Here is a 144,179-nt window from a genome sequence, read left to right as displayed (position 1 = left end):
ATGCTGAAAATTAGTTTAATGTATCTGTGCCAACACAATGTTTAACTTTTTGAAGTCCCCACATAGCTTACAACAGAATATTTAGACATTTTTCTGAAGATAACCTTAAAGTAATAGCTCAGTTTGGCATCCGTAAATGTTTCTGAGCATACAATATATGTATGATGTCACGAACAACTTTTTCATAGAATTCAACAAGAAAAACTGCATTTTTGGCATTACTGATGTTCTTGCCAATTTCTTTGCTTGAATAGATCAATAAATTCTACTATGGTCTGGTATTAAAGGCATTCTCCTTGTGTGGATGGAGTAATAACAGAAAACACAGGTTCACATTGGCAAATGATATGACTAGAATAAGAGTCCCTCAGAGTGGGAAACATTAAGTATGGTCTCCTGTAAGGTTTGGCTCTAGGTCCACTCCTCTTTTAGACATGTGGAAACTGGTTTTCTCCTCAGAGTGCTAGCAACTATCATATAAGCTGACTGCTATGTGGTAGTCATGTCCGTTATGGAAGGTTGGGAAAACAGATTAAATGCATTGGCATACAAATGAACATTTATTGGGATGAAATCTGCCCAAGAACCAATTCCCCTCCTTGCTCAGGAAGCTGTGGGAACGTATGATCTCAAGAGGAGATAACCTGAAAGCAAGCTTCTGGAAAACTTGCATCTACCCCTTGAATCACCAAAGTGTGCTGGAAAGACTTCTGTCATTCACAATGGTTCAGGAAACAAACCTCACTGCAATCATTGGTGATACCATGATGGATCAACTCAAACAGAAGAGAAATGAAGCAGCTCAGAAGTGTCAAACAGTGAGCCGTAAAAGGGAGCATTTCTGCAGAAGACATTCTTGCTGCCAGTATGAATGAGCCGTCCACTTCAAGTGAAAGAACTATAACTGCACAGAGAGCTCCTCATCTAGTAAAGATGACTGTAAACAAGGAGGACACAGATAGCCAAGGATGCTGAGGATGAAGAAGATGGATCCGAGGACATTGACGAGTCTTCACCAACTCGCTTCCCTATGGGAACCAAACAGAGACTGTGTGTGAGGGGTTGTATTATACTTGTCACATGTAAAGTAAACTGCATCCAGAACAATGAAGGATTATTCGGTCCCCACCTCAGAAAAATGTGGAAATGAGTGGAAGTCACCCGAGTAGGAGGATCTTCCAGAATATGTTGTAGAAAATGTTGTCCAAATCGTCAGCCTGCTGGAGCAAGTTGGTCGTCAAGGTATTTTTTTATGTTAAGGAGTTGGGACTGCATGTGCTAGAATGAATTTTACCAGATGCTTTTTTTTTACTTTTTGGTGATTTTGTATCTGTTCACAGTCACCCATTAATTTCTCAAGTTCTTAAATGTGTTTAATCTATTAATTTTTTCTGAATTTCTAAGTTACTGTTATTTTAATGTCATTGTGGTGGATCTGATACTGGTACAAATAAAGAGTTGGTAGTCTAAAAATTTGGACAGTTCTTTTTCTTCATTGGTTATAGCCTGCAAAATGACTTGTCCCAACTTTACCACAACCGATGGGGAAAATTTGGGACAAAATCTGAGGGAGCTCACTTGGCAAGGAATGGTTACAGAACAAAATGCATTTTATATTCAAGAAGAGGAAGGTTAAATTTTTATTTTATTTTATTGCTATATGTATTCCATTGGTAATGTATGGATGTGGAACGACTCAAAACATTTAATTCATTATTACATTTTTTTTCTTTCAGGACAATAAACAAAGATTAAGAATACAAATTGAAAATAATAATAAAGTAATGCAATTGGTAAGTTCTAATTACAATTACAAACAGAGGCTAAGATACAATTTTCAGATCTTATCTAAACAATTTTTAGAGAGTTAATGCAATCATCTTCTTGACTTACAGATCGCCAATTAATCTAATTAAAGCAGGAAGATATACTGAATCAGGAATACACAATAATACATGGTAAATAATCTCAGCTATCTATGCTATAAAATTCTTCTCAAGAACCCCTTTAGCTTACTTTTAAATAGTACATCATTACCTCATAGACACTTAATATTACTTGGAAGTGGATTGAAGATTTTTGTGCTTATGTATTTTACACCTTTTTGCACCAGAGACAAATTTTTCAGGTTTCCTTCTTGTGTTCCAATGATGGTATTTTTCATTCGTTTCATACTGAAAAGAATTGTGAAGCATGAATGTCATGATTGAAAAGAGATATTGTGAAGTAGTTGGTATTATTCCTAGTTGCTTAAAAAGGTTGTGGCATGAGGTTCTTGGAGTCACTCTGCACAAAATTTGGACAACCTTTTTTCTGACTTGTAAGGACTTTTTTCAACAGTGGTGAATTGCCCCAGGAGATTATTCCATAACACATAAGTGAATGGAAGTAGCTAAAGTAAGCAGATTTTGAGACACTAATGTCCCAAATTTTGGCAATTATCCTGATGGCAAATGTTGCTGAACCAAGCCTTCTCAGGGTTTGGTGGATGTGGTGTTCGCAGTTAAGACTGATGTCTATATGTGTGTCCAAGAATTTCAAAGAGTCTACTCTCTGTATCTGCTGGCTCTCAGGTGCAATATTTATGTCCTGTGGGCTTTTTTTTTTTTTTTTTTTTTTTTTACAGGAATGGAAAAAGTCAGGGCGTTTCATGTTGTCTATCACAGTACTTGTGTCATCTGCAGACATTGTCTAGTTGCTTGCCTTGTTTGAGGACAAAGGCCTACCTGTGTACTGTTACCATCTAACACTATTTCCTGTTGTCTGCCCTGTAGACAGGATTTGAGCCATTTGCCCACTTGTCCTCAGAGTTCATAGTGGCTTCCTTTCTCTATAAGTATTATATGATTGACACAGTTGAAGGAAATGTCTTCTTGTCAAGGCATTTCAAAACGTTATTGGTAAATGAAAGTATATCGAGAACCCTCTCTAAAGCCAAATTGGTTTTTACCAATTATTGCAAAGTTTTCTAAGTGACATATCCTGGCATTTATTAATTTTTGAGGACTTTAAAAAAATGTAATCAAAAGAGAGAGGACTATAGTTTGTAACATCTCAGGCATCAACATTTTTGTAGAGGGGCTTTACAATAGCATACTTCATCCTGTCAGAGAAGATACTTGTTTCAGGGAGGTACTGAACATATGAGCTAGGACTACACTGAACTGATTGCAGCAGGATTTTAGCAGTTTGCTGGACACGTTGAATTTTTGCTTTTTAAGAAAATAATGGTTTTTCTTTCTTCCTGTACTATTATAGGAGGTTTACCTATCTGCTCTAATGGAATTTGGGAAATGACCTTTCCATATTTTTAAGGCCTCTTCTAAGGAGCCTCTTGCCATATTTTCTCAGCAACGCTTAAAACGTGCTCATTAAAAATTTTTCCACAGTCTCTCGATTTTGTACTTGTCTACCTTCATTACTGAGAACAATTTTTTGTGACCTGCTGGGGCAATTTGCATCAGTCTCACTCCTTATGACTTCCAGTACCATTTTTATTTTGTTACTAGATCTATTAATATTGGAGCATAGATAGAAAATTTTTTACTTCTGAACAACTTTACTCAGTATTTCACGATATTTTTCACAGTTATTTACCTGGTTGTGGTTGTCTGAATTTTTTGTGATGATGTACAGCTTGTAACATTATGTGATTGCCTTATCATTTTAAATCATTCACTAATCGAGCAGTCGCTCGGCAACAGCTACAGTTAGCAAATAATGTTGCGAGAATGTAAAAGGTGAACGACCTGTGACGTAACTTGTTTATTGTCGAAGCGCCGTCAGAGATGCTGTGAGTTAATGACTTTGAAAACCGCGGCGCGAAAAACGGACAGAAGAAGAACACTTTTTTACACATTTTTTTTCTGATGTACGAGATATTCTCGATGAACAGCTACTCATTCTTCTCTTGTCTCCTGTAACTTGTGTCGGACGCGCATGTCTTGCCGCCGTAATTATTATTGTTAAAAATAATATTGTTCTAGTGTAAAGTAAATGTGTAATACTAAAAGTGCCTAGCAGTAGATTTATTGTGCGACGTGTATGTGAAAACGTCAAAGGAATTGTTTTCATTACGAGAAGTGCCAGTCAAAACGGCATCCATGTTAAATCCTTCATTGCAGTGTAAGCTCGTCTAACGTCTATTAATTGCCATAAATTCAGATTTAAATGGAACTGGTGTATGGACTATTTATTTAATATAGAATCTATGTCTCACTCCTTCATGAAGTTATTTAATTTTCTTTATGTTTCTTCCAAATAGAGAGTTCACAGTCACGAATTCTTTCGTCGAGTTCGGACGGAAGTTGCATGCGGCGAAATATTTTCTCCGCGCCATATTCTACTGGTAAATGCATGATAAACTATGGTCCCTTAGGAAATTCATGTTGAGCTATCCGAAAATAATTATATTTTGAATAGGCATTTACTCTCTTCCGCAATGCAACTTCCGACTGATCAGACGATCCAACAAGAAACAGCCGCACACGGTCGGCGTTCGCAAATATGTTTCCACCGCTGATTATAGCTATATGTTACAGCACAAAAGTAAACATATTGTTATAATTAGCGGCTACGAACGGGGACATTTATAACTGTATGTTTATGTATACACATTACGTAAACATATCGTTATAAGCTCTCATTTCCTTTTGCATTAAATTTTAATACCAGTGGTTATCCAGAGCTTTTTGGTACCTTTTGTGGTTTGGGTCTTATACATTTTTTCGGGAAAGGTACTTTCAAATATCAGTGCCATGTCATTACTTAAAAGACTGTACTTGGAACTGTCATTTCCAGTCTGGCTTGGAGATATGATTTAAAAGTCTGGGTAGTTTCATCATTAATTGTCCTAACTATTTTCCCATTGGGGTCACTACCATTCTCATAGATACACTATTTATAGTGAGTCTTTGTCCATCATGGTCAGAGATACCATTCAGGACTTGCCTGGCAGTTGTATCACCTATTTTGGTCTGGTTCATAAAGATTTTATTGATCAGTGTGCTTATACATGAAGTTATTCTAGTAGGAAGCTAACTACAGAAACAAGATTATATGTGGACATCAGATTTTCTAGGTCTGATCTGTCTCTGGAATTTGTTAGAAAATTTACATCAAAATGCCCAAGCACTATCACATCTCCCTTGTGTTTGAATAAGTACATTAGGACAGCATGTAACTTCTTAAAAAGGAGACTAAAGTTCTCTGAAGGTTGTCTGTACACTGTAATTACTGATATATGGGAGATATTCAAAGACAGTTCTATGGCACACACTTCCAAATGTTGTTCTAAACAACAATCCTGCACAATGATTGCTCTACATATGACACTTTTTTTTAAAATAAATGGAAACACCACCTCTTTTTTTGCACTTCCTACAAAATGACGTTGCTAAGTAATAATAATTTATCACAAGTTTTTCTATGCCAGAATGAATAGGTGCTCACTAAAGCACAGAACATGGCTCATGGATATTGATTATTAATTCAGTGATCATACTACAGAGGCCTCTGATGTTTTGGTGATAAATGCCAGTTTTTGCTTAGCTGAAGCAGTTACATTTTTTTCTATAAGAAAGAAGTTTCTGCTGAAGGTCTGGGCAAGGTATTTTTCACCACCCATTTGTCCAATTTGGCCTGTTTTCACACACTGATAGATTGGGAAGAAACATTTTTACCTTGTTTCTTTTCACCAGCCAGTGTAGTCTGCCTATACCCAGTCTTACAATTATCTTGTATCGTGGCACACTCTTTGTTCAAATCTGATTGCCCTGGGTTCATGTTGTTGCTTGCATTTGCAATTATGTCACCAGTTGTAGTCGCTAAATGATTTTTCCTATGCCAGTTGAGATGGAGGCCTTGAGTGGTGTAAAGTTCCCTGCAAAATTTGTGAGCTTCAGTCTTATGCATATCCCAAAACTACTGCAGATTTCTGCGTAATGTCTATTTGTAGCTATAACTACCTCATTTACACATGTGGATTGTGTTAAGTGATGTGTGTGTGGAATGTCAACTACAATTATGTTAGAATGCTTCAGATGGTTTAGAGCTGTTCTCAACACATTAACAGCATGGAAACATTCGTTGTGTGCAACATCATTTGAACCACACAATGTAGTCTTTCTTTGTTATCTGTTACTGCTGATTTCTGCTGGAGTGGATGCATGGTTGTGTAATTTTTGTGACCTTTTCCTCTTGGTTTATGATTTTATGGTTTTCTGATAAAGCTCTTTGATGCAGCACAAGAGAAAATTTTACTGTAGATGACATAGTATATACGCTATGATTTGTGTAGCGAGCAGCATGCATTGGAGTAAAGGTATTAATAACATTATCTTTCGCCACTAAGTACACTTCTCCTTTATTACATGCACCTTCTGCCTGCTTGGCTCTCTTTAATTTATCACATCTACTTTCAGTATTTCTCAGCTTATCACTCTTTTCTCCTCAATTGATATGCGCACAATTTCTTGCAGTGTATTAGTAGTTGCAACTTATATTTTGTATTGGATAGTGTGTGGCTTTTTTTTTTTTTTTTTTTTTTTTTTTTTTTTTTTTTTCTTTTTACCGTCAATGCCTGATAACTTTTGAGAATTCACATTTAACTCTTCATTTGTCACCATCTTGAAAACATAGATGACTTATCAAACTAACTTACATTTAGTCATTTAATACAACAAAACTTTTCAGGAATCTATGACAATACTAAAATCCATATTAAAGTAGCTCCAGTTTATGGTAACCTAGAATTAATTCCCATAACTGTCAATGTGAGTAGCACTGTGTTTGAACCAGGAACAAAATATACATCTCAGAATCTTAATGTTAGTATACAGAAGAGTTTGAAACATACAGCATTACAGATGTTGCTTTCATTGACCTGTCAGCTCCTTAAAACTATGTTCATTGTCATTTACTGATAAATAAGATCACTGGACTTACAAAGGCTAAATTTTCACCAAACCCATTGAAACATTTTTCAGAAACAGAATGTTCCATGTAAAATTTCAGTGTCAATATAGTCACCACAAATAAATGTATAGATCGCAGCCATTTTTAAAATCTTTACTAATGACCAGCCACTTCCAGTGCTTAACAGAAATGGGAATTTTCAGTCATCACTACCAACTTTGACTGCAGAGAAGCATCCATGGTCTACTTGCTCTGCATCTGATCCTGTCCTTCATTCCTCACTTAGGAAGATTAGGTGGTTCAAAGTGCTCTTGAGGTTGCTTACTTTTGGTCATCCGTGGTGTAATCTTTCAAGCATCTATACATGGACAAGTTTAATTTCTGTAACTTACTTTTGAGTATTCAGTATTTTCATTTCATTATGTTGGTAGCTCTGGCACAAATAAATGATAGTATCGGGAAGCCCAATCAAAACTGTTGCTCTCTAAAAAATATTTGATACATTTTATATTCACGATGTGCCCTGTATTACACATCACTTATAATAGGCAGATCCAAGGCCAAAGATCCAAGATCAAATAAAAATAGTCAAATATATATTATTGATTAAGTGTTCACTGCTAATATATTGTCTATCTGTGTTTTGTTTTCTTCTGATACCACTGACTGACAAAACACTGATGTGAGCCCCCTTTGAAGTCAGCATGAAGAAGCACATACTTCCAATTGTTGATCTAAGCATGAACTACTGGTTTCAATACATTTGATCTTATTTTTAATGCACACAACAACTCCTGGTTTCTCCAATTTTTCCCTACAGACGTAAGATGCTAATTTATATTTCTCTATGTTTAACTAAAGGATTCATATATTTACATGGTTTTCAGAAAGACATAATGTATCTATCTGTCTTCTTCTTTCTGACTTCCTAAATTATTTAAGCAGGCAAGGAATACACTGACTTTATATTTTAGTCCTCTACCATTCTGCAGCACCTGGTAAACTTCCTTAAAGATACTTCTTTTTTTTTATATGGACCTCTTCTAATCCTATCTAAATACGGTATTTAAACTAAAAAGTTTCACCTCCCACTTCCATGTACACAGGAATTTTGCCACTGGTGAATGTGTACTCACCCCTATACTTTCAGATATATGTTCAGCTAATATATCTTTCCACCATTCACTAAGATGTAGGCTGCATCTTGTGTGTCTTCATCTCCCAATAATAGCAACTGGTACAACACTAATATTAACCACACCTGAAGCCAGAGTCAGCAGTAAGGCAGCCAGTTTCTTGTTAACTCTTCTAAGAGTATTGTTCACCCAAAAAACAATACCACTGCAGAACCTAGAAAAAGTCCACATTTGTGATAAGGCTGCTGGACCTAAGTTACCAGGCCACATGTGATATTGTGTTCTACTGTTCTTGGTCAATATGTTGCCTGCTCTCCTATCAGTAAGTGGTCCTCTTTTCTAAAAGTTATAGTCAGTGTCTCAATACCCTTTATTATCTGGCCAAAATTAATGCTAGACCTTACAATACTCAAAACTGGTATCTTTTCCTAGTTCTTCCTGTGGCTATTGTCCTTCGTCCCTCTCATGGTTGCTACCTAACAGCAAGACCTTTCTTTTTCTACTCAACTCAGTTTGCAACCTGTCATATTAAATTTTACTAATGATCTGCTTCACCATATTTCCTTCTACAACTGAATGTGTAGATAATTAATTATCATGTTTAAAAATGGTAAAATTGTGTTTTCAGTGAAAATGCTACACAGATCCCTTCTATTCTATACCACCTATTTTGTGATCAAATTCACTGGAGGCTTCTCATATAGTTCTCCTGATTTCATTTGACTTTTTTCACACTCAGTTTCCCTGTAATATGTGATTCATGTCTCCCCTCAACATCTCTCACTCATATCATCAATTGTTCAGTACCTCATTTGGCTTGCGTTGTTTAGTTGGTTCTATGGTATGTTTGAACATGAGCCATAAATCCCTTGTATAACTGTTGCTTGAGATACCAGTTATTAGAAACGGCTTCTTCTGATTTTCTTCCCCTTACAACTGCCAGAAAAAGATTACAGTTCCTTCCTGTATACAGACTGCATCCCAAAACTTTGACTGGAGGCACATTGTCAAAAGGACCAAGTTCTGCTACCGTACTTTGACTAGCATGTGTAGCAATTTGTTCCTCAGTAATGTGATGTATGTATTCAGCCACTAGCACTTCTCTCAAGACAGCAATTCCATATCAGTGGTGCTTCTTTGTTTAACATATTCTATCTCCTTTTTATTTATTTGTTAAAAATGCTGGCAATATTATTTTTGTTAGGGACAGACTGCTAATGCCCTTGCATAAAAACTAAAGAAGAAAATCGCTTTAGCTTTGTTGAAAAAGAACTTCATTCATTTACAAGACCAAGTTTCCACTATCATGTCCACAGCTGGTTCAAGTACACTTTTCCTCACAAGTGATGTACCATGTGGCATCTCTCCCTCTTTCCCTCTTTTCACTCCTACATTTTCACCTGTGTCAGATTTTGCTACAAATTGTGATATGCACAGTATACAGATTATGCACTTGGGTGCCCCTGGTTCCCTCTCAGCTTGGTGCCACAAGCAGTTGTTATTAACTATAATACATTTTGTACAGAAATCTTAACACTGTGGTGTGTCTGGCACCCTTTTCAGCTCAAAACCCCAAGCAGTACCATGTGGACATCAAACCAGGACTGGCCACATCAGACCTTTAGATATCTTAAAACATAGTGCACAAAATTTAATTATGTGTTCTGTGTTCCCTGCTCACTTTGTCCTCATGTAGCCGTATGCCTTAATATTGGAGTCTTCTGTCTGAAGAGTGGTTTAGTGTATCTCTCAACATTAGTCTGTTTCATGCAAATCTCTTCATTTCTGCATATCTGCTACAAGCTATGTCCACTAGAACCTGTTTAATGTAGCCAAGTCTTGGTCTCCTTCTACTGTCACACTTGCTTCCATTACCAAATTAACTATTCCTTGACATGTCATGATATGTACTGTTAACTGATCCTTACTTTTTGTCAAGTTCTGAAATGAAATCTGTTTTCTCATCAGTTTGATTTTGTACTTATCAGTCAGTTATCTGATCTGCCCATCAGTCTTCTGCAACACTACATTTACGACTCCGATCCTATTCTTATCTGTACTGTTGTTGTCTGTGTTCAGTTTCCATAAAAGGCTACATTCCCAGGAAATGCTTTCAGAGAAGGCTTACTAACATTGAAATTTATATTCAATATTGATGTTTTCTCCTTTTTTGTGAAATTTTTTTCTTGTTTTTAGCATTCTACATGTTATAACCTCTTTACTTCTGCCATTGTCAGTTATTTTTCTGCCTAAGTAACAAAACTCATTTACTACTATTAGCATTTCTATTGCTGCTCTAATTCCCTCAGCCACTGTCAAATATACATTAATACCATCAGTTCACCATGATCAATGTTCACCTTATAACCTCTTTCAATACATTACACAATTTTTTCAACTGATCCTTTACCATTTCTGGCAGAAATACAATCTCATCAACACATCCTAAAGATTGTATATCTTCTCCCTGAACATTAATTCATTTTCCAAATGTCTCCTTGGTTTCCATTATTCTTGCTCTAAGCACAGGTTAAATAACATTGGTGATATGCTACAATCCTGTATCTCTGATTTCTCGACTATTGCCTCACTTTCATGTGCACGGACTCTTATTTTGTAATCTGGCTGCTCTACAAGTTGCAGATAACCTTTCACTCCAAATTTCACAATTTTCAGATGTTTATTTCAGTTCCCTAAATGAACAAATGCTGTAAATATAGGTTTGTCTTTCTTCACTCTGTCTTTTAAGATAACTCACAGAGTCAGTATCGGTTTGTTTATTCCTACATTCCTCCAAAATGCAAAATAATACTCATCCCAAGCCACTTTCTATCAGTGACTCCATTCTTCTGCAGATAATTCAGCTCCATTCTTTGTAACTGTAACTGATGGTACAATAATTTTCGTAATGGCAAGTTACACATAAAACTAGTGGGCACTTGCCTCAGTTTGAGATCTGGTACAGAACACTCCCAGAGCTGTGTAAGCAATTTTAAGTAATTATTCCAGTCGAAGTCCAGTTTACACAGTATTACAGTTCCACCAATAACAATTGGAATTCAACATGAAAATTCCATAAACCAAACCAATATGCTAATCATTATGCACTTCACACTGACTGAATCACTACTGGCTCTGACCAGCCATGAGCCAGCTTATGTTTTCATGTCCAAACCACAGTCAAGTCCAAATCTGAACAGGATTGTTAATGAAGATTAGATTTTATTAGATTTACTTTCATTCCAATAGATCTGTAGTGAGATCTTCCAGGATGTAGAACATGCCAGAAAAACAATAATACATGACAAATATTTACAACTAAAGCAAATAAGCTAATGTACCTTCCACAGGTCCCATGTGGAATGATCGTCATTTTTTTTTTTTTAATGAACATTATATGAAGGGATCATTTTACAACACTCATTTACTAAGATCACATTAATGCAGTAAATTTAAAATTTAAAGAAATGTTTTTTATTTATTTATAAGGTAATAAACATATAACAGAACTACTAGAATACTTATTTACAATGAACACATTACTGCACTGAAATGGTGCAGAAGTTATATAATCAGTTGGTTCTACTGAAAAATTCATCAATGGAGTAGGAGTTGGCCACCAGTAAATCATTTAGGCTTCTCTTAAACTGGCTTTCATTGGTTGTTAAGCTTTTTATGGCTGCTAGCAACTGATTGAAAATGTATGTTCCTGAATAATGCACACCTTTTTGTACAAGAGTAAGTGACTTTAAATCTTTGTGGAGATTATTCTTATTTCTAGTACTGATTCCATGAACTGAGCTGTTGGTTTGAAAAAAGTTATATATTTTTAATGACAAATTTCATTAAGGAATAAATATATTGGGAAGTAGTAGTTAGTATCCTTAGTTCCCTAAACAGGCCTTTGCAGGACATTCTTGAGTTCACACCACATATAACTCCTAATGAATGTTTTTGTGCCCAGAAAATTTTAGCTTGGGTTGATGAATTACCCCAAAAAATAATCCCATATGACATTATGGAGTGAACGTAAGCATTGTATGCCAGCTTTTTCATTTTTATATCCCATATGTCTGACAGAATTTGCATTGCAAATAGAGATTTGTTTAGATACTTCAGCAGTTCTGTGGTGTGCTCCTCCCAGTTGAATTTATTATCAAGCTGTAATCCCAAGAATTTAACACTGTCCACATCTTCTATCTGCTTGACATCATACGTTAGGCATATACTTGTGGGACACCCCTCACAAGTTCTGAACTGCATGTAGTGTGTTTTTTTAGAGTTAAATGACAAAGAATTGGCTAGGAACCAGTGATTAATGTCCACAAATACTTTATTAGCTGATCTTTCTAAGACTATACTTTATTTGCTACTTATTGCAATGTTTGTATCATCGGCAAACAAAACAAACTTGGCATCTGGTAATGTTACAGATGAAAGGTCATTGGTATACACAAGAAAACATAAGGACCCTAAGATTGAATCTTGGGGAATCCCACACATAATTAGTTCCCAGTTGGATGAGGCCTGATAGCTTAATACATGTTTCTTTCCTAATAGCACCCTTTGTTTCTTGCCAGAGATATAAGATTTGAACCATTTTGCAGCACTTACTGTTATACCATAACATTCTAATTTACTTAAAATGATATTGTGATTTACACAATCAAATGCCTTTGACAGATTACAAATGCCTTTGACAGATTACAAAATATACCAGTTGCCTGCAATTTTTTTTCTAAAGAATTAAGTACATTTTCACTATAAGTGTACATAGCCTTCCAAATATCAGAACCTTTTAGAAATCCAAACTGCGACTTTGACAGTACATTATTTGCGATAAGATGGTTATGAAGCCAATTTTATATTACCTTTTCTAAAATGTTTGAGAATGCTGGCAAAAGTGAAATTGGATGGAAATTTGACACTATTTCTTTATCTCCCTTCTTAAACAGTGGCATAACTTCAGCATATTTCAACCATTCAGGAAACATTCCACTGATAAATGACTGGTTATACAGTCAGCTTAATATGTTACTTAACTCAGAATCACATTCTTTACATAACTTTGTTAATATTTCATCATACCCACTAGATATTATTTATTTTAAAGATTTTATGATGGACGTTACTTCTGCTGGGGTAGTGAGGGTCAAATTAATATTATGGAAGTTACTTGAAATGTCTGGCCTGAGGTATCCCATGGCAGCATCTACAGAACCTGACAACCCCTTCTTTTCAGTAACAGTTACAGAATGCTCATTAAAAAGTTTGCAACACTATGCGTATCTGTCACCAATGTATCATTTACTCTCACTATATCCCATATTGTCTTATTTTGTTATCTAATATGACTATCTTTTCCTTGTAATATATTTGCTTTGATGTCTGTATTACAGTCTTTAATATTTTGCAGCATTTCTTGTAATGTACTATAGCATCAACATCAGAACTGTTTCGGATTGACAGACACCGTTTTCTTTTTGTTTTACAAGGTACCTCTATTCCTTGAGTAATCAATGGCGTTTTTGTAGACTTTGCTCTAATCTTGGTTAGTTTTGGGGGAAAACAGTGTTCAAATAAGGTGAGCACTTTATTAGCAAAAGTGTTATATTTTTCATTCATGCCATGAGCACTGTAAACATCACTCCAGTGAATGTCTATGAGGAGTGTCCTAAAATAATTAATTTTTGGCTTATTGATTACCTCTTGAGTTCAGATTTAACAGATTTTATATCCTATTCAGTGTCAACTTTAGCAGAAGAAATTGCATGCCATGGTCTGGAAGGCCATTGACTACTGGTTTTGTAATATAATTTTGTTCACTGGACTTTTCTTTAAAGATATTATAAATGGCTGTTTGTGAGCAATTGGCTACCCTAGTTGCGAACTTTACAGTGGGAATTAAGTTGAATGATAGTGTTACTAACTCAAATAAGTTCTTATTGGGAGAGTCATTAAAGGAATCTACACTGAAATCACTAGCAACCACTATTTCATAGTTTTTGGGTGTTAAATGGACCAGTACAGCTTCAAGGTGGTTTGTGAACAAATTAAAGTTACCTGCAGGTGCTCAATATACACTTAATATTATGATGGATTTTTTAATGAAATTATACTACTGTTGCACATGCTAATCTAGGTAAAATTTATGAACGTCTACGTTCTTAAATTTATGACAGCTCCTGATGAATGTGGCAATCCCTCCTTTCTCCATTTCTGCCCTACAAAAGTGAGATGCTAACTTAAAAGTTCTATACCAGAGGTCACATGATGTTCAGAGAGGCATATTATGTCAGCTGGGTTTGAGGACTCTAATTAATCTATGCAGATAATTAATTCATTAATTTTATTTCTCAGTCCTCGAATATTTTGATGCAATAAAGATAGCTGACATTTCACATTGACTGAGTTAAAATTGGGTAGAGTTGAAATTTCTGATGATTGATGAAAATTCTTAACCAACAGCTGTTTATGTTGATGTAATAAGCTAGAATTATGTTTTTTGATTTCTTTCTCAAACTGAAGGCTTGTCTCATTCCTAACCTCTCTTAAAACTTGGTTTCTTTCTGTCCTCCTTACCCTACCTACCCTAAGAAAGTGCCTTTTCTGAACCCTACAACCACTGGTATTTTATCACTCATGACAATGTCTCCCCCCTTTAACATTCCTGCTGTTTTCCCAGCCAGTTTACCCTTCCCTTTCCTGTTGAGGTGAAGGCCATGCCTAGTAAATCCCACCTATTGAGAGAATCAACAGGAACTACACCAATGTGTGACCCTACACCCGATGTAAGCAACCATTCCAACTCCAAATTAACTCCCCTGACAGAAGAGTTCAAATGAGGTCAGTCATGGCACCCAACAACAGATCCAAACTCAACACTAGTGTGCTTCGATGCTGATGCAATCTTTGCCAGGCCACACTCTATACTGTACCCAGGATCTCTGTCAATACTACTACCTGGCCCACCCACGATAACCATGGTGTCTTCCTTAGTGAAATCTTTGCAAAGTGACCCTAAATCCTCTGTCACCTGCTACAGACCAGCACTATGTTTAAAAAAATTGGTAACCTGGTATTCTGGTCCTAGTTCATCCTTCAAAAGTTGGCCATGGGAACTACCTAACAACAACACTTTCTTTCTCTTTACTGATTACCATACATTCTTACTTTTCGTTTGCTGCTGAAAGTTTGTTGTGCCCTTTCTACACCTGCAACTGCTTGAGGCTCAACAGCTTCTAACTGAAGCAACAGGTCAAATCTATTTTCCACATTCACCATGAAGCTGTCAGACAAGTTCTAGACCTGTTCCTCCTGCTGCCTGTTGCCACTTCCCACCTCTCTTTACCCTTCTCCCTCCTTAACCTGTCAATATCTCCCCTCGCCTTGTCTAACTCGGCCTGAAGGGCGGCAATTTTCCCCTCCTGTTCTAGTATCTTCTAGTGATTGGATTAAAGAGTTCCTAGATAACAGAATGCAGGATGTCATTCTCAATGGAGAGAAGTCTTCCGAAGTAAGAGTGATTTCAATCACAATATTGTTCGTCAGGATAGAGGTCAGGAGCGGTGGGCATTGTGATAATTAAAAGTAATCAAGCTGGAATGGACCCTGTTTATTCATGTGACGATGGTACATAGGTGCCTACATAGGGCTGAGCAGCCCCAAGAGGGGTTGCCATCTGTTCATCAGGAGGTTTGAGGAGAGAGGCAGAGGCTAGAGGAGCGACTACTCGGGGCCGAGGTCTGAAGCTAAGAGCACGTAGCTATTTCCAAGCTGCCCTCGCCGCTCCCGGTCGCGTCCCCACGTAATCACACCACTAGTCTTTGATTGGAGGGTTGATTCCGCCAATGCGCCTTGCTAGTAGTGTACCCTTATCAGCGCAACCAACCCGTGGGACTAGAGTCTGACCGAGGAGCACATGGCAGGAATGTGCCAACCATGGTCTTCTGGCTGGCACCTTCCACCACAGTATGCCCAAGCCAGCTACAGCTGTACATTATGAATGGAAAAATTATTTAATAAAATTTTATCAGCAATGATCCCTCTTGGGGGGATCTCCTCCCAGCACAATATATATAAATGACCTTGTGGATAATATTGGAAGTTCACTGAGGCTTTTTGCGGATGATGCTATATTATATTGAGAGGTTGTAACAATGGAAAATCTGCAACAAATTGACACATGGTGCAGGAAATGGCAATTGAATCTCAATGTAGACAAGTGTAATGTGCTGCGAATACATAGAAAGAAATATCCTTTATCATTTAGCTACAATACAGCAGGTCAGAAACTGGAAGCAGTTAATTCCAAAAATTATCTGGGAGTAGGCATTAGGAGTGATTTAAAATGGAATGACCATATAAAATTAATCGTTGGTAAAGCAAATGCCAGACTGAGATTCATTGGAAGAATCCTAAGGAAATGCAGTCCAAAAATAAAGGAATTAAGTTACAGTACACTTGTTGTTGGTTGGTTGGTTTTGGGGGGAAGAGACCAAACAGCGAGGTCATCGGTCTCATCGGAGTAGGGAAGGACAGGGAAGGAAGTCGGCCGTGCCCTTTCAGAAGAACCATCCCGGCATTTGCCTGGAGCGATTTAGGGAAATCACGGAAAACCTAAATCAGGATGGCCGGACGCGGGATTGAACCGTCGTCCTCCCGAATGCGAGTCCAGTGTGCTAACCACTGCGCCACCTCGCTCGGTAGTACACTTGTTCACCCACTGCTTAACTACTGCTCACCAGTGTGGAATCTGTACCAGATAGGGTTGATAGAAGAGAGAGAGAAAAGACCTAACGGAGAGCAGCACGCTTCATTACAGGATCATTTAGTAATCACGAAAGCATTACGGAGATGATAGATAAGCTCCAGTTGAAGCCTGCAAGAGAGATACTCAGTAGCTTGGTATGGGCTTTTGTTGAAGTTTTGAGAACATACCTTCACCGAGGAGTCAAGCAATATATTGCTCCCTCCCATGTATATCTCGCGAAGAGACCATGAGGATAAAATCTGATTAGAGGCTACACAGAGGCATACCGACAATCTTTCTTTCCAGGAACAATACAAGACTGGAATAGTAGAGAGAACCAGTAGAGGTACTCAAGGTACCCTCTGCCACACACCGTCAGGTGGCTTGCAGAGTATGGATGTAGATGTAGATGTTGGTTTGCTGTCGATTCTGATAAGAATGACCCTGTCACTGAACTGTTCACAGAAACACACTCTCTGCCCTATCTTCCTATTCATTACGAATCCTACTCCCGTTATACTATTTGGTGCTGCTGTTGATATTACCCTATACTTATCTGACCAGAAATCCTTGTCTTCACTGACCCTAACTATATCTAGATTGAGCCTTTGCATTTCCCTTTTCAGATTTTCTAGTTTTCCTACCACGTTCAAGCTTCTGACATTCTACACCCCAACTCATAGAATGTTATCCTTCCGTTGATCATTTAATCTTTTTCTCATGGTAGCCTTCCCCTTGGCAGTCCCCTCCCGGAGATCCAAATAGGGGACTATTCTGGAATCTTTTGCCAATGGAGAGATCATCAGAACACTTCTTCAGTTACAGGCCACCTGTCCTGTGGATACACTTTATGTGTCTTTAATGCAGTGATTTCCATTGCATTCTGCATCCTCACACCGTTGATCATTGCTGATTCTTCCACCTTTTAGGGGCAGTTTCCCACCCCTAGGACAAGAGAGAGCCACTCCTCTGCCCTCTTTGACAAGGCTGTTTGCAGTATGTGGGTGACTTTTTATGTCAGAAGTCTTCGGCCACCAATGCTAATTATTATTAACCAAAGTTAAGCAGTGGCAGGATTCAAACCAGGGACCGAAAACATTTTGATTATGAATCAAAGATGCTACCCCTAGACCACGGGTGATGCCCACTTGCCTGCAGCAGTGATAATCCTAATTCTAAATATTCAGCATTTTATGCAAAATGTTGAAGACTAGTAAATTAAAATGTGTTTTTAGTATGAACAAATGATTTCACCATGTAATAAGTACATGCTGATTTTCTACCCTTTGATGTATAATTGTTATTCTTCATGACATATTACAATGACTGGATTAAGTTGAAAATTAGAACATGGTCGTACATATATTTTTACATAGTTTAGTTTTCATGTAACATTAAGTATACTAAAATGATATATATTATACCATTATTTGTGAATCTTGGTCTGTTGTATTACACCAGCCACCTGTGCTATACAAGGGGAGTGAGAGGGTGTGAAGTTGGGTTCTTCTGAGTGACACTGGCAATGTCACACATAGTGGGAAAGTTGAAACAACTGAATCCACACCTGAAGCCAGCTGATAACACACTGATTCATGTTGGTCGAAGGCCAGATTGGCCCCCTTGGGGAAGGAGGCAGTGCATCCACATTTGCATGTAATGTTGCTGCTCCATAGTGAAATGAATATTAGACAAGTATGAGTTGTGATCAAAGTTAATGGGAACTTTTTTTTTTGTGAAGCACTACCAATTATAATTGAAGAAAACAGTGAGAAGAACCTTCACATGTGATTGAACTTGAATTTTTTTTTCTATCTTAGCTCTTCAGGCAGTTTCCATTGGGAGGATTGAGCCTTGGATTCAATGTCACACCTGTATACCCATGTTTCATAACCTGTTATAATCTTTAGAAGCTCTGGATTATTATCAACTTCATTCAGCAAGTCCTGAGGATGTCTACATGAAGTTTTTGGTTGAAATTCAACAATTTCCAAACAAACTTTGCTGCTTTATATTTCATGCCCAAAACATCAAAAATAATTGTTTGGGTGAACCAAAGGATATGCCAAACACCATTGGCACCTTCTCTGGTGGTGATTCGGTGGTTTTTCCAGAACCATTTTCTTTGCGTCTTCCACATCATCAACAGTAATTGATGTACTAGGGCATTCACGGCAGTCATCGTCTTCAGTATCTTCTCGCAGCCCTTTGAAATACCAGAGGTTGAAAATACCGCTACAGTTGTAAGGTTCTTTTATTTAGAACATGACCAGTTTCGGACTCTTATACTCCCATCTTCAGATGTTATTAGTTTGTGCTGTGACCTCAAGCACCGCAGTGAAATGTTCATACCATTCAATAAACTCTTGCCTTGCTCATAGCAGATTTGCCAAAAACCACAGTCAACATTTCGTATGTGGTGCTGCACTTTATTCCATTTTTAAGCAAAATTTAATGCAAATTCTTTGCTCCATGTTTCTCAAAAGTAAAAATCTGCTGAGCATTTGAAAATGTATATAACCTTTTTTACTATTAACAATACACTAAATATTCAAAACAGCTGAAAATGCAAACATTCATCAGGAGCATGTGTCCAAACAAGATAAAGAAATTGAAAATCAGATATATAAAATGTGCAAAATGAAAAAATTCCAATTAATTTTTGATCACATGTCATGTGGCATCCAGTATGTTGAGTGGTTCAATCTGGTAACCAATTCTTAGTGCCAAAGAAGGTGAGTGAATATGATGATCTGTGACAAGATGGAATTTCTGGCCATAAAGTGGTGATTTAACTTTCTGAAATACATAAATGATAACTAGGGCCTCCTCCCATATTTGAGAATAGCATTACTGAGAAGCAGATAAGGTCTTAGAACCATAAGCAATAGGGTACTCAATGCCATTCGAGTATTTATGCGACAGGTCTATGCCGATACCAAGAAATTTGTCTCAGTTGTTATGACCAGGGGCCAGCCCACCCATTTATGCCTAGGTGTTGTAGCTGGTTCAGTTTGTACGAGAGTTCTGCTAGGCTTGCAACAAATCAGCCCTAGTAGTTGATCTTACCCAGGAACACTTGTGAGTCTTTTATATTCACGGGAAGCTTTATTTTATTAACTGTTGAAATATAACCCCTTGCCAGTTTGAGTCCAGAGAGTTTAAACCCTAAATGAGGGTTTAAACCCTAAATATGTCAAGGAAGGTTGCATGAAAGAACTAATGTGCATGTTGCTTGTAAGTCTTTTTGTTACCACCTTCTGGAACAGAAGTTTCGGGTTGTGAAGGTGATACTCTGGGGACACATTGTGAGCAAAATATTGTCCATGTCTGCACCACAGTTGGAAATACCTTATAGTAATTGATACATAAAACACAGAAATATGGAAAGGGCTAAAAAGATTCCAAAAGATAAAGGATTATAATGGTAAAGCCCAGCTACTGAGCATCTCTTTTGCAGGCTTCAACTGGAGTTTATCTATCATCTCCGTAATGCTTTCGTGATTACTAAATGATCCTGTAGTGAAGCGCGCTGCTCTCCGTTAGGTCTTCTCTCTCTCTTCTATCAACCCTATCTGGTACAGATCCCACACTGGTGAGCAGTATTCAAGCAGTGGGTGAACAAGTGTACTGTAACTTACTTCCTTTAATTTCGGACTGCATTTCCTTAGGATTCTTCCAGTGAATCTCAGTCTGGCATTTGCTTTACCGACAATTAATTTTATATGGTCATTCCATTTTAAATCTCTCCTAATGCTTACTTCCAGATAATTTTTGGAATTAACTGCTTCCAGTTTGTGACCTGCTATATTGTAGCTAAATGATAAAGGATCTTTCTTTCTATGTATTCGCAGCACATTACACTTGTCTACATTGAGATTCAATTGTCATTCCCTGCACCATGTGTCAATTTGTTGCAGATTTTCCATTGGTACAATCTCTCAATATAATACAGCATCATCCACAAAAAGCGTCAGTGAACTTCTGATATTATCCACAAGGTCATTTATATATACTGTGCTGGGAGGAGAGCCCCCCAAGAGGGATCATTGCTGATAAAATTTTAATAAATAATTTTTCCATTCATAATGTACAGCCGTAGCCAGCTTGGGCATACTGTGGTTGAAGGTGCTGGCCAGAAGACCATGGTCGTCACATTCCTGCCACGTGCTTCTCGGTCAGACTCTAGTCCCACGGGTTGGTTGTGCTGACAAGGGTACGCTACTAGCAAGGCGCGTTGGCGGAATCAATCCTCCAATCAAGGAGGTCGTATGATTACATGGGGACGTGGCCGGGAGCGGCGAGGGCAGCTTGGAAATAGCTCTGCACTCTCAGCTTCAGACCTCGGCCCTGAGTAGTCACTCCTCTAGCCTCTGCCTCTCTCCTCAAACCTCCTGATGAACAGACAGCAACCCCTCCTGGGGCTGCTCAGCCATACGTAGGCACCTATGTACCATCGTTACATGAATAAACAGGGTCCATTCCAGCTTGATTACTTTTAATTATCACAACGCCCACCGCTCCTGACCTCTATCCTGACGAACAATATTGTGATTGAAATCACTCTTACTTCGGAAGACTTATCTCCATTGAGAATGACATGCTGTGTTCTGTTATCTAGGAACTCTTTAATCCAATCACACAATTGGTCTGATAGTCCATATGCTCTTACTTTGTTCATTGAACGACTGTGGAGAACTGTATCAAACGCCTTGCAGAAGTCAAGAAACATGGCATCTACCTGGGAACCCATGTCTATAGCCCTCTGAGTCTCATGGACGAATAGCGTGAGCTGAGTTTCACATGATCGTCTTTTTCGAAACCCATGCTGATTCTTACAGAGTAGACTTCTAGTCTCCAGAAAAGTCATTATACTCGAACATAATACGTGTTCCAGAATTCTACAACTAATCGACGTTAGAGATATAGGTCTATAGTTCCGCACATCTGTTCAACGTCCCTTCTTGAAAACGGGGATGACCTGTGCCCTTTTCCAATCTTTTGGAATGCTACACTCTTCTAGAGACCTACAGTACACCGCTGCAAGAAGGGGGGCAAGTTGCTTTGCGTACTCTGTGTAAAATTAAACTGGTATCCCATCAGGTCCAGCGGCCTTTACTCTTTTGAGTGATTTTGTTTTTCTATCCCTCTGTCGTCTATTTCGATATCTACCATTTTGTCATCTGTATGACAATCTAGAGAAGGAACTACACCGACAATGATAGTTCAGGTATACATGCCAACGTCGCAAGCTGAAGATGAAGAGATAGAGAAAGTGTATGAGGATATTGAAAGTGTAATAAGTATGTAAAGGGGAATGAAAATCTAATAGTCATGGGGGTGGTGGTGGTGGTTAGTGTTTAACGTCCCGTCGACAACGAGGTCATTAGAGGCAAGCTCGGGTTAGGGAAGAATTGGGAAGGAAATCGGCCGTGCCCTTTCAAAGGAACCATCCCGGCATTTGCCTGAAATGATTTAGGGAAATCACGGAAAACCTAAATCAGGTTGGCCGGAGACGAGATTGAACCGTCGTCCTCCCGAATACGAGTCAATAGTCATGGGGGACTGGAATGCAGTTGTAGGGGAAAGAGTAGAAGAAAAGGTTACATGAGAATATGGACTTGCGACACGGAATGAAAGAGGAGAAAGACTAATTGAGTTCTGTAACAAGTTTCAGCTAGTAACAGCGAATACCCTGTTCAAGAATCAGAAGAGGAGGAGGTATACTTGGAAAAGGCCGGGTGATATGGGAAGATTTCAGTTAGATTATATCATGGTCAGGCAGACATTCTGAAATCCGATACTGGATTGTAAGGTGTACCCAGGAGCAGATATAGACTCAGATCACAATACAGTAGTAGGCTGAAGTTCAAGAGATTAGTTAGGAAGAATCAATACGCAAAGAAGTGGGATACCTAAGCACTAAGGAATGACGAGATACACTTGAAGTTCTCTAAGGCTATAGACACAGCAATAAGGAATACCATATTTACTTGAATATAAGCCACACTTTTTTTCCGGTTTTTGTAATTCAAAAAACCGCCTGCGGCTTAGAATTGAGTGCAAAGTAAGCGGAAGGTCTGAAAAATGTTGGTAGGTGCCGCCACAACTAACTTCTGCCGTCAAACATATGTAGCGCTACACAGGCATGCTTTGCAGGCACAAAGATAAATATTGGCGCAAAACCTTCTGCGTCAGTAAATAAATTAAAAAAAAAAAAAAAAAAAGGTGCAAGACGAGCTTTTTTCTCCGCCCCGAGTTTCGACCATTGCATTTTTGTACATTATCCAACGAAGTAAATACAAATTCCGTAGTATTCATCTTCGAATGTAGCAGCATTTGAATGTACTACGAAAATCTGACTGGCAAAACTGTTTGGGATGTTTGTCAATACGGCTAACTCTACGTTCTGAATTTTTTCCTACCTGTGAGAAGAGATGGTTGCTAATAGGAACTCTTATGAATTGTGAATCACAATTCACCACAAGAACAATATGAATAGGAACATTTTGCCATGTATTCTTTCATGTTTGCTGCTATCTCATTTAAATCCTGTCTGTCTAATAAACTACGAAACTAGAGTGAGACAACAGCAAACGCGGAAGAATATACATATCATGTCATGTTTATATTCGTATTATTCTTATGCCTAATAGTGATACAGTCAGAAATGAAGCACGGCAGTTGACTAGATTTTTAAATCTAAGATGACTAATTTCTGTGCAGAATGTAATGTACTAAAGAGGCATCTGCAAAGATTTTCAAACGGAGAAAAATTTTCGCTAAACTCTCGTTCAGAACATCTTCTATCATACGCAGTTTATTATTTGGTTCTTGTTGATCATTATCAAAGAAAGCAGTAGTGTAAGTAACAACAAATAGCAGTTCTTGACATTGTTTCACCAATGAGACGATTCCTCTCTCTCTCTCTCTCTCTCTCTCTCTCTCTCTCTCTCTCTTTTTTAAAAACAGCAGTAGCGTGCACAAAAGCAAGCCATGCTGCGAGCGGCGACCTGTCATTAACACTCATTATCAGAATGCGACAAACAATGCATGACACAGTACATTAATGCATTTTCAGCTTAGAGTGATGTAAACACCTATAACAAAGAGAACGGCGCTTATCAGATCAAAAAAATAAGCAATCAATTCAAACTAGATGAAGCAAGTGAAAAAGGAAGGGTACCCGTATAAATACGGACGGAGCACCTGATGCATAGCAATGGCTACCTGGTAAAGCTTAACTTCTAAACTTCAAGACTCGAACCAAACTACTGTAGCTGTATCGTCATTCATTCGACCTAAATTGTTTCTCATATTACAGTGGACCAACTTTGTTTCGATTTGAAGGTGGGGCCTGAAACTTTTCTCTCCCCTTGAATTTCGAGTCACAAATTTCAGGCGCAGCTTAGATTCGACTGCGGCTTAGATTCGAGTAAATATGGTAGCTCAGTAGGCAGTACAGTTGAAGAGGACTGGACATCTCTAACAAGGGCCATCACAAAAGTTGGGAAGGAAAATATAGGTACAAAGGAGGTAAGTGTGAAGAAACCATGGGTAACAGAAGAAATACTTCAGTTGATTGATGAAAGGAGGAAGTACAAAAATTTTCTGGGAAACTCAGAAATACAAATTGCTGAGAAATGAAATAAATAGTAAGTGCAGGGAAGCTATGATGAAATGGCTGCAGGAAAAATGTGAAGACATTCAAACAGAAATGATTGTTGGAAGGACAGACTCAGCATACAGGAAAGCCAAAACAACCTTTGGCAACATTAAAAGCAAGGGTGGTAACATTAAGAGTGCAGCGGGAATTCTACTGTTAAATGCAGAGGAGAGAGTGGATAGGTGGAAAAAATACATTGAAAGCCTCTATGGGGAGTAAGATTTGTCTGATGTGATAGAAGAAGAAACAGGAGTTGATTTAGAAGAGATAGGGGATCCAGTATTAGAATCAGAATTTGAAAAGAACTGTAGAGGACTTAAGATCAAATAAGGCAGAAGGGATAGATAACATTCCATCAGAATTTCTAAAATCATTGGGGGAAGTGGCAACAAAACAAATATTCACACCGATGTGTAGAATGTATGAGTCTGGTGACATAACATTTGACTTTCAGAAAAGCATCATCCACACAATTCCGAAGACAGCAAGAGCTGACAAGTGCAAGAATTATCGCACAATCAGCTTAACAGCTCATGTATCCAAGTTTCTTACAAGAATAATGACAATCAATTTGGCTTTAGGAAATGTAAAAGCATGAGAGAGGCAATTCTGACATTGCGGTTAATAATGGAAGCAAGACTAAAGAAAAATCAAGACACATTCATAGGATTTGGCACCTGGAAAAAGCGTTCGACAATGTAAAATGGTGCAAGATGTTCAAAATTCAGAAAAATGTAGGGGGTAACCTATAGGGAGCGATGGGTCATATACAATATGTACAACAGCCAAGAGGGAATAATAAGAGTGGACGACCAAGAATGAAGTGCTCATATTAAAAAGGGTGCAAGACAAGGATATAGCCTTTCTCCCCTACTGTTCCATCTGTACACCAAGGAAGCAATGATGGAAATAAAAGAAAAATTCAGCAGTGGAATTAAAATTCAAAGTGAAAGGATATGAATGATATGATTCGTTAATGACATTGCTATCCTGAGTGAAAGTGAAGAAGAATTATATGATCTGCTGAATGGAATGAACAGTCTAATGAGTACACAGTATGGATTGAAAGTAAATCAAATAAAGATGAAGGTAATGAGAAGTAGTAGAAATGAGAACAGTGAGAAACTTAACATCAGGATTGATGGTCACAAAGTAGATGAAGTTAAGGAATTCTGCTACCTAGGCAGTACAATAACCAATGTCGGACAGAGCAAGGAGGACATCAAAAGCACACTAGCTATGGCAAAAAAGGCATTCCTGGTCAGGAGAGGCCTACTAATATCAAATATCAGCTTTAATTTGAGGAAGAAATTTCTGAGAATGTACGTCTGAAGTACAGCATTGTATGGTAGTGAAGCATGGACTGCAGGAAAACTGGAACTGAAGAGAATCGAAGCATTTGAGATGTGGTGCTACAGACGAATGTTGAAAATTAGGTGGACTTATAAGGTAAGGAATGAGGAAGTTCTCCACAGAATCGCAGAGGAAAGGAATATGTGGAAAACAATGACAAGGAGAAGGGGCAGGATGATAGGGGATCTCTTAAGACATGAGTGAAAGACTTCCATGATACTAGAGGGCATCCAGCAAATAATTGAGGACATAGGTTGCAAACCAGTCAGAAGACTGATGGGGGGAAAAAAAAGAGCAAGTGTGTCATTAATTTTAATTAATAGTGGAGATGTTGAGTTGCAGACAGGCAGAACAAAAAGACTGCTAAACAAGTCATGATCACTGTCTCGGCTGCCAAGGTCAGACTGTGAGCAATCATGCATGATGGGAGAAGCAATCTGGGTGGTTGGGGTAAGGAGGAAGCTGGGACTGGGAGTGGGAGGGATAGCAGTGTAGTGTGTGGGCAGTAAAGTGCTGCTTGTGGATGTTAACAGAGATGAGGTGGAGAGAGGGTAGGGCAGGTGGTTCAGTCTGGAGGTTGATGGAGGGCAGGGTATGGGAGAGGGAGAGGGGAGGAGGAGCAGAAAAGGAGAGAAGTAGAATGACAGTGGGGGTGTTGGTGGATTAGAAGGCTGTGTAGTCTTGGAGTTGGAACAGGGAAGGTGATAGGTGGGTAAAAGACAGTAACTAACAAAGTTTAAGGCCAGGAGAGTTACAGGAACATATGATATATTCCAGGGAGAGTTTTTATCCACACAATTCAGTGGGAGGAAGGATACAGGTGGCACAGGCTGTGAAGTTGTCATTTAAATGAAGAACGTCATGTTGGACCGTTGTGCTCAGCACCTGTTTCTTGACAACAGTTTGCCAGTGGCCATTCAGACATGCAGCTTGTTGGTTGTCATGTAGAATGTAGCACTGTGGTTGCAGCTTAGCTTGTGACTGGTTTCACAGGTTGCCCTACCATTGATGGGATAGGTGATGCTTGTGACCAGATTGGACTAGACTGGTGGGCGAATGTATGGGACAGGTCTTGCATCTAGGTCTTGCACCCAGGTCTGGATCCTTGTGGCAAGTGGTTGGGGTAGAGAGTGGTGTATGGATGGACTAGGATGTTGTGCAACACCTGCCCAATCCACCCACCCATGGCTTCCTAGTCCAGTCCTGTGGCAGGCTTATCCTATCAAATCCTAGGCCACCTGTGAAAGCAGCCATGTCACCCTGCTGCTCTGCTGCAAACCTTGCTCAGCTTTTTATATTGGTATGACTGCCAACTAGCTGCCCACCAGGATGAATGGCCACCATCAAACTGTGGCCAATAGCAATGCTCCATAACACATCATTCAGCTGAACATAATGTGCTTGATTTTAATTGCTGCTTCACAATCCATGCCATCTGGATCCTCCCCTCCACCACCAGCTTTTCTGAAGCTCCTGTAATTATTCCGGCCTCAACCTATGGTAACCTACTGTCCCCACTCCCTCCACCCAACAGTTTCACCCCCTCTGTCCTATCACCTCATCCCTATTCACATCCCCTCACTCTCACTGTGTGCTGCCTTTGTCAACACACCAGCCAGTTTCTGGCATTCCCTGCTCCACTCCTCCCATCCCCCACTCCCTTTCCCTAACTCCCTGCCCCACAGCCTCCTGATGCTGCACTTTGGTGGCAACCTTGTCATGCTCCATCTAGTTCCTGCACACTCTGCCAAACCAGACAGCGCTGAATTTTTGAAAATGAAGTCACAGAACCAGTGGGTAAAGATTTATATTTAGAGAAGTTGCAGGTAAAACCTGCCAAACACAAATAATAGAAGAGTAAACTAAACAGTTTTTACAGCAATGAATAATGAACCAGCAATACATTGACTATGGCCAGTTACATTTAATTCTGTTCTCCATTTGAAATAGTTCTTGTTTTGTAGTGAAGTATTTCACACAACTTCAGTACATTATTCTGATGGTTTACAAAAGAAGTGATTAACCTCTACTGGTATGATATGAGGCAGGCATTTGATGAAAATACATGTACATTACTAATGGATTTAATTTACCTATCCCCAGCAATAAAATAAAAATAATATCAATTTACTTTCCTATAACTTTTTTTGATCATAACCCATTCTTAACATTATTTTCTATAACATCAGCTGGCAATGATACCTTGAAATTCAAAGCTTCTAGGGAAAGACCAACGATCTCATTGATCATATTTCATTTCTTCTTATTTCAGGCATTAAATGATTGGACTACAAAATCATTTTTAATTAACTTTATTTTCACAAATTTCAGTACAAAATGTGTTGTAACTAATGAACAACATGTGCATTCAGGAATAAATAATTGCTAAAGATCGTAGCTTCATAAAACAACCAACAGGAATAATATTTTTGAGTAAAGGCCTTGTTTTTGCTTTTGAAAGAAAGCCTAATACAAATTAGTGTGCCATTGTCACTAATACAGCTTCTAAAAATATGGTAATCATGTATCAGAAACTACTCTGGATCTGAGATGATTACAAACAATGAAAACAAACAAAAAATTGTATCCAGTCTTTAGTCACAATGTGACTTTTGCAGTACAATACTGCTCTGATATGTCAGTACATTTCTTATAACTTAACACACTATTACACAGATTTTGTCCTCTTTTTTTTTCATCTTCAAACTAGGAAAATAAAAAGTTTGAAACATAAGCATTGTAAATACAGTTGTAGCTTCTGCAAATGAAACTAGAGACCATAAAGGAATACTTCTACATTAGGATTCCTGGATCGGTGGCCAATAACTCTCCTATATTTGGGGTTTGATGGCATCATCACCTGCAACAAACAGTCATGAAAACTTTAACATAATAAAGTGGCATAGTTGTTTTGATAATGGAAAATAATGATAATAATAATCTGTTATACAAAAATAGTGAGAATTTGGAATGAAAAACTGAATGAAGGGTAAGAGATCACCAATAAAGTTGGGAAGAGGGGAAAAAATGGAATAAATTTTTTCACATTTGTAGATGACTTTGCTATACTTTCTGAAAAATGTTACATCTGCTGTAACACAAAGTAATCTTTTAGAATAAATAGCAAGCAGGGCCAGCTTAAGAATTTCTGCACAGAAAACTTTTAAAAAATACAACAAAATTGCTGAAAACAGACATTAGCCAAACTGAAAACTTTTAAAAATTTAAATATCTTTGGGAAATTATCCAAGAAAATGGTTTGGAAAAACCTGCTACAGAGGAAAGGCTACATAGAATGGGAAGGCATATAGCATAACCAAAAACTTTTAGAACAAAAAGTCTAAAAATGCAAAAATAAGGCATTATAATACAGTAGTGCAACCAAAATGTCTAGCATTAAACTAACATTTAGGTAAAAATATATCTAAAAACAAAGATGATGTGACTTACCAAACGAAAGTGCTGGCAAGTCGATAGACACACAAACAAACACAAACATACACACAAAATTCAAGCTTTCGCAACCAATGGTTGCTTCATCAGGAAAGAGGGAAGGAGAGGGAAAGATGAAAGGATGTGGGTTTTAAGGGAGAGGGTAAGGAGTCATTCCAATCCCAGGAGCGGAAAGACTTAGCTTAGGGGGAAAAAAGGACAGGTATACACTCTCGCACACACACACCCATATCCAACCACACATACAAGACACAACCAGACATTTGTAAAGGCAAAGAGTTTCGGCCGAAGCATTGGAAGCAGTGTATCTATTTTGGAGGAGATTATCTCGAAGGAGGCCATGCACATTAAGTAAAAGGTAAACATAGAACAATTTTGTGGACAAAGTTCTGGAATTTTTTTAACAGTCCTAATATGTGTAATGTTGCACACATTCATTGAAGGTGTGTGCAGCAAAACAAAGCCATTCTCGCAGGCCAGTCACATGAGCTTCCACAGCAAGCAAATGTAAGACTACGCGGTGGTGGTCCCTTCCTCAGTTGCTGTTATCTGACACATCTGGACTGTTTCCTGTGTTTTTGTGATATTAATACTATACTTGTACTTTCCACCACCTCTTGCCCATACAGATTATGAAATACATGTCAACATGCTGACCTTCAGTTTAGTGATTGTGTTCTGTTGTGTTTTAGATGCACTACATACTGGTGACAAGTAGTTCCCTGGGCGCCAATAAAAATCTCTGTCTACTATACAAATTGCTTCATCTTACTGCATCTTTGTTCTTGTCTTTCCATTTAATCTAACTCCTAACACACAATAACTTGAAATATGCTATTGGCAGTTGGCACTCTCTTCTGTAGACCATTTCAGTTTCTTTGATGCTCAGATGAATATTTCGCAATGAACTATTTTTGTTTGATTCATGACTAATTGATAATTTCCATTGTTGTCACACAAGTTACTTATGTTTAAAAACATCGTGACCTGAAGTGAGGGTCCCAACCTTCACAAGAAGGTAGTCGCAGTTTTGGCTCACCAAGCTCTACCATGAATGCCAGATTTACTGACCTTTAGCAGCAACAGCAGCCACAACACACAATAGCAGCAACAGAACTTGATTGAGCTCTTAATTCATTCAGAGGAACAGGAACAGCAGCAGCATCAACTGTACTTGATCATGCACTTAACTGTTTCACCATTGCAGTAGTCACAGTTGCTATCAGCTATCCCAGCTCTCCAGCCATTTAATGAAACTCAAAAGGACTGGGAAGTATATTAGTAATGCCTCATGCAACATCTTTAGGCAAGTGAGGTGAAATGTCCAGATCACCAAGTCTTTTTTCTGTCTATAAATCCTCGGTAGGTTCAAGAGTTAGCCTCTCTGTGCCATTATCTGGCATTTTCTTTCTATTTTATGAGTATTTTTCGAAAAAATTGCATGTGGTATCAGTAAATCTATAACTCTTACAACATCACAAGTCAGAAGCTGTAAGTTATTCAGTTTGAACTGTGAAACTGCAAGAGTTGAGTTGAAAATATGAGTGTGGAATAGTATATGTGGAAAGTTTAATTCATGATGTAGTGCATCTACTAGACATCGCTCACAATGACACCCTTTGCTACCGAATAGCCTGGGCTGTTTTTCTTTGCATTCTAACTGGGAATGTCCACATTATGAAGATGAGTGTCATAAGTGTCTTCACAAAGATCACACTGTGGAACTGTTGTAGCACAGCAGACATCAGCCAGTGGCCTCATCTGATACAAGTTAACATTTAAATGACTTATTTTTGATACTGGCACACCAGTCTCAGTTATAAGCCATTCTACATACTTTAGGCCAAGTACACCCTCTCTCAGTAAGTACAGTTAACATTATGGGTGTGCAGCCACCATGAAGTGCCACATCTATGATGTGTGAAATTCATGAATGCTTATAGAAACTCATGGGCACTTATAATCAGGTGTCCGCAGACATTGTCTGATTGTGCCAAGATCCATCAGTCAAAAATATTTTGCCCTTCATATTCCGCTTTTGGATTTTCATTACGTCATACAGTGCATTCCCTCAAGCTCATCTTTATCCAGTGCTGCCACAGATAATTTGTACAAAATTCGCACCACTGTTTGAACCTGCTTTGGGGTAAGCAAGTTGATTTTCAGGCCCATATTTTATCAAAAGCCAACAGCATGCCCTACATTTAGCAAAGCCTGACTATTCCATTGGCCATTGCGGATGAGATTAAAATGGAGCTAGATTAACTAGAACAACAGATTTTGTCTCTCATTTCCTCTAGTCAATGGGAGTCATTATTAGTGGTAGTCAGGAATTCTGGGGGGGCTCTCTTTGGTCATAAAATCTTGAAGCAAACCCTTGACTCATTCAGACAAACTTTTTTCAAAACTTTCAGGAGGTAAACTGCTTTCCAAAACTGATCTCACAGATACATATTTTCAGTTACATATTGATGAACACTCACATAAAATATTAGTCTTGAATGTGCCAGTCTGAAAGCATTGCTTTAATAGGTACCATTTTGAAATGGTTAGTGCCTGCGCCATACTACAAAGTTTTATTAAGCAGACAACTGCATGAATTCACACTTTGTGTAAAGTCTCTTGACACTATTCTAGTCACTGGTTGTACAACAGCTGAAGTTTTGTGCCATCACCACCTGGTTTTAGTGGTCCTTACACACAGAGGACTTGTGTGTAGCTTATGCACCTTCTTTCAGTCAGTGGTTACTCAGTTAGGGTGTATTCTGAATGAGGAACACTTCAGCCCACCACAGAAGATGCAGAGGTTATTCAAAATATGCCTGTACCCAAATCGATCAACAGCCTTCAAGTACTCCTCAGAAAAGTGAATCACTATGCGAAATTTATTCCCCAGACAACCTCAGTAGCAGACCCACTAAATCCTTTCCATAAAATGTAATTTTCATTTCAATAGTCTGAAGAGTAATCATGCTTTTCAGAAGATAAAATCAACTTCTGTGCTAAGCTCTATCCTGCCTTCTTAGAGGTCCGCATCCATCAATGGTTGAAGCCCAGAGGTGCTCCTTTATGGGCTTCCTCACAGGATGTCAAACTCCTGTGACCAACTCAATTTATGAAGCAACAAAATTCCACGTGGGGATTCTGGGGTAAACACGTACATCCGGGGTGGATCCAGGGTCTGCCATGGAACAGCAGGGACACTAGCTGGTGTTGGTGGCTATAACATATCGGATATAGCATCAACACTGCCACTAACTGTGGCAGCAGCACCCAGGTCAATGGCCTCCCTGATCAGGGAGTCCAGCAATACCACCGGCACAGTCACATTGTAGTCTCTGTATAACAAGGTCCCAATAGACGGCCACCTGGTCCTTCTTTCCCATGAACTGTGGGACGCACTCTTTGACGTCAATCTGGCTTCACCAACAGTTAAATCGCCTGCCATGCCATGTCTCAAACGAGTGCCTCTGCATCCAAAAATATCCAGGTTTAAGCAAGAAACTCTAGATCCAGCACCAGCATAGCTATTGGTCCCAGACATCTTCCCAGAGCCTCCCGTCAGGACATTATCTAGCTCACGACTATTTCTATCATCTCATCCTCCCACACGCTTAACCAGACAGATACTGGCTCTACATCCTCGTTCAAGATGAGAGGGATTTAGTAACTTTGCTGAACATGCAAATGGATGATACAAATGTATCAGTATGTGTAATATTACACGTGCATGGTGAGGGCAACTCAAGCAGAAACAGCCAATATCGCAGGCTAATGAAACAGCAGGCAAATGTAAGATGCCTACTGCAGTCGCTTCCTCAACTACTGTTCTTCGGCTTGCCTGTACTTGTGGGTTCTGCAATGACAACTGTTTACTGTGTGTTTAGTGCAATGATCATTGAACTTGAGATTTCCATCACCTCCTACCTATGTGGAAGTTTGATTACGAAACACATGCTATCCAGGTAAGTTATACTTTGAACTTATTCCTCTACTCTGGAATGACCTCAGAGTAATTTATTTGTGGCTCAGATTAATATTTTGGCTAGAACTATTATTGTTTGGTTTGCAGACTGACAAATTTCAAGGATCACAACAGTGTGACCCATCATTCTTTTAGGTTATCTGTTAGCGAATACTGAGTGTAAAATACTGGCAACAATACGTAACAAACTAGTGACACAAAAATGGTTTCTAGAATAGATCAAAATAACTTTCAAGCTTCTCATACTAAGTTTTAGCTTAATGAGACTGTCATTTGCCAAGAGAAAGGTAGGCAATGCTATCAACCAGATGGTTCAAATCAGAATCTTCTTTCCCACAACCATCAGTGAATAGAACATACCATTAAATAACAACAATACTTTCAATATACTTACCAGTGATTACCTTTATGTATTCCCCATGACTGTAAAATTATAATCAGCCTTCATAAACTGGTTGTAAACAACAAAACATACATACCTTGTTGACAAAGTGAACCACACCATCATTGGACACATGATCACAACTGGTAATGGCAGCTCCTCCCATATGAATGCGACCCTCATAGTCTCGGCGGAGGGGAAGAGGCCCACCAAGTGATTCTGCTCGACTGGAGAAGGGCCACGTAGCTACACTTACTCCAGAGCAGCAAAGCACCTCTGAGGAATAATAAAGGAATTAACCACACATTGACTTCCATTCGTCCCAGAGACAGCCACTCAAAAATTGCCAAAAAAGTGTCTACATACCTGGTAAAATGTGCTTGCGTAGAACATGAGTTAGCAGCTCCTTGTCTGATGTGAGTGTGTCCATCTGTGGCTCTGGAATGCGAGCAAAAACCTCATCTGATGGTGCTAGGAGAGTAAATGGACTGTTTTCTTTCAGTTCAGATATCAGGCCAGTTTCCTGTAATATGGGGATATACTTAAATTAGCTATCAAAATACAAGAAATACACATTTCAGTTGCTATTATTATAAATCAAACAAAATGTTTCACTTTAAAAAAATACCAAATTTGTAAGCCAAAATAATTTGTTTTAATGTTTGCAGAGTACTAACACTACTCAAAATTTAAAATATGACTTGTTTAACATCTGCTTCTAACTCAAGAGCACATAAATGAGCCAGCAGTTATCAATAACAATAGAAATATTTATTTAGGGCTTAATTCAATAACGAACTCAAACAACAAAAGACAATATTCAACTTATGCTCATTATGATGTAGTTAAAAATCAGTAAGCCTCCATATCTATACAATAAATTCTTCAAAAGCCAAGAAAAATTACGTCATGTGAAGTGCTAGCACCCTGACACCCTCTGCATGCCCTGACAGCATTCCATTCCTGCTCTGCACAGTTCAGTGTAGCTATATTTACAAGCCATTCAGATGAAGTCTTGTCCTTGCTCTCCAGTATTCAGCAATAGAAAGTATTCTTGGGTAGCAAGTATGTCATCCTTGTGCATGTAGTCAGTGTCCATTGCAGCACAAAGTCAAGCATATTCTTCCATTACCACTATGTGCAATACAGCTGCAAGGATAGCTAGTATTTACTATCACTGACCACGATAACCAGCCACCGTGTGACCTGATGGCCACCTCCGTGGTTACCACAGCTAAAATATTCCAGTATGGATTTGGCAGTGTTTAACATGTATTGCAGCATCCTTACTCCAGGCATCACCCAGAATCATTTCTTTAAACTGAACTGTGATTCATTTGAGAACATTATTAAAGCAGACATAATGTCAGATTAAGATGAAGTCAATCCTTGCTGACAAACAAAAGCTAAACTAAATCAATACAGACCTGCACAAGAGGAAAATTCACTAAATTTCAAAGCAATAATTTTCCTGCAGAATTGTCAAAAAGCACAAAGAATTTGGTCCTGCAAAAATCCATCACTGGAATATGACACCATACTTGAAAAATGCTTGTTCAAAGATCCTACTTATCTCTTCAAATGGATGCAGGAAAAATAGATATAGGAATATGCCACAGTTAAACTGAAAACTAAATTGAAGACTTCTTAACAAGCAGTTCCCATTCACTCTCAATGGGAGAATACTGTCATAAGGGAAAGTAGTACCTGGCACATATAAAGGAAATGTGACAGGACTGTTACTTTTCACAATTAACTGTCATTTTCAGTTCTTCAAGACTTTTACATATCCATCTGTAGTGTAAATGAGAGGCCATGAGTATAAAAGTGTTCCGATATGATGGGACTTCATCAGTTGGCAAGCATTTAGTGCAAAAATTAGCACTCCAATGGAAGATGCTACAAGAAAGGTGTCATGCGGTGATGTGGAGAGCTTTATCCTAAAAAATCTTTAAAAAAATTCTAATAAAGCGAAGCACTAATTCCTCCAATACAAATCTCTGCTAATGACAACACAAAAAAATTACATAAAAATTGGATTTAAACAATGCTGGAGACGGAAAATAGATAATCTTCCTTTGAGAGATAGAACAGGAAGGGTAAAAATATGTATGATATGTTATATACACTGAATAACACACCATATGGGCATTTGCATATTACTAATTCTGATATAGACCGCCCCAGCTCTATACTACAGGTCCCATTTATAACATTCACTATGACTCTGCACAAGCTTTCAACAATATGCTCTACCTATGTCCAGTTGGGAAACAGTTTTGAAAAACAAAATGCGGATATCTGTTTTGGAAAAAATGTGGATATCTGAAGCATTATCAAGACATGAAGCAATTTGCATACAAGTAGCAGATATGACCCTGTCCACCAAATGTCATATCTTCTTAGCCTGCTAAATATCTTCTGCAACTTTAGGAAAGCCCATGCGCAGCAGTTAATGTGGGACAGCACCCTTCTTTAGTGGTAAGATGATGTCTTTTGCCTTTTCTCTCACATGCACAATGGCGGTGACACTTTCTCTTATGTTAAGTCAACAGACAAGGCTTTGATAACACTCAGACCTCATATTTCAGCCATCCTGCACCAGAATTACTCACTACATCTGACAAAAGCATCGGGACAGACTACTTGCTTAGTGCCTGCTACACCTAACTTTATACAGATACATTGATGCAACATAGTAAAAAAAAATTGGAGACATCTTCATTTCCTAGCAACTGTTAAGTAATTTAGTTTAGGTTTCCAGTTCATACTCAGCTGGCACAACCAGCATAATGACACTGCTACAACAAATAAAAACATCTTCATATATTGTAAGTTATCACAAATTTAATATTTACTAAACATACCTGCAGTAGTCTCAAAAATGTGCTGAAATTTCCACTAGCTTCAAGCAGCTGTACTGCATCACCTGCAGGTGGTACCAGAAGACGGTCCACCTGGTGAATCAGTCCTCCACAAGCATGTTCATCAAGGTTTGTTATTCGTGCACATTGAACTGTGGCTCGCTTCCCCAGCAATGTGAAATGTGGCATCTGAAATATGTTTTGTTATCAGACAACATTGATTTCTACACTGATTTTTTAGTAGAGTCATGTGAGCATAAGTTTCTTCTTCCGTTATCATCAGTATTGTTTTATGTTAAATAAAAATGTAAGCTGTGAGCCAAACTAACAGTGAACTTTCATCAGTGAAAGCTTAAAACTTTATCAATGACTTTTCACTCCTTCACTCTTCTTATGTAATTGATGCATTAAAATACATAGTTGTCAGTCCACCCACCATCCCTCTCCCCCCTCCTTTCTGTGCCTCTTCTTTCTGCTTAATTTGCTACACCTTAAATGTCTTTTGATTTAATAAGAAATACATCCATTCTCCCAACATTCATCCAGTCAGTAGGAAAGGGATTAACATTTCTTCTTACACAAAGTATTCTGTGTACCATTCTATCAATAGTCAGCACATTTTAATGTCCATGAAAGGCACATGTTCTATTTTGCATGGTAGTGACAGTTCTCTCATACAGTTCCTTGTAATAACTCAGACAGGAGATAAATCCATGTATTCCTATTTTATCAACTGAAATACAAATAATGTTGAATTTATCTATAACAAAGGAACTATGCTCTAACTATGATATAGCAGAAACTTAATTATACACGGAAAAAGGTGTCTAGATTTGTGTGTATTGTAAAAGCTTGAATGTCACTTCCGTCTTTTGAATTCCTTCAGTCAATGTTCCATTGTCACTGCTGTTAGGAAAATGAAACTTAGAAGCAATGCCACATTGACAGTGAAGCATTCCATTGACAGTGAGATCACTGGAGGCAAAAAATTAGGACAGCTGCAGAAGCATGGAGAAAGGAATTGGATACCGGGTGTGAACATTTAACCTCCAATCAGTAAAAGGTGCAGTGTCAGTCTTGTAGATATGTCATATTACTATTATTATTTTCTTTTTGTTCTCAGAGTCAGTGTAATCTATTCTTTAATGAGATGCTTACACTGGGATTTAAAGATACAAGAGTATGAATTTGTTTCGGGATCATCTTAAAAATGAACAACCTGATTGGTGATCATAATCAAATGAAATCATTTCTTGTTTACCCAATACACTTTAATTTTATTGTTATCTTCAATTTCCATCAACAGTGAGATCATCAGTGGGAGAGTGGTAGCTCTCTTGAAGGACAGTGGAAGAAATAAGAATACAATGTTCGAGAAAGATTGATGTGGTATAGGCATATGTCAAAGCTAAATAAGAGTGAGGAAACACTACCTCTCAGTCTCAATGCCCTTTTTATGACTAAATATTTTTGGAGTATGTTCTCGATTTTAATATTTGTTGGACACTAGCTAGGATTATGGTTCACAAAATAATACCACCTTGAATGCTTTGGAATGATCAATCTCTTCTGGCCTGATGACTTTAATCTGGAAAACTATACTATGCCTTTATGTCCTTTCAGTGCCCAATCTAATATTCATACAGCTGGTTATCAAGCTCAGCCTGCATTGTAGAATGAAGAGTTTTATTACAAAATCTCTCAAGCCAAGGGCCAGAATGAGGTATCTGCATTATCAGTAGCATCTTTTCTACCATCTTTGCATAGCAAAAGAGCACATTCTTCATTTCTTTTGAAATTTCTTCTATCACGCAAAAGTATTTACAACAGTTTCATCAAATTTTTGACAGTGGCCATCTTTTCCAGGAGCCTTACATTATTTATTTTCCAGTTACAGCTCCGATTCCTATCTATCAGGTGGTCATTTGTTGTATAACATTTAAAAGAGTTCAAAAATTACTTCTTGACACATTGACATTTAAATTTTTGAAATTACCAGTTTCAACCATATCAAATGGGCAGTCTTAATCTTGTTGAGGACAATGATCTGTCACACACTGTGAGTGACAATGTGTGATCTATAACAAGGCTAAGACCTGTGCACTGTTCCTGACCTAAAGGCGACCATTTTACATGGTTCGAAGCTGTCACAAAATTTTTTAAATTCTTTCTGGGGAAAAAATTAATAAATATAGCATCACAAGTGCCTTCACATCATTATAAAGTCATATTTACAAAATTAATGGTTTCAATCTGCTTATGTAAAACTCAATATTTACACATCTAAAAACAAAGATGATGTGACTTACCAAACGAAAGTGCTGGTAGGTCGATAGACACACAAACAAACACAAACATACACACAAAATTCAAGCTTTCGCAACCAACGGTTGCTTCCCTTCCCTCTTTCCTGATGAAGCAACCGTTGGTTGCAAAAGCTTGAATTTTGTGTGTATGTTTGTGTGTCTATCGACCTGCCAGCGCTTTCGTTTGGTAAGTCACATCATCTTTGTTTTTAGATATATTTTTCCCACGTGGAATGTTTCCCTCTATTATATTCAATATTTACAAAGAAATATTTCTCAACTACTAAGAATGATTGTCAGAAATACTAATGAATATTGTCATTGGATAGATAAAAAAATCTACTTGCCATGCAGCATCAGGAAAACACACACATAAAAGATATTACATATGCAAGCTTTCAGAGCCATTGGCTCCTTCTTCTGGCAGAAGGGTATAGGAAAAGGAATGGTGAGCCTTTTCCTAAATCTTACCGGTCCTTATCCTTCACCCCCGTTCCTTCCTCTTCAACCTTTCTGCCAGAAGAAGAAGCCACTGGCTGCAAAAGCTAGTATACATAATACCTTTTGAGTGAGTTTCTCTAGCCACTACTTGGTGAGTTGATTATTTTTGTCGATATAATCAGTTCAGAACTGCACATCTTGCTTAATCAAAGATTTTCTGTAAGTTATAGCATTAAATCACCTATACACCGTTCATCATAAGAATAAACATGATATAAGCAAACACAAATGTGTGGATTGGTCAGCAACCGTAACACCTTTACACTAGTGATGTTACTCTTAAATATAGATCCTACTTATGAATTGGCTGTGTGGTTTTTAGTTTTAAAAAATCATGAACAGTCACAGTCTCTGCAAACGCTAGTTGTGCTCTGAGTGTGACGCTGTTAACGTCTACTGTGAAAAAAAAGTTGATGCTGCTTCCTGCCCCTGATGAAACATGTGTAGAACACCATGAAAATGGTGAGAAGTTTTTCTTAATATTTTCACAAGATTACAGAGAAAATCAGGTTTGAAGTTTTTCAAGAAACATTATTTACAAAGTTTAAGTCAATTTTGTAAACATGAAGCATGGCTTAATCAGTAGCATTGGAGAATGGTGAAACAAAATGAAATGTCGTGTGGCTAGGGACTCCAGTTGGGTAGGCCAGTCACTTGGTGCAAGTCTTTTGAGTTGACGCCACTTCGACGACTTGTGTGTTGATAGAGATGAGATGATGATGATTAGGACAACATGACATCCAGTCCCTGAGTGGCGAAGATCTCCGACCCAGCCGGGAATCGAATCCATGCCCCCTCGGCATGACCATCCGTCGCACTAACTACTCAGCTATGGGGGCGGACGAAAACGGTAATCAGTATTCTGTGAATCACTGGATCAGATCTCACTGTGGCCCTTTATATTTAAATGTGTAGGTATTTGAACTGAATGAAATGAAATTGAAGAAAATATTTCATCACATATATGCTAATCAATATATACTGAACATCATCTTTTATGAAAAATTCGCATATTCTGGTTTTGAATTACACCTCACACTTAAAATTCCAATTTTCATTGCAAATGTAAATTCTTAATAATCGACATTTTATAAAAGATTGTTGGTAAAGATTGTTTAAATTAAGAAAACATTGCAAATTAATATTTTGGGGCAAAATAAAAATCAAATACTCTTTATTTGCACTATGTCCACTGTTTTATACCACATATGTTGTCTCACTTAAGAAGAACATGGAGAACAGTAATTTTTATGGCATCAATTACTCTATTCAAATGCTGCATTTTTACATTTTCTACCATACCACTGCAATCAGAACCAAATAGAATTGATCTGGAGCCAGTTTAAGGAATTTATTGTGAGGAATAACTAGGCATTTAAGATGCCAGGCATAGTGGAACTAATGCACGAACCTCTGTCAGATGCCATTGCCAAAGAATGGCATGATGCACAACACCACGTCATAAAAGAACAGGAGAAAATGTGGTGCTTGCATGGCTTCATGGGTTTTATTGGTAACCACCTCATTATCAACATAACAGATGACAGTTCCATTGCTGTATTCCTCAGAACTGCATATGAAAGGAATTCCATATTGTAAGTAATACCTTCAGTGGCTTCAATATTTAACTATACAATAAAATCCCTGCAACATTATTTTACAACACTCATAGCTCACACAGAAAAATTATCTTGTGTTTCAAATACGAATTTTCATCACTCTTGCTTTTAATTACAATACCATGTTCGCTAGGAATGAGAGCACGTTATGTTTTCTGTGTGGTCTCCCAAGAACCATATTGCTGGAGTTTTGACACATTCCGTTTAAAATTAAATAACATCTGAAGCTATATTGTTTCTCTGCTCATTTCTTTTACATATTAATTGCAGCTGTTCACATCACAGCAGGTTAGTTAAATGAGGAGGTAAAGCTGTTGTCCCATATTCTCTCAGAGTCAATGTGTGCATAATACACACCATAAAATGTACTTTACTATACTTGAGACAGTTTGGTTTCTGCTCCACTTGAAATGAAATCTACCAAACATAGAAGAGTACATATTGTAATGTTTACATCAAGTTTGTTTTTATGATGAACACAGTATAAAAAATGATGAAACCACTGATGGTGCTGTGACGATAATTACTCAAGAATGTTCTTGAAGTGATCTAGGAAAAACCTACAGTAGGATAATCAGATGAAGTCTCAAATCTTCCATCCATCTAGTTCTTAACCACTGTCCCACCAGATTCAATATGCTCATTTCAGTTGGTCGGTATTTAGAAAATAGTAAATTAATTCTTCTTGTATAATGGCTGACTAAACACAGAAAAATACAATAAAGAACCGTCCCCCAAAGTCAAGGTAAAAATTGAACAACAAAGGAACCCCATATCATGACAGCAGTTTGATAACTGATGTAAATACCTTAACCCATTTATTGATAAATAAACACCCACTGACTGCAGCAATATCCTGCTCATGCATATTCTAGTATACAGCTTTCATAAAATAAAGGCAAAAAATATGCAAGCTAATTTTGCAGAAAGCACAACATTAATATGAGTACTCACAGTAGCATATAGGTTTATCCTGAGGCTATGGCCTTCCAAACCAGATGCAATTTCTTTATTGTTTGTGATATCACATGAATGCACCTCAGGCTTTGCTGTATGGAAGAGGAGCAAGTTACGCAGATCCTCAGGACTTTTCCTTGCTAATTCAATTGCAGCAACTGCTTCAGGACGCCGCAGGGCATCATCACTTGGGGCAAATACAGTCACATTGTCTGCTGAATCGATTACACCAGCCAGACTAGCTTCCTTCAGCAGGCCAGCAAACTGTGTTAGGTTCTGTCGTTCCAAAACAGTTGTAACTGGCAGTCCTGAACACAGACACAAAATGATAAAAGTTGCTGAACTCACCAGAAATAGTACTTCATTCCACACTATCCTACTCACTCTCACTCAGAAACTTAATTCACAATAAATCCCTTATATCCCTGGGAAATAAAGTTATACAATGATCCACAAAGTGTTTTCTACCTTTATAACCCCACTGCCATTTTATCAGATTTATTTCAACAACTCTTCATTTACAGTTGTTCAACACACATAAATTGTAAACTTTGTTTATATTAGTCACAAGTAATAGTCACTATACAAAGTAACTAAATTTATGAATTTACAGCGTCTTAGAATCAGTATACTGTTACTCAATAGGGAGCATATACTAGCATCTATATATAACGTAAGATTTATTTACAATTTCTTGTCGTACCTGAGTCAGGAAGAAGAATTTCTTCAATAACATGTATAATTCCATTTGTACCCATTATATCACGAGCTACAACTTGAGTTCCAGAACCCACAAACAGCTTTCCATCTTCAGAACGTTCTAGCATCAAAGGAGTTCCAACAGAAGTGTGTGTTGCTACTCGCTGTGTTACAGCACACGAACACAGTGTGTGTGTCAGCAAATGGTGACCCAAGACATCTAAAAAAAAGTCATTAGATTTCTCAGTCAATAGTCTGACATTTTCATTTGAATCAATATTCATATCAAGAAGAAGACAGTGCTTTTCCAGAAAATGATCCCCTAATATAATCAGTACTTGACAAACATCAAAGAAAATGTATCAATAAGGGAAAGGAGAAGGTTCTCTTAGTATAATGGAATGTATAAACTTATAGGTAATGTTACTGGTTCTGTAAGTAATACACTGTTCTGCAACAGGATAATAGCTTTAAATTCTTGTATGTAGACCCACAGAACTGTTCCAATTGAAATAACGATGAACACAGTTACTTACTCTTCAGGCAGGTATTGGATGCTGAGGAAAGCAGCCTGTCACGAATGGCAGGATCCATATTGTCAAAAGCTACATCAATAGGTGCAAACAGTGTCAGATGACCAGGTTCATTCAAAAGCTGCATTTGACCTGTACGCTCCAAGACTGTGGAGAAGAGAAGAGAAAATAAATACACATTGTAATAAACAGTGTACCCAAAAGTCTGCACAGAAGTATTTTCATTACCCAATGGTAAAGCAATTTAACAAAAATAAATTCAATTAATACAAATAAATAAAACTCTTTATTCTTCAATATCTGTGGAAACTACGAGGTGCATTCAAGTTCTAAGGCCTCCGATTTTTTTTCTCTGGACTGGAAAGAGATAGAAACATGCGCATTGTTTTAAAATGAGGCCGCATTCATTGTCAATACGTCCCAGAGATGGCAGCATCGTACAGCAGATGGAATTTTACCACCAGCGGCGAGAATGAGAACTGTTTTAAATACTTAAAATGGCGACGTTTTCTTTACTTGAACAGCGTACAATCATTCATTTTCTGAATTTGCGTGTTGTGAAACTAACTGAAATTCATCGACAGTTGAAGGAGACATGTGGTGATGGAGTTACGGATGTGTCGAAAGTGCGTTCGTGGGAGCGACAGTTTAATGAAGGCAGAACATCGTGTGACAACAAAGCGAAACAACCTCGGGCTCGCACAAGCCGGTCTGACAACATGATTGAGAAAGTGGAGATAATTGTTTTGGGGGATCGCCGAATGACTGTTGAACAGATCGCCTCCAGAGTTGGCATTTCTGTGGGTTCTGTGCACACAATCCTGCATGACAACCTGAAAATGCGAAAAGTGTCATCCAGGTGGGTGCCACGAATGCTGACGGACGACCACATGGCTGCCCGTATGGCATGTTGCCAAGCAATGTTGACGTGCAACGACAGCATGAATGGGACTTTCTTTTCATCGGTTGTGACAATGGATGAGATGTGGATGCCATTTTTCAATCCAGAAACAAAGCGCCAGTCAGCTCAATGTAAGCACACAGATTCACCGCCACCAAAAAAATTTCGGGTAATCGCCAGTGCTGAAAAAATGATGGTGTACATGTTCTGTGACAGCGAGGGCGTAATCCTTACCCATTGCGTTCCAAAGGGCACTATGGTAACAGGTGCATCCTACGAAAATGTTTTGAACAACAAATTCCTTCCTGCACTGCAACAAAAATGTCCGGGAAGGGCTGCGCGTGTGCTGTTTCACCAAGACAACGCACCCGCACATCGAGCTAACGTTACGCAACAGTTTCTTCGTGATAACAACTTTGAAGTGATTCCTCATGCTCCCTACTCACCTGACCTGGCTCCTAGTGACTTTTGGCTTTTTCCAACAATGAAAGACACTCTCCGTGGCCGCACATTCACCAGCCGTGCTGCTATTGCCTCAGTGATTTTCCAGTGGTCAAAACAGACTCCTAAAGAAGCCTTTGTCGCTGCCATGGAATCATGGCGTCAGCGTTGTGAAAAATGTGTACGTCTGCAGGGCGATTACGTCGAGAAGTAATGTCAGTTTCATCGATTTCGGGTGAGTAGTTAATTAGAAAAAAAATCAGAGGCCTTAGAACTTGAATGCACCTCGTAGGTAAAGAGCCAGTAGCAGGATACATCAATGAGGAATTCTGGAGGAGTTCTGGACAGGAGCATGTAGAAGTTTTCAGACTTAAAAGAACAGTAACCGTGCACAATATAGATATTGTAGTGGTGTCAGGGAATTGAGACAAACCTGTGGACCTATGGACACTATCAGAGGCCCTCATTAGGAAAACTTCTGGTTTTACTCACCTACATCAAAGTCACTTGTCCAGTAAATTTCCCAGTTATAACTAAACTCACAGTGGACAGTAGTTTTGCGATAGACTCTCTTCACAGTTCTGGATTTACAGTTTGTAAAACAGCAAAGGACTAAAATGCAACTTGCACAAGTGTTCTTACAGCCAACAAATAGGGATGTAATTGATTTTCAGCCACTCGGCCAATGGACTTAGACGCATGAGATATCATGTCATGACCACCACATGCAATAAAACGATGTCTGACAAGGCATGCCTAACACCCAATGTGGTTTTCTGGCAACTTGTAAGACTCTCTATATCAGCTTCATGGCTGTCCCTTGAATATTTTGTGTCTGCTGCTGATGCATGTAATCACTGATGCTTCTCCCTTCCAGCTGGGCATCCCTGTGTGGGCCCCACAAGCTCAGATGCCCCTGAGTTTTATCTGTGGGACAACCACCAGCCACTGTGAGCCCATGACATATCCCATGGCCTTCCCTCTGCCCACAGATTTCTGTGGCACCAGCAACATCAAATTTGCTTCCACCATCCTCGTAATAAGTGGCTGCCAGTTTCCCCATCCCTGCTGGACCCTCTAGTTCTGGAATGACTCATGAAGCTCCTACTGAGTGTCATCCTGCCCTGGCTTTTTGCAGAGACACCCACGAACATCGACCCACTATCTTTCCCGGTGGCAGCTCCTCTGGACCGTACACTATCTACATTGTTCTCTCCCTGTGGTCAATGCTCGGAGAGTGGGGTGACACCACCTGATGTTCCACGGAAACTGAGAAACTGAAGTTACTTTACTATCAACCACTGTAGCACCTGTACTCTGATGCTCATGCATGCCCTCCGATGGGATCGTGCCAGACTTTAGCAAATAAAGTGGCGCACGGCAGCTCTGACACTCTTTGCTGTGTGTATGCTGCAAGTAGTGGACTGCACACCCTTAGTGCTATCGTATTGGCTATGGTGCTATTGTGGTGGACTCCATTTGTAATACAGGCTGTTTGTTTTAATATGAGACAGTTAAATATGTTGAAAACAATGTACTGTATAAAAAAAAATGTTCTACAAGACAAGTTAATACCAGTAAAGGGGACATCTGTTTGTGCTACAACTGGCCACCTCCTAACCACTCCTCATGCTTGGACAGAGTCAACTTCATATTTTCAAATGGCAAACCCTTATTTTATTGCATATTGGAATTATATGCCAAAAAATACATTACTCAAATCATTGTTTTCCATTCATGGTAGACAGCACTGTAAACAACAAATATCAAGTGTGGCTGTTTTGCAACTAAGAACTGACACATTTGATTTGACTCTACATTTTGTTTATGTTGTAAATTTAAATCTTTGTGTTCTGGTGGTTTATATCAATGTTTGAAAAATTAGTTGAGTGTTGCAAATGTGACATTTCTGGCAAATAAGCTACTTGTATAGCAACTTAGACTGCTGTTCCCTATGGGATTCATTGTGATGAGCCCCAATCGATGGAATGCTTCATTTTGGTGGACATTGTTAAATCCCACAATCAAGGTGATCGATTTCGGTACATTTCCATCCAACAGCCAAACTCCTGCGCTCACTGCTACACGACTACTGGCACAATACAACCCATAACCATTGCAATAAGGTAAAATGTCCATGAAGTGATAGTAACAGGTGCACCTGCCATGGGTACTCACCAAAATGAAGCACCCCAGCAGTGAGAGGCATAGGAACTGACCGAAATCAAGCATCCCGATGATGAGAGGTAAGGGGACTCACTGATATCAAGCACACCGATGGGAACAAACTGTTACATCCATGTCATTCCTGAATAATGCTACACAGTTTCTAACCAGACATCAAAACAGCTACCCATATTGTACTGCACAACCAAACAGCAACACTAAACTAAATGTCAAACATAAATATCAACCACGTGAACACAAAGGTTTACATTTACATCATAAATGAAATATAGAATCAAATGCATCAGTTCTTATTTGCAAAAAAAGGCACACTTGATATTTGTTGATTACAGTGTCTTCTACCATGAATGGAAAACGGCTGTTTCAGTAAACTGTATGTATTCTTTGGAGTAGAATTCAAATATGCAATAAGAATGGGGTGATCCGTTTGAAAATACAAGGTAGATCCCACCTACACAGGACAGATAGTTAGGAGGTGGTCAGTTGTAGCATGGTACACGCCAGGTGTTACCTGCTTCACCCTGCTGTCGAGACATCTTCGCGGGTACCAGGCGTTGTTGGGCCAACCTCTCCCCAAGGGGAGTGGCGGGTTCAGCAGCGTTTACGGCGCACGAGGCGGAGGGTCAATGTGGAGGCTGGCCGTGTGGCGTCGCCCGCTCTGCCTGTGAGTGGACATGTGGCCGCTCCTTCGGCAAGGTCCGAGCAGGCACACGGGGGGAGGAGTTTATTAGTTATAGGGAGCTCCAACATTAGGCGGGTGATGGAGCCCCTTAGAGAAATAGCGGAAAGGTCGGGGAAGAAGGCCAGTGTTCTCTCTGTCTGCTTGCCAGGGGGTCTCATCCGAGATGTGGAGGAGGCCCTGCCGGCGGCGATAGAGAGCACTGGGTGCACCCGACTGCAAATTGTTGCTCATGTCAGCACCAATGACTCCTGCCGTCTGGGTTCAGAGGTCGTCCTCAGTTCGTACAGGCGGTTGGCGGAATTGGTGAAGGCAGAAAGCCTCGCTCGCGGGGTGGAATCAGAGCTAACTATTTGTAGTATCGTTCCCAGAATCGATCGCGGTCCTCTGGTTTGGAGCTGAGTGGAAGGCTTAAACCAGAGGCTCAGACGATTCTGTGGAGATCTGGGGTGCAAATTTCTCGACCTCCGCTATCGGGTGGAGAAATGTAGGGTCCCCCTGAATAGGTCAGGCGTGCACTACATGCCGGAAGCGGCTACAAGGGTAGCGGAGTACGTGTGGAGTGCACATGTGGGTTTTTTAGGTTAGAGAATTCCCTCCCTAGGCCCGACAAGACGCCTCCTGAGACGCGGCAAGGTAGGAGTAGGCAAAATGCAACAGGGAATAACAATATTAATGTGCTAATAGTAAACTGCAGGAGCGTCTATAGAAAGGACCCAGAACTGCTCTCATTAATAAACGGTCACAATGCCTATATAGTACTAGCGACAGAAAGTTGGCTGAAACCAGACGTAAACAGTAATGAAATTCTAAACTCAGATTGGAATGTATACTGCAGAGACAGGCTGGACAGTGAAGGGGGAGACGTATTTATAGCGATAAGAAGTGCAATAGTATCGAAGGAAATTGCCGGAGATCCGAAATGTTAAATAATTTGGGTGAAGGTCACGGTTAAAGCAGGCCCAGACATGGTAATTGGATGTCTCTATAGGCCCCCTGGCTCAGCAGCTGTTGTGGTTGAGAACCTGAAGGATAATTTGGATAATATTTTGAGTAGATTTCCCCACCATGCTATAGTTCTGGGTGGAGATTTTAATTTGCCGGATATAGACTGGGAGACTCAAACGTTCATAACGGATGGCAGGGACAAAGAACCCAGTGAAATTTTTTTAAGTGCTTTATCTGAAAACTACCTTGAGCAGTTAAACAGAGAACCGACTCGTGGCGAGAACATATTAGACCTTCTGGTGACAAACAGACCCGAACTATTTGAAACAGTTAACGCAGAACAGGGAATCAGGGATCATAAAGCGGTTACTGCATCGATGATTTCAGCAATAAATAGAAATATTAAAAAAGGTAGGAAGATTTTTCTGTTTAGCAAAAGTGACAAAAAGCAGACATCAGAGTACCTGACGGCTCAAGACAAAAGTTTTGTCTCAAGTACAGATAGTGTTGAGGATCAGTGGACAAAGTTCACAACCATCGTACAATGTGTGTTAGATGAGTATGCGCCAAGCAAGACCATAAGAGATGGAAAGGAGCCAGCGTGGTACAACAACCGAGTTAGAAAATTGCTGCGGAAGCAAAGGGAACTTCACAGCAAACATAAACAAAGCCAAAGCCTTGCAGACAAACAAAAATCACGCAAAGCGAATTGTAGTGAGAGGAGGGCTATGCGAGAGGCGATCAATGATTTCGAAAGTAAAGTTCAATGTACTGACTTGGCAGAAAATCCTAAGAAATTTTGGTCTTATGTCAAAGCGGTAGGTGGATCAAAACAAAATGTCCAGACACTCTGTGACCAAAATGGTACTGAAACAGAGGATGACAGACTAAAGGCCGAAATACTAAATGTCTTTTTCCAAAGCTGTTTCACAGAGGAAGACTGCACTTTAGTTCCTTCTCTAGATTGTCGCACAGATGACAAAATGGTAGATATCGAAATAGACAACAGAGGGATAGAGAAACAATTAAAATCGCTCAAAAGAGGAAAGGCCGCTGGACCTGATGGGATACCAGTTCAATTTTACACAGAGTACGCAAAGGAACTTGCCCCCCTTCTTGCAGCGGTGTACCGTAGGTCTCTAGAGGAGCGTAGCATTCCAAAAGATTGGAAAAGGGCACAGGTCATCCCTGTTTTCAAGAAGGGACGTCGAACAGATGTGCAGAACTATAGAACTACATCTCTAACGTTGATCAGTTGTAGAATTTTGGAACACGTATTATGTTCGAGTATAATGACTTTTCTGGAGACTAGAAATCTACTCTGTAGGAATCAGCATGGGTTTTGAAAAAGCCGGTCGTCTGAAACCCAGCTTGCGCTATTCGTCCAAGAGACTCATAGAGCCATAGACATGGGTTCACAGGTAGATGCCGTGTTTCTGGACTTCCGCAAGGCATTCGATACAGTTCCCCACAGTCGTTTAATGAACAAAGTAAGAGCACGTGGACTATCAGACCAATTGTGTGATTGGATTGAAGAGTTCCTAGATAACAGAATGCAGCATGTCATTCTCAATGGAGAGAAGTCTTCTGAAGTAAGAGTGATTTCAGGTGCACTGCAGGGGAGTGTCATAGGACCATTGCTATTCACAATGTACATAAATGACTTTGTGGATGACATCGGAAGTTCACTGACGCTTTTTGCAGATGATGCTGTGGTGTATCGAGAGGTTGTAACAATGGAAAATTGTACTGAAATGCAGGAGGATCTGCAGCGAATAGACGCATTGTGCAGGGAATGGCAATTGAATCTCAATGTACACAAGTGTAATGTGCTGCGAATACATAGAAAGGTAGTTCCCTTATCATTTTGCTACAAAATAGCAGGCCAGCAACTGGAAGCAGTTAATTCCATAAATTATCTGGGAGTACGCATTAGGAGTGATTTAAAATGGTATGATCATATAAAGTTGATCGTCGGTAAAGCAGATGCCAGACTGAGATTCATTGGAAGAATCCTAAGAAAACGCAATCCAAAAACAAAGGAAGTAGGTTACAGTACGCTTGTTCGCCCACTGCTTGAATACTGCTCAACAGTGTGGGATCCGTACCAGATAGGGTTGACAGAAGAGATAGAGAAGATCCAATGGAGAGCAGCGCGCTTCGTTACAGGATCATTTAGTAATCGCAAAAGCATTACTGAGATGATAGATAAACTCCAGTGGAAGACTCTGCAGGAAAGACACTCAGTAGCTCGGTATGGGCTTTTGTTAAAGTTTCGAGAACATACCTTCACCGAAGAGTCAAGCAGTATATTGCTCCCTCCTATGTATATCTCGCGAAGAGACCATGAGGATAAAATCAGAGAGATTAGAGCCCACACAGAAGCATACCGACAATCCTTCTTTCCACGAACAATACGAGACTGGAATAGAAGGGAGAACCGATAGAGGTACTCAGGGTACCTTCCGCCACACACCGTCAGGTGGCTTGTGGAGTATGGATGTAGATGTACATATAGATGTAGATATAGATGTAGAAGTCCCCTTTACTATTTTAACTTTTCACCTAGACCATTTTTTTCATATGATGTATTGTTTTGGAGATATTTAGTTGTCTCTAGTTTATACAGGCACCCTGTACACAGAACTTTGATATGACTTGGACTGGACTCTGCTTGGAATGCAGACTAAAATAGCCTGCACTGTTTCCCAATAGCACCTTGTATACTTATCACTCATGATAAACTAGTACTGGGTGTGGGTCACCTTTTACAAAAAGGTACAGTCACCAGTAGTAGGGGTATCTTACTCCCACAATATATCTGTGCAAATAATGAGTTATGTATATACTAAATGTGATTGGGGTTGTTCCAGACATTCCTGACTTATGCTTTTATGTTGCATCTTTTCACCCCAAACCCACAGCCATAGGAATGCCAAGGGTGTCTTACTATAACAGTAAATTTTTCCAGATGGCAAGTGAAATGGATGACAGTTTTGATAGAAATTCCTTCATGCTTTATAGAAATATGCTGGTATGTCTCTGACTTCACATTCCAAACCACCCACCCCTCTTCCCCCTCCCACACCAACTCTGGGAGTTGTATGTCATCATGACTGTCAATATCAAATATTTAAATATTTTTACATGTCATATCTTCTCAGCCTCACTCCCACCACAAGGAGTGGTTGCGGTAAATTAACCGTACATTATCTTTATACAAATAATGAGGCATGTATATACAGAATCTGATTTAAATTTCTCCAGCTGCCCAGAGTTGAGCTTCTGTATCACTCCTTTTCACTACCACCCCTACAGATGGGGTAGGTAGTTCTTACCCCAACAGAAACCTTTGCAGGCAAGAGGGCAACAACTCGCCAGTGTTTCAACTTAATCAGATGATTTGTATGGGAATGCGTGGAAGACAAACAAACAAATATTCATTTTTTATATATAGTATAACATTAATTTCTTGATGTTATATCTATTCTGAGTTCTTTGTAGATCAGCCTCCTCCTTGGAAAGAACAGTGGTTGCACAAATGTTTCTGTTAGTGATGTCACTTTGAGTGAACACAAGCAGTCTGTCAACTACAGCACTTCACGTGAAGGACTTTCAGTAGTACAACCATAAAGAATTAATACAATATAGTTAATCATTTCTGTATGCTGATCTTTACAACATTTGTAAATTTTAGGGACATCATTGTATTTCACAGTAGCTGCAATTTATTTTATTTATCTTATGGTAAGATAAATAAATCACAGCTACATCTACATCCACACTCTGCAAATCACTGTCAAGTGCATGGTAAGGGTACTTCACACTGAACCAGGTATTAGGATTTCTTTCTGTTCCATTAATGTAGTGTGCATGGGAAATGGTTGCTTAAAAACCTATGTGCATGTTTTAATTAGTCTAATCTTGCCTTAGTGATTCCTGTGGGAATGATATTACAAATGTTTTATTCCACCTTTAAGCATATTTACATGCAATTAGTGTTGTTAGTGTTAACACAATAATAATAATAATAATAATAATAATAATAAACATATATATACAGCTACAGAAATCCGTAATTATTGATACATGTTCAATTACCCGAAAGTTCCTAAATGCAATATAACACATACCGTACAGTTAAAAGGAAGTGACGCTTGATCAAGGTCCGCGTCACTCCATTTTTAACCGGACTTAACGTCTGAGAAAGTGAAGATAGTAATAATAATAATAATAATAATAATATAAACTTGGACAAATGTCTAATTACAATATAACAATCGAAGATGGTTACATAGAGGCTTCCAGTATATGTATACACTCATCACTTAAAGCTAGTTATTGAAACTTTGTAAGCAAGCTTTCACAGGATAGTATCCATCTACCTTCAACTGTCCTCGGCATCTCCATGACATTCTCCTATGGCTCAAACAAACCTGTGACTATTCATTTAATATTCCTTGTTAGTTTTATTTGGTATATGCTCCACACGTTGAACTAAATTCTAGGATTGGTTGCACTAGTAGGCTAAATGCATTTCTCCGATTTCAGTTGTGACTCATTGATACTGTAGTCAAAGGATGCAGATTTTTCATTTTGAGAAGTGCACAATTTTAAATTTCAGAACAACTTAAGCAAGATGGCATTCGCGGCACCACTTAAAAATCATATCAAAATTCGACTGAATATTTGTATGGCTTTTTTTCAGACAGCACTTAATTTGCAGATAACCACATCATTTGTGAAAATTTTGAGGTTACTGTTAATATTAACAGTAAGGTCATTAATATGCAACATAGCCAGCAAGAGTCGAGCAGACTTCCTGGGCCACACCAGAAGTTACTTTGTCTGCCATCAACTTGACATCCAAGATAACATGCTGTGTCCTCCCTACCAAGGAAATCCGGTAAGGATCCCCTATTGCAAAACAATACTCTAGCAGATGACAGATAAGCACAGTGCAGGCAGTCCCTTTAGTACACCTGTTGCATTTTCTAAGTAATCTGCCAATAAATCACATTCTTCGGTTTGCCTTCTCCACCCCCCCCCCCCCCCCCCCCCACACACACACACACACACAACATTATCTATGAAATAATTCCAATTTGAGTTGTTTGTAATTGTAATTCCTAGGCATTTAGTTGAATTGACAGCCTTTAGATTTGCGAGATTTCTCATGTAACGGAAATTTAACAAGCTTCTTTCATGGGATTATAGTTTTTTCACAGCCTCGTGGTTGTTGCATATACTCTGTACAAAATAACACAGATGATTACCTTTAGTATCTGAAAGAAATCCCTTTAAGTGATATGGATACTCACATTCTCTGAGTCGAGTAAACTGGGCATCTTCTGTAATGAGTTGTCCAATAGTACGAGTGACAGGTCGGATGACACGGTCAATGATATGCACAATGCCATTCTCAGCATAATTGTTGATAGATGTGACTCGAGCGCAGTTGATAGTCAGAAGTCGTTCACCAGGTGCAGCGTACATGTTGAATCGCAGTGTTGAATTATTGTTGTCGCTGTAGAGCACCTGTGATATATTTTTAAAATTTGTATTGTGATATTTAAGTGATACATTTCGTATCATTTGTCATTTTCTTGTCTTTAAAACAATATTTTTATCAAAAGGAAAATTCACTCAAGGAAAAAAAAATATAACAGAGAACTGCTGGTCAGTTATTTTCAGGAGGCAAAATATTGATGCTGTCAAGAGGTACATACAAAAATACAGAACACTATTCTACCATTCTAAACTATTAGTCCCTCCTTGGGGATGTGAGAGGGATAGGTTGGGGATGGTTAAAATGGAAGAGAAAGTCATTCGGACCCCAGTATGCAAATGATTAACTTCATCCTTAAAAAATAAAAATAAAAAAAAACACAAAAAAAACACAAAAAAAATAAAGTTGCTATATTAACTTAAGTATGTTGTTAAATTAACCCAATTATGTCATGTATTGGAAAATTCGACTCGTTCCACATCATTACGAAATATCGTGTTCATGATCCATGGAACTAGTATTAATCTAATCTAATCTAATCTAAGAGAGGTAGATCCCTCTCATCCTGAGGTCTGAGTGACATGCTCTTCTTTTCTAACCTTCCTTGGCCCATCCCTCTCTCTTTATCTCAAGGACAGAACTAATGGTTCCAAAAAGGTAAGAGAGTATAGGGTATTTTTCCACATTTCTATCAGCAGTATCAATTTTTCATTTCTTGTATATTATAGTTCATACTATAAGACCAAGACTATTATTATAAGAGCAGATCAATTACTAATTATAGTATATAGACTTAACAGAAGAGCCAAGTATACTGTATACTACAAGCTTTTTTTCTGTTTCAATGGCTCTGTGTGTGCAGTATTTATTCTAATCTTATCTTCATGATCCCTATGTGAATGACAGACAGGGCATTGTAGATTATTCCTAGACTAATTGTTTAAAGCAGGTTCTTGAAACTTTGTTAAAAGACTTTCTTGGGATAGTTTACGTCTATCTTTAAGAGTCTCCCAGTTCAGTTCCTTCAGTATCTCTGTGACACTCTCCCATGGATTAAACAAACCTGTGACCATTTGTGCTGCCCTTCTCTGTATACATTCAATATCCCATGATAGTCCTATGTGGTATGGGTCTCCACATGCTTGAGCAATATTATAGAACCGGTCGCACAAGTGATTTGTAAGCAATCTGCTTTGTAGATAGACTGCACTTCCTCAGTATTCTACCAATAAACCAAAGTCTACCACCTGCTTTACCCCTGACTGAATCTATGTGATCAGTCCATTTCATATCTCTACAAAGTGTTACACCCAGATATTTGAATGAGTTGGCAGCTTCCAATAGTGACTCACTGAAATTACAGTCATAGGATACTATGTTTCTTCATTTGGGAAGTGCAAAATTTTACATTCATGGACATTTAAAGCAAGTTGGCACTCTCTGCACCACTTTTAAATCTTATCAAGATCTGACTGAATATTTATGCAACTTCTTTCAGATAGTATATCATGATATATAACTGCATCATCTGTAAAAAGTCTGATTTTACTATTAATATTGTCTGTAAAGTCATTAACATAAAACATGAACAGCAAGGGTCCCAATATTCTTCCCTGGGGCACACCCAAAGTTACTTCTACATCTGACAATGACTCTCCATCCAAGACAATATGCTGTGTCCTCCCCACCAAAAAGTCCTCAATCCAGTCACAAATTTCACTTGATACGCCATAAGACTGTAATTTTGACAATAAGTGTAGGTGTGATACTGAATCAAATGGCTTTCAGAAATAAAGAAATACAGCATTGGCCTTGATCCAAAGCTTTCAGTGTGCCATGTGAGGAAAGTGCAAATTGAGTTTCACATGATCAATGTTTTTGAAATCCATGCTGGTTGGCATTGAGGAGGTCATTCAGTTCAAGATACCTCATTATCTTTGAGCTCAGAATATATTCTAAGGTTCTACAACAAAGTGATGTCAAGGATATTGGATGGTAGTTTTGTGGTTCACTTCTACTACCCGTTCTGTAGACAAGTGTGACCAGTGTCTTTTTCCAAGAACTGGGCACAGTTCTTTGTTCAAGATATCTATAATAGATTATAGTTAGAAGAGGATCTAATTCAGTGGCAAATTCAGTATAGAATCTGACAGGGATTCCATCAGGCCCTGGAGCTTTGATCAATTTTTAAAATTTCAGCTTTTTCTCAACACCACTAACACTTATACTTATTTCATTCATCTTTTTTGTGGTACAAGGACTAAACTGGGGCAATTTTCCTGGGTCTTCCTTTGTATAGGAACATTTGAAAATGAAGAGTTAAGCATTTCTGCTTTTGCTTTGCTACCCTCAATTTCAGCTCCTGTCTCATTCATCTTGTTCATTAGGGACTGGACACTAACTTTGATGCTACTAGCAGCCTTTACATATGGGTTCTATGAAAGATCAGTTGACAATATTCTGCTACAGTAGTCACTGACGGCATCATGCATTACTCTCTTGACAGCTAAGTGCATCTCTTTCACCATCTCTCTCTATAGCCCCATGCTATGTTTTACACCTATTATGCAGTAATCTCGGTTTCTTTATAAGTTTCTTTACAGTGACTGTATACGGTGGAGGTTCCCTCCCATTATAAACTGTTCTACTGGGTACATATCTATCCAGTGCATGGCCAACTATTCTTTTAAACTTGATGCAGAGTTCCTATACATGCCCCTTCCTTATGCTGAAAGTTTAGAGTTCCTCGCTGAGATATAATACTACTGATTTCTTATCTAGTTTACCAAACATATATATCTTTCTGCTTGTTTTAGTTGTCCTTTGTACTTTTGCTAAACATTGTTGTCACAACCACAACATGGTCACTGATCCAAGTTTCGATATGAATATCCTCAAAGAGATTAGGTCTACTTTTTTTGCCGTTAGATACAAAATATTTCCATCATGAAAGGGGTTCCTTAACTACCTGTACTAGGTAGTCTCCAGAGAAGGCATTTGATAAAGTTTCACAGGATGTCTCATCATGTCCACCACTAACAAAACTGCAATTTTCCCAATTGATTGTTGGATGTTTAAATCTTCACCGATGATTACAGTACGATTGGGGAACTTTTGTGCAAATGAACTGAGGTTTTCTCTAAAGTTTTTGGTTACATCACGAGATGAGTCTAGTGGGTGATAAAAGTATCCAATTATCTTTTTATGCCCACTGCTGACACTGACTCTTGCCCAAACAATCTCACATGCAGCTTCAATTTCTACCTCAGTGGATTTGAGTTTCTTGTCTCTGCGAAAAACATACCACCTCCATTTTCCATTTGTCTAGTCTTTCGATATACACTGCTGTCAATTTCAAGTTTCAACCACCTTTCTGTGCCTAGTATTATGTGAGCTTCACTGTTTTTCATGAGCACTTTACACTCTGGTACTCTGTTGCGAATGCTGTGGCAGTTAACCTTTAGGATTTTAATACTCTCACCTGTGGGAGGCATTTCTTTCAATTTTACACTGATACTTCTGGGTTTCCGACAGTTGTCATTATCTGGAATGGATGGAGAGTCACCTAATCCAAAAAGACCCATGTATGCACTCCACACACAGTCAGCTACCTGATGGCAGCCTCTAATTTGTAGTGCACACCTGACCCATTTAGAGGGACCCTACAGTCCTCAACCCTATGGCACAAGCCCAGGTAGTCACAGCCTAGCTTGTCACAGAACTTTTGAAGTCTTGGGTTCAGTCCTTCCACTTGACTCAGAATCAAAGGCCCACAATTAGTTCCAGGGACAATGCTGCAGATTGCCAGCTTTACTGAAACTCCATGCGCAAGGCTCGTCTTCTCAATCTCCTCTTCCAATCGCTGGAATGATGCAAGAATGATCTCAGAGCCCAGACAACATGCATCATATGCCACAATCTGCAGTTGGTTGCACCCTGTTCCTTCAATGGCTGCTATAATAGCCTCTTCCGCAAGCTGAATGAGGACCCCAGGCATATATACTGACTGCACCTGGTGTCCTTTCCTGTCCCTTGCTGCCGTTTCCCTAAGGGCATCATTCGCCTTATGTTTGAACTGTCAACGATTAACAGACCCTATTCTTTTGCATTTGCCTTCTTCTGACACCAGACAAAACGGTCTTTGAAGACTCTGCTTCATCTGGAGTTACTGCTTTGGTTCATACGGTCTTCCATTTACACACCCAGCGTTTCTTGTCAGTTGCACTCAGAACTCATCTGTAGGCATGTGAAAGAAAAAAATATGTAGCTGTATTTCTTTGCACTTTACATGTGCATGCCAGTAACTGCAGGTGTCATTTTTTCTTGGTACCTCAGACTTTACCACAACACCTCTGCTAATCAGTCATATGATGTTCATCAATCCAGCTACACACTGTATGGCAGTAACAACCACAAAAGTCAGCCGTAATAACATCAAATAAAATGAATCACTAATGCTTTACCCATTAACACTGATAATCCTAACCGAGATACTCCTTCAGATACACTTCTCCATTATTATGCTTACCTGCTCATCAACAAGATCTCCAATGTCCTGGAAACCTGGTACCATGTGGCCTAGAACCACCTCCTTCATATTGACACCAGATGCCGCTTCATTTTCCCAGTTTGTTGTATCTCGTCGGCTGCGCCCCGGGGGGATGTAAAAATCCACCTACATCACAAAGAGAATGTTTGCAGTTATCCATTCATGAAGTGTTTATAAAAACAAATATATAGGAGAACAAAGAATGTAACTGGTTTCCCCTCAAGACAGAGTTGGAAAATCTGGTACAAGAGCAAGAGACACTACTTACTTGGTTGGCAGCCTGAAGACTCTCTGAGAAATCACGTACAGCTTCATCAGTAGGAGTAAATACTGTCAGATTCTCAGACGACAACTTTTCAGCAACACCTGTAGCACGGGCCATCTCTGGGAAGACCTTTGCTCCTAATTCTTCCATTGTTTGCACCATTGGCTTCAAGTTCACTGCAAGACAATTAACATTATTACTTTGCTTGATCAGGGGACATTGTTTCTCCAAAACTGCATTACTTCTGTTCAAGAATACTATATTTGGTGTAAGACTATATCCCCACAACCATATATCTATATCCATACAACCACCTATGTATAAAGATAAAGAAAATGCTCAAATCTGAAATTCATTTTTTTCACTTTGATCTGAAAGAAAACAACTGAAATAATGAAATAAAATTTAGAAACATGATGGGCACAATAATAGTACAACTATGACAAAAGGAATAAAATCAGTGTTTAAAGTTCTGTCATCAAAGTGGTCGTTAGAAAGGGAGTTCAAGCTCAGATTGGACAGAGATGAGGAAAGAAATTGGCTTTATCCTTTACAATGGAACTATTCCTTCCTTTATGTCCATGGATTTAAGAAAACTTTGGAAAAATTATCTCTGAGTGGCCAAATAGGGATATGTTCCCTAAGCCTCCCGAATGTGTGTTTTGTGTCTCTTCACTAAGCCACCTTGCCTTTTAACTGCCATGGCAATTAGAAGGAAGCAATATAAACAGGAAAGAAAATTCCATACAGCATTCTAATCCTTATGATAAAATTAATACAGACCTTCTGTACAGCCTGGTTTTCCTGGAATTCTCCTGTAACCATGACAGCACTGGTACCTCACAATGAAGGTCTTTCGAATCCCATGACTGCGAATCCTGTTAGGAATAAATTATTTTGATAATGTGCTGTTAGTATTGTCTAAAACTGGGAGAGTACTAAAATGCAATCACATTCCTCCAATACGAAGAATAACAAGATAGCCACAAAGTACATCAATAATAACACGTATGCTTGTTTTATAAATACAAATGCCTTTACCCCCAGATGTTTGCTCCAGGTGCATTTCAGCTTTTCCTTTAAAGCATCTTTAGTGGACTGATTGTAGAATGATGAAGTTTTGATGTTATATGCAATATTTGTAGACTGAAAAACAGTTCATGTCTGAATTTTTATACTAATACGTTACTACTTACAGTTATTTGTTTGTCCAGCCGAAAGTAGTTATTTACTTATGTGCAAATTAGGATGTGAACTGTCTTCTAATCTACAAATACTGCTTACAAAAACAAAACTGTAAACTTTCAGATTAAACTCCTTTAAGATTTGTAAAAGGTGAAATACATCCAGAGCAAATAAAATAGACTGCAGCAAGATAAAGCTGTTTAAATTTATTAAAAAAATATTTATATCCTTTCTGTGGATTACAGTCATGCAAACAAACTTTCAAATAAGTGTCTTTGTCACTTTTACCAACAAGCTTTTGTACGACTTTTTAATGACGTCTGTCATCAACATAATTCTTATTTTCACATCAAGTTTTGACTGGGAAATATAGAATGTACAGTCTTTGCAACAAATGCTTAGGCATGATAAACCATGTGATGGGGAACAACTTTTGTTAGAGACAATATGTTCGTGGACACTTCCTGGCAACACTCAGTATTAGTATTCACCAGCCCTGAGACGAAGAGATTTCACTGAACTAGCAGGGTCTATAACAATGTGTGCTGCATACTACCTCCCCCAGCAAATTGATACAGTGATTTTCAACAAGAAAATCGTAAGAATGAGTGTCACTAAACAGAGAAAGATATTTTAGAAGAGAATCTGTAACTTTTAAGATTGCTATTTCTATTCCCTCTCATTCAGAGCAGATAACTGGATTGTAGGAGATACAAGGCATACACACATCACAGAGTGCCTTCACCCTGCTGTCTTTCAAGGATATAACCAGTACAAAAGGATGATTAGCTCGCTGGGATGCGTAAATGAACATTTTGTCTCTAACACAAGTTGTTCCCCATGATGCGACCATCACCCCCAGATGTTTGGTGCAAAGACACCCTGTGCAATACATTACTTACAGCCTCCCACATTCACGAATAAACCTCCTAGTGCACAAAATAACTCTCTTGTATTCTCTTGTTTTGTGTACTGCTATTATTAACTTTTCTTGCCAATCACTATAATGCTCCACAGACACAGACACACACAATTTCAACAGTAAAGAGAAAGAATTAACATTAACACATTTTATATCACAATTCACTTATTTACTGGACTTACTTTGTTGTGCATGTGTATTTAGTATCACTTTGGCGGCAGCTGGAGAACTGGAAGCTGCCGAGGATGCTGTCATCATCTTCATCTGTTGACTCTGTGTCATTGTGTCGCTGACTTTCATTAATCTCCTCCCTGTCCACACACACATTAGGCCTGCAAAAGAGAAGATTGTTTTACTACTATCTAGAAAATTCTGGTTGAAAAGTTTTTCCAATGTAAACATCATCAATATGTTTATTATAATTGGTCACACTTATGCAGAAATTTCAGCCGTAGCAAGAATGGAAAGCTTCAAGTGCTTCACAACATTCAGAATGAAACAAGGGAATGAAACCAGAGGTTAAGTTCCACAATGAAGGATGTTACGGCTTCACCAGACAAAGCTGTCACACTGAGTGTATCAGATACACTAGAAACTTGTAAATATGTTAGAAGGAATTAAAAAGACATAAATAAAAATTTTAATATCAATGAGTATGACCCACGGCAAAAGAAAAGTTCCATAGCAAATCAGTAAGACTAATTACTAAAAATGGTGGAGATGCTGGCACAACAAAAAGATTCACACAATTATAGCTTTCGGCCATTAAGGCTTTTGTCAGCAGTAGACACACATACACACATGCACACACAACCACGTCTGCAGTCTCAGACAACTGAAACCACACTGTTGTCTGAGATTGCAGACGTGTGTGCATGTTGGGTTTGTGCGAGTGCGTATGTGTATGTGTATGTGTGTCTACTGCTGACAAAGGCCTTAATGGCCAAAAGCTATAATTGTGTGATTCTTTTTGTTGTGCCTATTGCGACTCAGCCATCTCTACTATAAGCTGAGTAGCAACTTTCTTCTCTAATATTGTTACATTCCATCATGGGTTTTCCATTATTTGATTACTACAAATGGTGTAACATAAGACGCAAATTATTTCATCAGTCTCACTTTTTTGTAACACCTTCGAGCATCTTATTAGATCACTTTCTATTTAGTAGAAGAATTTTTAGAAGATGTGATATACAGGCTACACCTATTTCTCTGGACACTGTTAACAATGTTCAAACATTGTCAGTCATTTGTTTAGTGTCCTGTTAACATTGCTGAGCATCCATTTTGAAATTATTATTTTGGCCAGTGTTCAATATGCAGGGTATATCCCGGTTAAGAAATGGACATCTGAGAGCAAATTGTCCAACACTTCCCATTGAGCAGTGTTCATGGGGATGCAAATAAGATTAAAATGTATCCCGTAGCAGTACAGAAATGTGTGCTCAGTCCCACTTTCAGAAGACTGAATTCTTACTTTAGATGAAGTTCTCAATATCTCTAGAGACAGCCATAACTGCTGTGTGCAGTAAAATATCCACAAAGTAGGAATGTTCAGGGAAGCTTTATGATAAGGCTGGTTGGAGTCTTGCTATGTACAGCTCCATTCAGGAAGGCAGGTACAGAAATCATACAGTCACGTAACATTGCCTGTTCACTAATATAGCCATAACTTGCAAGTTGCTATGCAGGGGAGGGATAAGGTGTGGTTTTTATCGTTGAGAAATATCTTCTGACACCCTTTGGCATTCTCCCCACTGAGGTCATACTTTCATTGGAGGCTACCATCCCTTAGTACAGAGGCATCAGTATCTTTCAAGTGGGTCATCTCTTGCTTACAAAGACAAAGGAGCTTTACCTCTGTCAAGCAGCCACAATTCCCCCATATGAATCCTGATCTCATTTAAGATCCACTGCAGAATGGCAGAAATTTGACTTGAAACATATTTATTTTTCTTTGCTTTTCTCTTTCTGTTGAGGCAAGCTGCATCTAGTGGATAGTGATTTAGTTTTGGGCTAGATGATTCTCTGTGGCATAATTATTTGCATCCTATATTTTTGAAAGGAAAGTCTTTATCAAATACATCAGACAAAAATAGTGTCATATGCTTTTATGCCATTCAGATCATTTTTCCCTAATTTGCATAATATTCTCAAAATCAATAAGTGTCTTGTACTACACACTTTTTAAAGTAGCCTATATTCATCCTCATTGTTCAAACTATCCCCATACCAAATTTCACGCAAGGAGTGAGTATATACTTCACCTGTATCTCTAATGAATTACTTAGTTATTTAGTTAGTTAGTCAGCCAGTCATATATTCCATGGACCATTTTGCCTGGTAGATCGTAATTATGTGGAATGAGTTATTTTACAGTCACATGGCAAATTAATTTTTACATATGGTTACATTCTGGACATTTCTAAGTGGACTTTAATATAAATGTGGGTCAATAGTTCCTGCCCACCATCTCTTAGACATTACAATAAAAGAAATTTATTCTATGGAATAAAAGTAGTCTTCAAGGAGCATTTTTCTCAGTTTGTTTTCAAATTATACTTTGCTGTCAGACGTTTTACACTGGATAACTGATCAAAAATATTTGCTGCAGCATTAAGAACACCTTTTTGTCCTAAAGACCTCAGTGTGAAGTAAAGAATATAATTTTGCCTTCTGGTATTGAAATTACGTACATCATTGTCCTTTCTGAACTGTAGTGGATTATTTGCAACAGACTTCATGAGGAAATAAATATACTGTGAATAGTAGTCAGAATGTGCAACTCCTTAAACGGATGTCTACAAGATGGTCTTGGCTGAGCAGCACATATTATTCTTACACCACGTTTTTGCACAATTAACTTTCTTTATTATTAATGAGTCATCTCAAAACATTATTCCATATGACATTATTGAATGAAAATACGCAAAATATGTCAACTTACTGATTTGTCTCTCCCCAAGATTTGCAATGATTCTAAGTGCAAATGTGGCAGAACTTACGAGTTCCAAAATATGCTTTTTCCCATTTAAATTCTCATCACTAATGACACCTAAGAATTTTGACGTTTCCAGCCTATTTATTATTTCCTCACCATATGTTACACTTATCACTGGTGTAATACACCTAGATGTGCTGAACTCAATATATATTGCCTCTTTTTAAAACTGAGGATGAGGCCATTCACAGAAATCCAGCCAACAATACTTCTAAGAACTTTCTTTACAATTTCTCCTGTTTCTGTATGTATACTTAGATTGATTACAATACTAGTGTTATCTGCAAAAGGAACTAATTCTGCTTGTTTTATATTACATGGAAGATCATTTACGTATATGAGGAACAGTAGTGGACCTAAGATTGAGCCTTGGGGGACACCATACACGATTCCTCTCCAGTCAGAATTAGGTCTGCGGACTATATTGCTTGAATTACTACGTACAATTTTCGGCATTCTTTTGGTTACATGTGACATTATCTACTGGTTGGCTTATACCGGCAATCTCATAAAACTTTAACGCATCTAGGAGAATACTGTGATTCATACAGTCAGATGCCTTAGACAGGTCACAGAAAATAGCAACTGGCGCTATTTCACAATTTTATGTTTGTAAAATCTGTTGAGTGAATATGTAAATGGTATTCTCAGTTGAGCAACCCTTCTGAAACCCAAAGTGTCATTTGCTGTGGATATTACTATTGCTAAGGTGAGATACTATCCTAGAATACTTCTTCTCAAAAGTTTTGGAAAACGATGTCTGCGGTAGCTCAGTAGTTACTGGCATTTCTCTTATAACCTTTCTTAGATAAGAGTCTAAAAATGCCTTGATTTAGTGATGCATTAAATATTTCCGTTAAGACTGGGCTTGTTATGGGTACAAATCTTTAGTACTCTGTTGAAAACACCATCAAAACCAGATGAGCCTTTATTTTTGAGACAATGTATGATTTTCTTAATTTTGGAAGGTGATACATTCATACCATTGAATTTTATGAGTTACTTTTTCAACGCACTGCTATGTTTTTACTCTTGAACTGTTTTTCCTTATTCTTTGTACTATGTTTAAGAAATTGTTATTAAAATGCGTTTTCTATCTGTAACTCATCATTTATCGTCCTTACAGTTGCGTTTTCACGCATGTCAGTGTGTATAGTGTCCTATCTCCTGAGCTATGAGTCGTACAATGATACAGTACTGTAGGTACATTCAAAGGCAAATGTGGATACTGTCTTTGAAGTGTGTTGCGTATTTAATTAATAGCAAACAAATAATAAATTTAAATGTAATATATAATGCGGCAATTTCTCACGTACATCAGTGTTTATGACGTCATATGTCGTCAACTTTGTGGCGTACAGCGATATAATTTTGCACCTACATTCAATGGTATACGTAGACACTGTCTGCAAAATGTGTTGAGAACACAGTTAGTACTGAAGAAGTAATTAATTAAACGTCATGCCTGACGCGAAGTTTTCCTGCATGAACAGCGAAATTGTAGTAGGTGATAAAGTGTCGTAAAGTTTTGAAATTATGTGTACAGTTGTTGCAAGTCACCAAATGCTCTCATTATAAAATACTGGATGAATAAGATCTGGATATTCGCGCGTCGCGGCCTGCACTTTTTTTTTCGTCCCCACCCCATCCCATTGATAGATAGACGGTTCTTACCCCACAGCGATTCTTTCCAGACAGTAAGTAGTGATATTTCCATCAAGTCTGGTTGAAATCGGGCCAGCGGTTTCGGAAGAGGTGTGGAACAAACATACATACTAGTCGCACACTTACAGTTGGCCCCCCTGTGATCTGTTGAAATCGGCTGACTTCGTGTCGCTCCGGAATGTTTACGCTCATCAACAAACTTCTTTACGCAACGGTATTGTGCGCCGTAACAATAAGTAGCTGTTTTGAGTAATTGCAGTGTGGAACCGTGTGCGCTGCTGTGCGTACTGACTTAATATTATTTACAAAAATGAAGAAAGAGGCTGCACCTGATCCTTTAATGTGTGTGAAATTTTATGGGACTTAACTGCTATGGTCATCAGTCCCTAAGCTTACACACTACTTAACCTAAATTATCCTAAGGACAAACACACACACCCATGCCCGAGGGAGGACTCGAACCTCCGCCAGGATCAGCCGCACGGTCCACGACTGCAGCGCCTGATCCTTCTAGCGACTCGTCTTACTTCTGCGACTCATCCATTACATGTTCGTTTCTTTTTTACGCCGTGAGCTGACTGCTCTGGGAAGCCGGCCGCGGTGGTCTCGCGGTTCTAGGCGCTCAGTCCGGAGCCGCGTGACTGCTACAGTCGCAGGTTCGAATCCTGCCTCGGGCATGGATGTGTGTGATGTCCTTAGGTTAGTTAGGTTTAAGTAGTTCTAAGTTCTAGGGGACTGATGACCACAGATGTTAAGTCCCATAGTGCTCAGGGCCATTTGAACCATTTTTTGCTCTGGGAAAAGGGGACAGGGCTTGACTCAGCAGCCAACATGCCACGAGTCGATCGCAAGTTTCAGTTCCCGGCATCCTTCATTCGGAAGCCACTTAGCACAAACCAGAACATACACACCTATAACCAAATGTTTTTATATATACGGATATCTTTTCTCCGTTATTCGCTTTTGATGAAATACACCCTATAAGGTGCCGCAGGCTGTGCTTAAATTGTCTGTAAACACCGCATGAAAATTCATCACGTAGTTTTGGAGAAGCTTCTTCAGACAGACAGCACAGTTTTTCAGTTTTATTATTAGTATATATTTTTATACTTGTCCCTCTGTGCAGCCGGCCGTTGTGGCCGAGCGGTTCTAGGCGCTTCAGTCAGGAACCGCGCTGCTGCTACGGTCGCAGGTTCGAATCCTGCCTCGGGCATGGATGTGTGTGATGTCCTTAGATTAGCTAGGTTTAAGTAGTTCTAAGTCTAGGGGACTGATGACCTCAGATGTTAAGTGCCATAGTGCTTAGAGCCATTTGAACCCTCTGTGCTGAAGGTGGTATTTGTATAGTTTTTACTTCAGTGACTAGTCTCGTCTATTTGTCACCACTGGTTTTACCACCTACAGTTTGTCTTGGGGGGTTAGAAAGTGACCAACACATTTGGTGTAAAGTTTTCGAAGTTGATGACGGTTTCACAACCGTATTCAAAGCAAATCCACTTTTGCAGATAAACGCGAACTTCACTGTTCCGACTTGCCCTCTCCCACCGCCCATGGCGGTGAAGACCATGGATAACGTGACCTCTCAGTGAGACGCGGTCGATCGCTTGGTCGCTTGGCCTACGCCACGCGCCACAACGCCTCAATGCTATCTCGGAGGTCTCTGCTCTCCGCAAAAATAAACACCGACGCCACAATGAATTCCTTAGTCGCAGCACTACTGCCAAAAGTTTGAACGGTAGGAAATGAAAGCTCACGTCCTGTGGTGTGGTTGGCTGATAGATGCAAAATGTCAAGCAACGTTAAGAGGGACGTTCAATAAGTAACGCAACACTTCTTTCTGGAAGCAGGTTGGTTTTAGTCGGGTTTCCAATACACCATATTATTCCCTACTCTTCTGGCTACAAAACCCTATTTTTCGACATACTCTCCGTTCAATGCGACGGCATTACGTCACGTTACATGATACCACTGCGTCGGAGCCAACGTTTTGCTGCGTTAATAACGTCACCGTCATCCACGCACTGCTTCCCGCGGAGTGCATCCTTCAGTGGGCCCAACACATGGAAATCGAAAGGTGTGAGATCCTGGCTTAGGGTGGATGAGCAACGACAATCCAATGAAGTTTTGTGAGCTCATCAAACAGAATAACCCCTTCAGAGTCCCAGAAGACCGTCGCCATGACTTTACCGGCTGAAGGTGCGGCTTTGGACTTTTTCGTCAGAGGAGAGGTGGCGTGGTGCCACTTCGTGGATCGCCGTTTTGTTTCCAGTTCGAAGTGATGAACCCATATTTCATCGCCTGTGACAATGGTCGACGACGAAATATTGTCAAGATCAGCCTCGTAATACGCAAGCAATTCTGCACAGTTTCTCCTTCACTTCTCTTTTTGGGCTTCTGTTAGGCGGCGAGAAACCCAGCACAGACGTACAGTTGCGCAGAGAGGTGTTTGATTGTGATCCGTCGATAACCTCGAATGAGTGTGTCCGCACGTCCCAACACTACAAGAGTCACAGCTGTATGCGACCGGCCGGCACGCCGGAGACGGGACAAGTTTGTGTGACCTTGTTGCCCAACGACTCACCGTGCTTTTGTTCACTCTCCGTAGACATACTCTTGGTGCTTATGACTGTCTGGAATCCTCTGGTTTTTCGCCAAAAGAAACTCGAAGATAACTGTTTGGAATAATAATAATTATTATGGCGTGTGACGAGGGCCTCCCGTCGGGTAGACCACTCGCCTAGTGCAAGTCTTTCAATTTGACGCCACTTCGGCGACTTGCGCGTCGATGGGGATGAAATGATGATGATTAGGACAACACAACACCCAGTCCCTGAGCGGAGAAAATCTCCCACCCAGCCGGGAATCTAACCCGGGCCCTTAAGATTGACAGTCCATCGCGCTGACCACTCAGCTACCGGGGGCGGACTCTGTGTTTGGAAAGCACCTTCGTTAGAGACGCCATTTTGAAGGCTACTTGTAACGGCCTCATCTGCCCGAATGAAACTACAGGGGCTGATGCGGGAACATTCCACTGAGTACCACAAGAAATTCCTCATTTCTCAATCGAAAATGGCCGAAAAAAAAATTTCGCATTACTTACTGAACGCCCCTCGTATATGATTTACAATTTTGTGTGGCTTAAGTGCCGTAATTGATGGTTTTCGCTTTTAAAATTGCGTGCTACTAAAATATTCAGTTTCACTACAAAGAATTTGAATTTACTCCGTGTAATGAGCACATTTACATTGGGACACGCCACATTACATCATCAGATATTGAAGGAGAAAAAGATTAAGGATACCGAACGTCACGCCACGAAGAAGCTGAGATCTTTAAGAGATGTAACCTAGCTCATCTGGAAACAGAAAGGGGAACGAAGACTATGCAACGTTTTTATTGGAACATCCTGACTTCGTCACTGATGAAGCAATCGAGCTTGCATTTGACAGAAAGTAGTATAACAACGGGAAACCTATACCATGATGATTGCTCTGGTTTCGAAACCCGCTCCTACCTAAAATGTCCAAGCGAGACGATCCTGTGCGAAGACCCTGGACTACCCTTTTGGGATGACGGCTATATGAATTCCCGTCTGACGATCCACAATGGTTCCTTTGAAAAGTCACCTTTACCGTCCGTCCCCGAGCCGAACATGTATTTCGTCTGTAATGACCTCATCATCGATAGGAAGTTAAATCCTTATCCTCTTTTCTTAGGAGAGGGGGGCAGCGTCCAAACCGCCGTTCTTCAGTCATGGCTTATATAATTTAAAATTTTAATATAAATTAAAATAATTAAGTTTATGCCAAGACGGTGGTCATTTTAAGTACATTCTCTTCATTATGAGGATGATATGATTGGGGGTTCATGGTACCTTTGGGTCTGTACTGTGATGTAGGAAGTACTGAAGAGTATGTTGAGTGGGAAAGGATGTGAGATGTCTACATGAGAAGGCGTTGATAGATGGAATGTGTGTTAGGAGATGCGATCTGGGCAAGGAAAGGATAGAGTGGAGCCTTCATTTGGAATAGGATGAGTATAGTAGCTTATGACTGGAAGGAAGTGGATGATTTCATGGTTTGGAAGGGACAGGTGATTGAAATTACGCTGGGAAAGGACGTGGAGTGCTTGGATATGGAGGAAAGGTGGGACTTGTTGACAGAGGGGCAACAGCACTGGAGGGTTGTCAAAGATGGCGGAGAATACACTGTGTTGACACTCAGGTATACAGGAATTTTAGGTGAGACGAAGATGTTCTCGGTGCTTGAGGAGGTGGAGGAACTAATGAACGCTCGAAAACGCGTCATTTCTCGTGAGGTCTGTGGTACGAAAACGTCGGAGAATGTGACGCCGGCAGACGAAACCATTACCGCCCCAACTTTCTGATGCCATGTCGCTATTTTTCCGAACTGTTAAAATTTTGAATGGCCATGCTTTGCATACTGACACAAGGTCTTAATGGTCACAACAGACAAATGTGCAATTTAATGAAGGCGACGCTAAGTGGCGCTTCTCGAGAAGCCTTCAATTGTCATCCGCGAAAATGCATTTGTAGCCGGCCGAAGTGGCCGTGCGGTTAAAGGCGCTGCAGTCTGGAACCGCAAGACCGCTACGGTCGCAGGTTCGAATCCTGCCTCGGGCATGGATGTTTGTGGTGTCCTTAGGTTAGTTAGGTTTAACTAGTTCTAAGTTCTAGGGGACTAATGACCTCAGCAGTTGAGTCCCACAGTGCTCAGAGCCATTTGAACCATTATTTGAAATGCATTTGTAACACCCGTTGATGTTTACATCCTACAGTCAGCATCTTCAACGAACGATTTAAACGCACTTTTAACACTGTAGAGGTTGTTCACCCAATACACTACAAAATAATATTCAGCTTTTTCAGATCTAACTGGTGGTAAGATCCTGGACTCGTATTTAGGCGAGGGTTCGAGTCCTCCCTCGGGCATGGGTGTGTATGTTTGTCCTTAGGATAATTTAGGTTAAGTAGTGTGTAAGCTTAGGGACTGATGACCTTAGCAGTTAAGTCCCATAAGATTTCACACACATTTTTTCTCGTATTTAGGATGGCGCGGTTCAGATTCCAGCACGGCCGTGATTTCCTTAAATCGCTAGAGGTAAACGACGAACAGTTCGTCTGAAATGGCAGCACATCAAAGTCTTTCAACACTTTTCCCGATCCGAGCTTCCGCCCCGTCTTAAATGACTTAACTGTCGACGAGACTTTAAGCCGTTATCTTCCTTCTGTCTTTACATTGTTTCAGTTTTTAGTTTCTTTCCCTTTTTATCTGCATTATTTATTAAGTGACGTGATTTACAGCATTCAGCGTATCCCACAATCATCATGAAAAAAATTTCTGCCTTTTGAACAGTGCTACTACCTCTCTGCTACTCTCGGATCCTACCGAGAGGGGTAATGAAGGTACAAGACACTGAACATGAAAGGGATACAGCCTATTGTTTTGCTCGCCATACTTTCCGCAAACTGAGTTGTGTTCCGCCTCTAACGACCTTCTCTCCTGTCTTCTCTCTTGGCTTATCATAATGCTTGCTTTGTCCCGTGTTCTTCTTAGTATCTTACATCTTTTGATGATTTCCAGTTTCATATTTTTGGGGCCATCTTCGCTCTCCCATTCTTATCAAGTCTCAATTTTCTGATGGTTTATGCTTTTTTTTACGTTGAACCATACTCTGTATATGTTGCTCCGCGATTCGTGTTGCACATTAAACAGGCGACGGGATTGGTGATCCAGTACTCATCTCCGAGGAAGTCAAAACCCTGTCACTTCTAATATAACGTCCGACAGGGCACTCTGGTTTTCAAACCTACCTTTGACTGACTATTTCTTGTACTCACAAAAGAAGTCACTGAAGCACCAGCCGCAAAAAGAAAAGATCACCACCACTGCAGTTTGTCGTCGTGACCTTGGTCGCTGTGGCAAATCCGCAGCGAATCCCTACAGTCTCGTGAAAAAAAGCGTAGGAAATGCGTTATTTCTCGCTACGTCTGTCATTTCCGTTCACTCCGACTCGCTAAAAGTCATTAAGACGAAAAGCCCTGAGTGATGAAGGTAAAACAGGGCCGACTAAAAATCACAGACAGAATGAAAAAGAATTCGGCGAAAAACTATTGTGCAGCAAGATTGCCATGCATTTACCATACATATACATAACTGAAGTCCTTACCTTACGTCTCATATGACAGAACTGGAACGCCACATCACATCAAACATTTCCTGCGTTAAGAATCGGGTTCATAAAAACCCCGACTGCTTATTAGACTGGATTGTTTTCACCCACCTCAATGAATTAGTATCCTACGCCTTAGGGGTAAATGCGATATCCTTGGATATGTAAGCTGCAATTCACAATAATGCGCACAGCGGAGAGCTCTTTGCAGTTATTTATTTTCACCTTCAAAAAGTTTATTTATTTTCACCTTCAAGAAGTTATTTGTCCCTCCACCTTTCCCAGTCGCTAACGACCGGCGGAGGAAAGTACTGTTTTACGCCTCCGCTTGAGCCGTAATCTCTTATCTGAACTTATGGAGTCATTGCTGGAGGTATACGACGGGTGCAGTAGAACCGGTTTACAGTCAGGTTCGAATTCCAATTCATAAAACTTCCCTAATAACATTTCGTGAAAAGTAGTGTCTTGTTTCTCCCAAAGCATGTAAGTTTTGGGAATATCCCGGATTACAGTCGTACTGACTGGACAACCCAATTGGAAAGTTAACTGCGCGCCACCGAACTCCTTCAGTCTGCCCCGTCAATCCAGCCCCCTTATACTCTAAAAACTAAAAGTACTCAGCTATGGAAATGCACAACTTAAATCAGATTGTATGCACACTGACCTGTCACGTCATCACGTGAGTATCGTATCTTCACGTTTTCTACATATACAACATGCATGTCAATGACAATAATTATTTTGTTTGTTTATTTATTCGTGTAAGAAGCACCAAACACTGTAACAACAAATAATGGATGAAATTTGTAAACTAATAGGTGTGTATAAACAAACATGTGACACTATACGGCTACGAAATTTTGGATCAGAAGCCTCCCACATCTAGCGCATCTGGGCTACCCTTCATGAGCTCCTCAACAATCCAGGTGCTTGGGCATAGCTCGCACTGGATATGGTCTGCTTTTGTTCACAATCTATCTCAACTTCGTCTGAAGATCAACATCTGTTCACGTTGCTTATGGTTCTTGCAACTCTGGAACGTAGTATTTCCAAAGTCTCCATATGCCCCACTCCTATATGTCTCCTGGGGATAATTCTTCCCTTGGTGTACACTGAAGAGCCAAAGAAACTGGTACACCTGCATAAAATCGTGTAGGGCCCCGGCGAGCACGCAGAAGTGCCGCAGCACGACGTGGCATGGACTCGACTAATGTCTGAAACAGTGCTGGTGGGAAATGACACCATGAATCCTGCTCGGCTGTCCACAAAACAGTAAGAGTACGAGCGGGTGGAGGTCTCTTCTGAACAGCACGTTGCAAGGCATCCCAGATGTGCTCAGTAATGTTCATGTCTGGGGGGTTTGGTGGTCAGGGGAAGTGTTTAAACTCAGAAAGGTGTTCCTGGAGCCACTGTGTAGCAGTTCTGGACGTCTGGGGTGCCGCATTGTCCTGCTGGAATTGCCCAAGTCCGGCAGAATGCACAATGGACATGAATGGATGTGGGTGATGAGACAGGATAATTACGTACGTGTCACCTGTCAGAATCGTATCTATAAGTATCAGGGGTCCCATATCACTCCAAATGCACACGTCCAACATCATTACAGAGCCTCCACCGGCTTGAACAGTACCCTACTGACATGCAAGATCCACGGATTCATGAGGTTGTCTCCATACCCGTACACGTCCATTCGCTCGATACAATTTGAAACGAGACTCGTCCGACCAGGCAACATGTTTCCAGTCATCAACAATCTAATGTCGGTGTTGACTGGCCCACGCGAGGCGTAAAGCTTTGGGTCGAGCAGTCATCAAGAGTACGCGAGTGGGCTTTCGACTCCGAAAGCCCATATCGATGATGTTTCATTGAATGGTTCGCACGCTGACACTCGCTGATGGCTCAGTATTGAAATATGCAGCAATTTTCGGAAGGGTTGCACTTCTGTCACGTTGAACGATTCTCTTCAGTCGTCGTTGGTCCGTTCTTGCAGGAACTTTCTCCGGCCGCACCTATGCCGGAGATTTGATGTTTTACCGGATTCCTGATATTCACGGTACACTCGTGAAATGGTCGTACGGGAAAATCCCCTATTCATCGCTACCTCGGTGATGCTGTGTCCCATCGCCCGTGCGCCGACTATAACACCACGTTCAAACTCACTTAAATCTTGATAACCTCCCAGCGCAGCAGCTGTAACCGATCTAACAACTGCGCCAGACACTTGTTGTCATATAGGCGTTGCCGACCGCAGCGCCGCTTTCTGCCTGTTTACATATATCTATTTTAATACGCATGCCTATACCAGTTTCTTTGGCGCTTCAGTGTAGATCAATAGCGAAAATTGATATCTTTTTGTTTGAAATATCAGAACCTACCTTCTCGAAACAATTTTGATACTATGTAGGTGCAAGTGAACGATACATCAGTACCATCGTGATTCACAATCAACCAAACACGGTTCTGCCGACATGGGAAAGGTTTCTAACGTCCAGCAAACTGCAGGCCAAACAGGAAGGGCACAGTAGGTCAGACCTCAGTTTGCGGTAGGGCCTACTTACAACATGGTGGCCCACCTACTTTCTCGTGCTTTCAGGTGTTTAACAGCGAGATAAGTAGATGGCAGTGCAGTTGCTGTGCCCAAGAAGGTCTTCTCTTTTTACCCCTTTCGGCACACAATTACCAACATACCGAGGAAGACGTACAAATTAAGAATGAAGTCTTAAGAACCAGTTTCTGCAAGTAGAGCAGCTAAAAACAATGAATACTGATTGTAGAGCAAAAGGAAATAAACACTGTAGTTAAACTAACCTAGAGTTGTTTTGGTTAAAGCAAATAGGGTTTTTCAAAACGAAGCTTCTCATTTGTCTGAAAATTAAAGTTCGCAATTAGTGTGTATTGCTGCTTTTGACTAAAGGCAGTTTAAGATATGCAACATTAATTCGAAAACCATACAAGAATGGATGGATCGTACCTTATCGTTTACTAGCCGGCCATGTTTGCTAGGTCAGCTCGGTTCAGTAATCGCCTGGACCACTATCGGGCTATATGGGGTAGGGAATTTTTCTTCAGCGTGCTGCTGATGGATCTTCCCTAATCCTCCTAAATGGGCTGCGGTCGGAACCCACATGAGTGGCTTACAAGAAAAGTAATTTCCCTGTTAAGGCCGGTGTTTCGAACGCCTGCAGCAAAAATTTCCAGAGTTCTTCCAGAAGACAACACCTTACAGAAGCGCTGTAAGCAGCAGTAGGAACTATACAATGAGAAGGCGTACATACATTCAGTTCCAGTCTGGGGGTGGCTGGATAGCCTGAACGAAATAATTTACTTATTATGTTAACTCCACAGGGTCTATGTTTACAATTCACATTATCCAAGCTGACGTTCCACAGCTGCTCCTTAAATATTGCGAAACTGTATGCACAAATTGCGAATCCAAATTGATTTCAGCTGCACTAAGTACTAGTGACAAATGAAAATTTGTGCCTGGCCGGGACTCGAACCCAGATTTCCAGCTTATCACGAGCGATCACCTTGACCACTTTTGCTATCTGTGCACACCTCCCATACCGACCGAAACCTCTATATGTCACACTTGTCGACTTTTCCTAATGCTCACACTCACATTACGTGATTCCCAACACATCTATCAAAAATAGTACAAATTAAGATTGAAGTCATAGAACTAGAACAGGGAGGAACATTCGTTGTGATCGTTGTTTTAACCCGTTGAGGCGTGTAATACTTATTAATATGAATTGTAAACACAGACATTCTACAATTAAAATAATAAGAATTACTTGCCTCGAAGGGTTAAAACGACAATCATAATCAATATCCCTCCCTGCTGCGAGAGTCACATAATGTGTGTGAGCATTAGGAGATGTGGAGAAGTTTGGCATACGGAGGTTCGGGTCAGTCCCGAAGGCGTGCACGGATGGCCGGGCGTGCACGGATGGCCGAAGTGGTTACTGGGACCACTCGCGATAAGCGGGCGATCCATGTTCGAGTCCAGGTCCGGCACAAATTTTCATGTGTCACTAGTAAATAGTGCAGCTGAAGTACATTAGGATTTCCAATTTGAGAATAAAAAAATCGCAATAGTTAAATAGTCTTTTGAAGCAGTGTAGACTTCGCAACCTTCGTGGGGTTTTTAACGCAAGTAGTGGGCCCTTTGTAGTGGAATTCGTGCTTTAAAACGGTGAAGATTTCGGAGGTCAGGAGTCAGTGGCCCCTCCCGCCCCCTGGTGCGAAAAGTGGCAATTGACCCTGAATAAGGAAAAGTGTGAAGTTATTCACATGAGTACTAAAAGAAATCAGCTAAATTTCGATTACGCGATAAGTCACACAAATCTGAAGGCTGTAAATTCAACTAAATACTTAGGGATTACAATTACAAATAACCTAAATTGGAACGATCACATAGGTAATATTGAGCGGAAAACAAACAAAAGACTGCGATTCATTGGCAGAACACTTAGAAGGTGCAACAGGTCTACTAAAGAGACTGTTTACACCACGCTTGTCCGCCCTGTTCTGGAGTATTTGCTGTGCGGTGTGGGATCCGCATCGGGTGGGACTGACGGATGACATCGAAAAAGTACAAAGAAGGGCAGCTTGGATGGTATTATCGCGAAATAGGGGAGATAGTGTCACAGACATGATACGTGAATTGGAGTGGCAATCATTAAAACATAGGCGTTTTTTGTTGCGACGGGATCTTCTGATGAAATTTCAGTCACCAGTTTTCCCCTCTGATTGCGAAAACTTTCTATTGGCATCCACCTACATAGGGAGAAATTATCATCACGATAAAATAAGAGAAATCAAGACTCGCACAGAAAAATTTAAGTGGTCGTTTCTCCCGCGTGCCGTTCGAGAGTGGAACGGTAGAGAGACAGCTTGAAGGTGGTTCATTGAACGCTATGCCAGGAACTTTACTGTGAATAGCAGAGTAATCACGTAGATGTAGATGTATATTATCAACGAGATTGCTTTTATGGTACGGGAATCTTACCAAGCATTCGAAAGTGCATTACTGCGTGCGGGCTTCGAATTCTGCTCAGACATTTTACTGGTTTTTTTAGTGTTCCGTGCCTCAATCAGTAAAAACGTAACTCCTATAGGATCACTTGGTTGTCCGTGTGTCTGTCTGTCCGACTGTTAAAAACCCTTTACACTCAGGGACAGGTACACATATCAAGTTGATTTTTTGTCACTCGCAAAGAGCTATGATCCCTTCGGCGGTGCAAAACACCAAAGCCTCTAAGTCAACGCATTCAAGAGATACGGCCACTTACGCCACATACTTAGATACCCGCAAACTCACTCATAGTACCTATAGGGTACTTCTAGTTAACCTAGAATCATGAAACTTGGCAAGAAGGTCTCACAATACAACCAAAGGAAAAAATCCGATAGTGGTTAAGTTGTAATCACATCACACGTGTCCGTCCGTCAGACTCCTTTTCTCAGAAACGGTTATACGTATCAAGCTGAAATATATGTCACATACTAAGACCATGCACCTTTGATGGCGAAATAAATGTAAGCTTCTAACTCAATGCGACCAAAAGATCCGGTCATTTACGTCATATATTTTGATTCTCGTCAACTCACTGTTCAAAACCTGTATGGTATTCCCGTTGGTCTAGAATCATGAAATTTAGAAAGAAGCAACATTTCACAGTACAATCAAAGGAAAAAGTCCGAAAATTTTTAATCTGGAATTATCTCACACGAAAAAAAATGTTTTGTTATTCGTTATCAGACTGTCACATATGTCTGCTAAAACCCCGTTTCTCATGAACGGCTAGACGTACCAAGGTGAAAATTAAGTCACATTCTGAAATCGGTGGTCCCACAGCAATATAATAAACGTTAACTTCTAAGTCAATTCAATCAAAAGATACGGTGATTTACGTCATATATTTTGATTCTCGTAAGCTCACTCATCAAAAACCTATAGGGAATTTCCCATTGGTGTAGAATCATGAAATTTGGCAGGAAGCAAGGTTTCACTGTACAAGTTAAGGGGAAAAAATTGGGTAAGTATTGGCTGCGACAGCAGATGGTAGGACACTGTGTAACGCTAGGGAAGCTTCGCAGGGTTCAGCATTCACCGTCTGAGCGGGTTGCAATAACTCATGCCACAGCACGCCGACTAGGGGGCATTTTTTCACGCCCCTCAAACTCGTCGTCTTGGAATCGTCGAAATCAATCTCTGCACACTATTTCCGGCAGCAATGTTCTCCATACGCTTCCAGTCGCAAAGATGCCTTCCAAGATTTTTTGAGATGGAAGCAGAATAACACTTCCCGCGAGTGTTGCGTAGTAGATACAAAACTTCCTGTTCAACGTACTAACAAGTATGTTCTTTTCGCTCCACTCGGTCACATACCGATCTGAAAGTCTGATGTTTCTAGTGTTAAATCGGCTTCGTGTCGTTGTCCTCTCTCCTTCGCTACATCTTTACTCCGCAAGTCACCTTGCGGTGTGTGGAGGAGGGTATTGTCACATTCCCCCTTCCCTGTTACGGTCGCGAGAGGTTCGCGGGATGAACGATCCGCGTGGGCTCGAATCTATTTAATTTTATCTTCATGGTACTTTCGCGAGATGTACATAGGAGGAAGCTATACTCTTCTAGGAATGGACGCTCTCGGAACTATAACAGTAAACTACACCGTGATGCAGAACGCGTCTCTTTCTCCGTCTATCACCTGTGTTGGTTGACCATCTCGGTCATGTTTTTGGGCTTATTAAATGTACCTGTAACGAAACGCGATGCTCTTCTTCCCACTATCAACTGTATCTGGTACGGATCCCACACTGTAGATCAATATTGAAGTAGCGGTCGAACGAAGGTTTTGCAGCTATCTCCTTCGCTGACAGCCTACATTTCTTCCAATGAACCTGTCTGGCATCTGCCTTTCATGTGATTACTTTTGTCTGCTCATTCCACTTAAAATCGTCCCTAGACAATTTATAGAAGTAATTGTTACCACTTATTTTTCTGCGGTCATCTAATCATACAATTATCAGCCTTTCTGTCCACGTACTCGCAGTACGTTACATTTATCTACGCTGAGAGTCAACTGCCAAGCGTCAATTTCTGCAGTCTCTCCTGCATTTCCGTACAGTTCTCTAGCGTCGCGACTTCTCCGTACACAACAGCATTATCCACGAAAAGCCTCCAAAGAACTTCAGAAGTAGAACTGCTGCCCTCTCTTCGTCAGTAGCGAGAATTAATTCAGGCTCCCAATCCACAGACAGACCAGTGGCTACGTACAAAGAGCCTGAGGCACCGCACGCCTCCGAGACGTGCAGACTGGCGTAAGAGGAGCGCGGGTTGGCCCGTCCTCGGTGCGTTCACCCGCGCCACATAGCGGCCGTCAGCCCCGTTACCTCCCGGCGGAGTTTCCCGCTCGCTGCCTTTGGTAATCTCGCCACCGTTACCACCGCACGCTCCTCTGCAGCTGACCCGCATTCACAGTAATGATAATGCCCCGCGACTCACGACTACGTGGATACGCATCAGGAGGAGAATACACTGCCGCCAACAAAATCACTAGAGAGGCGTCACTCCACCAAGACAATAATGAGCGGGAAAGGTGGGTCTATGGATTCCTTGAAATTACTGTGTTAATAAGTAGGATCCAACAGCAGCCAAAGAAGTTAAAAGTATGTGCGAATTCAGGCTTCTGCGGTATGTCATCTTCAGGGCATTTCCGAACTCCACAGACAAAATTTCGCAGGTTATACAGGAATATTTTCTGAGCATTCTGGTCAAAAGTTGCTACTACGTAATGCGGAATTTGCCATTAGATGTCACGAAATGTGGACTCACGAGAGTAAAAGGAGGCGGGGAATAAATGTGTTGTCAGTAGTGAAGCAGTAACGGCAAAATGGGTCTGTCAGGGAAGCTCAGTGACTCCGAGTGTGGACCAGTCATTGGATGTTACCTGAATAAGAAATCCATCAACGCCATTTCAATCCTTCTGAAACTGTCCGAGACGACTGTTGGTCACATGATTGTGAGCTTGGTTGGTTACTAGATTTGGGGGTGGGGACCAAACAGCGAGCAGGCCGCGGTGGCCGAGCGGTTCTAGGAGCTTCAGTCCGGAACCGCGCGACTGCTACGGTCGCAGGTTCGAATCCTGCCTCGGGCATGGATGTATGTGATGTCCTTAGGTTAATTAGGTTTAAGTAGTTCTAAGTTCTAGGGGACTGATGACCTCAGATTTTAAGTCCCATAGTGCTTAGAGCCACTTGAACCAAACAGCGAGGTTATCGGTCCCATCGGATTAGGGAAAGAAATCGGTCGCTCCCTTTCAAAGGAACCATCCCGGCATTTGCCTGAAACGATTTAGGGAAATCACGGGAAACCTAAATCGGGTGGCCGGATGCGGGTTTGAACCGCCGTCCTCCCGAATTCGAGTCCAGTCTGATAACCTCTGCACTACCTCGCTCGGTGACTGAGTTGGAAACGCAAAGGAACAATCGCAGCTAAACCAGACACGCCTAATGTACTGACAGAAAGGGACCGTCGAACACAGCGGAGGGTGCTTGTAAATTGTCGCATGAAATCAGCAGAAGGAATCAGTAGTGAGTTCCAAAGTGCTACCAGCAGTTCAGCTAGGACAATGACTGTGGGTAGCCAATTAAAAACTGCGGTAGAACAGTCGAGCGGGTCCACTGGACAGATGTCCACCCTTCGCCTACGTGACGCCTTGAACTTTGCTCAGGACATATTCAATGAGGTGTCTCCATATCAGTGAAGGAATAACAGCCCAATCTTCCTCAAGAGCCCAAACCAGTGAAGGTAGTGATGTTGGACGCTGTAGCCTGGACTGAACTCATCCCAATGGGGTTCCAGAAGTCAGGAATCTGAGCAGGGCGGTACACGTCAGGTATGTTATCATCCACAAACCACTGACTCACACATGATTGCTTTACGACTGCGCTCATTGTCCTTCTGCTACAACCAGCCATAGTCTCCGAACTGTTCCTCCATTGTATGCAGGTCACAATGCTGTAAAATGTGTTCATATCCTTCCCAGTTCTTTGTTTTGTCAAGCACAATAAGGGACCAGTACCTACCCATGAAAAGCACTCTCATACATACCTTAACACCACTTACTCCCTACAGTGGACTGTTGTCACTACAGGTAACTTTCTTCAGGCAGCCAAACAAACTCTTCCATCGGATTGCCACAGGGTATAGCGTGACTCTTCACAGCGAATGACTCGCTTCCCGTCAGCCACTTTCCAGTGGCGTCGCCATTTACACCACGTCAAAGTGGGTCTTCGTAGTGACTACAGGAACGTATAGCTTATGAGAAGCTGCTCGACCGCTGCACCTCCTTTTTAACTTTCTACGCATAGCCATTGTGCTAGCTGGGCTGCAACTCACGAATGACTCCTTCCGCTGATTTCATGCGATTTTCTACAACCACACTCCGCAATGTTCGACAGTCTCTCTGCGTCAGTACATGAAGTCTGCCTGGCCTTGATTTAGCTGCTTTGCTCCTTCCGTTTCCACTTCACAATCAGATGACTAACAGCGGACTTTAACAGCTTTAGAAGACAACAGACTACACTAATTCTCGTCTCATTTTATAATCGTGGATCCGCCTCTCGCGACATCTAGTGGTCAATTCCGCATCACTTAGGTATGTCCGGATACTTTTGCCAGGTGGACTAAGCTACTGTCCGCAGCTCGTGGTCGTGTGGTAGCGTTCTCGCTTCCCGCGCCCGGGTTCCCGGGTTCGATTCCCGGCGGGGTAAGGGATTTTCTCTGCCTCGTGATGACTGGGTGTTGTGTGCTGTCCTTAGGTTAGTTAGGTTTTAAGTAGTTCTAAGTTCTAGGGGACTGATGACCATACATGTTAAGTCCCATAGTCCTCAGAGCCATTTGAACTAAGCTACCAGTTAAACAGTCTGATGCGTAAGAAAAGATCCACATCTGTTAACATGTAATTCCGACATTATGTTATATACGAGTACGTCGTCTCACAGAACGACAAAGTTCTGTCAGAAGACAAACCGCGACCTTAGCATGCCAAGTAAAACACGGGACGAGATCCGTCGCTCGTCTTCCAGAGCGATTATAGTGGCGCAGCGATAACGAGACGGAATTTATATTCAGGACGAAGGTCTTGATACCCCGACCAGCTCCCTTCATTTACGTTTTCCGTGGATGCCCTAAACCACTGAAGTAGGTGTTTGTATTTTTCAGCGTTAATCGATCGTTTCTAATGACTTGGATGATCACCTCTATTCAGATCCTACCCGTCGATGGATAAGGAAAGTCAGCACCTCATCAAATAAGAGACAACTGTCTTCAGCGTTAGGTGCTTAAAATACGGAAAAAAAATCAGGTGTTCACAGAACTGAAAACGCTGAATGTAAGCATGCCTCGGACCAAAAAAGGAAGCTATCTGTGTCGCCACCAACCGAATATGTTGTTGCCTGAGTTTGACGTCTGAGGAACAGGGGCAAGGAGGAACTGAAAGCTTACGTCGAAGCAGAAACCAGTTCCTGCTACCTGCCTCACTGCAGAGCGGGAACGAAGCGGTGAGAGGTGCCTTCTACACACAACCAGTTGCAGTTGCACAGATCGTAAATTTTAATTTGATTCAGTTCTGGTTCTCCCCATTCGTCAACTTCTTTCTTTCCTTTCGCCACATAATCGCAATGCGACAAAAACTTAGTCTTAAATGCAACTAATTTACTTTACTTTTTCGTGCACGTCCAAACATGTTGTTTCCGGAAAATCGCGGCCGAAATGGCCTTTTTATTAACTTCATAACGGTATTTTAGCGTGCAGGGTTCACCCAGAAGGCGGTGCTGCAGCAGGTGGCCTGGATCTTGCACCTCGCCTCATTCACATAGAAGATCTGCTTCATCCGGAATGAGGCCCCACTTCTGCATGTTCTTCTTGCAGCACGGCACTCCTACCCCCACACCGCTCCAAGCTCGCCACACAGGGTGGAGCAGCTCACTGCCAGAGTCTGCCTATTCTCGTTGGAGGATGTCCGGATTCTCCACTTGCCTCCTCCATCTTTCCCTTCGTTGCATGAAGCTTTTCCTGGATCGCAGACGTCTCTTAGCGCGCTGCGATCCACGCACTGGCTGGAGAAATCTGTGTTCATCTTCGTCCTTTCCATTGTTGTTGTTGTTTTCAGGCCTGAGACTGGTTTGATGCAGCTCTCCATGCTACTCTATCCTGTGCAAGCTTCTTCATCTTCCAGTACTTACTGCAACCTACATCCTTCTGAATCTGCTTAGTGTATTCATCTCTTGGTCTCCCTCTACGATTTTTACCCTCCACGCTGCCCTCCAATACTAAATTGGTGATCGCTTTATGCCTTAGAACATGTCCTACTAATCGATCACGTCTTCTAATCAAATTGTGCCACAAACTTCACTTCTCCCCAATCCTATTCAATACCTTCTCATTAGTTATGTGATCTACCCATCTAATCTTCAGCATTCTTATGTAGCACCACATTTCGAAAGCTTTTATTCTCTTCTTGTCCAAACTATTTATCGTCCATGTTTCACTTCCATACAAATACTTTCAGAAACGACTTCCAGATATTAACATCTATACTCGATGTTAACAAATTTCTCTTCTTCAGAAACGCTTTCCTTGCCATTGCCAGTCTACATTTTATATCCTCCCTACTTCGACCATCATCAGTTATTTTGCTCCCTAAATAGCAAAACTCCTTTACTACTTTAAGTGTGTCGTTTCCTATCTAATTCCCTCAGCATCACCCGACAATTCGACTACATTCCATTATCCTCGTTTTGCTTTAGTTGATGTTCATCTTATATCCTCCTTTCAAGACACTGTCCATTCCGTTCAACTGCTCTTCCAAGTCCTTTGCTGTCTCTGACAGAATTACAACGTCATCGGCGAACCTCAACGTTTTTATTTCTTCTCCATGGATTTTAATACCTACTCCGTATTTTTCTGTTGTTTCCTTTACTGCTTGCTCAATATACAGATTGAATAACATCGGGGAAAGGCTACAACCCTGTCTCACTCCCTTCCCAACCACTGCTTCCCTTTCATGCCCCTCAACTCATAACTGCCATCTGGTTTTCGCACAAATTGTAAATAGCTTTTCATTCCCTGTATTTTACCCCTTCCACCTTCAGAATTTGAAGGAGAGTATTCCAGTCAACATTGTCCAAGGCTTTCTCTAAGTCTACAAATGCTAGAAATGTAGGTTAGCCTTTCCTTAATCTAGCTTCTAAGATAAGTCGTAGGGTCAGTATTGCCTCACGTGTTCCAATATTTCTATGGAATCCAAACTGATCTTCCCCGAGGTTGCCTTCTACTAGTTTTTCCATTCGTCTGTAAAGAATTCGTGTCAGTATTTTGCAGCTGTGACTTATTAAACTGATAGTTCGATAATTTTCACATCTGTCAGCACCTGCTTTCTTTGGGATTTGAATTATTACATTCTTCTTGAAGTCTGACAGCATTTCGCCGGTGTCATACATCTTGCTCACCAGATGGTTGAGTTTTGTCAGGACTGGCTCTCCCAAGGCTGTCAGTAGTTCTAATGGAATGTTGTCTACCCCCGGGGCCTTGTTTCGACTCAGGTCCTTCAGTGCTCTGTCAAACTCTGCACGCAGTATCGTATCTCCCATTCCATCTTCATCTACCTCCTCTTCCGTTTCCATAATATTGTCCTCAAGTACATCGCCCTTGTATAGACCCTCTATATACTCCTTCCACCTTTCTGCTTTCCCTTCTTTGCTTAGAACTGGGTTTCCATCTGAGCTCTTGATATTCATACAAGTGGTATCTGCAATATAAATCTCTATTCCCGCAATCTGTTGGCTACTGGCCCTCACAGACTGACTCAAAGATACAACCAGCCTCATTCTCCCTCCTCAAAGTCTCCGCCCTCTGGGAGTGAGTTTGAGTGATCTGTGGACGCACACAGAAGTTTAGGTAAGTGAAGACGATTAGGAATTAACTTTCCGTCAACGACAAAGTCGTTGGAGATGAGCCGCAAACCTGGAATGTACAAACTGGGCAAATGAAGCAGGTCGTGGCTTTTAAAAGTAAATCCGCAAGTATATGGTTTAAAGGGAGCTGCGAAGAACTTAAAATTGAATGTCTGGTCAAGTATTTAAACCATACTTCCTCCCAAAAAGTGTTTTCCGCCTTACATACTGAGCTACCCCGTTGGTTGTGATTTTTTGAGTGGTCAAGGTCAGTACCACTGAAATTTGATATATGGAACTTGTTATGGAGGACACTAAAGATCTCAGTTTGTCACCAGCGGTGTGCTAAAGGATGGAACGGGACAGTGTTCAGGAATATTCAATGGAATTCGACAGAAGTATCAAAAAGCTGATACGAGCTTCAGTTCAAAGACAGGTGCGGCTGAGTGATTCATATTTTGCTCGCAGTAAGGCAGAGAATATACATTTTTTTTTAACTTATAATATTTTTACGGGCTATAACGTCGTGGTTGCGTTGTTGCTCTTGGAAATCCCAACTTTTTTCTCCATCCGTGGAATCTTCATGGGGGATCACACAGCAAAGTCTCTCGACACACATTACGACGTCCTCTGTCAACACGAACGCAACGTTAGGATTTTCAACAGAATTAATGAAACCACGACGTAACGGGCCAGAAAAATGTAAATATGTTGATAAAAATTCCAGTGTTCAAAATATGTAACTTTCAGTACAGAGAATGTATCATTTATATTAGAATTTCGAACGTCTTTTATAATCCTAATAGTTCTCATATGAAACGTAACTTCGTGAATGAGAAATAACAGGTTGTTTTGTGTTCGCAACACAGAAATTCCAACCCCTACGGGCGGTTCGGAGAAGGGCGAGTAACGTTTCGGAAAGAAACACCATCCCCTTTTCCGTACACAAAGGGGCGAGCAGGTAAGAAAAGAGTGAGGGACAACCGGGAACTCCCACTATTGTTTTCTCTAGAAGCAAACAAGGCCAGCGCAGAGGCAACCCTCAGACTGCGGCTGCAGTCTTCCACAAGTGTTACTGCAGACTCTCATTTACACTACCAGCGTAGAAGACAACGTTGTTAGCTCTCTGATAAAGTTCGCAGACAACCTAGTAACACACACGGAGGTTACGAAGTCAACAACATTGTTACAAATTGCGTAAAAGCTAGGAGATGAAAAGCGCTTGATGGTAAGACTTGACAGGTGTGCCCCACAACCCAAATAACTGTAATACAGTGCGGGTACGGAAACAAAAAGGCCCGATGACCTATGATAGCGCGACTGGTGATCACTCACTATCAGTCACAAACGCCAAGTGTCTATAGAAGTGCCAACAGGTAGCGGCTTAAGGGGGAATAATTATTGCCTTCAGGAATAAAGATGTCACACAGATCCATCGGAAGAAATCTAAGGAACCTAATTCATCCACGAAGGACTTCACTTCCGAAATCGTAGTTCGCATGTAAACAGTAAACGACAACAGTATTTTATTGAGATGTATTAAGGATGTTAACATTGAAGCTTCCTGGCAGATTAAAACTGCGTGCCGGACCGAGACCCGGACTCGGGACCTTTGCCTTTCGCGGGCAAGTGCTCTACTTGAGAAGCAAAGGTCCGGAGTTCGAGTCTCGGTCCGGCACACAGTTTTAATCTGCCAGAAAGTTTCATATCAGTGCAAACTCCGCTGCAGAGTGAAAATTTCATTCTTATGCTAGCATGTTAAAAGGCTAAGATACGACGATCACGTGTTTATATGCCGGAGAATTTTTGAAGTTTGACAATATACCACTTGATAATAGCCTTAAGGCCGAAACTGCAATTGTGATAATAAATATTTTCTACAGCCAATGGCAAATATAATGTATTACAAAATAATTCTACATGACTGAACCCCACTACCTATACTCAGTTGTTTATAGAAATCTATGTACGCAATATTTACTACTGCATTACAAAGGAAGCAGTAATCCGAGAGTGTATTGCGGTTTTCTCATAGTCGCCAAAACTGCGCAGGAAGCAAACAAAAATTATTATTTAATAAGAACGTACGCTTTCACTGTTGTTGTCGATGATGCTACAAATGCTTGGGTACTGCTACCGCTTCATTTTTGCAGAATCTTCTGATTTGGCATTCTTGCTGAGACCTCCTTCTGCGAACTAACTGCATGGAGTGAAAACGTGACGCTATGGAAAAAGCTGAAGCAATCCGCATACGTACGTGATTTTCACCAAAAACCTCCGCCTTTCTCAGTTTGTTTTACATTTACTTACTTCTTCAATCTATTGCTAGTTGACGATGGCGTATCCGATATTCTAAAATGTTAGCAGATTGATCACATTACTGTAAATGTGTTACGAGTATTATTCGTTAACAGTCGCAAATAACGCAATACCTAACAAAACCAAAAGCATATGTCTGCATAAATAGGCAGAGAGTAGCTAAGATAATTACGGCTAACTTGTGTAGTTTTATCATAGTGTAGTATTTCCCGATCCGATGAATATTATTACCAGCACTCTTGGGAAGTAGTTTGCACCAACATTGTGTACCTTATTACGCCTGCGTGAGAGGTGACGCACTGCACTCACAATAAAAGCCCCTTTCTAGTTATCCTGATTTCGCGTAGTCTCCCTAAGTCTTTGGATGGTTCCTTTGAAAATGACACGGTCGATTTCCTGTCCCATCCATCCCTAAACCGAGCTCGTGCTCCATCTGTAATGACCTCGTCGTCGACGGGCTCTTCCTTGCCACGGCTCTCCAGCGAAATATCGTGTGGCGCACAGCCTCGCTGCTTGATGTCTTCCTTCCCGACCGTCTGCTCAGCCCCCTGAGACTGAGCTAGCGTCTCGTTTTACACAGTCGCAGTAAATTTTAGAACAAAAATAACTATTTCAGGCGGAATTCCTGCTGATTAACTGCTCTAGAGCTAGAGCGACTGCTACTGGATTCCATTTCTTTTCAGAAGTTCCACAGTATTTAGTTTTTACCAAAATACGCGAGACAGTGCATTGTCTACCTTTAACGTCTTATGTACAAAAAAACTTACTAAAGGTTTAGTAAGGGCGAGAGGATATACATCGTTAGCCCTTTCCTTCGCCATCCATCTTGAAACAAATTATATCAAGAGGGAAAAAATAAAATAAAATGGAGATCCTTTTCTATTTTTTCTTCGCGCTATCTTATGAAGTAAGCTGCAAGAAATAAAACTTGAGAAGTAGAGTGTTTAATTTGAGTCTGCAGCCTTAAAACTGGCATGGATGAAATAAAAGAACCGTACAAACAAACATGTTTATGGAACAATACGACAGGTGGTGTGTCACGAAGTCTGCTACACCTCGCTATTATTTTTATGGACTAAGGATCGATAGAAGATTGGAATCTTATGTCCTTACAATGTGATTATAGTCAGAATACTTTCTCTTTTGCAGAAATACGGGAGAAGAAACTGACAGTATCTTTTTCTCCAGTAGTTCTTTGGGTGAACACAGAAAGAGTCTTTACCACTAAGCTATCTCAGTTTCGAAAACTTTTGTAAAAGTATGTTTCATTCGGGAGGACGACAGTTCAAACCTGCGTCCGGCCGTCCTGATTTAGGTTTTCCGTGATTTCATTAAATCGCTTAAGGTCGCTCCTTCGAAAGGGCACAGCCGCTTTCCTTTCCCATTCTTCTCTAATCCGAGCTTGTGCTTTGTCTCTAATGATCTCGTTGTCGACGGGACGTTAAACGCTAATCTCCTACTCCTCCACCTCCAAGCTCCATTGTTTGTCAGCAGAAGCTGTCCAAATAGCTTACAGCTTGCCAGCTTAGAGTGCAAAAGACCATGCATATACGTCACTCGCGCTGACATATGCTACCAGAAGCCAGTTCAAAAATCGTCTACGTAATTCCTGTAGTTTGTTGTTAAAAGTAAAAAAATGCCTCTTAAAAGTGATTAATTTGGAGACAGAGACACTAATACTAAAACTAAGCTATCTTATCCGCAGACACCTATTATTTACATGAGGGTCATTCTGTAAGTCATGGAACTATGGTGTACCTTGTGATAACGCGGCAACATCAGAATTCCGCGATTACACTCAATCCATCCGGCTGTGTGTATCTGAATGTCAGCATAAAAGAGTTGAGGTTACGGTAAAGGTTCAAATGAAACACACCCGTTGGAATTCTGCGTAAATTTATTGTGCACGAGTAAAAATGGAACAAAAGTTAATCAAAATCAACTAATGTGCTTCAAAACAGCCCGCCAGTTCACACAGAGAGCATTACCAAAGATGGAAAATGCGTTGAATGCCACTGGCATCGCCATGAATATGTGCCACATGCCGCCAAATTGCCGTGAGATATTCGACCCCTTTGCAAAGCCCCCCCCCCCCCCCCCGCATGTAATGGTTTCCTCGATTGTGGAATTAGGTCGAACTCACATCAACTGAGGTCTGGTGAGTAGGGTGGGGGAGGGCGGGGGAGTGGGGGGTGCGGAGGACACGTGTTGTAGCACGGCCTATCTCACACACTGTTTCAGGCGGTACCGATCCATCCTCGCATGCCGTCGCAATCTGTCGGTTAATTTCGGTAATGTCTGGCGCTGGCTCGAATGTATTTACTGCGCTAACGGTGATGCCACACGTTCGGACGATATATCATGGTTGCCATGACTTATGAAATGACTCTCGCAATAACATTGTTGAGCCAGAATTACATGGTGTAATGCTGGATGGCGTAAATGATCAATATCGTGTGAATTCTTACATTTTCCAGTTGAATCAGAGTCGGCTTCAGTGGACGTACCAGACAATTCGTGTCTTCAAAAGGAACGTACGAGCTGTCAATGTCACCCTGATTGCGCAGACCTTTAGCATATTATCTGAAGACTGTAAAGTCACGCTGTGTCGGGGCATAACAGCGGAAAATTAACCAGATGGAACCTTACGTCGTTTCCGCAAACAACAATTACAGGCATAGACGCCCCTTGCGTGTCGTTCCGTTCCGTGTGTCCTGTTAGTAATTGTAGGGAGCGTGTATCAACTACGTGGTGGTTCCTACATGATTACTGAAGGGGACATCCGTCTATCATCTTGTGGAAAGTACAGGCTCATAAAAGCTTCATTCAGAACCCGACTTTCTTCGAAGTACGTTGGGAAAATCCTTCACAAATAACTGCCTTGCAGTCATGTTAGAGTAAGTTTTTAGTGGTGTCTGGTTGTACCTTCACAGTTAATCTATTATCGATCATTATTGGTAAAAGTAGGCAGAAAATAACTTAGGAAAATCAGGCTCCTTTTGATAAATTTTGTTGATTCTGTTTGAAAATGGTTCAAATGGCTCTGAGCACTAGGGGACTTAAACAGCTGGGGTCATCAGTCTCCTAGAACTTAGAACTACTTAAACCTAACTAACCTAAAGACGTCACACACATCCATGCCCAAGGCAGGATTCGAACCTGCGACCGTAGCGGTCGCGCAGCTCCAGACTGTAGCGCCTAGAACCGCTCGGCCACTTCGGCCGGCATTTCCTTTATCTATTACGGATTTTAGCTGCTCTTTCCAATTCATACCGCTGATTAGGACTCCCCCAAATATTTAAATACTTGGCAAAAGTGCTGCTGATAGGATTTTAATGTTGCAAACAGCTTACGAAGAAAGATGACGCTATGGGAAAAACTCAAGTGTACGAGTGATTTGCGGGATTTAAAAATGGCGACATTTCGATTGATGACAAACCTCGTACTGACGTCCATCAACTGCCCGAGTCGACGAAAATATTGAAAAAATTAGAGAGCTTGAGCTCACAGACCGACTACAGACAATTGATCAACTGTCACAGATTAGTGGGTTATCTTTGAGCTCGGTTCAGCGAATTTTAACGGAAGATCTTGGAATGAAAAGAGTTGCTGCCAAGTTTGTTCCTCGGGTTGTGACTAGTAAGCAAAATAAATGTCGAGTTGAAACATGTCATGCTTTGAAACAACAGCTTGAATCTTCCAGATTTTCTGTCAAACCTCATTGCTGATGACGAGTCATAGTGCTATGGGTACGACCCAGAAACAAAACAACAGTCAAGACAATGGAAGATGTCGTTGTCACTCATCGCCGGCCGCGGTGGCCGAGCGGTTCTAGGCGCTACAGTCTGGAACCGCGCGACCGCTACGGTCGCAGGTTTGAATCCTGCCTCGGGCATGGATGTGTGTGATGTCCTTAGGTTGGTTAGATTTAAGTAGTTCTAAGTTCTAGGGGACTGATGACCACTGCAGTTGAGTCCCATAGTGCTCAGAGCCATTTGAACCATTTTTTTATCACTCATCCAAAAGAAAAAAAAAGTTGTCAAATCAAACATCAAAACAACGCCTTTTTTATGCCAATGGCTTAGTTCATTCAGAGCTTGTTTCACCACGTCAGATCGTCAACCAAACCTTTTATTTTGAAGTTTTAAGAAGATTGCGCAACAGTGTTCGTAAAAAAAAACGATTTGTGGCAGACAGGAGACTGATTCTTCCACCACGACAACTCAACTGCACGCGCAGCCATCTCTATTAGACAGTTTTTAGCTAAAAATGGCATGGTTCCGCTGCCCCACGCACCGTGCACGCCTGACCTGGTTCAGTGCGACTTTTTCGTGTTTCCACGCATGAAAAGGGGCATGAAAGGACACTGATTTGACAACATTGAAGAAGTTCAGAAAAAACAAGCGAGGAGCTGTCAGCCATTTCTACAGATGGCTATAACAAATGCTTCAAACAGTGGAAGCATCAGTGGGACAATGGCGAGTATTTTGGGCGGATAAGGTTGTCTTGTAAAAGATTTTAAAATACATAGTTTTTAAAAAATAATTCCGGGTCTTTTGGATACCCCCCCGTAATTAAGCGTTGATCCACAATACTGTTCTGTAGATGAATAAAAAGTTTTTCTACGCTATAAATCTAAATGTTTCGGGTCTGAGTCCCAGGTAGAGCCAAGTGTCGTAGGTTTGGTTTCCACTCCCATCAATAATTTCCATACGCGAAAAATTGACAGTTCCTACTTGGTGGCAGTTCCACGTTAAATGAATGTCCTCCCTTAAATGGCGGGGAGAGTGGGTAACTGCAATATTCCAAACAACATTCGAATTGGTTCTTTGTAAGGACTTTACGCACACGAAAACGAGTTACATTTCTACAGTATAGTCATCGTTGGTCGAGGGTGTGGTCGACAACCTTGTTGCCGGTAATCGATAGCGCCCAGGGTGTGGCACGTTAACAGCAGAGTCGATAAAACGCCCAAAAGCAGGAACGTCGGCAGACTGGTCTGCTAATAAGTACTTCCCCGTCTAATTCCCTGTCCCCAGATTAATTTCCGATGTCATGCGATCCCAATAGAGGAGATTAATTTTGGTATTGCTTTCTTCCGCTTCAGCAAACAAGATTTTGTAATGGGCCGCCGGCATCGCCGGGAGTTAACTAGGAAATCGGTCCCTTAATCAAAACTAATTATAACATAGTCTAGGTTATGTTGCAGTTTATTAATCTCGTGTTCCTAAAAGCAAGTATCTTGCAACATATCTCTGGATACTATCTAGTGAAATATCACAGTTACATCTCATTCCAAATTATACTTAGTGTTACTGCTAAACACTAAAAAAAAGAGAAAAATAACCGATTTGCACGAAAAGTCGCCATTGAATGGGGTGTACAACTTCCAAAGAGAACTCTATAAGCGTCATAAAGGCTCAGAACAAAACCGTTGGTACAGTAGCGTGTGAAACTCTCTTCAGTTCGAAAGTGAGAAACTATACTTCTATTTTCTGATCTAGCAAGTGTAAGAGGAGAAATCCAAAGCTATATGCAAAAATAGTTAAATCTGTTTTCAGTCACGTTTCTTAATATTACAAAAGGATGGGAGGTATGCCTAATCTCAATAACTCCTGCGTTACAGAGTAACACATCCTTAGAACAAAATGAAGAAATGTGCACTTCCTTTAGAACCTAGAGAATCCTTGTTTATGAGGGAGTTACACTGGACATACTAGCTGATAAAAAATAATAAAAAATCGGCTTTAATGTGTGATCCGAACTCTCTCAGATCATTGTGATATAAAGGTGGCACTGTCATCAGATAAATGATGAGCCATCAGGTAAGGTTTCAGTAAGTGCAGTATGAACTTTTCCCAGAAATAGCCCGAAGTTGATCTATTTCATACATATGGATGTAAGTATCATTTTCAAAGTTAACCGTAATGCTCGCCGAGGATGGTACGTAACCAAAACACATTTGGCTACGAAATAGAAAATGCACTGTATCTTAAAAGAGATTGACCTTGTCTGAGTCTTTGTTTACGTTTCATTTGTTTAGTCTGCGCTGAGTGTTGCATCGGAGTCCAGTGTATCTCAACATTGGCTGTACCGATCTTCCCTCCACTTACGTTTCCCTTTTCTGCAGCCTGCATCTCTCATGGCGTAGAGTGGCAAGGGCAAACTAGTTTATCATGACATGAGCGCACACGCATGTGCGACACACACAAAACGAATTTTAGAAGTCTTCTAACTGGCATGAAGAGAAATACACGTACTTATAGCGAGATATGTGACAGTGACAGGCATCTTTTATACGCGTATTACACGAAAACAATAAACTTTTGTGAATGGTACGGAAATGGAACGAACGTCTTTTCGTCATTTCGGATCACAGATAGAGGTACCAACACACAGCGCAATTGCTATGCGGCGTCCAGAACACCTTTTGATAGGTCAGCGCAAGTTCACTGCCCCAGGCGGACCTTTCAATCATTTAATCACTCTTTGTTGCAGAGTATTTTTTTATAATTTGGGGAAATAAAATATTGTGCGATGGGTTTCTACGAGCGTATTCTACACAAATACTTACCTGCCTTACACAGCAAGTTTTCGTTTTACTTTCGAACGCAAGGTTTTGCTTCAGAAGGATTTAAAAAAATTACAAATGTTGGTGTGCCTATTACCTATATCAAGCATAAGAAAAGTTTCCATCAGAGGGCGTTACTGCATCGTACAAGCAGCGAAAAGTGCCTCCGATGCGCGGATATAAGCACCGCCATGTAGGTAAGGGATTAGTGTCATTCGTGTCTTTCCGACGCGCGTGCCGTAAATGCGGAAATGTGAGCTACGGCGGCGTTATTACCAAATGCGCCCAAACAGGATCAACGCTCTGTTATTCTTTTCCTGGCTGCCGAAGGACAAACACCAGCAAACATCCACACCCATCAGAGAATGAAGAATGTGTGTGGGACAGCATGTCTGTCGAAAACACCGTTCTGGAATGGTGCACGAAGAAGTGCTGGCGCTTCATAACGCACGTCCCCATATCGCAAATGTCGTAACGCCATCTCCAGTGGGGAACAATCGAGCGACCACGCCTATAGTCCTGATCCCTCCCTATGCGATTATCACATCTTCGGTCCCTTAGAAAAGGTCGAGGATTCCTGTCAGATGAGGATGTGCAGCAGGCAGTTACGAACTACTTGATGGAACAGGACACGGTGTTCTAGCAAAAGTTTTCAACCTGGTGCGTCGGTGGGAAGATTGCCTCAAATGATCACGATGATTCTGCCTGACTGGCAGACCGATTCTAGACTGAACAGCCTTGGAACGAAAACTCTGATCACTTCTTGTGCATAAATATTTATTTTATAACATGAACAGCCTTTTTATTGCTCCAATCGACATTTATTACGTTCCTGACGCGTTTCGTCTTTTACGTTAAGGCATCTTCAGTGGATTTAATCTGGAATAGGGCAGTTTCGTTTTTTATTTTGAAGTTTCCATTTTTCGTAAGCTACAAAACTGAAAGATCTCTCAAATGGCTCTGAGCACTATGGGACATAACTGCTGAGGTTCAAAAATGGCTCTGAGCACTATGGGACTTAACAGCTGAGGTCATCAGTCCCCTAGAACTTAGAACTACTTAAACCTAACTAAGGACATCACACACATCCATGCCCGAGGCAGGATTCGAACCTGCGACCGTAGCGGTCGCGCAGCTCCAGACTGAGGCGCCTAGAACCGCTCGTCCACTCCGGCCGGCTCAAAAATTAAACCACTGTTCGAGATTAATCACACTAAAAGATGCCCGAATGTAAAATGCGAAACGCACCTAGAACATAAATTGTAGCAAGAAACAGGCGTTTAGCTTTGCCAATTTTAAAAATAATTTGTTTCCGTACCATTTGTTACCATACAACAAACAAAGAAACAACAGTCCTCGATGTATGGCATATGATTCAAGGAAAGATACGAGGCAACCGACACTATTTTTGACAGACAATTAATGTAACAATGAAACCTCACTGCTTACTCTTTCTGTACGAAAAAGATTATACCAAAATAGTCTCATTGTCAGCTGTTTTGTCTCTACACTCATGCATTTTGAAACTTAGCTAATATCCCAGTCTCGCGAAATAGTCGTAGGTTCAGATAACGATGATGAAGCTGGATAGCAATCACGGCAGCAATTAGGGCAATCAGCGGAAAACTAATATCTGTATAAATATTGGGGGAGAGCTTAAAATCAATACATAAAGCACTACGGAGAAGGTCGACATAACAGGTTCAAATGGCTCTGAGCACTATGGGACTCAACTGCTGTGGTCATCAGTCCCCTAGAACTTAGAACTACTTAAACCTAACTAACCTAAGGACATCACACACATCCATGCCCGAGGCAGGATTCGAACCTGCGACCGTAGCGGTCGTGCGGTTCCAGACTGTAGCGCCTTTAACCGCTCGGCCACTCCGGCCGGCCGACACAACAGGAAACTGGTACAATACGATAGTCGGCGAGGTCAGTTTTTATTGAGGAAGGCCATGCCAAGTGTTAAGGCGACAAATTATATCACATTACTCAATGGCCCGATATGACAAATGGAGGACATGGCAGAGGCCAAATACCGACACTCATAACTTGCAGAACTACATAACCATGTCGCCCTATTCGCAGCTACGCTAAAGATTAAGTAGTTGTGGACCACATGTTTTTGCCATAGACAAACAAAGGAGCAACAGTCCTCCATGCATCGCATATGATTCAAGAATAGATACGAGGCAACCGAGGCTATTTTTGTCAAACAGTTGGTGTAACAATGAAACAGCACTGCTTATTCTTTCGGCACAAAAAAGATAAGGCCAAAATAGTCTCATTGTCAGCTGTTTTGTCCCTATACTCGTGCATTTTGAAACTTAGCTATATCCCAGTCTCGTAACTGCTTCGTCTGACCACAGAGATCCAAAAAACAGAGCCGCTCCAGGTAGAACGTAAGATGGAAGAGAAGGCAGGAGTTGATTATTTGCCGAGAACATTACTAAATAGTGAAGCAATCTATTCTCAACAAATCCGAAGCTGTAATGTGGAGGACGTAAAATGAGTGGTTATCGTGTACTCACCCTGACCACCACGATCTCGTTGTCGGTCCATGGAAGATGTTGAAGAAGTTCCCTGGGAAGTCGTCGGTCACGTCATCCACATCGCCGTCGATGTCATCAATGTCGCCATCTATCTCCACAGGCTCTGAAAACATCCATGCAACCAGACTTATACATCGAATCGCTCTTGTTTATTACTGAAGACGTGTATCGGGACCCTTGTTGCTCGTGATGCACAGTAGAGATCGGGCAAACAAAAGCGTCAGACTTCTCGCAGATTATAAAGTTATTTGTAATGAAGTACTGACTGAAAAAAATCTGTGGACCTTGGTAAGCTTTCAATGTGGTGCAGAGTCTGATCACTAGCTTGAAATGATGAGGTATGTAAAACTGCGCACTTCACAAAATGAGAAAACTAGGTATCCTATGGATACGCTACGAATGATTCATCATTATAATCTGTCAACTAGTATAATTAACTCTATGAAACAATTCGTAGAGGTACGACAGACGGCAGAATATCACAGGGGATGGACAAAAATACGGAACACTAAAAACACAACACATTTACATGTCTAATACAGTGTAGGTAAACGATTGGCATTCAAAACAGGGTCCAGTCATCTCGGAATGGATAGGAAGATCCTGTGTGGCTTTGAAGATATTCTTATGCCATTCTACCTGCAAAATAGTCGTAGATTCAGATAACGATGGTGAAGGTGGATAGCAATCACGCACACTTCTCTCCAAAGTGAAATGAAATGATCGTACGACATTGCTGGTCCAGAGACCCCATGCCGGGTGTTCGGCCGGCGAAATTGCAAGTCCTTTTTAGCTGACGCCACTCCGGCGACTTGCGAGTCAATGATGATGAAATGCACACAACACCCAGTCATCTCGAGGCAGAGAAAAATCCCTGGCCCGCCGGGAATCGAACCCGGGACACCGCGCGCGGGAGGCGAGAACGCTACCGCAAGACCACGAGCTGCGGACTCTCTGCAAAGTAATCCACAAAGACTCACTCGTATTGTGATCTGGTGACTGTGGTGGCGAGGGGGATGCGACAGTTCGTCCTCATTCTCACAAAAGCAGTCATGGAAGATTCGAGCTGTGTCACCGTGCAGTCTGTACTCTTGGAACACAGCATCGCCATTGGGGAATAAACATTGTACCTTCGTATGGACCTGCTCGGCCAAAACGGTAACATAATCCTTGGCAGGTAACGCGAGCTTACAGAGCAACCATGGGAGCCCATGGAGTACCACGTTATTGCTGCCAAAATCATCACCGAACCTCCGCCATGTTCCACTCTTGGAATGTAAAATCGGCCAGAAGTTGGAGGAAGAGTGAAACAAGACTCATCCAACCAAATGACATTCCCTCATTGTTTCAAAGTCCAGGCTTTATGGCTTCGGCATCACGATTTCCTGTTATGGGCATTTATATCACTAATGAGAGGTTTTGGAATTCCATCTCGCCCTGCAGTGCCCTGCTTATGGAGCTCCTTCGTGTTGTTCTGGTGTTGACAAGGTTTGTGAGTGCGACATACAGATATGCAGTGACTTTTGCAGCTGTCGTCCTCTCCTTTTCCGTTAAATATTCTTCAATGACCTTAACACACATTCTCGTCCGCGTGTAAATTAGCGGCTGAACTACACAACTGGCCATTAAAATTGCTACACCACGAAGATTTAACCGACAGGAAGAAGATGCTGTGATATGCAAATGATTAGCTTTTCAGAGCATTCACACAAGGTTGGCGCCGGTGGCGACACCTACAACGTGCTGACATGAGGAAAGTTTCCAACCGATTTCTCATACACAAAAAGCAGTTGACCGGCGTTGCCTGGTGAAACGTTGTTATGAAGCCTCGTGTAAGGAGGAGAAATGCGTACCATCACGTTCCCGACTTTGATAAAGGTCGGATTGTAGCCTATCGCGATTGCGGTTTATCGTATCGCGACATTGCTGCTCGCGTTGGTCGAGATCCAATGACTTGTCAAAATAGGGAATCGGTGGGTTCAGGAGGGTAATACGGAATGCCGTGCTAGATCCCAACGGCCTCTTATCACTAGCAGTCGAGATGACAGGCATCTTATGCGCATGGCTGTAACGGACCGTGCAGCCACGTCTCGATCCCTGAGTCAACAGATGGGGGCGTTTGCAAGACAAAAATGCACTAACAGTTCGACGACGTTTGCAGCAGCATGAACTACCCGCTCGGAGACCATGGCTGCGGTTACCCTTGACGCTGCATCACAGACAGGAGCACCTGCGATGGTGTACTCAACGATGAACCTGGGTGCACGAATGGCAAAACGTCATTTTTTCGGATGAATCCAGGTTCTGTTTACAGCATCATGATGGTCGCAACCGTGTTTGGCGACATCGCGGTGAACGCACATTGGAAGCGTGTATTCGTCATCGCCATACTGGCGTATCACCCGGCGTGATGGTATGGGGTGCCATTGGTTACACGTCTCGGTCACCCCTTGTTCGCACTGACGGCACTTTGAGCAGTGGACGTTACATTTCAGCTGTGTTACGACCCGTGTCTCTACCCTTCATTCGATCCCTGCGAAACCCTACATTTCAGCAGGATAATGCACGACCGCATGTACGGGCCTTTCTAGGTACAGAAAATGTTCGACTGCTGCCCTGGTCACCACATTCTCCAGATCTCTCACCAATTGAAAACGGCTGATCAACGGTGGCCGAGCAACTGGCTTGTCACAATACGCCAGTCACTACTCTTGATGAACTGTGGTATCGTGTTGAAGTTGCATGGGCAGCTGTACCTGTACACGCCATCCAAGCTCTGTTTGACTCAACGCCCAGGGGTATCAAGGGCGTTATTACGGCCAGAGGTGGTTGTTCTGGGTACTGATCCTCAGGATCTATGCACCCAAATTGCGTGAAAATGTAATCACATGTCAGTTCTAGTATAATATATTTGTCCAATGAATACCCGTTTATCATTTGTATTTCTTCTTGGTGTAGCAGTTTTAATGGCCAGTAGTGTATATTTACATCCACATAGATACTCCGCAAGCCACAGTACGGTGCGTGGCGGAGGGTACACTGTACCACTACTTGTCAGTTCCTTTCCTGTTCCACTAGCAAATAGAGCAAGGGAAAAACGACTGACCATATGCCTCAGTATGAGCCCTAATTTCTCGTATCTTATCTTGGTGGTCCTTGCGCGCAATGTATGTTGGCGGCAGTAGAATCATTCGGTAGTCAGCTTCAATTGCCGGTTCTCTAAATTTCCTTAATAATGTTTCTTGAAAAGAACGTCCGTCTTCCCTCCAGGAATTTCCATTTGAGCTCGCGAAGCATCTCCGCAATACTTCCGTGTTGTTCGAACCTACCGATAACAAATAGCAGCCCGCCTCTGAATTGCTTCGATGTCTTTCTTTCAATCCGACCTGGTACGGTTCCCAAACACTCGAACAATACTCAAGAACAGGTCGCACCAGCGTCCTATTTGCGGTCTCCTCTACAGGTGAAGCACACTCTTCTAAAATTCTCCCAACAAACTGAAGTCGACCATTCGCCTCCACCACAGTTCTCGCACGCTCATTCCACCTCATATCGCTTTCCATCGTTATGCCCAGACATTTAAACGACATGGCTGTGTCAAGCAGGACACTAGTAATACTTCATCCGAACATTACAGGTTTGATATTCCTATTCATCCGCATTAACTTACATTTTTCCACATTTAAGGATTAGCTGCTATTCCTCCGCCAACTGGAAATTTTTTCTAAGTCGTCTTGATTTTCCGCTTTCCATGTATGCATCATAAATATTCGATATGGCACCTACTGGAACAACGAACAATTCGGCTCCCTTGGATACGGAAGTACCCACCATATAAGCACTAACAATTTTCCCGCGTTCGACTTCACTTAGCTCCGAGATAATGCACTCACAACTAAACAGGACACTGTTCTGACTACGAATGAGACTTGCAACTTATCGTGCACATTGCACAGGAGCCGTTGGTCGTGAAATACAACAGCCCAACCTGCAAGCTTGTCTAGCATCAGCATTTATGTTAATGCACGCAGTTCTCGCGGGGTTTCCATATTTTTGTCCAACCGTTGTATATCGAAAATGAGAAGGACAGAATTATGGTGATTTGTTGCAAACCACTCAGATACATACCGGTATCGCGTTCTTCAGCTGTTGACAGCATTTCGACATCGCTGTGGTGGTGCTTCTGGGATGCTTGCTGGCGGGGTGACAACCAGGAGTTGAACATGCCTTCCAGTTGCGTCGCATCGTCACGGACGGAATCCTCCATGTGTCGGAATCTGCAAATGCATGTCAGCATCACTAAATCTGCCAATAACATTTTCATGTATAAATAACTTCTACATCTACAATCACGCTCTAAAAAAATGCTCGTTCTTTCAATGTACGTTCCACAATTGACCACGGTCCTAGGGTACACAGGCCCCACACAAAAGCTGAATACTCGCAAAAGGACGAGTCAGAGATCGCATCATTCAGGTGTTTGAAGAGAGAAGAGGAGCATTTTTCTGACATAGGAATTCAATACGATAATGAAAAGACAATACAACCACCCAGTCAAAGTTCGCTGGAAGCTCCATCACTTCGTCAGACGCTGCTATACATTTCACATACTCCTCTGGTAGTAAATTGTTCCTGACCTGTTCCCATCACCTGTAGCAATGTACCATTTTCGGTCTTACATCATGACTGTAATTACACTGCATTAACGCATGTCAATCGTATATGGAAAGGAGACAGCTGCAAACGTGATAAGCAAATTGATTTAATGCAAGTTCTCTTTAGAGATGATGATGAGGTCCCATACTCCGAGGAGCTTAGGGGACGATGCAGGAGACCCGCACCGCCGTTCTAGGACAGGTCCCGGCGGAGATGGTTTGCCATTGCCTTCCTCCGACCGTAATGAGGACGAATGATGATGATGAAGACAACACAACAACATCCAGTCATCTCGAGGCAGGAAAAACCCCTGACCCCGGAGGGAACGGAACCCGGGACCCCGTGAGCGGAAAGCGAGAACGCTACCGCAACACCACGAACTGCTCTTTGGAGAAGAGGGCAAGAAATGAGACCATCCAAATCAGTAGGAACCTGAGAAGTTTCCAGTAATCTTGCACACTGATGTCGGATATGGTTTTGGATTTAGTAATGATATCTGCATGGCATGGTCGTTATCGGACTTTCGCCTTTTGTCTATGCAGCTCAGCTTCGTTCAGTGGGAGGCAAGGTAAGCAACGGGTACTTTCCGTCGCCAAACCGTCTCAGAGATCCCACTGGACCAACTTCTTTAAAAGAAAGTCTGCGTTAGTCGGCTTGCCCTCGCTTCTTGCGTCCACAGCGTTAAGTACGAAGGTGGAAGGACACGGAACTAGGCTCCGCCAGCAGCTATATCTGTTTACGTCCAACGTCAGCTGTCGATCTTCGCGTAAGACGCTCAGCATGTGAAAGTCTCTCTAAGCTTCGTATTTAGTTTCTAACGAGGTCACCTCCCCGTACACAATGCGTCGTCTGCCTAATACGGCTACAGACGTTATCCGCCATGCCATTTATACAGGGTGTCCCTCAGAAGAGTCGTCACGAGCACTTCTTGTGGTGCTTCGGCACATACTTGCAATTTCGTTTTTGCAAGGTTAAGCTGAAATCAGCCCAAACAAATACTGCTCTCCACGTCTTCCATGCGACACATAGTGTCGACGGGGAGCGTCGGTTTGTTTTCCGTTACAAACAATATGATTTTAAAAAGCGGAATTCTACGTGCCCATTCTAGTCCAGTCTAGTCCGATATTAGTTTATCGATATGTATTAACAGGGCAGTAAAAATCGAAGAACAATCCGTACTCCAACAGTGACGGCACCACCCTGGCCCACGTTGTCTGCTACACCCCAAATCTCCAAATGTCAGACACTCACATCGGTACCAAACGTTGTGTATCGATAGTGTATCACCCAAAAAATCGATTTAGTTCGTGCTGGGTGCTGTCGTTCAGTACAACATGCGTAAATGGTAATTAAAAGTAACACTAGAGCTACGGAGTGTATGAAAAGAGTACCTTTGTGATGTTAATGTGAAGATCTCTGGTAGGTGAGTTGACAGAGCGTATCGTTGTACTAAACGTCCCAAGTTCGAAACCCACTGACGGCGATTTTTTAACAGTTTACGCGTGGGATTGTTATATGCGAGAACATTTTTCTGACATGTAAAAGGACGTTTCGGAGTTCGTAGTAATATTCTTTTGGCAGTCTGCTTTCGCTTCGTTAGTTGAAAGTAGCAAACCTATAGCGTACATTTGTATAGGTAGGTGTAGTGTTATCTATACAAATTTACGCTATAGGTTTGCTGCTGCGAAAAGAACATGGCAACAAACTCCGAAACGGCTTTCTACATGTCAGAAAAATGTTCTCCCATATACCTATTTCACGCGTAAACTGTTAAAAAATCGCCGTCAGTGGGTTTCTAACTTGGGACCTTTAGTAAAATGATACACTCTGCGAACTCACCTACCAGAGATCACATTCATCTCACAGATAGGCTTTTCATACACTCCGTGTAATTCTAGTGTTACGTTTAATTACCTTTCAAGCTAGTTCGACGACAGTGCACAGCACGAACTAAATCGGTTTTCTGGTTGCTACTTCATCGACACACAACGTTTGGTAACGATCTGAGTATCTGAGATCTGGAGGTTCGGGGGTCAGTCGCTGCTTGCTGCTTATTTTTCGTGTTCTACTCTCCCTGTAAATACATATAGATAAAACGAATACCGCACTAGACCAATACGGGACCGCTGTATCGAATGAGTCGTTAGAAAACTGTAGCGAAATGTAGGAAAACCCGCAGAAGATGGACTCTTGGTGCGGGGAAACCACTGAAAACAGTCATACCCGCTAAGTACCTTGGAATATGCACACGAAGCGATCTGAACTGGAACGACCTCACGAAAATAATCACAGGAGAGGCACATACCAGACTCAATCCTTGGAAGAATCCTCAAAGTATAGTCCACCCACGAAGGAGATAGCTTACAAAACACTCATTCGGCCGATATTTGAATTTTGCCCATTTTTCTGAGACGTTTACGGAGCAGTAATGACACAGCAAAAGGAGGAGATCCAAAGAAGAGCAGCACGTTTTGTCACAATTTCGGTTAGCAGGAGCGGAAGATATTCGCCCAACACAAGTGCCCGGCGCTACAAGAGAGGTTTTATGCATCACTGTGTGGTTAACTGTTAACATAGCTAAAAAGTCAATCAAGATATTGCTACCTTCTAAGTATAGTTCTGGAAAAGATCTCGATAGCAAAATTAAAAGAGATTCGAGCTCACACATACACTTAACATTCGTACCCCCAGCGCAGGTTTCGGGATTGGAACAGAAAAGGAAGGAAGTGTCGATGATAAACTACCCTCCGCCACATAGCATAACGTGGCTTGCGGTGTATAGATGAAGATGTAGACGATGTATGGGTCTTCCCTGGTTTCGCAACAATATCCGATCGACGTGGCTCCTGTGTGTTCATGTTGTGTCATCCAGAAAAATCTGTAAGCAAGGCGCAGGACAGGACGGCGGGCGCTCGGTAACGAAGGCACAGGGGCGACAGAGCCTGGGACAACAAACAGCACCGCCCACAGAAGAGAGCGGCTTTGTTCTGGCGGCTCCGGAAGCGGGACAGCTGCTAGCAGCGACCCTGGGGGACGCCCGCGCACTTCAGCCACGTCACCCACAGTCTGACTGCCTTTACGTCACGCCATAACACGCTACGGTGCAGCTTCAAATCCATCGCTCGCTGAAGCCTTACATGGGTAGCCTGATATAGATTGCCATCATCATCATCATCATCATCATCATCACTGAGATGCACTGTCGGATAAGCATTTCCTCTAGACTTTTCCACGTATTAATGTCTTCAGCTATAGCAATCCTTATAGCACCCGCTCATTAAGCAGCCCATACACAATCAAACTTGTTTGTCAAACTCGCTATTATCTACCCACGGGTTTGTCAAACACGTCCGTAAACGTATTAACAATGTCTGTCAATTTAACATCACTTTTCAAGCGGACGCTGTTCGTGTCGTGTAGTATTTTGACACTAATGGCAATCACTACAAATGTAGATAAAGCGTTTCTAAGCTTCACTCTGCCACTGTGTTTAACGAAGAAGAAGAAAACAAGACGCTGCTCCAGGGAATGGTTTATGTTGTTGTTTTTGTTGTTGTGGTCTTCAGTCCAATGACTGGTTTGATGCAACTCTCCATGGAATGGTTGATATACCCACGAAATAATGCTAAAGGAAATATTAAGTAGAACCTGTTGGTTACAGCAACTCTCTGAATAGATGGCTCTGAGCACTATGGGACTCAACTGCTGAGGTCATTAGTCCCCTAGAACTTAGAACTAGTTAAACCTAACTAACTTAAGGACATCACAAACATCCATGCCCGAGGCAGGATTCGAACCTGCGACCACAGCGGTCTTGCGGTTCCAGACTGCAGCGCCTTTAACCGCACGGCCACTACGGCCGGCTCTGAATAGATAGTCTAACTTTTAATGACCGGGTTACTTCGCTATAACAATGAAAAGAACATAAATATACGAAAATATTTTCTCTACTACTTCGTCTTTTAAAAATGGTTCAAATGGCTCTAAGCACTATGGAACTTAACATCTGAGGTCATCAGTCCCCTAGACTTAGAACTACTTAAACCTAACTAACCTAAGGACATCACACACATCCATGCCCGTGGCAGGATTCGAACCTGCGACCGTAGCAGCAGCGCGGTTCCTGACTGGAGCGCCTAGAACCTTTCGGCCACAGCGGCCGGCACTTCGTCTTCTAATGACAGTTCTTCACAATACCACAATGTGAGAACACACACATCGTCCAGGGAAGAAGCGGAGAGCTTCGAATTATTTTGTTGCACTTCCGCTTGTATGTTTTGCGTATAATACTGATTTTCTTCTTAATCTCTTCCTGTGTTACCTATGGCTGGGAAAGACGCAATGCATCTGCCATGCTGGTAAATGACAAAGCTACTTCGTTTTTAATCTTGATGGCACGGCTTCCACAGTTGTGGAAACTCACGATACAGTGAGATAAATTGTAAACAATTCCTTTTCGCTAAGCGTGCCCGGCGAAACATCGACACGTCAGCTCGGTAGGCTGCTAACCGAAGGGGTCGGTTTCGATAGCCCGGCCGAGTCGTAGATTTTCCCCGCTGGGGGATTGGGTGTTCTGTCGTTCTGATCTTCGTACGTCATAACTGACACGAAAATCGTCTACACAAGTCAAATGTTAAAAATCTAGCATATGTACCTTCATACGAGGATACAGCTTGGCCCTAATGAATTTCCTGAATTGTCGAAACACGCTGTCGCATCTTTCACCGTGGTCGGAAAAAAAGATACAAAAACGTCCGCTGTTTTGTCAGATCTACAGTCATTCAAAATTTCTCTGTAACAAGCCATACAGCCTCTATGTTTGACAAACAGGTCAAACAGCACTGTAAAAAGGTCAATTAGTTCACAAACTTAGTAAAGTTTGACATACTGTTCGTGTACGGGGAGCTTTATCTACTATCATGTACCCATACCCTTTACACCAAGTCATTATCTTCTCTGATGCCAGCAAAGGACTTCTTTGCGCTTCTACGATCAATTCGCCTGGTTACAAGCTTTGCTCACTTCCATTTCAACTTCACCAACGGCACAATTTTTAATTATTCATGCTAAAAGGCCTCTCGGTTCGATGGACGACTGTAGTAGCTTTATCGATTGAAATACAATGTTCTCGGTCGATAATGGCAACTTTCTCGGCGTATCCAACCTAGTCTACATAAACTAGCAGACGACAGTGTTCAGTGCTTCTAGTTTCTCACAAACAGAACTATATTATACTGTAGATACAAATACTGGGAAGTGGATGTGTTGATAATAATCACAACGTGAACATACCACATAAACAATATGGCTACAACTATGTCCGCTTAAGTATTTATCTATTTACCGGATAACCTAGGACACGGTCACCGTGTCGCGGTTGCAGTTACCTATCTAAAGGATTGAAGATGCGACAAAGGTTTGATTTTCAATATCTCGTACAGTTATTGCCGAATTCAAAAATTTAATATGCTGTCATAATCTACTCATTACGAGATATAATCTCACGTTAAAAGATTAACACAAGAAGTCAGATATTACGGTTAGAAACTGTGTATGTCTGGAGCCACTGCGCGACAATTACCCAGACTATATTCATCCAACATCGTACAATGAGAGCACTTAGCGACTTCCGACAAACTTGAAACACAATCTCAGACCTTTTCTACCCTTTTCCCACTTAACGCCAAAAATTTAACAGATTAACCCAATTGTAACGAAATTAGACGTTTAAAGAGTTCGATTCTTTAAAGAATCGGGGTCTTATTTGTTGAAAAGTAAGGTTGGTAGAGAGCGCAAACAAGTGAATATCGGTCCGAAGTTACATGTCATGCGTCATCTTATGACTTCTGTCGAAAAAGTTGCTCTCGTCAGCCGCGTGCCGAGGTCCTTCTCCGTGTGAAAAATTAATAAAAAACCCACTTCAGCCTGAGCCCTGAATGTTTCCTTGTCTCGCTTATTGATCCCCGAAAATTTTCCACTATATCCTAAGCAAGCCTCCAGCGTTTCTCAAAGATTTTCTGAATGAAAATTTGTGTCTCACGAACATACGTCAACACTATAAATATTCACTGATTGCAACTTTCCCTTTCGGACACACCGGAAACTCTGTTTTGAAAACCATATTTACCTAATGCACTTCAGTCTATTATTCCTCATCTATTTCTTTCCTCATCGTCAGGCTTGATTGTCAATTTGCTCTATTTTTGATGTGTTGGTAACGCATCATCGCAGTTCTATTGTAATTGATTTTCAGGCCTGCTTTCAAGCTTTATCTATTGAGCTCTCCATTTGATGAAGTTTATCTGGGTGGGCACAAAGAATACACTGTCATATGCAAAACGAATGTGGTTCTAATACATTGACATATATTCATTCATTTTTCGCAGTTTAGGACACAAGCCCGCCGCGTCTATATCGGCGCTGACTGACATGGCACGGAAGCTGTCCGTGTCTTGCCAGCTGATCACCTGTTTACCGACCCTACTATTGTGTTTGTGGTTTCACTGATTGTAACGTTTAGTATTAGAATTGTTATCAGTTCACCACATGAATTCATTTGTCGGCAAGTCTGCTGTTTGTGTCAGTAGCGTCAACGAACTTTGTTTATTACTGTAGTGACAGACAGTAAATGGGTCACAAAGAAAAACTTTCTTTTGGCTCATCTGCGCTTTCTCCGGGCCAGAATCGATGTCTTTCCTCCCCCCCCCCCCCCCTCAAATTCCAATTCTCGTCTCAGTATAGGTCATTCATACTTGACGAAACGGAACTGAACATAAATATATTGCACGATAGCTTTCAAATGGTGACATTCATGCAGGCACTCGAAGGGCCGTACGTGACGTCTACGTCAACGCTTCTCGGGAAGAAAATTTTGACGCTGGAGTTGATGGGGGCTTAGTGTCGTCCTGAATGGTGTGAGAGGAGTTTTGTCGTATACACACACCGTCTGTCCAAAAAGTTCCGACTTATTTTATTCTTGGTTTATAAGTGACGTCAGCGCTGTAATTACGGTGGCAGCTTGAACTAGCAACCGAGCAACCTTAAACAACAGGTGTGCATTTGAGCAGCAATTGTGAGAAGGCAGCGTTGAGCAGCGCACGTGCGGCCGTAATGTGTCAACGTTGTTGTGTCACAAATCGGTAAGTAAGCAACATCTCTAAATCAAGTGTTCAAGACATTCTGCATAATTTTTTGAAGAATAGAAAAGTGGTGCAATGTTTGTTTCGCACTCCTTGACTCCCGAGGAAAAACAGCGACGCGACGACGCCTGCCGCAGCTTGATTGAAATACCAAACGCGGGTAGTTCTTTCCTGAAAAAAGTTATCAATAGGAATCTACCAAAAAACAACGAAGCACAGAAATTTCAGCCGGCCGAAATGGCCGTGCGGTTAAAGACGCTGCAGTCTGGAACCGCAAGACCGCTACGGTCGCAGGTTCGAATCCTGCCTCGGGCATGGATGTTTGCGATGTCCTTAGGTTAGTTAGGTTTAACTAGTTCTAAGTTCTAGGGGACTAATGACCTCAGCAGTTGAGTCCCATAGTGCTCAGAGCCATTTGAACCATTTTGAACAGAAATTTCACATGGAAGCTCAACGCTTTGACAACATAATCGACATTCAAGCCAATGTGAGGTACGAGTTAAACAACATCTCACCAAAGAAGAGACTTTTCTTGCAGTTTCACAAGACAATATGAAGGTTCAGTGCGACGTCTCAATTGTGGGGAGACTGTGCAGAAGACCTGAAGCACTAAAAACCATCATATTTTTTCTCTTTACGGTAGTGATTTGTGTGTGTGTTTTATTAGCCTTTACTTTAGTTTTGCTTCGTTATCGTGACACACTGCAAAAGTTCCATGAGGACCTGATGGTTCAAATGGTTCAAATGGCTCTGAGCACTATGGGACTCAACATCTTAGGTCATAAGTCCCCTAGAACTTAGAACTACTTAAACCTAACTAACCTAAGGACATCACACACATCCATGCCCGAGGCAGGATTCGAACCTGCGACCGTAGCGGTCCCGCGGTTCCAGACTGCAGCGCCAGAACCGCGCGGCCACTTCGGCCGGCCTGCAGTCCCGCGGTTCCGGACTGCAGCGCCAGAACCGCTAGACCACCGCGGCCGGCCATGAGGACCTGAATATGTTCACGAGTATATATCCACATTGTGCACAACTAAAAACATACGAGGCGTATTCCGAAAGTAAGGTTCGATCGGTCGCGAAATGGAAACCACAATTAAAATCAAAAGTGTTTTACTTGCAATAGTTTGCCACACCTTCCAGCAACGTCTCTACATAGTCGCCGCTTTCCAATACCCTCGTCATAGAAGGCAGCTGCCTGCAATTTTCGTTGATTCTCTGCGCTGATCTGCAGTTCGTTGTCTGTGCCAAATCGCTGACTTCATAGCCAGCGGTTCATGTCAGCAAAGATGAAAATCTGAGGGAACATGGTCCGGGCTGGCATGGAGGGCGATCAAACACTTCCCATCGGAAACGCTGCAGGGGCGTCCTCATTGGCGGGAGACACTGTTTTCTAGGCATCTTTACGTGCTCACTGTGCGCTCAGAACTGAAAAGACAGACGTGACGCGACCAATGGGAGATACCAGAGACACTGTCGAACACCCTTACGCAAAGCTTTATCGGATTTTCACTGTGGTTTCCATTTCGCGACCGATCGGACCTTACTCTCGAAATACGCTTCGTAAACAGATTAATCAGTTTTCGTTAAAAAGACTTTTTAACTGTGAAAAAGTCAGCTTTATTGAAGGAGAAAAATATACGTGTGGCGTTATTTGGTAACTGGAAAAACACCGCAATGGATAATATAAAAAGGCTGTATGATTTGCCTTGTTTGGTGTGTTTGTATGTGATATTTTCAGGCATGTAAATGTAGATGTTTCCTATTCTTTCACTTGTCAGCGGTGCGGAAAATTTACCCTACAACCATTTTCAAAAACATTTGTGGTGCATTTTGCTTTCGTATTAATAAATATCATTGGTAGTTATTTTATTCTGATACTGTATTCTGACTTTTTGTATACATGGGTGTACCCAGCGAGGGGCAGGGGGGGCAGCTGCCGCCCCGCCCCGCCCCGCCCCCCCCCCCCCCCCACCCCTCTAGAAGACATTCTAACTCGTTCGCGCAGATCCGGGAGTAATTTTTTCGTCTTCGGCACGTTACTGTCGGCAGGGAAGTTTATAGAAATAATAAATTTAGCGATAAGCGATCCGCTCTGCTATTCGCAGGCATGTTGCGTCGCCAAGGAACAGCGTATTCACTTGTAAGCAGTAAGGGATTACGCCTATGTGAAGTTTCTAACGAACAACATCGTTTCTCCTACCATATTTAAATGTAAAATGCTTTACTGCTCCTAAACTATTAATTTTTTAGTTAAAGCTGGCGCTAACTGTAGATTAATAGCAGTTGACGTGCAGGTTATGACAAGCAGTAGATGGCGAGACATTTAGTGCAAGTGATTTATAAAATAATTTTTAGAACGTTCCACAAAACTGGTCATCACCGAAAAAACTACCGGGCACTTCAGTAAAAGCCCCATTAGGGCTGCCTGAAGCCCTTGCTCACTTGCATAATTTAATGAGTCCATTTTCTGGATTGTTACTAAGTGACGAAGAAAGATTATTTACCAAGAAATTATCGGCGGCTAGAGTGCTAGTGGAACGCACGTTCGAATTTTTGACGAGCAAGTTGCATATTCTCCAAAAGAAAAAAAAACTCCTTTTAGAACACGAAGACATTGTTATTCAGTACATCTCCTTCTTTCACAACATATTAATCGATAAAGGTAGACCCAAAATCTCCCTTCAGTTTAGACTAGTATGACCTGCCCCCCCCCCCCCTCTCCCCCCTAGATCAGATCCTGGGTACGCCCTTGTTTGTATAGCATACGGTATCTAATAATCTCACTCTCGCTGTTCAGTACTGGGTTAAGCACAGTGCTGGCGTCCTGTGTAGTATGAACACACCTATATTTGACAATGACGTCACCAGTTCCGTTCCGGTGTCGTCCTGTGTGATTCGCTTTTAAACTAGAGCTTAGTCTCCATCGATCTGTATGTCGCCAGGACGTCGAAGATCGGCGGAACTCGCGAGCTGCTGGGATATCCCAGACGCAGAGCACGCTCATCTGACATGCGCCTCGCCTCCGCCCTTGGACGGGTTTCCGCCCTGGCAGGACACCAACGTCCAACGCACAATGGAACACGTCACGCTCCAACAGCGCCCACCTAACTTGCGAGGAGACTCCGAATTTGGGCGTTTTCTTCGGGCCAGTTACTAATTTCGATTAAGTAGTGAGAAGAGGAACCTAAGAAAGCACCTGACTTCCAGAAAAGCAACTAATAACCAATGCGATATAAGTAATAATCCAATGATTTTGCTAGCTACTGAAACAATGACGAATTGAGATATAGGCCAGTGCCACACTTAACAATAACTCACCCACTCTCCCTGCCTCATCATCTATATACCGCTACGTAGTCTGCAAACCACTGAGAATTAATTTACTCAAGTCAGAAACTGTACAAAACTCTACATTGCACAACTGCACATTGTCATGGGATCATCATCATCAGTTATCTGCCTCTCCATTTTCTGCGATCCATTGCTTCCTTCTTAAGGCTGCTGTATGTTGTACCGTCCATCATGTCATCCAGTATCTGGAATCTCTTCCTTCCTCGCTTCCTTTTCCCTTCTACATAACCTTCTAAAACTGTTTTTATCAGTCCGTCATTCTTTCTTAATATATGCCCAATCCAATTTCTTTTTCTTCTCTTTATTACATCTAGTAACTGCCTTTTCTCTCCCACTCTTCTCAGTACCTCTTCATTTTTTACTCTGTCCATCCAGTCTCCATTTTATGCACAAAAAATGGCTTCCTCTCATGTCATGGGATACTGCTAAAAAAACAACATACGTTATTTACAATTTAAGTAGCTTACACAATGGTACAAAAGACGAGAAAACTAAATTATCTTCGTCTAGAATTGGGCAACGACAACTGCACTGCCTCCCGTCCTAATCAGTTCTTCATCACTGCATGACTGAGGGCAGCATAAACAGGAGCACAAGTGGTCCATTGTCTTGTTCTCTCCCGCAGTCACATTATGCTGGGTATTCGTAATATTAACAGTTGACAAAATTTTCCTAGGCTAAATAAACACCTGAACTTGACCTTTTCAATGAGCTTACACTCGACAGGCTTCATTCACATTTCAAATTGGCGGTTCAAATTGGTGACATCTAGCTGATCACAATTATTCTCTGCTAGCACGTGGAACATAGTCAGTAAAGAACCTGAATCGAGGAAACTTCCTCTATATTACAACGCCTATCTTAGTGAATTCCGTGACAGAGTGTTTAGCATTGTACCACAAGGGTTTCTTTCCGTCACACAAACTTTTGACCGCTCGTGCTGCCCTACTTCAGTAGCCTTTGTTAGTCCTTTTTGGTTTGGGTTCAGCAGATCTGAGCAACATTCCGCTATGGGACGCTTAAAAGCTTTGTAAGCAGTGTTTTGATATTTGCCACCTCGTGTACCTATGCTTTGACCCTCATTAAAAGAAAACAAACATACACTACAAATGAACGTGAAGTGCATATAACCACCACAACACAAAGGAAAGACGACAAAGAAGGACGCAGTGCTGTATTTGGTAACACGATAGACATTAAGCAAACTGCCAATATACGTAAAAAAAAGTGAAAACGAGATGTCTACGTACCTAAAAGATCCTGAAACTATGTACAATAAGGCATTCTAAGCTGTACGGGATAACTAAATCAGTTCTGTAGCGCAGAACCGTAAATTAAATCAACGAAATGTTAAAACCACGAGTAACTTTTTTGTGCCTTGCAATAATAAGAGGCTAAAGCAAACAACAGCGGTAAAGACATATTTTTAAACCTATCTGTCATCTATCTAGAGTACACCTATCGCAAGAAACAAAACGTGTATTACAGGCACTGAAAATCCTTCAAAATGTATGAAACGAAATATGTATGGCAGGCAAACAAAAAGTTGATACACTAAGAAGATACTTCTGTTGCGCTCGGTACTTCTGGTCCAACGAGATTATAGTTTGGGTCTTTAATACCTCGGAGAAGAAATTTAATTGATTTTAATTAAACACACTGTAATGAAATGAATGGGGGCAATGCACTTGAAAGCAATAAAAATGCAATGAATGAATTGATATTAGTGAAAACTATTCACAAATTCTGGAGCTGGAAAGCACTGAATATGTGTCAGCCGCGAGGGGTAGCCGTGCCGTCCGAGGCGCCTTGCCACGGTTCGCGCGGCTGCCCCAGTCGGAGGTTCGAGTCCTCCCTCGAGCAGGGGTGAGTGTGTTGTCCTTAGAGTAATTTAGTTTAAGTTAGATTAAGTAATGTGTAAGACTAGGGGCCTATGACCGCAGCAGTTTGGTCCCATAGGAACTTACCACTACCACGCCGTGTCAAATGAAACTTTGTGCCACGCCGAGACACGAACCCGCATTTCCTGCTTTTCGCGAGCTGTACTCTTGACCATATATGCTATCTAAATACGCCTCCAGCCCGCATTCAGACATTCATCACTGGTGTTTCCTTCCGAACATTAAAAGAGATTTCTCCCGCTTTTCTACAAGGTATTTCCGCAAACGCATTAAAAAAAGAAAAGAAGGATGTCAGAGTTTAACATTGCAACGACGACGAGATTAACAGAGGCGGTGCACACCCTTCGGTTGGAGACGGATCGAGAGAAAAATAGGTCGTAACGTTTTCAAAGGAAACATCACAGTATTCATCCTAAGTAATTTGGAAAAAAAGACTATAAATTTGGATGGCCAGAAGGGGTTCTGAACGATGTTCCTGCCAACACTTAACCTGTGTGCCATCTAACGCTGTTTAAAAAGCGAATACGCCGCAAAGATTTTGATTTGTATCATTCAGGAATGCTTTGCTTTCGGAGATTATTTTTAACGTTAACAAACAGTCTCGTCATTTAGCATCAAAAATCAAAAGATAGGAATTTAGCACATTGCTCACATAAGTGAATTAGAATATCGGAGGAGGAAGAATATAGGTGATGAACGTATGAAAAACAAATGTGGCCAAACGTGTATAATTTGTAGAAGTAACTTCATTTACGATCAATGAATTATTTTCAGGCCTAGATGTAGATGTAGACAGCTGCTGTAAGGATGCTTGTGTACAGGCTTCTTTACATTTCAGGCACGATCTGTATTACGTTAGCAAAATTATAGCTACATTAGTATTCCGACATATGGCATCGTCATAAAACGATAGAGCGCCGTATGTACGTGTTCGACTACTTCCCAAGCGAGGAAGAAACACAAATTTCGTATAAATATCGAAATGTCTGAGTCCTGAAATAGAACGACAGCAAATTTGAAACGTAACGCTGGTGGTTCATTTATTTTTTATTTATTTTATTTACTTTTTGTACCAGAGAAGCCGCGCGATCGCTATCGGCCACATAACGAAATGAAGTTCTACACCCAGCCTTACGACACTAGAAAACATTCCTCACGCGCTAGTTGCCACAAATTTGTGATAAATCACAAAAACAACTAGAAAACCATGACGGTAAATCATACGACAGTTGAATGTGCTCTTAGTATTGCCGCGTAATGAGAACGTGGTATCTACACAGTTACTAAAAAAATTATGTTTTTACACCATATCTAATGAAACTTTGTTATTTAGTATCTTATCCGTCCAGGAAAAGCAGACGAAACGCAGTACACGTGGTGCTTTCTATGGCTCCAAATCAAAAATACTATTCCCGCGATATTACATCTTTGCAGGAAAATCCAGTATTTTGTATGTTATGTTCTCCAGTGAGATTTGAAAAGCTGATTTCTCTGATTTCATGTGATTAAGATCAGTTTTTAAAACTGATTGTTGATTGTTTTTAGTTTATCATCATTGTACATATTAAGTTACTGGATTTCTGGGTCCAATAAAAAAAAATACAACTTAAAAGTTAACGAGTACGCTTAGAGCAATGTTTGTAGCTCTTTCGAAGTGGCAAACTTGGTGGCACGTAACGTCATATCAGCATACAAAGAAAGGAAGATCCCAAACAGCAAAAAGAACACAATAATACGGCAACTTCATCAAAAGTAGCAGTGTTGACAATAAGCAGTCCTGCCAGCAACAAGAATGAATGCCTCGGCGTCAAACAGTCCACGGTAAAAGTCAATACTTTTACAATATTTGATTTAAACAAGGCCAATGTATACAGATTTTTGTGCAACGAATGCGGTAGAGTACTCGAGGGAGATTAATTTACTTAATTACTGTTTTATTATATTTAAAGCTGCAATAATAATTTTCAGTGACAGATGTACGTGCTAAAATAAGAATTTCATACTGCCGCCACTATTCTGTTCGCCTCAGCAAAGACAGACGTGACAGTAGTACATATTTTACAAAAAGGCCACACCGAAAGGTAATACAACTCAATGCATTCCTCCAGTGGGTAGGCCACTGGTGATACGAAGTGCTTAGTTAGAGCATGTGGTTAACAGTGTACCAACACATTTGATAGGGTTTTTTTGTATTGGCAGCTCAGAAATACTTGAGGCTTGGAAGCAAACCTCGTCACCCGAATGAAAACGTAGCTCGTCTTTCGAAAAGAGATGCACCTACTTTGTGACGACCATGTTAATTGAAGTTGGGAAGTTCATTACTTCTATAGAGTTGCACCATTACCGTATGTTGGGTCATTGCTTCACAGATTAGCATGTTTTTACCATATCTTACATGATAGGAAAACTTTGGCTAATCTGTTTTGTACGTGTCATCTATTTTATGATGACCTGACGCATGTACGTAATTTATATTCGTCATCTGTTTGACCATGGCGTCCGTAGTTGCTATCTAGTTATTAAAGGTGTTTCAAATTCGTCTTTACAGCCAGTAAAAATTCCTATTTATTCTACCATATAAGTTTCGTTTTATTCATTTAAAATACCGTGGGTGGCCTGGAATCAAACATACTTACAATTTTGGGAATCAAAACCAAAACTGTAAATATGATTCCCCATCACTGACGAGTTTTCAAATGATCTAAAACCAAACTGTATAGTCCAATACGTACACGTTTTTTGTAGTTGCAGAGATGTATTTCAAATAGGTTATACTTATACCTTCATGACTAATGTAGTCATTAGATGTAAATATTGAGTCTTTTGCCCCAAAACCTAACGGAACTATTCGTATGTCAGAGGAGCGATCCACAGAAAAATTCTTAATCTGCGCGAAATCATAGTTGTATAAATAACAGCAATACTACTAAAGCCGGCCGTTGTGGCCGAGCAGTTTTAGGCGCTTCAGTCCGGAACCGCGCTGCTGCTATGGTCGCAGGTTGAATCCTGTCTCGGGCATGGCTGTGTGTGATGTCCTTAGGTTAGTTAGGTTTAAGTAGTTCTAAGTCTAGGGGACTGATGACCTCAGATGGTAAGTCCCATAGTGCTCAGAGCCATTTGAACCATTTTTCTCAACTACTAAAGATAGGTTATCAGACATAGACGGACTAATTGTTTTTAGCTGGACTGACACTGAATTACGGAAGTCTGTAAACTTTGCACATACGAGGTATTCACCCAAAATATATGGCTGAACCAGCTATCTCATTCAGGGCAGTGGCTGTGCTATCCACTTTTGCCCTCTATAATCGGCAACTACATATTTCGGAGTAAGAAGTTAGCAGTTTCTCTCAAACATAGACTACAGCTTGGGCAGATATACTGGTAGAATGTCGTCACGGTATCACGTGATGGACACACATCTTTGCCGCATTGAAACCATATAACCGTCGGATACAGAGGGCCAAATAGTTGTTCAAAGGCTGTGGCAATAAATTTTAACCACAGGTTCACCATTCAATGAGATCCACTAACTATAGAGTGATCAAAATAACGAAGGCCGTTACAGTCGAACAAGGGTACATCTTCTCGGTTTACGTTTATCTGCGGCAGCAATAGCTGGGCGTTTCCGTTCTGGATATATTTCACTCGCTGCCCGTTAACGTCCACTAATAGGTTTGCTTATCATCGTAGTAACTTTTCCACGCTCTTTCGCAACTAGTTTAAGGCAGTGTGTCGAGTAAAATAAACACGACGCTCGGAGAAAAAATGCAATTAACAAGAAGGAATAGTAATGGTTGCGCTACCGGCTGCAGCGTCATTTGTAGCTGACTGTGACAACTTAGGTAGTAACGCGAAATGACAAGTTGAACATAATAGGAGGCAAGAGCAAGCTCATTCTCTGGTTGTTGACATGGTAGCCATCTTACAAACAACAAGCTGTAAATCACTTGTTATTCTGATCCAGGTACAGGATGCGCGGCGTCGGCGGCTATTTGCAATTGCGTACTCTACGTAATACGAATACGACCCAACCCCAATTATGGAACGCCCTCGCTGCAGCCACCGGAAATATGATACCATCAAGGCTTCGTGAAGGTGCTCTGTATGCGAGGCGAAGAGCCTCGTATGCGGTGTTACATGTCATCAATGGAAGGAGTTTTTGCAGAGGGTGCACCTGGATATACAGTGCGCTGTGGCTGTTTCTCATATTTAGCTTGGCGACATCCATGGTGTTCCATGAGACACGCGCAACACTAACATAATTAAAGAATGTACCTCAAGCGCACGGAATTTACCAACAGACGGATCCACCTTTGTATTTTTGTTATACAGGGTGAAGCAACTATGTCAGGTCACCACAAATACAGGATGGTGCAGAGGAAACGCATGTTTTTTGAACCGCTAGTACGCGGCGAGGAGAGGGGGTATTGACCTTGAATGAAAGTTGGCAGACTGCCCATACAATGCAGTTTCAGTCGCTATGGAGCGTAGAGCATCGTGTGTTCGTTGTCGAGTAGTACTTTAGAAACAATGATTCCGTAGTCACACAGTTCGTACTAAGGGAAAATGTAGATCGAGTGAGAACGGCAGTTCTTGCTAGTCCGAAACGATAGGCTAGACGACAGGCTGTAGCGCTGGGTATGTCACGTCGTTCGCTTCACTGCATCTTACATGATGATCGTAAGTTTCACCCGTACAAGATAATGATCGTCCAGCAGCTTAGTGACGGGGATTTTGTGCAGCGCAGAGAGTTTTGTCGCGCAATGGGCGAAATTTTTACAGAAGATGTAGATGCTACAGTCTTCGTGACGAAGCACTGTTCAAAATTGTCGGTACTGGGCGCTGGAGAACCCACATGAGTTACACCAAAGACCTCTCCACAGTTTAAAAGTAACAGTGTTGTGCTGCATTTCAAAGATGGGGATTGTTGGATCCTATTTTTTTTGAAAAGGAATGAACTGCAGTTCCTGTGTCATCAGCGCACTACGTTCAAATGGTAAACTACTTTCTTCGTCCAGAACTTGATAGGCGTCAAGTGAACATGACAGAAATATGGTTTCAACAGGATGGTGCCACAGCACACACGGCGAGAGCAGCCTTGGAAGTGGTTCGACAAGTGTTCCCAGGACATGTTATTTCGAGATATGGTGATGTTTAAAATCAAAAGTCTACATGAACAACCCTCGCGCAATCGATGACCTGAATAATTCCATTCGTCAGGAAATTGAAGCCGTGCCGAATGAAATGTTGGAGAGAGCCATGCGTAACTTTCGGGAGAGGATCCAAACTTCTATCCAGCAAGAAGGAAGTCATCTACAAGACATTTTTCGAGCCTAATTAAAGTATGTATATTTCAAAACTGCATTAAAAAATCTATCACTTAATGCTCGTTTTTATTATTTTTATCAATCCGTGTCCCAGTCATTCAATAGTGAAAAACATCCATTTCCTCTGCTCCACCCTGAACATTCAGAATGAGTAAATACACAATGTGACCAAAAACAACTGCACACCCCTTTGTAATGCGGGATTGTACACCAGATGTAACGAGAGCCAGACACACCAGTGTAAAAGGAGATAGAGAGTATTGTGTTCCTCATAAGCCATACATTTCTATAGTCAGTGCTAAGCTACGAGGTGCGACAATGAAATAATGAGACTGATGTGAAAAAAAATTTTGCTTACCATCTTAGTCAAGTTAAGTATTGTCTCTTTTTTTTCTTTTGACTGCACACACTTTTTCCAGCGCTTCTGCCATTGATGGTAACATTTCAGGAATTCATCTTCTGTAATATCCTCCAAGACCCTCGTCACAGCTTTTTGGACATCTTGTGTTGTTTGAAAATGGTGTCCCTTAAACACAGTTTTGACTCTTGGAAACAGAAAAAAGTCGCACGGAGCGATATCTGCTGTATAAGGTGGCTGTGGTAGTACTGAAATTTGTTTTGAGGTTAAAAATTGCTGTATTGACAGAGCAGTATGCGATGGCGCATTATCGTGATGCAGAATCCAATCATCAGCAATGTTGGCATGGATGCGAAGAACTCTTTTATGAAGTCCTAAAATTTCTTTGTAGTAATATTGGTTAACTGTTTGTCCAGGAGGCACCTACTCTTTATGAACAATTCCCTTGGAATCAAAGAAGCACACAAGCATGCATGGTCGTCCACTACACTCTTCATCTTCAACATTCGTTCTGCCTTTACTGAACATTTTATGCCGACGAAAAACTTGAGCTCTTGACATAACCTCCTCTCCGAAAGCCTTCTGAATCTTACCATAAGTTGTCGTCGCGTTTTCACCCAATTTAAGGCAAAAAGAAATGGCATACTGTTGCACAATATTATGTGGTTCCATTTGCATGACGAGAGACACAAACACCTGTTAACTTATTACAGCACAACTCACGACTGAGCAGTTGCATCGAAGTGCCGCTTGGACTAGAAGCAGCTTGTAGACCAAGATCAAAGATATTGTGCCTACGCAAGCCTGCAGGGTTGCCACATCTTGCAAAGAAAATCAGTCTCATTACTTTATTGTCACACCTCGTATATCTGAGATGGTGTAAATAGCAACGCCACTGGACAGCAGACGACTGGAAATGGGTGATCTGGGTTGGTGAATCGCGCTAAACTCTGTAGAAATCCAATGGAACGGTTTGGGTTTGGCGAGTGTCTGCCTGAAGTGAAGTATGTAGGAGCTGATGTTACAGTATGGGGTTGTTACATGGTTAGGGTGTGATCCCCTTGTAATGTCTCTTGCAGCGGTCTCTCCGCGATATTTTTTGAAATTTTATAAATTATATAACTCAGTACATATCTCGAAATATCTCTTCTTATCTTACCGATTATCAGTGCAAAGTAGTTTCAAGCCCAATTATTCCTTGGAGCGTCCATTTACTTCATGGAATAGCTTCTCTGCTATCTGTGTTTTCTCTTATGAAAAGAATGGGACTTCTTGCCGATTAGTCGTGAAAGAAGGATGTATATGTATGTATTGTTGGCCTAGTCGCCATCTTGATGAGATTCTGTATGAGAAGGAATTTACTACATGAACTAAACTAAAGTAAGTGTGTTCGCGTATTATTTAACTATTTATTATTGACAGTGTCTGCTTACTACGCTGTGTTGCGCAGGATCAGTGGGGAACGTCTGATTTACACTGGACGAACCTGCCGTTTTGTATGCTCAAGATATCCAGTTACTTCCAATAAATAGGCTAACACGGTCTTACCAGCAGATCTCCGGTCTTCCCCATGTGATCACCGAAAGTTAATAATTATTACAAATGTTTCCAGGAGATCGACTGACAATTTTCGTCGCACCGAGACTTCGAAATTGCTTCACTGCCTTACGGAATTTAAGTTAAGCTCAATTTAATCAGGATAGAACAGTATTGAACTGTGTGAATGTGATAAGCCCGCTTTGTCAATGAAAATTCCCTTAATATACGCATGTTTTTACTATCCTGATCAGTGAAGCTAAATCAGGCCAGTGTAAGAGAGGTTTTAAACTTTAAAAAATATTAAACCCTTTTCGCATTTAAGAAAACGCTAAATGCGGAAGGATATGAACACATTTTAGAATTTGTGTGCTGTGTACAGCAAAGGAATAGTTTGGAGATGATGACTGATCGTATTCGGTTTGTGGACAACAAACAGCAACATTCCTGAAATGGACTGACCTGCCCAGAGTCCCGACCTGAACCCAATGGAACGCCTTTGGGATGAGGTAGAACGTCGACTTCACTCCAGAATCCAGCGTCAAACATCACCACTCTCTCTGATGTCGGCTCTTGAGGAAGAATGGACTGCCATTCCTCTATAGACATTCAGACACCTAACTGAAAGTGTACCCAACAGAGTTCAAGCTCTCAAAAGTAAAGAGTGGACACACCCTACATTGATGTCCACTAGTAGGTGCCTGGATACTTCTGATCCGAGAGGGTACATCGAGTTGTAGTCTTCAGCACTGTTATTTTTGTTCCACATATGTTATGTCGCTTAAGTCCTCTTCGAAGGCTCCTCAGAATGCAACATAAAAAGTACATAGTTCCATTGGAATAACGAATTCGATGTCATAATTCAGCAGCTACAACCGTTAAAAAATACTTGTGTACGCCACAGTCCCTCATAACTTAGCACAAAACCCACCTGACCGATGGCCCTAGCAGTCCGGTCCCTTCAATCCTACAACCCACAAAACCCACCTCCATATGTTTACTCTTTGTGGATATATTTGGGGTGCCCTGCTGATCTACCTCATCCTGTATGTATCTAACGGCAGATGCGATAGTGAAGAGCCCTACAGTACAAAGGAAGATGAAGCCGATAAAAACCGGTTAACAGCAAGCGATAGAGATAAGCGGTATGATGATAAACTGTTTGGCTAGAAGAGAAACGAAGTTTTTCAGTGGATATGCTACCTTGCAGAAACTATAATCTTCTCTGTGGCATCTGGTATGTGGTCCATGTCATCGTGTGCACAGCACGTCACAGAAGACCGCGATCGTGCGTGCGATAAGTAAACAAAAGATGCGACTGCACACAACTGGATTCCATTGTCCGGAGCCTGGATTACCAAATGTGCGCCAGCTGTTAGAATTTCAAATGTAACGTGAAGGTCTCGAGCGCTATACAGCTGAAACGACAGAGGAGAAGTTATGTCTCAGTACGTACGTATACATAGGGAGGAAAAGGAAAAGTGAGATTGGAAAGATTGCAAAGAGAGAAAAGCAAATCAGACAGCTAGGTGATAAACATAGATGATCATTCTTGCAGATGAAAGTTCGACTCATAAAGCATCCTGCAGAATGAGTCTTTGACGATGCAGTCATACTCAGGCTTCGGATTTATCCGCCGGCCGCTGTGGCCGAGCGGTTCTAGGTGCTTCAGTCCAGAACCGCACTGCTGCTACGGTCGCAGGTTCGAATCCTGCCTCGGGCATGGCTGTGCGTGATGTCCTTAGGTTAGTTAGTTTTAAGTAGTTCTAAGTCTAGGGAACTCATGACCTCACATGTTAAGTCCCATAGTGCTTAGAGCCATTTGAACCGTTTTCGGTTTTATCCGAGTGTTATTACGCCAACAAATGGTTCAAATGGCCCTGAGCACTATGGGACTTAACATGTGAGGTCATGAGTCCCCTAGACTTAGAACTACTTAAACCTAACTAACCTAAGGACGTCACACACATCCATGCCCGAGGCAGGATTCGAACCTGCGACCGTAGCGGTCGCGCGGTTCCAAACTGTAGCGCTTAGAACCGCTCGGTCACCCTGGCCGAGCTATTACGCCAACAAAAAAGTGCTTAAGACTCTAGATACACGGAGGAATGGTCCCTATCCGACTACCTACAACTGAAGTGGTTTTCCAACATTATTCTGAGCTCTTGCTTGAACTGACTATTCAGCGAGACACTGATGAGAACTTCCCAATACTACTTCAATTGTATTAGTGGTACTCCTCTAATGACATCGATGACGTGTTAGTTCTCCTTCCTGCTCTCATCGTAGTTTTCCAGACTCCCTGATCGCTATACTAATTCGCTAGACGCATTCGACCTTTTTCATGATACATGGTGCGCACTAAGTTTTCGTATGAAAATATGTGCAATGCTGTATCATCATATTCGCTAAAGGTGCCACCTTACTGTCGAAACCACCCTTCTCTATCTCTCACCATCCATACCATTCGGTATAATTGCCTCATTTCATTTATCACGTTCGTTAGTGTGGCTGTTATTGCTCTGGCTCCTGATTTATTGTCAACGATTTTTCTTTTAATGATGCTCTTTCCCAATTTATTATGGTAAACGGACCTCCAATTACTTATATTTTTCTTTCCTGTTAAATGTTAACTAAGATACCTTATTCTTTCGGCATTATCATTTCGCATTTTTCTATTAATTCTCCCCCATATAAACAACTCTATCGATTCGATTACTTTTGCCTGTTTGCGATGGATCCACAAGCGACATTCACATCCAAATAAACCTATACGTTAAATTTCGTTTTTATTATTACACCTAGGTAGTCGGTTGTTAATATCCCCCCCACCCCCCCCCTTGAAGGCTTGTTTGCCCATCTTGATTCTCTTTTTTAACAGCCATCAGACTTCAGGCTTCTGTTAGCATAACACCGCACCATTTAAGTAACAGAATACAGTATTTATTTCAAAGCTATAATTGCTCTCTTAATGTTTGCTCGCAGTTCCCTGCCCATTTAACACACTGCTAACGTTTTAGTTTTGACTGTCTTTATCCTTAAGTAATGTCCAGGGCATCAGCCAAAGTTCTGTCTCTCACTAACTCACACACAGAAGCACATCACAGATTGAAGTAGCGTGATCTTATCACAAATTACCATAACATATGAGACACAACATATATATTAAAAACAAAAAGAACAAATTAAAAAAACACGTAAAGTGAAAAGGAACCTAATCAAGTGGTTAAAATGGCTCTAAGTACTATGGGGCTCAACATCTGAGGTCATCAGTCCCCTAGACTTAGGACTACTTAAACCTAACTAACCTAAGGACATCACACACATCCATGTCCGAGGCAGGATTCGAACCTGCGACCGTAGCAGCAGCGCAGTTCTGGACTGAAGCGCCTAGAACCGCTTGGCCACAGCGGCCGGCGCAAAAGGAACCTAAAACGATGGCGTAAAATGACGTACTTAAATTAGTCAAAATAGAAGTTGGAGGAAATTACTGCCTGAAAGGAATATCGACTAGACAAAATATCTCTCATTGTAGGCCACCCACCAAAGACACATTTTAAATTTCTGTCTCGGAGAAAAGACAATACTATCCGAGAAATATATCAGAAATACTTCCAGTCCCCTAGTTCCGACCAAGGTTTACGGGAGATCTGAATTGTTTATCAGGCAAATCCCGGAAATGGAAACGCCGTCCAAGACTTTTCGAACTGGGAAGGAGTGAGTCGGCGATAGTGGGAACAAGACGGCACCGTTAAGTTTACCAGAGTCAGCGGCCGAGTACTCGAGCTCTTCCTCTCGAGTCTGGAGACAGGCGGCGGAGAGGGACAGAGGGATTCGCACGCCGTTAACAGAACGGCGGGTTTGGCGCACGCGGTCGAAGCCCCCTAGCCCCATCGTTGCCAACAGCGGCGAGTGGCCGAGCAGTTGCGGAGGTCGGGGAGCAGCTATGTGCAGCGCCAACGTTGGGTCACCCGACCCATATACCAGTATAGTATAAGACGTACAGTCATGGAAAAAAAGTATTCATGCACAGTTGATCACGTAGCATGACTTCATTTCTTACAACCAAAGCTCTTATTTGGTAAACTAACAATATGGGATTTCCTTCAGAATCTGTATTGCTAAAAGAATTAACTAATTTATTAGTCTCTTGCAAAAAGTAAATAAAAATTCTGTACCAGCTAACTTAACACGGGGGGGGGGGGGGGGGGGAGGAGAAGCATTCACACATTCAAAGAAAATTACAATGTACATAAATATAATGACAATATTAATAACCTGTAGGCATTCATCTTCTTTGTATCACTTCTGTTAACGTCTTTGGCATGGAATGAACCCGTTTTTCTGCAGTCTCTGACGCAATATTTTGCCATTATTGTTGTAGAATGTGTTTCAGAGCCGTCTTACTTCATATTTAATGTTTTTTGGCCATTGTTTCGAGCGTACTTTGAGGATACTCAAATAGACTACGGTCTGCTCTCTGTGCTGGATACTTGAGGACATGGGGAGTATGATAGAACAACCACAAACGAACAATTTCCGCTGTGTGCTTAGGGTAATTGTCTTGCTGAAAGTAGTAATATGTGCCTAAAACCACAATCGACACATTTTCGCTGATTTTTCTTTAGCATATTTAAATATTTACATACTGAAATTTATCCATATTACCATCAGCACAGTCTGGAACCGCACAGCTTCGAATCCTGCCTCGGGCATGGATGTGTGTGATGTCCTTCTGTTAGTTAGGTTTCAGTAGTTCTAAGTTCTAGGGTACTGATGACCTCAGATGTTAAGTCCCATAGTGCTCAGAGCCACTTGAATAATCAGCAAAAGCAAGTTGACATACACCAGATGTAGCCGTACATCCCCATACCATAATTCCTCCACCATCACGCTTTACTGTGGAATGGATGTATTTGGTATCTAGCTCAGTATTTGGTCGTCTCAATATCATCTGTCATCATTTACAAATATGTTAAATTTACTTCAATCTGTTAACAGTATCTTGTCCCAGAAACTTACGTTCTTGCTTATATGTTCAAGCAATCCAAGTCTCAATTTCTTACTCTTCTTGCTAACGTTTGGTTTTCTTCTAGGTACCCTAGCTCCATAACCTACGCTACTTAAAATGTAGCGAATAACAGTTGCTGTGATTTTCTTCCCGAAATGATCATTAATATGCGCAGACAATGCAGAATCTGTCAATTAAGGAACTTTTTTGACGATCCTTATTAACACATTGCGTTCTCTTTGGGTTAGCTTCTGTGGTCGACCCCCTATTTCGCTATTAGTGAGAATATTTCTTTCTCTCAGTGGCGATATTAAAGACTTCACAGTTCAAAAATGGCTCTAAGCACTATGGGACTTAACATCTGAGGTCATCAGTCCCCTAAACTCAGAACTACGTAAACCTACCTAACCTAAGGACATCAGACACATCCATGCCCACGGCAGGGTTCAAACCCGCGACCGTAGCAGCCGAGTGGTTCCGGACTGAAGCGTCTAGAACCGCTCGGCCACACAATGGCCGGGACTTCAGTTGCCTGGCTCCTTGCAATAATATCATATTTGTGAAAACTATTTTCCCTTTTCGCATTGGGAGATATATATATATATATGCCTTTGCTCTACAGTTGTTTCCTTCCCTTTGCGGTCCCTTCTGCTGATGCACTGCATTCACGCATTCACCCCGCATCTGAAGTTAACATATACGAGATGCGGCTTGCCAATCAAGGAGAGCCTTGCTGTAAAGTCAGTCGTTTCTATTTTGACATGTTTAGTACTGCATCAATAGTTCTTCCCCCATTATGTGAAGCCAGCTGGAACAGTTTTTTTTTTTGTTGATGGCCAATTAACAATTAATTAAGCCTTTTATTTATACAGATTAAGAAGGAAATCCTATAACGTTAGTTTACCAAATAACTTCTGTAGTTCTGATTTATAACTGTCCGAACAAAGGGGTATGAATATTTTTTCCTATGACTGTACGTACACTGTGTTGAGCAGTGCTTAGGGGCAAACAGATGAAGCTTGCAGAACTAGCACTCCTGAAAGAAAGGATATTGCGGAGACATGGCTTAGCGAAGCTTGCAGAACTAGCACTCCTGGAGAAAGGATATTGCGGAGACATGGCTTAGCCACAGCCTAAGGGATGTTTCTAGAATGAAATTTTCACTCTACAGCGGAGTGTGCGCTGATATGAAACTTCCTGGCAGATTAAAACTGTGTGCCGGACCGAGACTCGAACTTGGGACCTTTGCCTTTCGCGGGCAAGTGCTCTACCGACTGAGTTACCCAAGCACGACTCACGGCCCCTCCTCACAGCTTTAATTCCGCCAGTACCTCGTAGTGCTTGGGTAGCTCAGTCGGTAGAGCACTAGCCCGCGAAAGGCAAAGGTCCCGAGTTCGAGTCTCGGTCCGGCATACAGTTTTAATCTGCCAGCTCACACTCCGCTGTAGAGTGAAAATTTCATTCTAGATGAAGCTATCCGTGTATTCTGGGTAACGAACTATATCCTGTACCATACCGCATTACTCACTTCAACAGAGAAATATGTGGAAAGAGTACGTAAGAGTGCTGTCCAGGCAAGGATAGCAAGATTAGGGGTTTGAAACTAAGTTAGCGTTTTCCATTTTTGGACATACTATTCCGAAGACTAATTCAGTTTTCTTGTTCACGCCTATAATTCAGTTGTCTTGTTCATGTCTACATCTGCACATACACTCTGCAAAATACATCACCTTAAAAAAAAAAGCGAAGCACCAGAAAGGGAAGAGGAAACGAAATGAAACTACAGGGGTTGAGGGAGACCATGATGTTCTTTCGGCGATAACAAAATGTCACGGTAGGCGGATGCTGCAGGAGGCGGTGGGAGTTCTGTTGTCAGTAGAGAAGAGGCAATAGCACAATGGGTCGGTTAGGAAAGCTCAATAGTCATTGGATGTCAAATCCCTCAGGAATGTTTCAACACTTTTACTAAGGCACGTACCAACGGACAGGGACCGCCGAGTACTGCGGAGGGTGGTTATAAAAAATCAGCATAAAATGTACGGAAGCAGTCACTCGTGAGTTCCAAAGTGCTGCCAAGAATCCAGCTGACATAATGACTGCACGGGGAGTTAAAAAGAATAGGGTATAATAGTCGAGTGGCTCCTCATATGCCACGTATTTCTGTAGTTAATGCAAAGTGACGCTTGAGGTGGGTAAGCAGAGACCCCACTGCAGAGAGATGAGTCACACTATGCCCTGTGGAAATCCGGGAGAATGATTTGAGTTAGCGACTGGTTAGAGAACGCACCTGCCATCATGTTTAGTACTAACTGTGGAGAACGGAGGTGCTGATGTTGCGGTGTGGGGGTATATTTCGGTTAGCATGTGGTCCCATCTCTGCGCTTAAGAAAATACTTACTAGGGGAGGCCACGACGTTTGGAACGAGGATTTACTTCAAACTTCGTACACTCGTAGTACTACATTGGGACAACAAAATGTGTAAGCAGTAGCGCGTACTTCTCAAGCGTTATTGAGAAAATCGCAAGATAATTTCCGTCGTCAAATATATACCTGTGCGTTGCCGTTTTTACCAAGAAGCGACGGCAGCTGTGTAGGTACCGCTCAAGCCCCACAATCGGTGGATCGCTGGATCGAGTCCCGTTCGTCAGTTTTTTTTTCTTTTTAACACAGTCATTTTTCTTTACTATTTATATTGCAATTGATATAATAGGAAAAATACGTGTAATCGGATGAGCTTTCATTAAATTTACAATGTTATTTGGCAGTCTACAGATTTTTATTACCACAAATAATATAATATTCATAACTATCGACTAGCCAACGACCAAACACATGAAGTGATACTGAAAATGTATGAGAAATTCCTTATACCTGGAAGGAGCCCGAAACGACTTATCTCCAAGTTCCGACCGGCACAGATGGCTTTCGAAAGATGTACAATTAATCGTCGCCTTCGACATTAGGAGTAGAATGGCAGAATGGTATTTTTCGTAAAAACATGGAAAACAAAGTTAAACGGCACCAGCTGCATTGAATAAATGCTGTTTCCGTGTGCACAAGGTCTTTTGAGGTTTTCCGTGGAAAAAAACAAACCTCGTTAAGATTTTCAGTAACCTCTCTTTCAGCCGATAATTTGGAAGCAAATCATGCATAACGCAGCATTTCCTCAAATATCGGCGCTGATAATTGATCTACATCTACATCTACATTGATACTCCGCAAGCCACCCAACGGTGTGTGGCGGAGGGCACTTTACGTGCCACTGTCATTACCTCCCTTTCCTGTTCCAGTCGCGTATGGTTCGCGGGAAGAACGACTGTCTGAAAGCCTCCGTGCGCGCTCTAATCTCTCTAATTTTACATTCGTGATCTCCTCGGGAAGTATAAGTAGGGGGAAGCAATATATTCGATACCTCATCCAGAAACGCACCCTCTCGAAACCTGGCGAGCAAGCTACACCGCGATGCAGAGCGCCTCTCTTGCAGAGTCTGCCACTTGAGTTTATTAAACATCTCCGTAACGCTATCACGGTTACCAAATAACCCAGTGACGAAACGCGCCGCTCTTCTTTGGATCTTCTCTATCTCCTCCGTCAACCCGACCTGGTACGGATCCCACACTGATGAGCAATACTCAAGTATAGGTCGAACGAGTGTTTTGTAAGCCACCTCCTTTGTTGATGGACTACATTTTCTAAGCACTCTCCCAATGAATCTCAACCTGGTACCCGCCTTACCAACAATTAGTTTTATATGATCATTCCACTTGAAATCGTTCCGTACGCATACTCCCAGATATTTTACAGAAGTAACTGCTACCAGTGTTTGTTCCGCTATCATATAATCATACAATAAAGGATCATGCAGTATCGAGTATATTTTAATAGCGTCTTCACGAGAAGCGATTTCTCGTTCTTTTTCGATTAAATACGAACAATTTTGAAGACACGGACAAGCATACATTTTCAGTATCACTTTATGTGTTTGGTCGTTTACTAGTCGATAGTTATGAATATTATATTATTTGTGATAATAAAAAATTGTAGACTGCCAAATAACATTGTAAATTTAATAAAAGCTCATCCGATTACAACTATTTTTTCCATTATATCAATGGTAATATAAATAGTAAAGAAAATGACTGTGTTAAAAACAAAAAAACTGACGAACGTTACTCGATCCAGCAATTACGGGGCTTGAACGCTACCCACTCGGCTGCCGCCTCTTCCTGGTAAAAACTGCCACGCACAGGTATATATTTGACAACCGAAATTATCTTGCGATTTTCTCGATAACGCTTGATAAGTACGCGCTACTGCTTACACATTTTGTTGTCCTAATGTAGTACTACGAGTGCACGAAGTTTGAAGTAAATCCGCGTTCCAAACGTCGTGGCCTCCCCTTGTTACTCGGGAAGGACATGATCACTTTTTACAGCCTTTTATACTGCGTACAATAGAGGAACAGTTCGAAAACGATAACTGTAGTAGCACGACGATGCACCCTGTCATGAGGTAACATCAATGAGGGAATGATGAGTGGACAATAACATTCCTGAAATGGACCGGCGTGCCAAGTATTGGAACACCTACAGATGAGTTAGAGCAGTGACTTCACTCCAGACCCCAGTGTCCAACATCACAACTTTCTCTGGTTTCGGTTATTGAGGAAAAATGAGCTGTCATTCCTACACAGACATTCGGAAACCTCAATGAAAGTGTTAAAAGCAGAGTTCAAGCAGTCATAAAGGCGAAGGGTAGCTGCATTAATGTCCACTAATACGTGTCCGGATATTTTTGATCAAATGGTGTATGAGAAAGTCGCAGATGTTAAGAGCATATGGACTATCAGACCAATTGTGTGATTGGATTGAAGAGTTCCTAGATAACAGAACGCAGCATGTCATTCTCAATGAAGAGAAGTCTTCCGAAGTAAGAGTGATTTCAGGTGTGCCGCAGGGGAGTGTCGTAGGACCGTTGCTATTCACAATATACATAAATGACCTTGTGGATAACATCGGAAGTTCACTGAGACTTTTTGCGGATGATGCTGTGGTATATCGAGAGGTTGTAACAATGGAAAATTGTACTGAAATGCAGGAGGATCTGCAGCGAATTGACGCATGGTGCAGGGAATGGCAATTGAATCTCAATGTACACAAGTGTAATGTGCTGCGAATACATAGAAAGAAAGATCCTTTTTCATTTAGCTACAAAATTAGCAGGTCAGCAACTGGAAGCAGTTATTTCCATAAATTATCTGGGAGTAGGCATTAGGAGTGATTTAAAATGGAATGATCATATAAAGTTGATCGTCGGTAAAGTAGATGCCAGACAGATTCATTGTAAGAATCATAAGGAAATGCAATCCGAAAACAAAGGAAGTAGGTTACAGTACGCTTGTTCGCCCACAGCTTGGATACTGCTCAGCAGTGTGGGATCCGTACCAGATAGGGTTGATAGAAGAGATAGAGAATATCCAACGGAGAGCAGCGCGCTTCGTTACAGGATCATTTAGTAATCGCGAAAGCGTTACGGAGATGATAGATAAACTCCAGTGGAAGACTGCAGGAGAGACGCTCAGTAGCTCGGTACGGGCTTTTGTTGAATTTTCGGGAACATACCTTCACCGAGGAGTCAAGCAGTATATTGCTCCCGCCTACGTATATCTCGCGAAGAGACCGTGAGGATAAAATCAGAGAGATTAGAGCCCACACAGAGGCATACCGACAATCCTTTCCACGAACAATACGAGACTGGAATAGAAGGGAGATAGAGGTACTCAAGGTACCCTCCGTGACACACCGTCAGGTGGCTTGCGGAGTATGGATGTAGATGTAGATGTAGCTGCAGGACCAGTGGCTGGAGTCTCCAGTGGAACAGAGAAGGTTTACGAGGGCAGGTACGCTTCAGAGATTCGCCAAAAACTGGCGGCTGTAAGCCTCTGGGCGCGGGAGGTTTGCTCGGTACAGATTGAAGAGCGGTGCTGCAGCAGGCTGCTGTTGCGGTCGATAGGCCGAGCTCTGCAGCCGCTCCGTCTGCAGCCGCTCTTGTCCGGCTTCCCCGGCTGCGCTGCACTTCGCACCAAGGTCACCCCCACACGCTGCACCGCCATCACTCACACCTGCTACAATGGCCCACAAAGAACAATATACACTGCCCGACATCAATCACCCAGAAGACATGGTCGGATGTCAAACTAACTTTCTACATGAACACACTATCGGCGAGTGTGTGAAGAGTTTCAATGCCCTCTGACAGGTTCAAATGGCTCTGACCACTTTGGGACTTACAATCTGAGGTCGTCAGTCCCCTAGAACTTAGAACTACTTAAACCTAACTACCCTAAGGACATCACACACATCAGTGCCCGAGGCAGGATTCGAACATGCGACCGTAGCAACAGCGCGGTTCCGGACTGAAGCGCCTAGAACCGCTCGGCCACAACGACCGGCCCTCTGACAGGTTGGAAGGTCATCAGAGTACCTTAGTGATGTTTGTGTTTAGTGTTGTTACCAGGCCTCACAGAGTACACAGGGTGTTACAAAAAAGGTACGGCCAAACTTTCAGGAAACATTCCTCACACACAAAGAAAGAAAATATGTTATGTGGACATGTGTCCGGAAAGGATTACTTTCCATGTTAGAGCTCATTTTATTACTTCTCTTCAAATCACATTAATCATGGAATGGAAACACACAGCAATAGAACGTACTAGCGTGACTTCAAACACTTTGTTACAGGAAACGTTCAAAATGTCCACCGTTAGCGAGGATACATGCATCCACCCTCCGTCGCATGGAATCCCTGATGCGCTGATGCAGCTCTGGAGAATGGTGTATTGTATCACAGCCGTCCACAATACGAGCACGAAGAGTCTCTACATTTGGTACCGTGGTTGCGTAGACAAGAGCTTTCAAATGCCCCCATAAATGAAAGTCGAGAGGGATGAGGTCAGGAGAGCGTGGAGGCCATGGAATTGGTCCACCTCTACCAATCCGTCGGTCACCGAATCTGTTGTTGAGAAGAGTACGAACACTTCGACTGAAATGTGCAGGAGCTCCATCGTGCATGAACCACATGTTGTGTCGTACTTGTAAAGGCACATGTTCTAGCAGCACAGGTAGAGTATCCCGTATGAAATCATGATAACGTGCTCCATTGAACGTAGACATCACCCACAATGCCTGCCCAAACGTTCACAGAAAATCTGTGTTGTTGATGTGATTGCACAACTGTGTGCGGATTCTCGTCAGCCGACACGTATTGACTGAAAATTTACAATTTGATCACGTTGGAATGAAGCCTCATCCGTAAAGAGAACATTTGCACTGAAATGAGGTTTGACACATTGTTGGATGAACCATTCGCAGAAGTGTACCCGTGGAGGCCAATCAGCTGCTGATAGTGCCTGCACACGCTGTACATGGTACGGAAACAACTGGTTCTCCCGTAGCACTCTCCATACAGTGACGTGGTCAACGTTACCTTGTACAGCAGCCACTTCTCTGACGCAGACATTAGGGTTATCGTCAACTGCACGAACAATTGCCTCGTCCTTTCAGGTGTCCTCGTCGTTCTAGGTCTTCCCCAGTCGCGAGCCATAGGCTGGAATGTTCCGTGGTCCCTAAGACGCCGATCAATTGCTTCGAACGTCTTCCTGTCGGGACACCTTCCTTCTGGAAATCTGTGTCGATACAAACGTACCGCGCCACGGCTGTTGCCCCGTGCTAATCCATACATCAAATGGGCATCTGCCAACTCCGCATTTGTAAACATTGCACTGACTGCAAAACCACGTTCGTGATGAACACTAACCTGTTGATGCTACGTACTGATGTGCTTGATGCTAGTACTGTAGAGCAATGAGTCGCATGTCAACACAAGCACCGAAGTCAACAGTACCTTCCTTCAATTGGGCCAACTGGTGGTGAATCGAGGAAGTACAGTACATACTGACGACACTAAAATGAGCTCTAACATGGAAATTAAGCGTTTCCGGACACATGTCCACATAACATCTTTTCTTTATTTGTGTGTGAGGAATGTTTCCTGAAAGTTTGGCCGTACCTTCTTGTAACACCCTGTATAATTGGCGTGAACAGTCAGATGTTGAGTGCAAGTGTGAAGGATACGAAGATGCTCCGTACTTGGGTGAGACAGTGTTAACACCAGGCTGACGAAGTTTGAAAGGGTTTCCATTTGGCCTGCTGGTCGGATCGTGCAATATCCACATTTGTGGGGCATTCGGGTACGACAACGGCCCGATGTTGGACTGCATAGGAACATGAGGGCAGGCAAACTCGTCGTCGAGATTGTGGTCTACCATGTCTAACTGTCACAAGGGAGGAACAGCACATTGTGCACTAAGCACATCGTAGCCCCTCCACATCTGCACTGACGTCGAAAGTCAAGCAATGAACTTCCTGCAACATTCCGCGTCATCCCACACCATTGGTCGGCGGCTAGCAGCAGCCGGACTAGGGATTTACCGTTCCACGCATTGAATGCCGTTATCATCACGACAAACCGCTGAGATTTGATTGGTGCCGTGACTGGAAAGCATGGCCTGCTGATATATGGCATTGCACTGTGTTCAGCGATGCAATGGCGGTTCTGCGCTACTCCGGATGACAATCGTCAGCGAGTACGGCGGCGATATGGAGAGAGGACCCATTCTTTCAATGTTTTGCAGAGGCACAGCTGTGTTACTTATGGCGTCATGGTGACTGATGGGAAACAACCGGATGAAAACAATCGATGCAGTCGGTTTTTGGAAAACTATCGACTCAGTCGGTTGTAATGTTACGTATCGGTTGAATTATCCATTTATCAGAATTCTAAGACATATTATTGGTAATGGAAATGAAATGAGCCGTTTGGCGTCATTGGCCGGGAGGCCCCTTGCGGGGCAGGTCCGGCCGCCGTGGTGCAGGTCTTATTACATTCGATGCCACATTGGGCGACCTGCGAGCCGGATGGGGATGAAATGAGGATGAAGGCAACACAACACCCAGTCCCTTAGCGGAGAAAATTCCCCCGACCCAACCGGGATTCGAACCTGGAGCCGTAGAACGGCAATCCGTCACGCTGACCACTCAGCTATCAGGGCGGAAATATTATTGGTGAAATGTAGCTACGAGAACGTGGTGAAAACTAAAGAAAAATGATAATTAGGGTTTAGAGTCCCATAGACGGCGAGGTCATTGGAGACGTAACGCAAGTTCGGAATGGGCAAGGAAGGTTGATAGAAATCGGCATTGTCTTTTTCAGAGGTACTATCACGGCTGTTGCCTTAACTCATTTCGACAAACAACAGGCAACCTTCATCTGCCCGGACGGGAATTTTAACCTCTACCCTCTAAGACGCGAATTCACCACGCAGTGGCAATATAGATTAAGCGAAATCCCCACTTTATCTCCTAATTACGCCCTAAAAACCAGATTTTCGGTTAGATTGTGAGTTTGTCAAACGGGCATTCCACAACATGTTATCCCAGAGAAAGACAGAAGTTGATTCCCACCTCCGTAACGCCTGTACAGTGGCGCTCATCGTGGTGGCAGGACGGTTCGAATCGTGATGGTAGAAAAAGTTTACATCGCCATTATTTGCCAGGTAATGGGAGAAAAGGAGGTGGGTGGCTTACAGTTCCCGATCACCAGAAGCTGCGCAAATCTTCTGTATTAAATTTCGAACCTCTCCACAATCTGTTGTGGCGTGGGGCATGTGATTAATGTTGGTGCTGAACTGACCGTCGGATAGTGTCGTTAAGTCCGGCGATCCTTTGGTGCTATTCGAGAGCAGTAGAATACGTGTCGGCACCAGTTTCAAACTCTCTCTTCTCCAATCATCACGCAACACAAACATGACACACGACATATCCAAATAGCCATCTACACTCAAACAGACACTTCAAACACAACTGTCGCACACACACACACACACACACACACACACACACACACACACACACACCACAAGAAAAGGACCGCTGTGTTCACAATAAGCCTCACAGACGTTGAGATAGTGCACCAGTATTCGGAAGCGCAATAGTCAAAGTGCATTTACACCAGTGCTGTCAATTTCGGTTTACTTAAATGTGTCAAGCAAATGTTTGGATAGATCTCCAAATAAAATTCTGCCAATGTCCAGCCCACTACTTGTACAACCCAAGGTTAAGCTACGACTCTAGCTACCTCACCGTAGACGGAGATTATATCTAATTAACACAAGGCAACGAGCAGATACGAAGTGCGACGGCACGCATTGTCTCATGCTGAAAACGTGCGGGAAAAACTCATAGGAAGCACTAAAAAAATTCAGCCGGAAGGAAGCCTACAAAAAATACTCCTAATTTCTCGCGAAAGCCTTCTCAGGGTTCCTAGTATCGGTTTTTAGTATGGGACTTACGAATGTTCTTCAGTCGAATTACTAGTCTGAACGAGTAGCAGTGGTTTCAGAAACAGTAACAGCGAGGCTTCAATCTCTGGTTGAGCTTTACATGGCTTCATTACGAGTCAGCTATGTCAGCCTCTGCGGCGCAGTACTTTTGTCACAGAGCGACAGGGGGCTGAGTATCGATCGTCGTCACTATCACTGGACACACTCGGACGTCCGTATGGAGCTTATCATTCGCCGCCCGCAGATCAGCGGGCAGTTCGGTGGGCGCGATCCCCGTGCGCTACTTCCGCAGCGTGATAGCTGTAATCGACACATCCGCCGACCTGCCACTACGCTCTCTCTGCCCTATTGTGCTCTACGCTTGTCAAACCCACATGTTGCAACAACCGGTTCCGGAAAAAAAAACATATACCCCGGTGTAAAAACTGGAGCCCTTGCTCACAGATGAAGCAAAAATTGACACAATAGCGTTAAGTGCCGCAACGCTGGAGATCTTTTAGCTTTTGGACAATACATCGGTAGCTTCTCGCACATTGTACTAACTCATAACGACCCTTTTATTGCGCTTCCTGGCCGCATGTGTCGTGAGTGTGTGTGTGTGTGTGTGTGTGTGTGTGTGTGTGTGTGTGTGTGTGTGTGTGCGCGCGCGCGCTCTCAAGGTTGTGTAAATACCCAACAAATGGGACCCAAAAGTCTTTAGACTACGTTAATTTTTACGCGAAGGTGAACCAAATCCCGAGATCTGGATTAAAGTCCGTTCGCCTTGTATCGCGGCTACGAGGTTTCTCAAATTTGTCTAGCCTTATAACCGTGTCGTTTTTCCGTTTCTGTATCACTAACAGGGAATCGTCATCGTGATATGTTATAAACCTGGGACGAGTATTACGCTCTAATATTAAAGTTTTCTTCTCATCATTCTATGGGACATTCAGAGCCCTTCTGCTGTTAGGCCTGCAGTTGAGGACTGCTTTGTGGATAATGTTAGAGAATTAAGTTTCGTCAACATCTGCATACGCACGTTGCAAACCACTTTGAAGTGCATGGCGGAGGATACTTAGGATCGTAACACGAGTCAGGGTTGCTTCCGTTCCAATCGCGTATTGGGCGCATGAAGGAAGACTGCATTAACACCACAGTGCGCACTGAAAAGGTCGGAAGACAGGTTTTATAAACATTCTTGAGAAAGACAACGCTGTGAGGCAGCAAGTATTTCAGTTTCAGTGGAGTAATATTACCAGGCTCAGGGGCATTTTTATTTCTCATGTCTAATGTGTCTACACACAGTGGCCGACGTGATCCATGGGAATGGTCAAGCGGGTTCGAAGTGCTGTTGAAATCGATCTGATGACCATGTCCTCACGATCATCGGTGTTGTAATTGATGCCTGACGTGGTTGCTTAATCTATCCATACGATGCAGGTGTTTCGGATCACGGCAGGTTTGGTGGACACTTGAAGAGTGGAAATAGAAAACATTGTAAGTGACTTTTTTCCAAAAACGCGTTTACAGTGTTTTTGTGATCTCGGTACTCTGTTGGATGTCCTTAAGACTTGTCCCAGGCGTCAAATTATGGAGAAAAATGTTTTTCCAAGTACGGCTTGTCTCAGGAGTTCCAAATGCCGTTGTAGTGCATACAGTTGATTTCTTTGATTTTAAAGATGTTGCTGAAACACTTTGTAGTCAATGCAGGCGTGTAAGACCTCCAAACGCAGTATAGTCAGTGTCTCACTCACTCATTTCAAATAACTATTAAAAATTCTTATCCTGAAACAGAAGAATGGATAATGTTAACGTATCCGAAAGAGGAAAGACCATGGCAGGTGTATGCTAGCTACACCGTAAAGTTGCGAAACAGAAAGACCTGTTTATAATGATGCCATTTCTTCCTCCAAGCACGTGGAGTTTACTTTAAAACTTTGCAACACCCGATCCGAAAAATGGAGTTGTGTAATTAAGAGATTTTTTCATTAATGTAAAAGAAATGAGAAACTGATTCTGTTAATTACAGTTCTACTAGCTAAAATATCTGTTGTATTTCTGTACTTTTACTATCCCAAATACAGTGTTTTTGTGTTAATGGCGGTTTGAACAAAAACTTTCTTATTGGCACTTAGAACTAGTCAGTTTCCTATTATGGCACTTAATATATTTTCAATTATTTATTTTCTAATTTGTATCACTATTTTTTGCAGTGATTTGAAGGAGCAAATAACCCTGTGACCAACACATTTTTTTATACTAATACGTTATGTGCAAAAAAGGCATACATTGTCAAGGTCACTCAGATACACAGAGATGCCTCAAACAGAGTACATCCCAGAGTGCCCGAGAGAGCTTGTACTTGTTTTTTCAAAGAGAGGATATAAGGACAGGATAGGAACTTTATTAATTTCTATAATAGTGAGTTAGATCACCTACAAGATGAACATTGTTACAGTTCCCTGAGCCTTATGTTTTTCAAAGTGCACCCTTAAAATGAGGATATAGCTACTGTACAGCGTCCCTTAATGATGTCAGTGAGAGTTTGGATTGTCTGATCAGTTTTATCCCGTGTAGTAAGTTCAGATGGTGGTGTCATCTTGTTTGAAACATTGAGCCCCGCCGGCCGCTGTGGCCGGACGATTCTAGGCGCCTCAGTCTGGCACCGCGCCACAGCTACGGTCGCAGATTCGAACCCTGCCTCGGGCATGGATGTGTGTGATGTCCTTAGGTTAGTTAGCTTTAAATAGTTCTAAGTTCTAGGGGACTGATGACCTCAGATGTTAAGTCCCATAGTGCTCAGAGCCATTTGAACCATTGATCCCCTCCCAGTTAGTGGAGGAGGTACGAGTTACTCCACCAACATCACTATCCCTCACTGTCGTAGTCATAATCATCAACATGCAATCAAATACTGCGAAGTCTCCTAAAACCTCCTTTTCGTGCCATTACACGCTGACATAAGGAATGAGACCCTGCTGTCCCGGTGCTTTGACGAAATGGGTCAGGAATCACATGTCTTATCCTCATAGGTTACCTAAAGTATCCTCAAAAAACATGTAATATATGCTGTGTGTTGTATATTTTGACCTACATCATTCTGATATGATTCTTGATAATAAATATAAATAAACAAAAATGAAATAAATGAACATCACTTCTTGACTGGGTAATTGGTCTTACTTCGTCTTCACGGTCATTACAGAAGTGGTACATAAGGTACGAATTATGTTCCTGTTTTCTTGCCTTGATATTGGTTTTATAAACTTTGGACTTCCCCCCGTCGGAGGTTCGAGTCCTCCCTCGGGCATGGGTGTGTGTGTCGTCCTTAGCATAAGTTAGTTTAAGTTAGATTAAGTAGTGTGTAAGCTTAGGGAACGATGGCCTCAGCAGTTTGGTCCCATAAGTCCTTACCACAAATTTCCAATTTATAAACTTTTTTGGAGGTCTTCACGGGATGACAGAGCCAATTCCGATTTTTCAACATTTCCATCACCAGTGACACATAAGTCAAAAACATGTGACCTTCTTGGTATAATCCAATGTCCCCTGTTAACTTTATTTGCTATGAGCCCTACATACCTACGTCAATTTAAAATGGGCAACAAAATTAATATTCCTCTACAACTACATCTGAACACCTAAAGTCACCGAACGGTACGTGGCACGATATCAACTCCCCACAACTCATCTACGTGTAGAATTTCTCTACCTTAGTGTCGTCGTCGGAACGTGGCCTCTCTGAATTAAATTAAAGTGAGTAAGTTTTCCGCAATGCACAACTTCTTTCTTGTAAATTTTTGCACTAAAGTTTGCTGTACATTTCTGTGTGGCTCTTCTTTGAATCAGTTTTACCTCTTTCGTTAATACGACCCAAATGACTAACAACACTCTGGAATGGATCGGATGTGGGATTTGTTAAGCATTCTCTTTCGCGAGCCAGTGGCACATCCAAAGTATCTGTCCAAAAAAATTTGCATCTGGCATCTGTCTCTATCCAGGGCTAGATTTATAGTATCTGATCGAAAGTATGTGAACACCCCTACGTATTGTAGAATAGATCTCTACGTGTCTTGAGGATCGGGCCGCAAGTATGAAACGAGGTGGGGAGTATTACGTTGCGGTAGAGAAGCATCAACAGCACAATGGGTCGATCAGGAGAGATCAGTGACTTAGAACTTGGACTAGTCATTGGATATCACTTGGGTAACAACTCCAGCGGTGATGTTCCAACTCTGCTAAATATGCCCAAGTCGACTGCTCGTGATGTGACTGAAGTGACAATGTGAAGCAACAAACACAGCTAAATCAAGAATAGCAGAACTTATGAAATAACGGACAGGGACTATCAAGTGCTGTGAAGGATCGTTGTAAAAGAATCGCATGAAATCAGCAGAAAGAATCACTCGTGAGTTCCAGAGAGCTATCAGCAGCCCAGCTAGCACAATGACTGTACATACGCACTTAAAAAGACTGAGGTACAATGATGGAGCATCTCCTCATTGGCCACACATTTATGTGGTCAGTGATGCTTGTGGTGAAGTAAAGAGTACCGCTAGCGGGCAGTGAATGAGTGGAAAAGAGCGATTTGGAATGATGAATCATGTTATATGTTGAACCCTGTGCCAGTCCAATTGAAGGGTTTGGGTTTGGCGAATTCCTGAAGAACATTAGCTGCCATCATGTGTAGTGCCAGCAGTGAAGAACAAAGGAGGTGGTGTTATGGAATGTGCTCTTTTTCGTGTTTGGGAGTGATCCCCTATTGCGTTTAAGAAATGCTAAATGCGGAAGGCTATGAACGCATTTTGCAGAACTGTACAGCATACAGTACAGGAATAGTTCGGAAACGCTGACTGTATGTATCAACATGACAGAGGCAATGATTTGTTGACAATAACATTCCTGAAATTGAGTGACCTGCACGAGTCCCGACCCGGGAATGAGTTAGCACGTTGACTTCACTCAAGATCCCGGCATCCAACATCAGTACCTTCTTGGTTTCGGCTCTTGAAAAATGGGCTGCCATTCGCACACAGAAATTCAGACACCACACTGAAAATGTCACCAGCAGAGGTCAATCTGTCATAAAGGCTAAGTGTCCACATACCCTATATTAATGAGCACTAATAGGTGGTCGGATACTTTTAATGAAAAAGAGTATGTTGCCGCTTCATCGCTCCGACAGATACTCTGAGATACTTCAAGGTTGTGACTAATTCCAGTGACTGCTCGACGATCACGTAGTAAAATGATATGGGATCGAAACCTTCTGGTTGATTTAAACAGAGTGCCGGACATGGACACAAACCCACCCACCTTCCCTTTAGCGGAAAATGAACTTTTTTACTTTTTATTGAATAAATAACATCATCACACTGCAGCACTTTGGAAGAGATTAAATTGCGAAAAGATTGCTTAGCCTCATCCTACGGCGCTAGGGCTCTGGAGCCCCGGTCCGGCTCCAATTTTAACCGTGGCCACGAATTTTCTAAGAACCGCGCATATTCCGCTGCAGAATGAAAGAATCACTCTGAAATCAGATCCTTTAGCCTATTTACACGCATCTCATTACGTTCGTAAATGCTTGGAGTGAGCTGTCAATCTTTGCAGTAGGTGCTGATCATCTTTGTATTTCGACACTTTCTAACGATGTCACCTCCCTGTAGCCAACCGCTTCGTTTGTGAACGACCTCACATGGCTACTAAGTTATACTCCTAGCCATTTGCTATATCGTGAACAGCAGTAGTCCTATCACACTACTTTTAGGCACGTTGGATGCTACCTTTGATTCTTAGGGAGCCTCGCCGTTTCAGAAAAACACGGTGTTTATTTGACAGCAAGTCTTCAATCCAGTCGGGTATCTGGATATTTCGCATGTTCTCAAAAGCCAAAAGAAACACAGCGTCGACATGACCTATACTACGTACCGCTTACTACATTTCATGAACGAGCACAGCCATACCCCCAAATACCCACGAAATATCTGATATTCAACCAGCTCTTGTGCATACAACCGATCCATTGTGAATTCTTTTCCCTGTAATTCGAGTATCAGCTTTGTAGTCGCTTTCAACGAAGTCGGCGGCTGAGAAACCTGTACTCTGCTCGTCCTGTGGTCCCTGCGATGTTACGATGTCACGCAGTACTGAAACCATGGCTTGGCGAAATATTCGCTTCTCCTTATCTCATTTAATGCGCATCAAACCCTGCCATGATTGTATTTCATGGTTACAGACTCATTTTATTTTAAAAGGACTGCGCTGGTGACTTCAATTCACAACTGCATGCTATTGTTGTGATTTTCGCTTTTCAATAGCGTGGGCGGGAACAGCTTCAACATTCCCCTTCACCCTCGCTAATTGCAGTTACTCGGATCTGAGGTGTGACTGTAGGCACGGCGATAACTGTATACAATCACATTTTCACAGCCGAACTAATTATTTCATTGTTTTCATTTACGAGATTTAGACATGAATTGTTCACGTCAACCAAATTACGGTAAAACTGAAATCTGAAAATTTAAAAACACAATTCGGAGGAAGCATATGCGATGGAAACTACGGATGTGGGAACAAAGAAACTAATGACATGTGAAAATGTTTACGAGAATCGGTAATGTAATATATTTGATCGGTTAGCCCGGTTACCTTTTGGTATATCGAAAACGTGTAATCAGTTAATGCAAAAATTGCAGTAAATACGGCTCTCAGCAAAGTATCTGGTTTCATTAACGAAGCCTGTTAACATAGATCATATGTGTTGTAGCTACCCAAGTTGTCTTCGTTTACGCAGTGCACTGTTAAATACATTTATCTACGGCAGAATGAGAGAAGCGACTCGTGGAACATTTATAGAATTTATTTTTACTTGCGTTCAGAGTACGAAGACGACAACCACTATCGAACTTTTACATAAATACAGCGCCAAAATCATTCTAAACAAAGTTCCACTCTTTTCATTCTGTACCAAGTTCTACTCTTTTGCGCAGTAGACTGTAACGAGTTGTTTGTTGTCTTTTCTTAGAAATTACAAAGATGAAACACCATCACATATGAGTGAAAAAATGTTCGAAAATAGGAGCTTTGCTGCAAGCACAGATAAGAAATTAGTCAACCATTGAAGTAATGCGCAAACTTGTCAACAATACACTAACTTGAACTTGTTTATTGCTAAATGCATTGCAGATGATAATATACTTCAAATTTTCCAGAAAATTAATTTTTCTTTTTAGTTTTACATACTTCAGAGGTTAAAAATTGCCGTCTTATTGAGGAAAAAAAAAAAAAAACTATCTGCAAAAATCGCAGATAACGATTAAATTTCAACGAAGAGTAAAGAGTTGGCTACAGTAGCAGACTGTTAACCTTATATATGGACAGCAACGCACTGAAATTCTAGCATTTAGTTGTTAAGAATTAGTTTATCAATTTATGAATGTGACACTTACCCTCGCTCGAACTGTTTCCAGAAGTCGTGTCCGAAGAAGCCGCTCATGTCTCGTTCCTGCCGTTCACCGCCCGCCGCCCCAGATGCCGCGAGGGGCAGCAGCAGGGCGCATACCGCCACCCCCAGGAAGCTTAATCGCAAGCTCCTAAATGACATGGTTAACAGAATTTGCAATTAATGCCTCGAAGCCTCTTCAACGAGCGCTAGCTAACAACAAACTATGACTGACGCGCCGCTGGCGAACGTTATATACATTGCCTGTAGGCGACTGTAGCGCCACGACGGCCGGCCGCTGCAACGGCGAACTCCAGAAACTTCGCCTGAGCCCCATTGGCCGACAATCAACGCTATCTGGCGGCCTGCGCAGAACTAACTAACGCGCAACTCATCTTGTGCGCAGATGGCCAGTTGCGTTCTTATACATCATATGCCACGCATATAGTTCACAGTACAGCACGTTCTTTGTAATTAATTACTTCTCGCTGAACCGCGAATGGTGATAGCATACATAAATTAACTTTTTTTCGAACTCTCCCTGCATAAATATTTCACCTTTTTGTCACATCGACTTGTATGTTTATTGGTAAAAGACGTGTTTTGTCATATCTTCTGCTGGTATGTTCTTTTATTTTGTATTGTGAAAGCTAGTTTTTGTCTTTTTTCGCAGAAAATGCATAGGAGGCGGCAGGGAAGGATACTTTGACAAGTGAAAACAAATAAACATAACAGTTCACGACAAAAATTAGTAAAAAAAGCTATCACATCCTACACTGTAACCCTACATGCCAAGACGTTAACGGCATTTGTTAAGACAGCAGAGGTGCATATGCTTGTTTAGACCTAAAGTGTACCAGTCAGTAACGCCTATAATGCACACATTCAAAAACAAAGAAGTGGATACCCAGGGACTGTGTCGCATAGGCGCCGAAACATGTATGAGTAACCGAAAGTATGAAAATACGCTGTGCTTTGCAGAAGGTAGAGTTTCAGTTTTGGTTTGCTATGATGGAAGTAGCCGGGTAGCATAAAGAGATTACGGGAGCGCCTTCCACTACTGCAACAAAAACAAACAAAAAATCTACTCGATTT

At 41.5% G+C, this 144,179-nt stretch overlaps 1 protein-coding gene across 1 annotated transcript; it reads right to left on the bottom strand.

Moving 5' to 3' along the window:
• Positions 1 to 28,504: 28,504 nt before the first annotated feature.
• LOC126416217 (transforming growth factor-beta-induced protein ig-h3-like) lies at positions 28,505 to 143,302 on the bottom strand. Its single transcript, XM_050083813.1, has 15 exons — positions 143,092 to 143,302; positions 100,105 to 100,253; positions 95,956 to 96,079; positions 60,890 to 61,039; positions 59,384 to 59,478; positions 58,604 to 58,776; positions 58,315 to 58,461; positions 53,599 to 53,815; positions 43,125 to 43,268; positions 42,593 to 42,808; positions 41,887 to 42,197; positions 36,510 to 36,695; positions 34,009 to 34,165; positions 33,740 to 33,918; positions 28,505 to 28,682 (listed from the first exon to the last, which is right to left on the bottom strand). The coding sequence occupies exons 1-15, from the start codon at positions 143,244 to 143,246 to the stop codon at positions 28,593 to 28,595; spliced, it is 2,493 nt and encodes an 830-aa protein (XP_049939770.1). The 5' UTR covers positions 143,247 to 143,302; the 3' UTR covers positions 28,505 to 28,592.
• Positions 143,303 to 144,179: the final 877 nt, after the last annotated feature.

This window comes from Schistocerca serialis, chromosome 8 (genome assembly GCF_023864345.2).
Source record: "Schistocerca serialis cubense isolate TAMUIC-IGC-003099 chromosome 8, iqSchSeri2.2, whole genome shotgun sequence".
Lineage (NCBI taxonomy): Eukaryota > Metazoa > Arthropoda > Insecta > Orthoptera > Acrididae > Schistocerca > Schistocerca serialis.
The sequence above is the reverse complement of the archived record's forward strand: the minus strand, read 5'-3'. Positions and strand labels throughout refer to the sequence as shown.

Bases quoted from the DNA above. Each gene is read 5' to 3' on its own strand.
- LOC126416217 (XM_050083813.1), bottom strand. From the start codon at position 143,246: ATGTCATTTAGGAGCTTGCGATTAAGCTTCCTGGGGGTGGCGGTATGC. The intron at 43,269-53,598 runs GTGAGTATCCAT...TCTTCTCCACAG, and splicing joins GTTTACTCGACTCAGAGAAT to TCTTGGAGCGTACAGGTCAA. The intron at 36,696-41,886 runs GTGAGTACTCAT...AACATATTTCAG, and splicing joins GGATAAACCTATATGCTACT to ATGCCACATTTCACATTGCT.